Raw genomic sequence first — 129,388 nt, 5'->3', positions numbered from 1 at the left:
CCGAATCATGTTTATCCAAAATCCACTTTATCCAAACAAATTTTTCCGATTTTCACAGCTCAAATTGGAGCTGTCTGTCACATAGTGCAGCTACACTTTTGGCTAGCTAAACTGAAACTTGACATTGACTATGCCTGGAGCCATGCATTCGCTTGTGTTTTTTGGCAGTCTACTGCTAATCAGTGCACTGGCGCATGTCGAAAGTCTAAGTGTCATCAATTTGTGCGTGTGTTGGTTGAAGTTTTATTGGGTTTCTTGTTCATATTGTGTGGTTTCATGCCATCGCCATCTATTGGAACTTCTTGGAAGTACAGTATGTACAGGATTGCTCTATGCAGTGCGACATAGCCCTGTCTAATCCGACAATGAGAGTACGGTGCCAAATACTTTCTTCCTGTTGTTGGTACATCAGATGAAACCAGGCATTTAACAATTTAACAGAGAACGTCCAATGCACTGTTGTGTTGCTGCGTGGGCTAGGGTAGCACGGGGGAGAGAGGTTAGACGATGGCTGCCACAACCTGGTTTCAAAAGTCAAAAGCTTTGCCTAATGCGTCTCGAGTGTTGTCAAGTCTGAGTGTATACAATTTAACATTTTGTGCTTGCACTACATGCTTCAAAATGTCCAGAGATAAAAGTGGCCAAAAACCAAAAAAGAATCAGTTGAGTGTCGGTAAAAAAAAAAATGCTGAATGTGACTATGGGTGCAAATGAAAAAAGAATGTGATCTCGTTAGAACAAAAGCTTCGTGCTTTGCAGAGAACTGATGCTGGTGAGCCACTCATGAAAGTTCCTATAGATTTGATCGTTGGTAGGAGTACCATTACTGATTGGAAGACAAACTGATCAGAAATTGAAAAATTTTGTTCCATCCAAGCGTCAGACAGCACAGTGAAATCTCGAAAAACTATGAGAAAAGGTGTACATCCTCAGTTAGATGAGGCCTTATTTTTGTGGCACGAACAAATAAAAGCCAAAGGTCTGCCAGTTTCAGGTCCTCTCCTTCGTCAAAAAGTGATGACTTTTTATGAGCTGATTGAAGGAAAGGAGCAAGAATTCCTTGGAAGTAATGGCTGGCTGGATCGAATCAAGAAGTGGCATGTCATTCATGAAATTTCCATCAGTGGTGAACAACCATTATCTGGGGATGAAGCTGCTACTGCTGATTTTAAGAAGAAACTGCACACAAACATCGACAAAGGAGGTTATACAACTGTTATGAAACTGGATTGAATTACAAAATGTTTCCAACAAAAACGCTTGCCTCTAAACAAGAAAAAAGCACATCCGGATATAAAAAAAAAGCAAAGAAAGAGCTACTGTCCTCAAATGCAGTAATGCCACTGGCAATCACAAATTGTGGCTTACTTTAATTGGCAAATCCAAAAAACCAAGAGCATTTAGACAGCAACCAGCTGATAAACCTTTGCCATTCTGGTACACGAATCAGTCTAAGGCATAGATGAATGGTGCCATCTTCAAAGAGTGGTTCCAGGCAAAGTTTGTTCCAGCTGTAGAAAAATACATGGAGGAAAATGGACTTCCTTGAAAAGTGCTGCTTCTCGTTGACAACACTCCTTCTCACCCAGATGATCTACAATATGGGGATATTAATGTTGTGTTTCTCCCACCAAACGTCATGTGTCTATGTCAATTGATGGACCAACGTATTCTTGAGCCGATGAAAAAACATTACAGACGCAAGCTGTTGGAATACTTAATTGGTTTGATTGATGCTGAAGAAGATTTTGTGCAAGCTCTTAAAAAAATCGATGTTTTAAGCATCATTCATTGGATTACTGAAGCTTGGGATCTAATTCCTCCAATTTCTTTCGTTAGGTCTTGGAAAAAACTCTTAAATCATAAGGCAACTCATCAGTGGTGGGAAGAAGGAGGCGACACCGAAACTCAAGCTGAGGTGCCACAAACAGATTAAAATGACGTAATTTTGGTGAATTTACTGGATACGCTACCAGGTTGTGAAGAAATGAACTTCACAGACATTGAAGAGTGGACGGAAAATGACTTCTTTGATTTGACTGAGGATGAAATCGTCCAAATTGTGACCATTCACAAAGCATCAGAAGAATATGTCTCTGATGGCGAAGCAGAGAAAAAGATCCCGTACACAGTGGGTTACGAAGTGATCCAAACTGCCCTGAAGTACTCAGCCAGCAGGAGGAGGCGACTTATCCCGAAATCCTTTGTTTCCATTATTGGAGATATATTGTCACAAAAAAGTTTCTCAAGTCAAAAAACCGTTAGAGACTTTTTTACCAAAAAGTTAATTATAATGAAGCATCCTAGAACTTCAACTCCATAAGTTAAAAACTTTATTTTTTTTCCCTTTAAAGTTCCTCTAGAAAAACTTTCATTCCTTTGAGTAATCTCTAAATTTGTCTCATAATTTTGTGCAGCAGTATATTTTTTATTCATAAGAGTAGATAACAAATTAAAATTCCTGCTTTTTCTTGCTGCCAAATAAAGCAGATTTTTTTTTCTGTAAGAACGCAAAATAAACGAGCTTTGTTATTCAGCATTTAAAAACTTTGAGTTTTCAATCATACTCTGGCACCTTTTTAATATCTTAACACAATTTTTTCAGTCAAAAACATGCAGGCTTATTCACAACCATATCAATGATATGCTACTTACCCTACGCATGTTTTACGATCATACGCATGAAAAGAGGGGGGCTTCGGCTTGTCAGAAATTTTCGTTATCCAAACCGGCCACCGTCCTGATCATTTCAAAAAATGGCTCTAAGCACCATGGGACTTAACATCTGAGGTCATCAGTCCCCTGGATGTAGAACTACTTAAACCTAACTAACCTAAGGACATCACACACATCCATGCCCGAGGCAGGATTCGAACCTGCGACCGTAGCAGCAGCGTGGTTCTGGACTGAAGCGCCTAGAACCGCTCGGCCACAACGGCCAGCTGATCATTTCAGATAAATGGGAGTTTACTGTACCATTGTTTGTTGGTAGGTTAAATGTGGATGGAAGTGTGTAACTGGCCTTCGGTTAGGTCGAGATCAACATCAAGGAAAGTGGCATTGGGTTCGGAATAGGACCATATGAAATTTAATTGGGAGAAGGTATTCAGAGATTCCAGGAATTTTAGCAGGTCAGCCTCACCATGAGTCCATATGGTAAAGATGTCATCAATGTATCTAAATGAAACCAGAGGCTGAAGACTTATGGATCCCAGGAAAGCCCCCTTCAAGTGACTCAAGCCTTCGAACCCCACTTTCTGTGAAGAGTTGTGGACGTCCGACCATAAGTGCCTAGTGGTAGTCTCACTGTCCTTCTACATCTTTCTGTAAATGCTCATGAGAGTAGCAAGTGAACATTCAACCATCTTCACTGTTTTCAAGATACTCATTCACAGGCACTGTGTAATAATAGTCTGCCCTTTGTCAAAGTCTCTTATCTCAACAGATTTCCCCATTTGCCAGGGTGATCCCCCTTCTATGTCTGCACTGCTTACATTCTTTTGTTACCGCGTCACGTGCCTGCAACACCACCAGGTGGCATCCAACATCATGCTAGGCAGTGGTCATAATGTTTTGGCTTATCAGTGTAGATACACAGAATTAGATGGTCTTCCTCCTACTTGCTTTGTGCATTTGTGCTAAAAAGCTAATGATTTGGATACCCCATTATGTAGTACATTTCATGCCAATTTGATGTTTTATGGTATTTTTATGGTATTGCAATTCTGAATGCCAACAGTGTATTTACGGTCAGTCCTGGAACTTATTTATAGAATACTGGAATTTGCTAGAGCATTCCATGTGTATATAACTTGGAGCTCTCTCTGCTGAGGCAGGTAGTTCAGCCAGTTACAGTTTTGTGAGTTGTGGTGATTGTCTTCAACATGTGGCAAAACCAATGTGAAATATGTCCAGATGATGTGTGGTTGGACGGCCACCCCTCATTACAGATGTCAGACATCATAAGCTTGGCAGACTGGTAAAACAGGAAAAGTGGCAAACTGTGGCAGAAACAACATCAGACTTATGCTGGGTAGAGAAGAAGTGTGTATGAACACGCAGTGCACTGAACACTCCTAACGATGGGCCTCTGCAGCCAATGACCCAAGCATGTGCCAATGTTAACACCACGACATCAACAACTACGAATGAAATGGGCACGTGGCTGTCGCCAATGGATGTTGGCGCAGTGGGAGAGCATTTTACGGTCTGATGAATTCTGAAACCGTCTTCATCATACCAATAGGAGGACACAGATCCATCATCTTCCCTATGAACAGTTCCTTGACACCTATACTGTGGGACAGACACAAGCTGCAGCAGCTCCATTATGCTCTGGGGAACATTGACATGGGCATACATGGGTCCAGTAAAGCTCCTGCAAGGCACCACAGAGTGGTGGTTCACCAGCCTGTGCACACAGACTCTGAACTGGGCTGGTCCAAAAGGCTCCAGTCAATACCGAATGCCCTCATGGTGGACAGCGTCTAACATCTTGAGGTAGGAAGTCTGGGCTGATCGTAGACTACGCTGTCATAATCTAAATGTGATTGAACAAATGCCCTATAAAACTGCAGGAGGTGGGACCTGTCAGCTCCCCATGTTTTTCCGCTAAGGCACTTCAAAATATTCAATGATTGGAAGCCTTTTGTTCATAGGTCTTTCAGGTGTGGGAGCCAAGTTAATTTTGAGTCACATAATAAATCCAAAAAGTGTACAGTTTCTTGAAAATATAAATATTGTCTCCCATTGTGAGCACTGGTTGGTTAAGACATCGATGAGCACAGTTAAAATTGACACTTGTAGTTTTCTCTGGTGAGAACCGAAAACCAGTTGTCCTAGCCCAGGTTTCCAGCCTCCTAATGGTCAGCTGTAGGTGCCTCATTGGCATTGTGAGATCAAAGGAAGAGTAGAAGATTGCAAAGTTAACCACAAACAAAGAGCATTTCACAGGGCTCCTGACTGCAGAGGTAATGCCATTGATAGCGATGGCAAACAACGTGACACTGAGGACACTGCGTAGGGGGACCCCATTCTCTTGAACATAGCAGTCAGACAAGGCATCATCAAAGTGATTTCAAAAATGTTGGTCTTCAAGAAAGGATTGGATAAGAAGTGGCAGGTGTCCACTTAGTTCCCGTTCGTGAAGTTGGCAAACAATGTTATACCTCTAAGTAGTGTCGTATGCTTTTTTGAGATAAAAATAACACACAAACCAAATAGTTTTAGCTTAAGGACTCCTGCATCACTGTCTCCAGCGGAGTTAAGTTGTCAAGGATGGCACGGCAGTGCCTGAAACTGCACTTGGAGCGCCTTAGGTGACCTCGGGATTCAAGCAGCCAGATGAGGCGGCGGTTGACCTGGTGTTCAAGTCTTACCCATACAACTAGTAAGGGCTATACTACTGTAACTGTTAGGGGTGCTGCGGTCCTTGCCTGGTTTCCAGAATGGAATTAATATTGCCTCCTTCCAACTAGTGGGGTACTGCCCATCAAACCATATCTGATTGAAACAAGAGAGGAACTGCCCTTTTGCTTCATGGTACAGATGATGAAGCATGACATATTCGATTTCATTAGGTCCTGTAGCAGCGTCTCTGGTCACAGACAAACCTGATTCCAGTTCCCACATGGAGAACAGAAGGTTGTAGACTTCCTCATTATATGAGAAGAAAATGAGCTTCCTCATCTCTGCACTCCTAAGAAATGGCTGAAAATCAGGAGCTTGTCTGGATAATGAAGTATAGTAAAAAGTGTTCAGATAAAACCTGAGCCATATTTTCTGGTGTGTCCACCAAGACTGTAAGGGGATGGGACGTGTACTGCCCTTGCCTGAAATCTGCCTTATTGAGCCCCAAACTTACGCAGTGGAAGTGGGCCAATAAATGAAAGTCATGAATTCCTTCCAGGAAGCCCTCTTCCATTCTTTTATCACTTGCCTTGCACTTGCTCTCATACATCTGAAGGCATGAATGTCTTCTGTAGTTGGACAGCGTTTGAAGTTCCGCAGAGCTGTTCATCTGGCCCTGATTTCCAATTGACAGTTGTCATTCCACCAAGGTACAGGCCATCGCCTGAGGTGGTTACTAGACCAAGGGATGGACTTTTTGGCAGCCTGTTGCACCTCACGTTTGATATGAGCCACTGTCTCCTGTGCACAACCCTTTTGTTAAAAAATAACCTGTTGACTGTACAGCAACCAATTTGCCCTTTATATCATCCATCATTGTGGTCTACTGACAGCCACTGTCCTAGTTGGCAGACAGATCCACACTGGGAAGTGGTCACTAGAATGTAAGTCTGTGGCCACTTTCCACTGAACTGAGTCTGCAGTAGCTGAGGAACAAAAGCTGGGGAACAAAAACAATGGTCAATGGCTGAAAAAACCATGTAGCTGTGGAAAATGCGTCATCTGATCTGCGTTCAGAAGGCAAATATTCTCTGAATGGATGAGTCGCTTGATCATCCGACCCCTGGAGCAAGTAGTAGCCGAGCTCCACAGCACATTATGTGCACTGAAGTCCCCCACAAGGAGGAATGGGCAAGGGAATGCCTGGAAGAGTTCTTTCAGTGCATCTGCATTCGAAGTGTCATTAGGTGGAAGAGACAAAGAACACACTGTGATGTTAAGGAGTGCACAGCAACTGCTTGTGTAGTCATGGTAAGAAGGACAGGAGAGGAGTGGCATCTGCCATCAATGAAAACAACCACTCTGCCTTTAGCCCTGTCTCCAGTAATATCGTCCTTCCTGGAGGGATGGTAACCCCGTAATGCAGGCGTGTTGGTGACTTTAAGATGAGTTTCTTGTCAGAGATGCAGAACGATTTCTCCTGGATCACTAGCTGTAATTTTTCTGAATGTAAGCAATGTATATTTAAATTAACTGTAACACAACACTCCTTGTGGGAACCATTGTTTGGCGATGGCTGGTCTTGCTCTCTTGGAGGTAGTGATTTACCAGGGAGGCCAGGGTGAATGTTAGCCTGTTCCCGGCTCTCCAATTCCTCCTATTGGAAGTTCATATCCTTAAGGGCATAGTCCCCATCAGAGGGGGAGAGAACTCACTGATTCAAAGATTTAACTACAACTTTCTTTGACTTGGAACTACTTTTCGAAGGATGCTTTTCTTTACTTATGGGAGGAGTTGGGTGTTTTGGCTGAGGAGACGGCTTAGTAGGGTTTTGATGGTGGGCAGTGGTATGTGGCTTAGGTGGAAAGCCCATCGCTGATGGCTTCCAAATGACTTTTGTTTCAGGTGTAGCATTTCCCCCACAGGTACACCAACAAGTGGGTGTGCTCATACTTGAATCTGCAGTCTAAGTTTGTGTGGATACATTCGCACTTGGCAACTGGCATCTTAAGGGCTGATGCAAAAGAAGTAGCAAAAACCGGAGGTTGCATAGCTTTGGAAGCTTATCTAACTTCACCATAGGGTATGTATCTCTTGACTTTCAACTCCTGAATTTTTCTTTCCTTGTTGTAAACCTCACACTTTGTGCTCCGCACTGGCTGGTCCTCGGAGCAGTTTACACATTTACACATTTAAGAGGAAGTGTACAAGAATTGCCTGATTCGTGAGCTGAGCCTCCACAATTGCCACACGTAGCCCTCTCATTAGATCCCATTGTGGTACGGCCAAATCTTTGACATTTGAAGCATGGCATTTGGTTAGGAACAAATGGGTGAACCTTAGGAGGACATGTTCAGGTAATTCTGGAGAACTAAACGTCAGAATAAATGTTGCAGATTTTTTCCAGTTAGCCATTGACTTTCCTCATATAATTCTGCACTTCCATGATGCCCATATCTTTCCATTCTTCATGTAACTGCGCAGGATCCATCTCCATTAGAACAGGTAACCACACCCTCACTAAAGTTAAGGGTGTTATGCATCTCAGCCTCGACTAGGTAGTCATCTAAGGCCTTACATCCCAGAAGCTTAGATACTTGGTTTGAATTAGCAGTTTCAGCTAGAAGTGTTCCATAATGAAGTTGTGTGACACTTTTTAGGGACCCAGCAATACTTTCCAGTGCCTTGTGAATATAGAAATGAGAGACCTTCTCAAAGGTTCCCTCTGTCTCGATTACAATGAAAGTGTTATGGCACACTAATGCCCTGTTACTATGGTTCTGAGACTCCTTTTTGGGAGAACTGACCCACTGATCTCTCTTTGATGAGTGGGTGTAGGTACCACCTGATGGTACACCCATCCTGTCAGGAGTAGTAATTTGATAAGACCATTCCATAGGGAGCCCACGAGATGCTAGGGAAACAACTTTTGACCCAGGGAGAGCTCTGCATACCTGAGCAAGCCTTATACAACTGGGGGGCAGCAGGTGCCTGAGAGGTTTCTCACTAGAGACTGTTTTACCTCAAAACCGATTGACCTCATCAGCACGTAGAACACCTTGAGGTTGAGGGGCTTTTTATAGAGGTGTGTATCTTCTTCACAGTCCACACAGTCCAGGCTGTGAAGCCAAGGTCCCAGTTCTCCGAAACACACAACATCCCATCGCTGCGGTGCATGGTGGTCACTGAAGCATGCCTGGAGCTTGCAGTAACAGAGGACTCATGACGCTTACCAGGCCCCCAGCTCAGGAACCCGGGGCCACCAAGCCCATACCCAGCAACCAAGTGCTGAGCCCCTGGTGGGAGTGGAGGTTGAACTTAGCTTCGATTTTCTGGGCAGTGCAGAATAAGCAGCAGGTGCAAAACAGCATAATAGGAACTGTTACAAAATTACCAAACATTAAGTGCTTACACACCACTATATGGTGAACTCACAGTTAGTAGAAGACACAGAATCATCACCACATAATGAAGAAACACATGACTGAAATATATCAAACTCACAAGATGAACTCCATTCAGTCACAGGGTTCAGAAATGTTTGGAGAGCTTTAACTACAAAAATATCGGCTTTCACAATGTGTCACTTGCAGCATGTATAGTAGACACCTTATTTCAGTTTTTAACAAAAAGTGAAGTCAGATTCACAAACTGACCAGGCGAAATTGGAAATTGAATATGGAATAAAATGTGGGCCACACTCTCGGTCCCTAACGTAATTCAGTAAATATCGGCAACTGCAATGTGCCACTTGCATTTTCTATATTAGACTCGCTTAGATTTGTAACAAAAAATAAAGCAAGATTCGTAAGCTGATAATGAGAAACTGACAATTCAAATTCAAAGAAAATACATTCTGCATGGCCTCAGCTCCTAATTTGAGAGGTCCATAAATTAATAAATAACAGATGATGATTTCTCAACATTTTGGCGACTATGTCCATGGACGATTTTCATCTACAGTGGTCTAACCTCCATTGGTGGTGCCTCATTAAGTTTCCTTATTTCAACAACTGGGTGAGTAACTGGAGCATCTGTATAGCGGTGGTGAATGACCGCAAAATTTTGGAGAGCAACCTGAACCAGAATACAGCAGTGGGGATCATATCATTGTTGCAATACCTGCAGTTCCCTGACATGCATAGAATTGCCCTGTCATTTGACATCTTGCAGCATTATAGCCATTTACACTTTTTTAGCATCTTTACAGAGGCGTCTGACTTATCTATGGAGTCGACAATGGAAGTATATCAGCATGTTGTCATCTAGTCTTCAGATATCCATTTTTCTGTACACCAATTTGATAAGTGAGGGACCTGATTCACTCTGTGTCATTGAGAACCTTGGATGTTGCCTTACGTTATGTAATAAGTTCTGCATTTTAGATTCTATTCCTCAATGTTGGCCTGCATCGCAGAGTTCAGTGCCAATCACTGACAGATCTCTGCTTGAACCTGCAATGCTACCTTCTCCTCCTAGACTGAACATTAACAGAGTCATAACCCCTCATATCTTCCGTCTTACTATTTGCTATAGTAATGATCTGAGATACTGATGGTTTTCCTCAACCAATACTGATTCAACAATTCCAAAGTCTATCAAATATCTTTCAGTGTACTCTTTTACTGGTGCACTGTTTCAATGTGCTGGTACACTTGATGAAGTCATCAGTTATGGTCGCATCTTTCAGTAGGTGGGATCTTTTAATAGGAGCACTTGCTAGATGTCCATTGCAACATCTTTCATTATGTGTGAAACTTTGTCAGCATCCATCATATTTGTGTTCACTGTGTGACAGTGTCAGAGCACACTTTATATCATCCTGCTTGATACCTCATGTGCGTCTGTCTCAGTACTGCTTTTGGATGCCATGGTAACTGGACAATGTGGACCATAGAGGAAATGTACTGTCTGTACTCCGCTTCCTACACATGAACCACGATGATGTTGATGTCCAAAACGCCCATCACCTCAACCAAACTACACTGATCCACCAGAACATTTGGCATGGGTAACAGCAGTGATGCATCATGGCACAGAAGCCTCGATAGGTCACTGGAGAGAGTTGACACCACATCGGCACACACAAGTTACCTAATTCTGGAGAGGGGGGCAATGAGCTCTGACAATACGTTCAATCACATCCCAGATGTGGTCGATGGGGTTCAGGTCTGGTAAGTTGGAGGGCCAGAACATCAATTGGAGCTCGCCACTGTATTCCTTGAACCAGTCCATCACACTCCTGGCCTTGTGACATAATGCATTATCTTCTTGAACAATACCACTGCCATCAGGAAACATGACTGTCATGAAGTGGTGTACATGGTCTACAACCAGTGTATGACACTCCTTGGCCATCGTGGTGACTTACAGGTGATGATGATGATTTGAGGTGAGGGGTGCCCAACATCATGGTTATCAGCTCCCTTATGAAAAGTCAGCATGCCAATCTCATGGGTGGGGATGAAGGTTGGCCCCACATATGGAGCAGTTTATAATATATTAGTCTTCCTCCCTTCCCCACCAATTTAGGTATGAGGCCTGACAATTCACAAAATATCACCACTCTTGTAACACTGGAATCAGTATTGGTGAGGGTGGTGGAAACATCTCCATCGAGACTGAGGGCTGCCCTAATATCAGTATATAGGACACATGTTGACAAAATATGCTGAACTGAAAGTTGCACGCCACAAACTTCACTGAGTGGTGGATCCTCCTGACAAAGGAGGAAGCCATGTATTAAAGGGCTACGTCTGATGCGTAGTCAGCCTCACCTTCCAGTGGTGAGGCTGACATGAAATCTGCCATGCCTCAGTCCGCAGCTCGTGGTCGTGCGGTAGCGTTCTCGCTTTCCACGCCCGGGTTCCCGGGTTCGATTCCCAGCGGGGTCAGGGATTTTCTCTGCCTCGTAATGACTGGGTGTTGTGTGATGTCCTTAGGTTAGTTAGGTTTAAGTAGTTCTAAGTTCTAGGGGACTGATGACCATAGATGTTAAGTCCCATAGTGCTCAGAGCCATTTGAACTTGCCATGCCTCTGTTGTCAATTTGAGCAACCGCAGTTTGTTTTCTGTCACCTGCAACCAATCAGTCTCCCACTGATGCATGATGTATCTGTCAGAAAGTGAGACTACGGTGTGCAACGGGACAGCACCATCCTGACTTCCTTCTTTGGCGGCTTTGTCAGCCACGTCGTTTCCCTCTATCCCGATGTGACTAGGTACCCAGCAAAAGGTCACCTTCTTGCCACAGTGTTGGAGCCACTGTAAGGATCCATGGATAGTCTGAATCAGCTGGTCTACTAGATACATTTGGTGAAGTGCTTGTAGTGCACTAAGTGAGTCGGAACAGACAAGAAACCTTGTACAGTGATGTCTGTGAATCCTCTCCAGTGCCATCAGAATGTCATATAATTTGTAAATTGTTCCAGAAGAGACACTTTAATAACCCTATCAGCAGAACAACCAAGGACATTCTCTTGCTGGGATCCATCTGTATAAACAAGGATAAAACTGTATTACGTACTTAAAATGGACAAAAAAAGTTGTGAAAACATAATCTGGAGTATAAGCTTTCTGTACTGTGTCAGGCTTAAAATCACTTTGGGCCTCTGAAGACACGAAGGGAGCAACACATTCCATCCCTGGCTGTGTATTTGTAAGTCTTATAGATCCAGATCCTTGAGACGGTCTGTAACGCGTATCCCAAATGGCTTGGTCCCACGGGGCCAATTTCTGAACAGCCATTCAAAGGTAGGTTGGACCACTGCACTGAATGCCAATGACTGAAGTGACACTGAAATTTTCTGTGCCTGTCAAGCCAAAAGAATACATATCTTTACACACTTTCACATCACCTGAATCTGTAGGAATAAAATAATTTCTAGATAAATGTCTTTTGAAGTTTTCAGAACTAACCCTTCTGTCTGTGTCACTGGCATTGATTTCATAGATCATCCAAGTATTGTACTTTGTGTTTTGAAAGATCCCTGTTTGTAATACAGATCAAAAAAACGCCTTCGATCTTCCACAGAAACTTTTTCAAAACATTTATTTTTGCAACTGCAAGAGTATTCTTTAAAAAATTTTCCACGTATATTTCTTCCTGTAGTTGAAACATATGATTTCCCACTGTTTCTTTGCATTTTTATTTCATTCTTCTTGAGTTTCGCAGGGTTACCTTTCTTCTTGAATTTTATTTGTCTGGATTTACTTACATCTCCTGAAATAAAAAAATTGAAAATTAAACTAATTTTTGTTAATGTTATTCCAGCACTCATATTTCGTGACAGGTCACTGATGAGCACAGCTCAAGTCACATATAAGCGAGTTAACAATGGGCAACTCTGTGTTATTAGTTAATACTTAATGTTTCATTCTCACTATTGCAGAAGATAATTAATAAGATTTCTCATATGCCAGACTGAACCAATTCCATCAGTGCGTCTGTCTAAATACACTAGGTTTCACTGGACATAACATAATGCCCTCTATTGAGCATAGTTCATAGATTAGTACTTAGTTGTATGCTTAAGAAATAGATGGCAGCACCTCAACACTTCGAGTAGTTGTTTCATTCTGGCATACGACAATATGTGAAAATTATGATTATAGGTTAGAATCCATATTTCATTATTTAATAACAAAATCTCAAGAAATTCTATGAATTTACATACCATCACTACTTGAAATATCTGATGAGGGCAAATAATCATCACTTGAACCACTTTCTACATCCAAATAACTGTTATTGAGCACAGCTGACACAAAGACAACATTTTGGGCCACCATTTTGACAACTGACTTCGTTCACTTTGCTGAATGAAGTGTTTGTCAATTTTACAGGCACAAGTAGTGCCAACATAGCATATTGTGGGCTGCAATGCCTGGAACGTTACGTCACTCTGGCATGTGAAATATAGAGTATTGATTATATCAAATACATTAAAAACAGAATTTCACCAAATTTGTAGTTGGTTCACTCTGGCGTAAGGCCATCCAAATCTAGGTTTTCCTTTCCTTAACCTATATTCTAAGAGAAGTTGTAGGGTTAGTATTACCTTTCACGCTCCTACATTTTTCCAGGACTCAAACCGAACTTCTTTCAGATCAGCTTTTTCCAGTTTTTTCATTATTCTGTCAATAATTTGTGTCAGTATTTTGCAGTTTAGTAATATCCACAGCTGTCAGCACCTGCTTTTATTCAAACTGGAATTATTACATTCTTCTTGAAGTCTTGAGTATATTTCACCTGTCCCATATATCTGGCACACTAGGTGGAATAGTTCTGTCATGGCTGGGTCTCCCAAGGATATCAGTAGTTCTGACAGAATGTTGTCTATCCACGGGCCTTGTTATGCCTTAGGTCTTCCAGTGCTCTGTCAGATGCTTCCCACAGTATCAAATTTGCCATCTCATCTCCATCTGTTTCCTTTCCCATTCCATAATATTGCCTTCAACTTCATTTTCATTGTAAAGCCCCTTTACATACTCTTGCAAGAGTTTGGTCAATGTGTGTGTTACAAACAAACTACACATCTGCTCTGTGGTAGTCATCAAATCCCTGGCTACATGAAATATTCTTAAATCTTGATTCAATGCCAACATCTAATAAATAAGCATTCTGGCAAATTCAAGTTACAATCACAATTTATTTTACTTTGATTATACATCAGACAACAGATTAGTCATTGCATGTATCTCATGTGAGGCTGACCTCCAGTTCAGAGTGTAGTACACAATCAGCTGAACAATATGCTATTTCAAAAAGATTCAACATATACTGAAATTATTGCAATATATCATGCTCAAGTCACTGATATTCCTTAGAGATGCATATGGTGCAGAAGTCTCTTCGCGCAGAAGTCTCTTTGCTGTACTTGCGATGATGTAAAGAACAGCCCTACAGCTCTCATTGCTGCAAAAAGCCTGTAAGGAAAACCTCTGACAAATAAATAGAACAACCACAAAGAACATGCTCCATAATAAATCTTGTAAAAATAATACGGTTCTAACCACTGGAATGACCTTCACACTCAACTTTATTTGAACACACAACTAAGTATGCCTGTTCATTTATAGTTCAATCTAGCTAGCATGGGATTTTCCTATTAATCAAATGGTCTTTTCTTGAATTCTTGCCAATGAAACAGCAAAAAATCTCATACTCTCTCAACTGCCGCCCCTTATAAATAAATGAGTATAACTTAATGATCAATATAAGTTTGTGAACACACACACACACACACACACACACACACACTGTTACAAATATTGTAATGGATTTTCAAACAATGGAAAATCCAGGATGGAATGTAACAATACCAGAGAAGGAAAGTTGCTACTCACCATATAATGGAGATGCTGAGTCGCGACACGCACAACACAAAGAGATTCACACAATTATAGCTTTCAGTCATTAAGACCTTTGTCAGCAGTAGACACACACACACGCAACTAGCACACACGTCTAAAGTCTCAGAGAGCTGAAACTACACTGTGAGCAGCAGCACCAGTGCATGATGGGAGTGGCGACTGGGTGGGGGTAAGGAGCAGGCTGGGGTGGGGAGGGGGAGGGATAGTGTGGTGGGAATGGCGGACAGTGAAGTGTTGCAGTTTAGATGAAGGGCAGGAGAGAAGGTGTGGAGGGGGGGAGGGGATAAGTAGTGGAAAGGAGAGAAATTAAAAGAAGACTGGGTGTGGCAGTGATATGATGGCTGTTTAGTGCTGGAATGGGAGCAGGAAGGGGGCTGAATGGGTGAGGACAATGACTAACAAAGGTTGAGGCCAGGAGGTTTATGGGCACGTAGGATGTATTGCAGGGAAAGTTCCCACCTGCACAATTCAGAAAAGCTGGTGTTGGTGGGAAGGATCCATATGGCACAGGCTGTGAAGCAGTCATTGAGATGAGGGATATCAAGTTTGGCAGCGTGTTCAGCAACAGTGTGGTCCGCTTGTTTTTTAGCCATAGTTTGTTGGTGGCCATTCATGTGGACAGACAGATTGTTGGTTGTCATGCCTACATAGAATGCAGCACAGTGGTTGCAGCTTAGCTTGTAAATCACATGACTGGTTTCACAGATAGCCCTGCCTTTGGTGGGATAGGTGATGTTAGTGACTGGACTGGAGTAGGTGGTGGTAGGAGGATGTATGGGACAGGTCTTGCATCTAGGTCTATTACAGGGGTATGAGCCATGAGGTGAGGGATTGGGAGCAGGGGTTGTGTAAGGATGGACGAGTACATTGTGTAGGTTCGGTGGACGGCAGAGTACCATGGTAGGAGGGGTGGGAAGATTAGTGGGCCAGACATTTCTCATTTCAGGGCACGACGAGAGGTAATCGAAACCCTGGCAGAGAATGTAGTTCAGTTGCTCCAGTCCTGGATGGTACTGAGTTATGAGGGGAATGCTCCTCTGTGGCTGGACTGTGGGACTTTGGGAGGTGGTGGGAGACTGGAAAGATAAGGCACGGGAGATTTGTTTTAGTACAAGAATGGGAGGATAATTACAGTCAGTGAAGGCTTCAGTGAGACCCTCGGTATATTTTGAGGGACTGCTCGTCACTGCAGATGCGATGACCACGGGTGGCTAGGCTGTACGGAAGGGACTTCTTGGTATGGAATGAGTGGCAGCTGTCGAAGTGGAGGTATTGCTGGTGGTTAGTAGGTTTGATACGGACAGAGGTACTGATGTAGCCATCTCTGAGGTGAAGGTCAACATCTAGGAAGGTGGCTTGTTGTGTTGAGTAGGATCAGGTGAAGCAAATGAGGGTGAAGTTGTTGAGGTTCTGGAGGAATGTGAATAAGGTGTCCTCACCTTCAATCCAGATAGCAAAGATGTCATCAATGAATCTGAACCAGGTGAGGGGTTTAGGATTCTGGGTTTTTAGGAAGGATTCCTCTAGATGGCCCATGAATAGGTTAGCATAAGATGGTGTCATGTGGGTGCCCATAGCCATACCAAGGATTTGTTTGTAGGTAATGCCTTCAAAGGAGAAGTAATTGTGGGTAAGGATATAGTTGGTCATGGAGACTAGGAAGGAGGTTGTTGGTATGGAATCCATAGGGCATCTGGAAAGGTAGTGTTCGACAGCAGTAAGGCCATGGTCATTAGGAATGTTAGTATACAGGGAGGTGGCATCAATAGTGATGAGCAGGGCACTGTGTGGTAAAGGGAAAGGAACTGTGGAGAGTCGGTCGAGGAAATGGTTGGTACCTTTCATATGGGAGGATAGGTTCCGCATAATAGGTTGAAGGTGTGGGTCTATGAGAACAGAGATTCTCTCAGTGGGGGCACAGTAACCGGCCACAATGGGGTGTCCTGGGTGCTTGGGTTTATGGACTTTAGGAAGCATGTAGAAGGTGAGAGTGCGGGGAGTGGTAGGGGTAAGTAGAGAGATGGATTCTGGGGAGAGGTTCTGGGATGGGCCTAAGGATTTGAGTAGTGACTGGAGATCCTGCTGGATTACTGGAATGGGATCACTGTGGCATGGTTTGTAGGTGGAAGCATCTGGCAGCTGACAGAGTCCTTCTGCCACATAATCCTTGCGATTCAAAACAATGGTGGTGGAGCCTTTGTCAGCAGGTAGGATTATTAGGTCGGGATCAGTTTTTAGATGGTGGACTGTGGTTCTTTCTGCGGTTGTAATGTTAGTTTGCATGTTGAGGGATTTGGGGAATGATGCTGAGGCAATGTTCCAGGTTAAGAAATTCTGGAAAGTTAACAGGGGGTAGATTAAAACTGAAGAAACTACAAAAAGGAGCTAATTTAATGAGATGGGACCTGGATAAACTGACTAAACCAGAGGTTGTAGAGAGTTTCAGGGAGAGCATAACCGAACAATTGACAGGAATGGGGGAAACAAATACAGTAGAAGAAGAATGGGTAGCTCTGAGGGATGAAGTAGTGAAGGCAGCAGACGATCAAGTAGGTAAAAAGACGAGGGCTAATAGAAATCCTTGGGTAACAGAAGAAATATTGAATTTAATTGATGAAAGGAGAAAAAAATGCAGTAAATGAAGCAGGCAAAAAGGAATGCAAACATCTCAAAAATGAGATCGACAGGAAGTGCAAAGTGGCTAAGCAGGGATGGCTAGAAGACAAATGTAAGGATGTAGAGGCTTATCTCATGAGGGGTAAGATAGATACTGCCTACAGGAAAATTAAAGAGACCTTTGGAGAGAAGAGAACCACTTGTATGAATATCAAGAGCTCAGATGGAAACCCAGTTCTAAGCAAAGAAGGGAAGGCAGAAAGGTGGAAGGAGTATATAGAGGGTTTATACAAGGGCGATGTACTTGAGGACAATATTATGGAAATGCGAGATGATGTAGAAGAAGATGAAATGGGAGATAAGATACTGCGTGAAGAGTTTGACAGAGCACTGAAAGACCTGAGTCGAAACAAGGCTCCGGGAGTAGACAACATTCCATTAGAACTACTGACAGCCTTGGGAGAGCCAGTCCTGACAAAACTCTACCATCTGGTGAGCAAGATGTATGAGACAGGCGAAATACCCTCAGACTTCAAGAAGAATATAATAATTCCAATCCCAAAGAAAGCAGGTGTTGACAGATGTGAAAATTACCGAACTATCAGTTTAATAAGTCACAGCTGCAAAATACTAACGCGAATTCTTTACAGACGAATGGAAAAACTGGTAGAAGCGGACCTCGGGGAAGATCAGTTTGGATTCCGTGGAAATGTTGGAACACGTGAGGCAATACTAACCTTACGACTTATCTTAGAAGAAAGATTAAGAAAAGGCAAACCTACGTTTCTAGCATTTGTAGACTTAGAGAAAGCTTTTGACAATGTTAACTGGAATACTCTCTTTCAAATTCTAAAGGTGGCAGGGGTAAAATACAGGGAGCAAAAGGCTATTTACAATTTGTACAGAAACCAGATGGCAGTTATAAGAGTCGAGGGGCATGAAAGGGAAGCAGTGGTTGGGAAGGGAGGATGTTATTCAATCTGTATATTGAGCAAGCAGTAAAGGAAACAAAAGAAAAATTCGGAGTAGGTATTAAAATTCATGGAGAAGAAATAAAAACTTTGAGGTTCGCCGACGACATTGTAATTCTGTCAGAGACAGCAAAGGACTTGGAAGAGCAGTTGAACTGAATGGACAGTGTCTTGAAAGGAGAATATAAGATGAACATCAACAAAAGCAAAACGAGGATAATGGAATGTAGTCAAATTAAATCGGGTGATGCGGAGAGAATTAGATTAGGAAATGAGACACTTAAAGTAGTAAAGGAGTTTTGCTATTTAGGGAGTAAAATAACTGATGATGGTTGAAGTAGAGAGGATATACAATGTAGACTGGCAATGGGAAGGAAAGCGTTTCTGAAAAAGAGAAATTTGTTAACATCGAGTATAGATTTGTCAGGAAGTCGTTTCTGAAAGTATTTGTATGGAGTGTAGCCTTGTATGGAAGTGAAACATGGACGATAAATAGTTTGGACAAGAAGAGAATAGAAGCTTTCGAAATGTGGTGCTACAGAAGAATGCTGAAGATTAGATGGGTAGATCACATAACTAATGAGGAGGTATTGAATAGAATTGGGGAGAAGAGGAGTTTGTGGCACAACTTGACAAAAAGAAGGGACCGGTTGGTAAGACATGTTTTGAGGCATCAAGGGATCACAAATTTAGCATTGGAGGGCAGCGTGGAGGGTAAAAATTGTAGAGGGAGACCAAGAGATGAATACACTAAGCAGATTCAGAAGGATGTAGGTTGCAGTAAGTACTGGGAGATGAAGAAGCTTGCGCAGGATAGAGTAGCATGGAGAGCTGCATCAAACCAGTCTCAGGACTGAAGACCACAACAACAACAACAACAGGGGGTGGTTTGGAGGCAGTGGGTGTGGATCACGTTTGGATGGAGGAGAGAACTGAGTTAGGCAAGGTTCAATATTGGTCTTAGGTTGAGTCTGATTGGTCGGGTTAGTGGCGAAAAAGTGTTTCCACTGTAGGGACCGGTAGATCAGTCCTTCCCAAAGGCCTCACCTTTTGCCCCACTCCCAAATTCAACCATGCAGGACTAGTCAAAGATCTTCTCTCCTTCTCCTGGTCCCTATAGTGGAAACAGTTGCTCCACTTGTGACTCACAGAAATAAATGTTATTACGCCAAACCCTGCACACGAACTTATTCATTCATAAAATTTATGTAATCATATGAAAAGTAGATGGATTTAATTAACTTACCTCAGTAGATATCAGTTGTCAGCTAGTTTGGATAGTTTCCAAGCAGTCTTTGAAGTTGTTGAAGACTTAAGCTCCTTCCAAATTTGTTTAATGCCAGTGAAAAACCGGCATTTCATATAATGAAGAATCAGCTTGGGAACGATGTCCATCACATGATCTTCGCAGCATCCAGTGTTAGATATTTCAACACGTATGTGGTCCAAACTATTGAGGCAATCATAAAAAATGTCACACCATAAACTGTCCTCGTGGAGTTTTATTGGGACTATATTTTCCACCTGCATAAGAACATTGAAGATGCCTGTCGATGAATATGTGAGCAATGTCTTTTCTATAGAAGATCCGTAATCTCTAATAGGTGTAAGTAAAGAGAATGGGATGTCAGATGAATTTCCACTTAGAAGGCACAAACACATATGACATTTTACGGCTTTTCTTACTTGATGCACCATGTAACCTGCCAGATGATAAACTAAACATTCCTTTCCTGTGGTGCTTTTAAAACTCTCTGGAATATGTTGTGGATTGGGATGAGCCTCTGTGAATTTATGTGGAACACACAGTGTTTTTTAATTACGTCTTCCATTTCCAGAACTCTGTCTCTGTTCTTTTGCTGCAAATGTCTGGCTAACGTCCGCATTTGGCATACATATGACGTCAATGAAAATTCACATTTATGTTCACAGTTTCTGCTGGAAGATAGGGCTAGTTTTACAGCACTGTTAATGTGTGCAAGCTTAAGAAGTCTGTTACTGATGGGTGATCATTGCAACTCAGAAACCTTACGATGCCGAAATGATGTTCAAACGGGTCCTGATTAAATTTTGCAGTCAAGACATAGCTGAAATCTTTTTCCCACAAATATTCAGATATCTCCAATGTACTTTCAACGGTTACTCTTAGAGACTGGAGAGTTCTTTCAGAAGCAAAGTTGTTATTGTTATAGGCGAGAATGCTTTTCCATTTCATTAATGTTTTGTGAGCCTCTGAGTTTTTGTACAATGCATCCTCAGGAAACGAAGAATTAAGTCTGCTCACTACGTTGTTCATACATCTAGTGAATGATTCCGTTGATTCACTGCCTTCGAATCCTGTTGCTTTAATTTCCCTGAAGAATTTTATGCCATTGGCTACTGAGTTACTGAATAACTGCAGGGTTAATCTTACATTCATTCACTGAAATGTCGTCGGGTTCAAGTGGGTGGAAGTTAACCTGTGGCAAACTTTTAATCCGGCAAATCCTGGGAAATTATCTTCTTGATAGACTCTGCGATAAAAATTATAGTTGATGTAAAAATTATAGTTGATGATCTCGTTGTTAAAAAGTACTTCAGTTTTAACACAGAAATTATTTCTTACACACTTTATTGCATGAACAGTGTCTGAAAATGCCCAAACTCTTCTGGTTTCATCAACAGGATTTGATATAGAGCAAGTTACTTTATTTTTTTGCCACTAATTCCAAGACATTGCCAGACCTTTTTATTCGGTTGACTGCCATCACAAGTAAATGCAATAATTCATGTTCCGGCTTGGTCCAGCTGCATAATCACTTGAATTAATATCTGCAAGACAACGTCGCCTGGAGTTGCATTGCGACTTGCATGCACAGCAACAGTTTGGATCCAGTTATGCAACAGAGGAGCAAACATGAACACGAGAGCATGAGTGGCAAGTTTATTCTTACAGTCATCTGGAGTATACTCTCCTAATTTGACGAATCCATCAACTTTCAGGGAATTGTTATTAAATTGCAGTTCTTCTTGGAGCTTAATTTCATCACAAATCAGCAAACCTAAGCATTTGTTTTCATCTTGTTCTTCCCGAAAATAATTCTTAATGACCTCCACAGTGTGTGTATTGATTCCACATGAGAATTTGAGTCCCTTTACTAAATTTCGAAGATGTGTTTCAGAAGGGAGTGGCAACAAAACATGCTTCAAACAATGTCTGTATCCTTTGGGCGACTTAATTCTTAAGAGCACGCTGTCCAGAAGAAACTTGTTATCATACCACATTCCCTTAGTGCTTTTTAATTGGCATTTCTTTATCATAGTGTTTACTATCAATTTCTGTTTCTTACTCAGTTCGGAATGATCTAGTAGATTTGATTGAGCTGTATTAGGCTTTTTGTCTGAGAGCTGCTTTCGCAGTAGATGGATTTCAGCATTTGCTGTTCTTAGTTTATTATGTAACTGCACAACTTCAAGCTTCTTACACTTTAATGTTCTCTTTAGTGAAATGAGCGCTGCACCCGGTACCTTCCGTACATTTTCCTTGACAGATGAAACACTGGGAAACATGGGAACTTCTTGTTGAACATTTTATTTACAGCAGCTACTCTTTTGTGAGTGTTTTACTGGCAGTGGTTTTCTTTCGTGTAATATTTTTGATAGATATTTTGGTACATTTTGAAATAAATGAGGAACTGCCCCTGATTTTAGAGACCACCTTTGTCTTTGAATTTTAGCTTATTTACCCTCAATGATAAACATGCCAGCTGTTATAATAAGTTCCTCACAGAAATGTGAATCACACACAAAACAATTGTGAGTTAGAATTCTGTCTTTCCGAGGAATTGCTCTGACCCATTTTGCAAATTCTACTTCGTCTTTTGGAGGCCTAAAAAATTTCTACCTTTACTTTCTTGGAAGCCAGATCTGCACGCTGTAACAAAACAAGTCGGCATTTTTTATCCTTCTTCAAATATCAGTAACTATATCCCTAAACACCACTTATTCACCACAGACTTCAACTTTTTTTGTCCTTTATTGAGTTTTGATTCCCCTCCCCCCCCCCCCCCTCCCCCGAAGGGGGCGGATTGGCAGCAGCTTAGTATGCCGCTCTTCAGCCTACAGAATTTGTTTTTAAAAAATGAAGATATTAAATAATAAAAGCAGGCGATAAAATCGGTGACGTAAATGGTAAAACAGTGGAAAATTGTGGAACTTAAAACATAAAACAAAAGGTTGGTGATGCTAATAAAATACACAGAAGCAGACAGGTAAAATAAGAGACAGACAATTAAAAAAACATGCTGACAGTCTGGTTTCTGTTCGCAAAAGATATAAAAATCACACCCAGGGACAGCATGATTCCTGTTCACAACACTTTGGAAAGACACAACACTGAACACTCACTTGAACACTGCACTAAAAACTTGGCACAAATATGACACACCACAGCCGAGGGCAGACGAGGGAACTTGGACGGATGATGGGAAAGAAAAGGGGGGAAGGAGAGGAAAAACGAAGTGGGGGGGGGGGGGGGGCTCTTCAATGTTCAGTCACAACACCATAAATACACTCACAAAATAAGCACAGATAATAGCAAACACACCTTTGGATAAAGCAAAACAGCGCGAACTTGAGTCTCAAGCGACAGTGCTGCTCGTAGTTCGCAGGCATGCCACCCGTCCTATGCTGCCTGTGTTAAATGGAGGGGAGTCAGCACACTTTCTCTTCTACTCGCTATGCCTGTACTATTAAAAGAGACATTTCTCACAGTAAACTGGAAGTTAGAAATTCCTCATGCAAGGATAACAGGTACAAAACCTTCAAAATTACAAAAATTCTGCCTTTTCCTATAGATGTTACTTCAATTCACTCTTAAAACACAACCTACTCACTATTTGGGTAAAAATTAAAAAAAGAAAGAAAAAAAGATTGGTTCATTGTGCAACCTAATATTGCATGTTAGTATTTCATATGAATCTCAACATTAGTATACACAATACAATAAGCATATATTAAATACTACCCCTTTCAAAGGGCATGTACTAATAAAATATGAGGATATGCTGAAAAGTAATGCCTTCAAATTTTTATGTGAAAACCTCAAATCCTTTTAACAGAAACAAACTTTATTAACATTCGGCATCTTTATTCTTCATGTCTACATATTTATTTCTCAACATAGTCACCCTGGTGATAAACACACTTCTTTCAACAAGACACCAGTTTGTTGATACCATAACTGTAGAGAATGTTTGACTTTGTTGATGGAGCCACAACTTCATCTCTACTTACTAGGCTTCATGACTATCAAAGTGAATTCCTTGAAAGTGTTTATTAAGTTTTGCAAACAGATGAAAATCAGAAGGCACTAAGTTGATACTGTCTGAAGGGTGACCGGTAACAGTGAACCCAAGGAGTCAGATTGTTGCAGATGTCACAGTACACAAGTGTAGTCTAGCATTGTTATGCTGAAGGAGTAGGTGCTCCAAATGTGGACACTCTTTAAATTTGTGCTTTCAGTTTTCTGAAGGTTCCTCACACACTGGTCTAGTTAGTTACACACTGCTATGTTATATGCTACACTTCAGTATCTTCTAGTGGCAGAGTTGTGACTTGCATTAGGAAAGCAGATAATTTGAATGAGTAATATGCATGACATGTAATACCTCAACTACTATTGAGAACAGAATAAAAAATTCAGAGGCACTTCCTTTCAGCATGCCCTTGTACTTACTTACTACTGTACTACAGTGGTAGCAACTTTATAATCTATCCCTGCACTATGATGAATTGTTCCTTTGTACTCTGATGCAGAATGACATTTAAATAATTATAACCTTTTTTTGATTGGTTAAACTGCAACCCTTTCCCCAAGAGCCCAATAAGTTGTCCAAAGAATATACCAAGAATTTGGAAGAATGTAATTTCTGTTGCTATTATTTCCTCGTTCAGTTAAGAATGGTCTTAAATCTTCAATGTCATACATGCCTCTATGTTTTTCCATCTCTGGGTTATTTATAATACCGCTTTTGGGTGTGGTAGTTTAGTTACCAAAAGTGGTATCTAAAACCAAATATCCTGTCTTGTATTGACAAACACAACTCACACACGCAACTGCAATCTCAGGCAACTGAAACCACACTGCGAGTAGCAGCACCAGTGCATGATGGGAGTGGTGACTGGGTGTTACATTTCATCTTGGATTTCCTATTGTTTAATTCAGGACTGCACTTAGAAATAAGTGCACTAACACAGGATTGTCAAATATTCACAATGATGTTTCCATTTCTTAGCTGTGCTAGGGTCAGCTATGTAATGTAATGCTTGTCGTGCTCATCTTATATGGGCTCTAAGAGGGTAGGCGCAATTGTGTTTGGTTTTTATGTAGCGTTATCTACTGAAATCTTCTAATATTGTCTTTCAGGCTACCTACACATAAGGCACTCAATTACATATAATCATGAATTCCTCATTTTTTGAAGCTTTCTAGAGTAGAAAGGGGCTGTTAACACTGTTGTTATGTAATTTCAGTGTGGGGATAGCAAAGCTAGAGTTATTTTCTGCTCATCAGCTAACGGTATGTGAAATCTTGAGGTATATAGTTTTCCATCATGATTACAATTTCCCAAAATACAAAGCATAGAACACTTAATATGATAGTTTGGTAAGAAAGCTTCTTTCAGTCAGCCTTGACCCACAAGTCATGTAATAGTAAGATATCAAACACTTGGCACCTAGAAGTCAACTGTATCTACATGCAGTCTTATGCTGCATACACTGACAAACAGAATTTCACGACTGTCAAGAGAATGAGAAAGTACGTTGGTGGGGATGACAGCAAGAAGAAATGCAGTAAACTAATTATTCAGTACCATGCAGTAATCAATTCACTTGAGGATTCAGAAGAGAAAACACTGAAAACTACATTCATTAACACTATGAAACAAAACTAAACAGTAGATGTAGGCAGTGTGAAATTCTGTGCCTTCCCTCATTTTTCACCTTGAGATCTGTACATTTAATGCATACCAACTAGCCTGTCCATTGTTTTTATACTGTTTCCCCTCTTGTTTGGTCCCTAAATAATGAAAAGAGTCTATATCCATGTCGCTGTTGGCTCCCTCGAATCTTTCCAATGACTTTGTTTGTCTTTTATTCCTTGATATTCATAAAGCAGATCACTATATCACTATGCCTGCTCCTGTGAGGTACTGGATAGGTTGCATGAAGTTTACAAATTGTATTCAAAATCAAATGTCGCATGAGAAATAGGCATTTGATTACTCGGATTCCATGGGAAGAAAAGCAAGAAGAAACTCTAATTTATCCATTTGCATAAAACATTCAAACAGCAGCAGAACAAAATAATAAAACTTAGTCTTCTATTTACAGTTGTAACATTATAAACAGCTGCACCAATCGTAAACACAGGGCCATACGGAGGCTTTGGCGAGATTGGCTCCTATCGATCGTGCAGGAACAGAGGGGGCACAAAAACTGGCTGATGAAGAAAAAATAATCTTAAAAGACGGTTTAAGAGCTAACATAAAAAATTTATTATTTAACAGGCAATGTATGCTAACAATGCAATTGGTTCACACAGTTGCTGCTTACACAGCTAGCTCATGTTTGACAATCAAACAATAGAAACTCCAGGTTTGGAAACCCAATAATATAAGGAAAGAATAGATTGCTTCTCACTGTAAAATGACATTGTGAGTTGCAGACAGGCACAATGAAAAGATTGATAATACTTAGCATTTGGCCAAAGCCTTTTCAGAAAAGGAAACACACACACATTCCTTCACACAAGCAAGCACACTTTGTCTTCAGCAGCTCAGACCAGAATGCAACTGTCATGTGAATAATAGGGGTGGGGAAGGGGTAGATGGGTACATGTGGAGGGAGAGAATAGCGTCCTTGGCGGAGTGTATATGGACTAGATGAAGACATGACAAGACTGCTACCAGATGCAGTGATGAGAGGCTGTGGGTCTATGAGGTGGGGGGGGGGGGGGGGGGGGCAGGAAACAGGAAAGGAGAGGAATAGGGAAGGGGTAGGATGGATGGATGCATTGGCAGAGAGTGGCACATAATGGGGGTGAGGATACGTGAATATGGAGGAGGTGACGGGACAGAGGGGGTGGAAACTGTTGGATGGAGTGTGCAAGGACAGTAGGTTACTGTAGGCTGAGGCCAGGATAATTTCAGGAGCAGAGAATGTGTTATATGGATAACTCCCAGCTGTGCAGTTCAGAAAAGCTGGTGATGGAGGGGAGGTTCCAGTAGCCCAGGTTGTGAAGTAGCCATTGAAATCAAGCACGTTAGGTTCAGCTGCATGTTGGGCCACAGAGCGGTCTGTGGTCTACTTTGCTCTTGGCCACAGTTTACTGGTGGCTGTTCATCCAAGCAGACAACTGGTTGGTACTCATACCAATAAAACAAGCTGTGCACTGATTGCACCAGCGCTAGTATATGAGATGGCTGCTTTATAAAGAGGCTTGACATCAGATGGAATAAGATAAACATGTGACATTAGTGGAACAAGAAGTGCTGGGTGGGTGGATTGGGCAGGTCTTGCTCCTGCATCTTCCACAGGGGTATAACCCCTTGGCAATGGATTGGAAGTGCCACAGGGAGGGACTACGGTGTTGTGGAGGTTGGGTGGACAACAGAATACCACTTTAGGAGGGGTGAGAAGGGTCTTGGGTATGATGTCCCCATTTCAAGGCATGATAATAGGTATTCAAAGTCCTGATGAAGGATGTGGTTCAACTGTTCCAGTCCAAGGTAGTATTGGGTGACGATGAGTGCACTCCTTAGTAGCTAGTTCCTGGGTTTGTTAGGAAGACTGGGGTGTGTGTGGGGATATATCAAGGGAAATCTGTATGCAGATTGGGTCTGAGGGATAGTGCCTGTCTGTGAAAGCCTTTGTGAGACTTTCAACATACTGGGTAAGGGAGTTCTCGTCACTGCAGATACATCATTCACGAGTGGCCAGGCTGTATGGGAGAGATTCCTGTGGCATACAAATGTGTCAGACCTGCCCAATCCACCCATCTAGCACCTTCCATTCCAGTCCTGTCACAGGCTTATCCTACACCACCACAGGCCGGGCGACCTGTGAAAGTAGCCATGTCATACATCAACTCTGCTGCATACTCTACACAGCCTTTTACGTTGATATGATTGCCATTCAGCATCATTAGCACTTCTCAAATCATCTTCTGTCATAAATTATATAATGTAAGATGCCACTCAGATATCAGAATATGTGTTTCACTCAGTTATAGTCCCCTCTTGAGTAACTTTAGTCACTGCAAAAGAAAGTTGCTGTTGAAAGATAAATAAGATATCTAATTGCATTGTGAATGAAGACAGAGCATGAAATACCCAATTTTTGTCCCCTAAACATCCAAAGAAAATTGTGATCATTTTGGATTTTGTCATTCAAAATCTTCCCAATGTTCGTGATAATCACTCCATCTTCGTATTGCTTAGGGTACTTGTTACAAAAAGGATAGATTGCTACTCACCACATAGAGGAGACCTCGAGTCATAGACAGGCAGAACAATAAAGACTGCTATATATTTGAGCTAAGGCAGACTCATTGGCCAGACACAGGGACTATCTGCGTGTGAGTTGAGCTCTTGTGAATATGTGAGCATTTGCTACTTTAGAAAGCTTTATGGCTAAAGGTCCAAATGTATATCAGTCTTTTTGTTGTGCCTGTCTGGGCTTGTCTCCTGTATATGGTGAGTAGCAGTCTATCCTTTTCATAATATTATCATTATTTCATCCATTGTTGAAGGGTACTTTATGATGATGATGATGCTGCTGCTGATGATTTATGGGTGAAGGCACTAAACAGCAAAGTCATTAGTGCCCTTGCATGAATGATATACAAATGAATGTGGTGGAAATCTATTAAAAAATAATAATAAATAGAAAAGACAGTCTGGATAAGATGAGCATTAGAAAATCACTTATTAAAAGTCAGATGAAACACAGTAGAATAATGTGGTAAAATCAGCGATAAAATTTTGTTAAAAACAGGCAAAGGTGACTGCGGCTGGATGACTACTTAGAAATAATGAGTGACCGAGCCACTCTGCAGCACATTAAAATCTCACATCCCGTATTTTGGGAAGAATGCCAGACATCATACAACATTTTAAAACACGAACCACATTCGCCTCTTATCAGTTAAAATAGATGGCTGGTCCTGTGGGAGACCCAGACCAGCCTGCATGTCCTCACACAAAACACACCCAAGAAAAATATATCAACAGCTGTGTCCCATGTCTGTGAGACACTGGTGGCTCCTTGTGACCGAAGACAAAACTTTACATCAATGGGCAATGTCACACTCTAAGCTGTGTAAGGATTATTTCTTCATCTCGTCGTGGTCAAATGTAACTACTTATTCTCCACTTCCTGTCACTGAACCTTGCACGAACACATGGTCTTCTTGGTCACATATGGAGTAACAGCCTGCCTGCTGACTGTAAAGTGAGCAAGTGGTCAAAGGGAGCAAGTCTCCTTGGTAACTGCATCAGCAAGTTCATTTCCCTGGATCCCTATGTGCCCTGGAACCCAGCAGAAAATTATTTCCATCTTCTGTCTTTGCAAGAGAAGGAGAGTATCCTGCACTTCTTTCAGCATCTGATCTGCTAGGTACATCAGGCTAATAGTGAGAAGGGCACTGAGAGAATCTGAACAAATGAAGAATTTCTTCCCATGACACCATCTCATCTGCTCTAGTGCCCTCAGGAGAGCAAACAGGTGCATGTAACAAACTGAAAACTGCTCTGGGAATCCTATCCTGAGGACAATTTGGGGAACACAGCAGAGCAGCTGATAAAATCTCCTTGCATACCGTCCGTGTAAACAATAATAAAATGAAAATCTTGTTACATTTTATTTTAAAAATACAGTCTGGGATACAATTCCTCCTGTAAGCAGTCAATTCAAACAGTAACATGGGCCTCTTTAGTAGCTAGGCGGATCCCCTATTTCATCACTGGCTTTGGACTTAATACCATCCACCTGCAGTAACTCAAGGCTCTTCCACGCATGGGTCCTAAATAGCCTTGTTACCCGTGAACAGTGACAGAACAGCTGTTCCAGTGGCAGCTGTGCAATGGAGATAGATGTCACCAAGTTTGGGATAGACAGAGCTCTGTATACTTGGCATTCAAAGAGGAGAAGATGTCAAATAGGCAGTGGAGGCTCACCATCCTCTGAATACAGGCTAGCCACTGCACTCATGTGATAAGCCCCTGTTGACAGCCTAATACCCTCGTGGTGAACTGCATCCAGCACTTAGAGGTATGAAGGCCTTGCTGATCTATAAACTTGATATCCACATTCCATCTGGAGTCATGCAAAGGCCTTATAAAGTTAGAGTAGATGTGCCATGTTGGCTTCCCGAGACCTGCAACTAATGCATTTTAGTGTGTTTAAAGACTTAAGACATCTCAGTTTTAATCCTCTAAGGTGTGACAGCCACATTAGCTTTTCATCAAAAGTGAGGCTCAGGTATTTCACATTTTCATTAAAAGTGAGAACATTATCCTCCAGTTTTAAAATGTGTAAATTAAAAAGAGAGTAGGAGCAATTAAAATCAACACATACAGTTTTCTCTAAAGAGAATTTAAAAGCTGTGGCATTAGATTATTCCTCCAACCTCCTGATTGTCAAATGCAATTGCTCAGTAGCCATTGTAAGGTTGGAGTATGCACAGAAGATGGAGAAGTTGTCCACAAATGGGATGCCATACTGTGGATGTAATATTGTTGATCGCAATGACGAATGCCATGACATTTAGACGCTCCCTTGAAGGACCCATTTTCCTGCTTAAAATGTTCAGACAGGAAATTCCAAACCTTGCACTGAAAATACCTATCTGAGAGGAAGGACTGTATGAAAGTGAGCAGACATAATTGGGACCCCCACATAGAACTACAACAAAATATGCTTCCAGATAGTATAATACACCTTTCTAAATTGAAAAAGACACCAGTAAGGTGATGCTTACAGAGGAAATCTTGGTTAACTGCTGCTTCAAGCAGAGTAAGGTTATTCAGTGTGGAGTGAAACCCCTTGAATCCCCACTGGGAGCAAGAGCCCACACTATGCACCAGTTGACCATTTGCTCCAGTGTCTTCCCTATACAGGTTGTCAGTCTAATACTATGATAACTACTGAGGTTAGTTCAATCCAATTGGGATTAATTTAAATTTGTTTCCATGAGATGGGAAAGTCTTGCATCCATATTTCATTACAGCTCTTTCGACCACACTTGCAATGTCACAAGCTTCTGGCAATGCAGAAGCCAACTCCCATGGAGAGAAAGGCTCCTAGTATTCCTCAGTGTTAGTGGAATGGAAATCAAAACCAACCCTCTCCCGTGTCTGCTGACAATGATGGAAGACTGGATTGGAGATGGAGTAGATCATAATGGTTTTATATGATTGAGCCATTGTCTGAGAAATGTCTCTCAGTGACATTAGGAGATACCCCTGCTCTAGTACAGCTGCTACTGGCAGTTGTGAGTTCTGTCTTGAGATCCTCCTGATGACTTCCCATACTTTACTTACAGATGTGGATGTACTGATGGAGTTCAGGAACTCTTGCTAAGATCTCTGCTTATTCTGCCAAATTATTCTCCTCACCTTTGCCTGTGCCATTCAAAAGGTTGCAAGATTCAGATCTGTAGGGCACCGATTGAATCTTCACATCGCTGTCCTCCTATCCCTGACTGCAGAAAAACACTCATCATTCCACCAAGGGACAGGCTGCCTCCTAAATGTTCCCATTGACTTCGGAATGGATACATCAGCAGCATGGTGGATCATGGCTGCAATGTGATCGATTCAGTCCAGGACACTTTCACACTGCTCAAAAAAAGCTAACTGCCTGTAAAGCATCCACTTAGCCTTTCTGAACAGCCATCTTGGTGGCTTCCGTTTGGAATCTGCTCCATCGGCCAGATGGATCCAGATAGAGTAGCGGTCACTACCAAAAGGTCCTCGTCCTATCCCAACTGAGCAGTGTCTTTAAGGACAGACAAAGTGAAGGAGAAGTCTATGGCAGTAGACAAACCTGTACCAGTGCTAAAATGCATAGCTTGACCTATGTTCATCAATACGATGCCTGTAGTTCATGTCAGATCCTCAAGTATCCTTCCCCTGGGGCAAGCATTGTGGAACCCCATAGCACATTGTGTGCACTACAGCCCCCTAAAAGCAGAAAGGGACAGGGTAGTTCATCAAGATGTGTGAGGAGCTCACTGTCAATGGGCTCATGGGGTGCTAGGTATGCAGAGCACACTGTGACAGCAACATGGGCTCCTATGTGAACAGCAACCACAGGTACTGTGGTGGTTAAGAGCATAGGTGAGAAGTGGAATGTGTCCTTGATGAACACTGCTACCCCATCTTTCACCCTGCTACTAGTAAGGTTGTCTTTCCTAAAGACGTGATGGCCTCCAAGCATGGGTACATCAGTCTCTTTAAAATTAGTCTCTTGGAGACACACAAAAAGGTCTGTTCTGTACGAGAAGTCCAAGTTCCTCCTAATGAGTCCTCTATCCATTCATATTCCACTGGAGTATGGGAGCCACTTCAGTGGTGTTGTTTTGACTTATCCCTATCCTTGCTCCACGGCGGTGAGGCACTTGTACAGTGAGGAGGAGCGGAGGGTGTGCCTCGCTCCAGTGAAGAGGCACTGAAATCCGTGATGTCCTCCTCATCAGTCAGACATAGCAGAATGACATCTGATGGCACCCGGGACAGCTTTTGACCTGAATGTCATGACCCACTCCCTGTTTCCTTTCTTTTTGAGGATGATTTTGGAGTGCGTACTCCAGTCTCACTGAAAAAATATTGCTGGTCACTTCAGTCACAGCTGCCTGGATCACTATATCTTAACTCACTATGCTTTGGCATGTATAGGTGCAAGTACAATTGCTGGTGGTGGATAATAATGCACTGGATATTGCCTGCATCAAATCGTCCAACTTGGGAACAGGTTTCTGCACCATGGTAGCATATGAAGTGCAAAGACAGAGGTTTTTGCTGCCTTATATTCTTTTTTGGATTCGGTGTAGGGTATACGCTTAATCATTTGTATTTCCTGAATTTTGTGTTTCTCAGCAAAAAAAGGGCAGTCTCGGCTGCAGACTGGGTGGCTCCCTGATTGTTTAATGCATATTGGTGGAGATGGGCAGTCAGTCCCAGATTCATGGGCTGCCTTTCCATACTTTCCACAGGTCACTTCATCTCTGCAACTCAACATTGTACTGCCAACTCACTGGCATTTGTAGCACCATATAGGATCATAACAACGAAAACAATCAATCACTGACAAAATAATTAAATTGGATGGATAAAAAATTGTAATTGGCAAGCTTACGGAGCCAGTGGCTCCTTCTTCAGGCAGAAGTGTTGAAGGGGAAGGGAGAGGGGTGAAGGAAAGGGACTGGAGAATCTAAGAAAAGGGGTAGATTTCGGGAAAGTCACGCAGAACTACAGTCAGGGGAGACTTACCACACAGGATGAGAAGGAATTACTGATTGTCAGTGACTGCATTGTACAAGATTTGAAAACCTTAGAGCTTAAAGGTGGAAGACAGGGTAATATGCAGACAGAGATTACCGCTTAAACATCAGGCATGAGTTAATAAGAATGAAAAGTTAAATGCACTGTACGTAACAGATGTGGGAGGGGGCAGTGAAAAATAGATGGGTATGACAATGCAGGAAACTAAAATAGGGTGAAGCAAAGAGTAGTTACAGTGAAGAAATGCTAAGACAGAAGAAATTAACGTAAACTACGGCCAGGTGGTTGGTGAGAACCAAGAACATGTTGTAGTGCTAGTTCCCACCTTCAGAGTTCTGAGAAACTGGTGTCTGGGAGAAGAATCCAGAGGGCACATGTGGTGAAACAGGTGCCGAGGTCTCGATTGTCATGTTGTAAACATATTGTTATGATTTTCCAGTATACACCATCTGCTTATGCCCATTCATCCTAATTGATAATTTGGCGGTAGTCGCGCTGATGTAGAAGGCTGAACAGCACTTACATAATAGCTGGTATATGATGTGTATCTTTTCACAAGTGGCTGTCCCTTTGATAGTGTATGTTTTGTCACTTACAGGGCTTTTATAGGTGGTGGTAGGAGGGTGCATAGGGCAAGTCTTGCAGGGGGGACGGTCATGAAGGTAGGAGCCATAGGGTAGGTAGAAGGGTGCAGAAGGGACATAGGATCTGACAAGAATATTGTGGAAATTGGGAGGGTGATGGAAAGCTATTCTAGGTGTAGTGGGCAAAATTTCAGACAGAATGGATCTCATTTCAGGGCATGATTTTAGGAAGTCATGGCCCTGTTGAAGTAGCTGATTAACATATTCCAGACCAGGATAATACTGAGTCACCAGTGGTGTGCTCTGAAGTTGTTTTTTGGAGGGATCAGTGGTGCCAGGAATGAATTTTATGGCCCGGGACAGCTGCTTTTTAACTAGACTGGTGGGGTAATTATGTCCAGTGAAGATCTAGGTGAAAATGGTGGTGTATTGCTGTAAGAGTCAGCATCCTAACAAATACACTTGCCTCAGATGCCAAGGCTGTATGGTAGGGAACGTTTAACATGGAAAAGATGGGAACTGTCAAAATGTAAGTACTGTTGTTTGTTGGTAGGTTTAATGTGGATAGAAGTGTGTAGCTGGCCTTTGGTGAGGGCAAGATCAACATCAAGGAAAATGGCACGGTATTCGGAATAGGACCACGTGAAATTTAATTGGGAGAAGGTACTCGAGATTCCAGAAATTTTAGCAAGTCAGCCTCACCATGAGTCCATATGGTAAAGATGTCATCTTTTACGTGTGTGTTCTGCTGCCACTTGATGAGTTGATTTTTTATCTATCCAAAAACAAATTTAGTAAGATTGGTTCACTTTCATTTGCCTACTTTTGCAGTACAATTGATACCTCTATCATGTGTGTAGGAGTTAGTTACTTGGTGGGATAAAGAGAGTTTTGTGTCAGACTCGTTACTGGAGTAGTAATATTGTGTAGAGCATGCTCTTGAAGTGCATTGTATTCTGGTACTAGAATTGACTGAATACAGTTATTGGAGAAGATTATTAATAAAATTTGCATAAATGCAAAAAATTACCTGTAACATTTCATTTAATAACACATATTAATAAAAAACTGAAACCCTGAAATCTGTTCTGCAAGTAGGATCAGACCAATAGATAAACTGTGCCATCAAGTAAAATGAGTAATAATTTGGTAATGGACAAAAGCTACATAAAACATCAACATGAAATTATGAACAATTCTAATCTCAAATTCTCATTTATTCTCAAAGCATAGAGAATTATTCACACAAACCAGATGATGGTGGCAGTTAGTGAGGCTTGGTAAGCATTACTGTATTATGATTTTGACTACTTCATTATAGTATTATTAAGACATAGGTTAGATCTAAATGATGAACTAATGAACATGAAGAAAACACATTTTCTCAATGAATATTAAATGTTTAAATTTTACTTTGTTGAGAAAGAAATATGATGGTTTTAAAGATACATTAGCAAAATCAGAGACTGGGTTTATTTATTAAAAACTATTTGCTATTGAATAGAGTGATCAAAAGACAATGGAAATAGCTACATTTGTCAATTCTAATGCACAAAAAAAGGAACGATGTTATCTTCAGATGAAAGTGTTAAAAGAGAACAAAGCAATACTTTACACATAATAAATGCTAACAACAAAGTCACTGAGCTACAAAGTATCCATGGAACAGTTATGACAGCACTAATGAGTGGCAAAATAGAATGGGAGGAATAACACTTCACTTTTTTCATTTGCCTGGATGTCATTTATTTGATCAACACTGATGCAAATCAATGACACTGTCAGTGGTGCTATGAAATCTATCAACAAAAATAAACAATATTTTGTTTCATACTATAAACATGTTGCTCCAGAGCTGATTTCACTGGGAAAACAAGTCAATTGCATGTGGGTACATGGTCAAGGAGCAGTGGATATCCCAGTTAGATGATGTAATGAATGTTGCAGTGAAACTTCCTGGTAGATTAAAACTGTGTGCCGGACCGAGACTTGAACTCAGGACGTTTGCTTTCACTGTAAGTGCTCTACCAACGTGAAAGGCAAAGGTCCCGAGTTCGAGTCTCAGTCCGGCACACAGTTTTAATCTGCCAGTAAGTTTCATATCAGCCCACACTCCACTGCAGAGTGAAAATCTCATTCGGGAATGTTGTAGTGTTCAAATGAGCAATATGCTTCACGCAAGTGCTCATTTGTTCTATGAGAGTAGCTGCATGTAATGGCTACAACAGGACTTTTAACTATAAAAATGTTAAAATTCAGTAAAAAGTCAGTGCTGTCATTGTAATGTCAGCTTATGTGTAAAACATCCTGTATGTGTCAAATATACATCTCATCAGCAGAAAAGGCCAATAAAGTGAACCTAATGATTCCATTTGAGATACTGAAAGTGTACAACAAAAGATTTGGCCATCAAAATAAACAACTCATTAAAAGTATCTCGAAGAAACTTGACATTAATATATAAATCTACAAGGATGAATTTTCTGGTGGTTGTGCATTGGGAAAGATACAGAAATAGCATTCACACTATTCACAGTTACAGGACTATCAGTTCACATAGATATCGGTACACTGATGAGTACATCTGCTTGGAGGTGCTTGATATTGTGTGTTTTAAAGGTGATTCTCTTTCTGAAACAGAAAAATGATAACTACAATCTGCTTAAACAAATTTTATATGAATCTAAAACTAATGAACACGTAACTGAACAATTTACATATGGTTGAGGCAAAGAACTTAATAATAAAGACAATGAATTGCTCATTGGTAAGGGAACAGAATTACTGATTCCTTCACCCAATACCTCTGAACAAAATGGTGTGGCTGAATGGAAAAATAAAACAATTGTTGAAGCAACAAGTTCAATGCTGAACCAAACTCCAAATTTGTTGATAAAACAACTTTTGAACAATTTTATAGATTGTTAATGACAGGGTTGGAATCAGAGTCTAGATATGTTCTAAAAAGAAAGTAGTCTTGAGTTATGATGTAAAATTTAATACAATGTGATTATGTTTATTTTGATCTCCCTTGGGAATAATCCAAAGATCTTGTAATCATAGACACAACAATAAGAAAAGTATTGTATGAAATATTGAGAGCAAAGAAAGTAGGGTGAGGAAGGACCATGGTTACAATGCGAGGAAAGAGTACATACAACGGATGACTAAGAATACTATTGGGTTTTTTTTATTATGGAGACTTGAGCTTAATCTTTAATTACAAGTGAACCAATAGGCCTATCACAAAATGAGTCATACCAATATTTTTCGTTTTTTATTTTGTATTAGCCTGAAATATATATTTTTTATTTTAGATTGTAATAAGGAATGTCTCATTTTCAGCATTTCACTACAAACTGCTCACTTCGTAACTTTATAGCTTGCAATGCATTTGTCTGATGTAAATGAAATGTTAATATGCCATAGGCACATATATTGGTAGCAGAAATTTCAAGTTAGAGAATTTTCAGTCAGCCAAAAAAAAAAAAAAAAAAAAAAATATCTAATGATTTTCCTAAAGAAACTTTTTCTTGGAACAGGATAAAGACATAAGAGAAAGCATGGGTTTCTTTTGAAGGTCTCTTTTCTGGTTGTAAGAAGTTACAACCACAGTGACCATACAGTGTGATACGGATTTTATAAAGTGATATGTAATACTGGTGCTGTACATGCTGGACTTTGCGATTAACAGCGAGAACGCTGTAAAAACTAATGAATTGTTGCCGCAAACCCTCCCGGCTGTTGGACAACTGTTTGCTTGTCATTGGCAATGTAACGCTTGATTCTGCCACTGTGCCTGTTGTTAAGGCCACAGTCCAGCATTCATAGAACATCTTAAATATCAGTCTTTATCAAATATGTATCATATTGTATGGGCACAGTGGTTCTTGCTTCTTACAACTACAAAAGAGACCTCCAAAAGATACCCATGTTATATATTTATCTTGGGCTGAGAAAAAGTTACTTTAGAAAAACCATAGGAGCTTTTTTTGAGTGACTGAAAAATTCTGTAACTTGAGATTTCATTAACAATGGACAAATTTATTTCAAGCTACATAGTTTCGAAATGAGCAGTTCATATGGAACATGCCAAACACCAGACATTCCTTATTACAGTCTAAAATAAAAGATATATATTGAACTTTAAAATCAAATTGCTCGATACAGCCCAACACAGAACAAAACAAGAAAAATATTGGTATAGCTCATTTGGTGATAGGGCTATTGGTTTGCTTGTCATTAAAGCTGAAACTCAACGCTCCGTAATAAAAAATCCAATGGCAGTATTCACAATGCTCTATAGTACACGTACTGCTCAGCTTAGTAAAAGACAGGATTATTTTCATCAAAATCTAAAGAGACACTCACTGTGTGTGAACGTCTGGTAATGTAGAGCAAGTGGTCTTATTGTCTTCACCAAAACACTGGTTGCTGCAACTTTTCAACATTGCCAGGCAAAATATTCTTGATTCAGTCAGAAAAGTACAAAACATGGCCAGTTATTTTCATGACTGTTGACGCATGTAGCTAAAATTGCACTGTTCTCCGTAGTGTTTCACAAACCCAAGTCACATTACCAGTCTCAGGTTGTTTTACCTTAGTAATACAACCAAGTTTCTTTATAAAATGATAATTATTCTGCTGGCAAAGTAGCACAGTGAATATTAATATCAATTACTTGCTGTAACGTCTCCTAGCAAAAAACATATTATATGCGATAAAAAAGGAGAAAAGAATAATTGAACTGGATGATTGTAATTGCATGGACAACGATTCTGTGAACTTTATGTAATAATGAGAAACCATTATGTGCCATGTTTTATACTTGTATAGAACTACGTAACAATTTTTTTTAAAGATAATATCTGTGTTGGCGAGTAGTGAAACCGCCACAGATGATACTTATTAAATATCAAACAAGGATGAGAATATGTCACAATGAGTATAAATAGTAGTGACTGAGCATTAATTTCTCTGTCGTTTTCTTGGAGTTATGTGAGTAGGAAGAGCATGTGATGCTATATTGTATGCTTGTGTAGCATTCTTTTGTCAAGATTGAGAGAAGAACACCATTAGGTACTGATTTGTAAAGGTGTGTAATAATTTAATCTGTCTAAATGTTTTGAATAGAGTTACTTAGTGAAAACTTGCATTGTGATTTGTAATAAACTTGCCTGGTATTTTATCCCATCTTTTTAAGACATTTTCAGCTATTTAAATATCATTCGTGGTGCAGAGCTGTGCTATGAATGAACGAGCCACTGCCACAGCACATTCAAACTGCATTAAATGAAACCAACCATACCGCAAAGAAGTGGACAGGTAATAGTGAACTAAAATTATTTCTTTCATCTTTCGGAATTGCAGGGCAGAGCTGCAGATTTTATGATGTGTTTTACAGATGGACGCAGGCTGCGGATGATATTTTATTAACAGTGCAAAAAGATAATTTACCTTCATAACATAAAAGAAATCTTGCTGTGCGTAGTTCTGGTCTGGCAAACATTATAGTAAAAACATCTTTTTCTCTGATAATAGTCTCATGTTCTCGTGTTAGTTGTGATACTTATTGGTGTTTTACTGTTAACAGAAATCCACTGCAAAATTTTGATGTTGAACATACATTGCGTACTGAAAAATCAGTATTGATAATGAAATAATTTTCAGTAACCTTTTCAATAATTGTAAAGTAAGGAAGATATGTTGAACTTTATAGCGAGTTACAGCAACGAAACAATGTTCCTTTAATAGAAAGCCACATCCAGAATAATAAGAACATAATATAGTTTGTTTTGTTGAAAATTAATGATCCAAAGAAAGTCACTTTTATCTCATATATTAATTGTTACGCGAGCAATAACAAAGCGAAGAGAGCCAGCGAAATTGCCTTCCCAATGAAGTGGGATAAGCTGCAAGCAAGTCCTTGTAACAATTCAAGTTATGTGCAGTTGCATAACAGCCACAATTCTGCAGCTGGACATTGTAACAAAGCAAAGAGAGCCAGCAAAATTGACTTCCCAATGAAGTGGGCTAAGCTGCAAGCAAGTCCTTGTAACCATTCAAGTTATGTGCAGTTGCATAACAGTCACAATTCTGCAGCTGGACATTGTAACGTCACATGTGCAACCTGTCAGCAGGCTACCATAAATGCTGCATTCTGTCACGAGTAGCTTGCCGTATTGGTACATGGTGTAGCATGATGTGGCATTTCCACAGTCGAGTATGTGACAGGGGCCAGCCTCCTGCGACAATGTACCTGTTCCGAGGGAGTGTATAAACTCTCAGTTCAGCTGGCAAAAATCATTCTGCATATTCTATTCAAATGGTGGAGTCTCCTGGCCAGTAATTGGTTGAAGGTAAGGCTGGATAACACCGGCCCTAACTGAAAAGCAGTATCTATGAGTTAGTCGCTGAGGGTGGAATATGACAGCCACTTGCCCTTGTGGTGCTGACACACTACTTAGTCAGTAAGGACACTGATGCCACCAGCCACTGTTGTGCTGCCTCTGCATTCTGCCATTACAGTGCCATGCACTGCCTGTGATACATGGTGGAATCTCAATAGCTACCACTGTATCTCTGTATGGAGATTTCAATAAATAATGAACAAACTACACATGCATTCCTAACTCTGCATCGGCCGCAACACCGGAGAACCCATCCATCCATCCATCCATCCATCCATCTCTCTCTCTCTCTCTCTCTCCATCATGTGCACACACACACAAACACACACACACACACGCCGCTGGAGTCAGAAGTGGCTGTGCACAATGCTAATAACATTAACAGCAACCTTTGTCACCTGAAAATCAAAGCTACAGACAAAGCTTAAAGTAAAAATTTTTGTTGCTACTTTGGACTCAGTTGTTCTTTTATAGCTAAAAACAAAGCAAAGATTTTTTTGAAGTAGCTGACTGTGTAAGGAACACAATATCACAAGTGGTAACTTTCACTTTATACGCTGCGCTACTCTAAGACAAAATAGTTTGGCAGGTCTACCTGCTTCAAGTAGTGTTCCAAGTAAAACTGATCCCAATGCAATATTTATCCATTCAAATATTGTGGCTTTATGCATATAAAAATTTCATATGTTTATATTTGTCTGAGTTCTATCATCTCAAGATGATAAATACCATTCATTGTTCAAGCAACATTGCTTTTTTTCCTTCTTTTTTTAAGGATATCTGTAGTAAATTTGTGAGTCAAAACCAGAGGAAAAGTATATACTTATATACTTAGTGCAGCTCAGAGAAGACTGCACAATAGCTGTAGATATGTGTTAACATGAAGCAGTACAAAATATGGATTGACAAAATATACACTGCAAGAAAAGTAAAGCACACAGAAGACACAGTTGGATGTCAATGTAACTTTGTACATGCACACACCCCCGACAGGTATGTAAATGATTAGAGATGCAGTTGTCTGTGACAAGTAGAACAGCCACCAGAGGTCATTAGTGTTGTTTCTAATTAGTGTTTGTTCACCTGATAGGGGATATAGGGGCACAAACAGCGTCAGATGTTGAGTGGAGCAAAAGGAGATGCGGCATACTCATGTGAGATAGTGTTATCAGCACTTGAGAAAGTTTGAAAGGGGCCTCATTCTTGGTGTCTGTCTGGCTGGCTAATCAAATCATGCAATATCCAGAAGTGTGGGGTGTTCGGTTATGTCATTGACCTGATATTGGATTCCATAGGAACATGAGGGCAGGCATACTCTTCATCATTGTTCCAGTTGACCATCTTGGCCACCATAAGGGAGGATCACCATATTGCACACCAAGCACTTCGTAACCCCCCACAACATTCAGTGTCATCCTGCACCATTGGTTGTAGACCAGAAACTGGACTAGGTAATTATGGTCCCATGCATAGGCTGTTGTTCATACCACAACAGAACAGCTGCATTTGGAAGGGTGCCAACACGAGGATTGCTGATGATTAATGTCGCATTGTGTTCAACAATGAACAGGTCCCATTCTTCCAATATTCTGGAGAGGCACAGCGGCATTCATCCTGGTGTTACAGCGTGGGAAGCCATAAGGTATGACTTCAGGTTAGAGTTGGCAGTGACCGAGGCAACTGATGGCAAAGTGGTATGTCACAGCCATTGTGAATCATCCTTCGTTAACCCCTCATGACACAATATCTTGGTGCTACTTCTCAACAGGACTTTGCTCATCCACACGACATGTGTTCTATGAACTGTGTGTGTGATGTTGAGGTATTCCAGTGGCCAGCAAAATCCTCATATATGCCCCAGATATAGCATGCTTTGGACCAGCTCAGACGTCGAATCTATGCCTGTGCCAGTATCAAGAATATCAAAGACCAGTTACAACAGCTGTGCTCCAGTTTCCTTAGGAGAGAATATGACAGCTGTATAATATCCTTCCCAATGGAATCAATGCATGAATCCAGGCTATTTGCAACATCATACTGATAAGTGAGCTCATACTGCCTAGTTCTTTGTAAATCTGACTCAATTTTTTAGCACTGAAATAACATCAAATACCATTTCAACCTGTGCAGATTCATCTCATTTTCTCCACCCCTCCTGGGTGCTTGACTTTTTTAGTCAGGCACTGAGTAAATGTATAAAGAACAGACTACATGCATGCAGCACTGGTATTATTTTCAAAATTAATTGGATGTACAAAGCTTTTAGAAAACATTTTGCAATTTTCATATATCAGGAGGTATGTGCATAGTAAATCACATATTAGATCACACATCCCATACTTTGTTTATTAGTGTTCACAGTCCTACCGTACATCCAGTGGGATTTATTGTCTGGTCATTCAGATTTAAGTATTCCATGATTCCCATAAATTCCAGAATGAATTTTCACTCTGCAGCACTGTGTGCACTGTTCTGAAATTTCCTGGCAGATTGAAACTGTATGCCAGACCAGGAATCAATCCTGGGACCTTTGCCTTTTGTGAACATGTGCTCTACTGTCTGAGCTATCCAAGCGTAACTCGCGACCTCACAGCTTCACTTCTGTCGGTTCTCCTGCAAGGTACAGAGGGTAACTTCAGTGAAGATTGGAAGGTAGCAGAAGTTCTGCCAGAAGCAAAGCTTTGAGGGATGGTTGTGGGCCATGCTCGGATAGCTCAGCTGGTAGAGCATCTACCTGCTAAAGGTAAAGGCCAAGACTCGAGTCTTGATCCAGAACACAATTTTAATCTGCCAGGAAGTTTCATTTCTTTAAACAGGTTAAAGTGATTTCCCAGGTGATAAAAAGATGGCCAATTCCTTTCCAGCCTTCTCCAATCCAAGCTTTTGTTTTGTCCCTTTTCCAAACTGTAGTCATTGAAGCACATTCAGAGCTTACAGTAATAGACCACAGATCACTGACCAAAACCTCATATAAATTGTTTGGTTTGCTAAAGCTGAACAGTCATGACTGACTCAGCACACCAATATGCTAACAAGGGAACCTCCCCATTGCACCCCCCTCAGATTTAGTTATAAGTTGGCACAGTGGATAGGCCTTGATAAACTGAACACAGATCAATTGAGAAAACAGGAAGAAGTTGTGTGGAATTGTGAGAAAAAATAAGCAAAAATATACAAACTGAGTAGTCCATGGCCACATAGGCAACATCATGGACAATATAATCTTAGGAGCGCCGTGGTCCCGTGGTAGCGTGAGCAGCTGCTGAATGAGAGGTCCTTGGTTCAAGTCTTCCCTCGAGTGAAAATTTTAATTTCTTTATTTTTACATAGTTATTATCCGTTCGTTCATTGACGTCTTTGTTCACTGTAATAAGTCTAGTGTCTGTGTTTTGCGACCGCATCGCAAAACTGTGTGATTAGTAGACGAAAGGACGTGCGTCTCCAATGGGAACCGAAAACATTTGATCACAAGGTCATAGGTCAACTGATTCCTCCACAGGAATACGACACTGGTGACGGCATGTGCGTCACATGACAGGAATATGTTGTCGACCCACCTAACTTGTACACTTGGCGAATGGGTAAAAAGATTCTTCTACCTTGCCTGATTTAGGTTTTCTTGTGGATGTGATAATCACTCCCAAAAAAGTGATGAAAACATAAGAGTTTGTCACATAAACTGAAAATAAAAAATTAAACTTTTCACTCGATGGAAGATTTGAACCCAGGACCTTTCATTCCGCAGCTGCTCACGTTACCACGAGACCACGGCGCTCCTGCTTATCTTCCCATGAACTACTCAGTTTATATATTTTGCTTATTTTTTCACAGTCCCACACAACTTCTTCCTGTTTTCTCAATTGATCTGTGTTAAGTTTTTCAAGGCCTATCCATTGTGCCAACTTATAACTAAATCTGAGGGGGGTGCGATGGGGAGGTTCCTTTGTAAGCATTTAGCTCTACACAGAGGCACACGAGTTCTATACATACTGCAAATATTATCTTCCATGAAGGTAACAGGCGACTGTGAACTCAAGTGATTGTCAATGTGTAATGCAGTCAGTAACAAAGTATTTTTTTTTTTTGTTTCAAAAAAGTTCTCCCAGTTTTGTGACCACTTCATGATGTAAATCAATGCTGCAAGTGACCTTCATCAGAAAATGTTACACAAGGTGTGATCAAAAAGTAATATGAATGTTTGTTTTTCTTACAGATTCTTTATTTATTCATCAATATCAACTTTCTCCCTTTCAAAGTAATTCCCCTCAAATTAAATACACTTGTGGTAGCCCTTTTTGCATCTTGGAAGCACTTCTAGAACTCACTTTTCGTTATGGTGTTAGCTCCTTCAGCAACTCTGTTTTTTATCTCATCAATAGTAGTAAAACAATGCCTTTTCATGGTTCTCTTCAGCTTCAGGAATAGAAAGAAGTCACAGGAGGCTACGTCCAGTGAATATGATGGCACAAGTGACCAAACAGTTTTGTCTTTTGTCAAAAAATCACAAACATGCATTGAAATGTGAGGAGGAGCATTTTCATGATGCCATTTCCATGAATGGTTTTGCCACAATTGTGGTCATTTAATATTTAGACTGCTTCACACAAACTGCACATAACTTCCAGGTAATATACCTTCTTGACTGTATGACCATGATGCCCTATCCCATTGTAATTGAAGAAAAAAGTGAGAAGAACCTTTAATTGTGATCGAACTTGTTAAATTTTTTTTGGTCTTTGCTTTTCAGGTAGTTTGGGACAATCTGGCCTTGGTTTCAACATCATATCCGTACACCCATGTTCTGTCACCTGTTGTAGCCTTCTTTAGAAGTTCTGGTTCACTGTTGACTTTATTAGCAACCTCTCTGACAGTGATTCAACAATTTTCCAGAACCATTTGCTTTACTTCTTCCATACTGTCATCAGTAATTTATGTGCTAGGGTGACCATTGTCTTCAATGTCTTCTCAACCCCCTTGGAAACGTTCGTAGCACATGTAAACTCTTGTCTTACTCATAGCAGATTCACCAAAAGGCACAGTCAGTATTTCATATGCAGTATTGCACTTTATTCCATTTTTCAAACAAAGTTTAATGCAAATTCTTTGACCCATTGTTTTTTGAAAGTAAAAATTTTCCATGCAGGCCAAACCACATACAACCTCTTCGACTGCCAACAATAAACTAAATAGTCAAAACAGTTGAGCATGCAAATGTACATCAGAAACATGTACCAACAAGATTAAAAACAAATCAGATGTATAAAGCCAACAAAATTTAAAAAAAATACCATTACTTTCTGAACACACTTCATATGTTGAAACATGGCTGAAACATTGGTTTACATGACAAATTATGACATGACACTGTAACAAATTCAGAAGAATTTTATTGAAACAAACATTGACAGCAGAAGTCTACATATATGTGAACATGTTCTGCAACAAAAGCTACACTAAAACTATTCTAACAAGAAATATACCACCCTTTTCTGTTGTCATGTGTGCTGTCTTATATTCTCTCCATACAATCTGAGATACTATCATCATCATAAACATTTTATTTTACAACTGTCAGACACATGATAAACTATTTGTATAGTTCTGTATTTTGTAATTTTATAGGTAATGGCCAACTAATCCACAATTTTTGAAAGGAATTCATAACAATTTACTTTAAATCTATCACAGTTAATTACAGTTGGCACACAATTGTTACTTTTCAAGAAACTAATAGATATAAACACAAAGTCGAAATATTCATGTTTAAAGACAACATTATTAAGCAACCTTAACACAAAATTAAAAAAAAGAAAACACACACACACACACACACACACACACACACACACACACAAAACACTTCGAGCATAACATACATCATCATTATTTCTTGTTATTTACATAATAGACTGAGGTGATAAGCACTGTCACTAATCACGTCCACCATTAAAGAGAAATGACAATGAATTATACTAACACAGACTGTTGTTTCATTCCAATTTATAAACAACAGCTGATTAGTTAAGAATATTCTGAATATTCTCATATCCAGGAACAAAATCTTGTATAAAAGCATTAATATGCCACATAATAAAACCATGCATAATATGAATAATAAATGAGTGAACACTGTCTAAACACAGATTAAATATGAATTTTTGAGGTCCTTAGGTGCACTTAGCTTCATACATGGAAACCCAGTAAGTATGTCAACAAAGATGAAAATATTATACAGTTTTATGAATAAATATTTCAACTGGATATAACCATACAGAAATTAAAACTTTGGTGTTACACAGTCTCTTGTTATATATGAATTATAACACCAGCAAATAACAGAATACAGCTGATCCACAAATAGTTGATTGACTGTAACGAAGAGACTTGTGGTGTCTCTAAGTCACATCTATGCTTCACACCAACTAGATCCAAATTTAACATCAAAAACTATTGATGAGAATTAGATGTGGATGGTTCTGCAACATACGAAAAAAAAGTGATAAATTATACACATGTGCACACATGAGTGCCTGTTGAGTGTGAGTGAGAGAGAGAGAGAGAGAGAGAGAGAGAGAGAGAGAGAGAGAGAGAGAGAGGGGGGGGGGGAGGGAGGAGGTGGGAGGGGGAGGGGGAGGTGGGAGGGGAGGGGGAGGGGGGAGGGAGAGGGGGGGTAATGGAGAAAGAGGAACACTGGAGAACAGTTGTCTATGCTCCAGAAATTTAAGTCCATACAAATTATAAAATGGATGTACATACATATGTATGTATGTATGTATGTTCCACATCTCCACCTAAACAAATGGACCAATTTCAACCAAACTTGGTGCACGTATCATTTACTGTCTGGAAAGAATCACTAAGCGGGCAAGAACCATCCAGCTATCAAAGGGGTGGAGGTGGTATGAAAAAGCATCGTAGCCCACGAAAATACCCACACTTTAGTTATCCAGTTTTTTGAGAATGAGAGCACTTAAAGACAAGCTTTACACATAATGTCAAAGTTTTACGAAACTTTTTCTCGCTGATGACCCCCAAAAAATGATGAAAGGAAAAAAGTTTGTCCCTTACTACATTTTCACTGTTCATGAAGTAAAACTGCCACATGAAACAGGATGTTTTAATTTATTACTTCTTTACTACTAACTCTATTCATAACACAGTTCGAAGACAGGATCCACATATGCCACTGAATATACCTAGACAAACACGTTATTGTATGCCACACAGTTCAGGAGATTTGACACCGTAAACACTGAGATGCATGAGAAACTGCCACATCAAGCGTGGTGTTTTAATTTATTACTTCTATACTACTAACTCTACTCGCGACACATTTCGCTGACAGTAGGCACATATATCACTGGATGTAACTCCAAAATTACATCATAGTTCAGGAGATACATTGTCGTAAACATTAAACTGTGTGAAAATCTAACTGCAGGGCAAAATTTGTTAGACATTCAGGTGAAATACATGTACAAATACTTGTAAAAGATGTCAAATATGTGTGAGGGAAAGAGGAAATAGCCACAGATAGGAGGAGGATGAGATGGACAGAAATAGGGGAGGAGGAAATGGACAGAGAGAGGGAAGAGAAGGAGATGAACAGAGAAAGGAAAGAGGAGGAGATGAACAGGGAGAGGGGGAGGACAGGGTGGAGAGTGTGGGAAGGAGCATATGAGCAGGAGGGGGGGGGGGGGGAGTAGATGGACAGAGGGAGAAGGAGCAGATGGACAAAACGGGGAGGAGCATATTGACAAAGAAAGGGGGAGGAGGAGAGGGAAGAGAGAGGGGGTGGACGAGGTGGACAAAGACGGGGTGGAGGAGGTGGACAGAGAGGGAGGAGGGAGAGGAGGCAGATACAGAGAGAGGGGATGGGTAGAGAGATGGGGGAGGGGAAGTGTGTAGAGAAAGTGAAAAGGAGGAGATGGACAGGGAGAGGATGGAAGAGGAGGTTAACTAATAGAAGACTGGCATAAATAAATATCTGGGCAATGGTGTCTTTCTCAGATATTTGTATTATAAATGATAACAACAATGGCAAATACTTATCTTCAGGATGTGAAATCAGTAGTACTGCTGTGAAAGACATTACTTAGCTTCCAGAACTAGCACTTCTTTCATCAGGGAGGAGAAAGGACTAGATTGGAGAAAGTTAAAATGGAAAGGCTGGTCAGTCAGACCCATGCATTGAAGCCAAGTTTAGACACAGATGAACAAGGAGGCAGCAGAAAGTATAGGTCAGACATGGTTCATTGCTAAGTATTGTGCCAGCTTCACAGCCCACAGTTACGGACATTGTGAGAAATAAACTATGGGAAAAGAGAGGTGAATACTGCAAGACTTAGGACAGAAAGAAAGAGTCATAATAAATGTCGTCATTTGTTGTTGTGCTCTTCAGTCTGGAGACTGGTTTAATGCAATTCTCCACGCTGCTCTATCCTGTGTAAGCCTCTTTACCTTGAAGTAATTACTGGAACCTACATTGATTTGCAAACACATACTGTGTTTGAGCCTTGATCTCCTACAATTTTTATCCCCCCCCCCCCCCCCCCCCCCCCACTTCCTTTAATTATAAAATGTTAGTTCTTTGGTGCCTCTGGATGTGCCCCAGTAATAAATTCCTTCTTTTAGTCAAGTTGTATCTTGTATCTGTTTTCTTTCCAATTCAATTCAGTACCCCCCCCCCCCCCCCTTTTCAGTTGTCCACTCTACCCATCACATCTTCAACATTCTTATGTAGTATTACACTTCAAAATCTTCTATTCTCTTCTTGTCTGAATTCCTTTAGACCACATTTCACTTCCATATAAGGCTATACTCCAGACAAATACATTCAGAAGACTTCCTAATACTTATGTTGATATTAGAGATTACAAATTTCTGTTTTCCAGAAACATGTTTCTTGTTTTTGGCAGTCTGCATTTTATATCCTCTCTACTTTGGCCATCATCAATTATTTTACTGCCCAAAGTAGCAAATTCATCTTTTACTTTTAGTGCCTCATTTCCTAATCTAGTTCCTACAACATTACCTGATTTAATACAACTACATTCCAATATCATTGTACCACCTTTTTAATGACATTAATCATAAATCTTTCTTCAAACATTATCCATTTCATTCAAATGTTGTTCTCTCTCTCTGAAAGAATTACAATGTCATTGGCAAACCTCAACATTTTTATTTCTTCTCCCTGAACTTCATTTCTCTTTCCAAATTATTCCTTGGTTTACTTCACAGGTTGCTCAATGAACAGATTGAATAGCATTGGGGATAGGTTACAACCCTGCCTCACACCCTTCCAACTATTGCTTCCCTTACATGTCTTTTGACTCCTATTACAGCAACCCGGTTTCTGTAAAAGTTACAAATAACCTTTCACACCCTGTATTTTATCCCTGCTACCTTCAAAATTTCTAAGAGTGTAGTACAGTCAAAATTGTCAACCAAGTTCTCTGAATCTACAAATGCTGTTATCATAGATATGGCTTTCTTCGATCTGTCTACTAGGATAAGTCGTGCGGTTAGTATTGCCTCATATGTTCCTACATTTCTCTGGAACCCAAAATCATCTTCCCTGAAGCTGGCTTCTGTCAGTTTTACCACCCTTCTGTACATAATTTATGTCAACATTTAGCAACCATGACTTATAAAGCTGGTGGTATCAGCAACTACCTCTTTGGAATTATTATAAGGGGCATTCCAAAAGAAATGAGCCAGAGGCATCATTACAGAAACCAGTACCTGTATGTTAGAAGTATTGACCCTGGCTGTTGAGAGACTTGTCCCACTGTGACACAAGGTGGTGAATGGCTGTCTTATAAAATTTCTGGGGCTGTGATGTTAACCAGTTCTGCACATACAGCTGGACGTCGTCATCCGTGGTGAATCATTTGCCCCTCAGTGCCTTTTTAAGGGGACCAAAAATGGCTTAATCACAGAGAGAGAGGTCAGGACTGTATGGAGGGTGGCCGAGAACCTCCCATTTGAATTTCTGCAGCAGCACCGCGACTGTGTTGGCAGTATGACGATTTGCATTGTCATGAATCAGAATGACCCCAAAGGTGAGATCATCTGGTCGTTTTGATTTGATCTCTTGGCGAAGGGTGGTCAAGGTTTGCAAGTAACACTGAGCACTCACTGCAGGAAGAATCAGAAGGGGGCCATCTTGGTCAAAGAAGAACACCAGCATAACTTTTCCTGCACTTGTGTAGATGGCCTTGGCTTTGTTTGGTGGCAGTGATCCTGGATGCTTCCACTGGAGACTTTGTCGTTTTGATTCTGGTTCTAAGTGATGACACCATGACTCATCTCCAGCCGCCAGGAACGCATTCCTTTCCTGAGCATAGCGCTGCAGATGAGCAAGGCAGTGGGCCAGTCGACATGCTTCCTGGTGTGGTTGAAGACTATGGGGAAGCCATAGGGCACACACTTTATGCATGTGCAGTCATTCCTTCATGATGCTGTGAACACTTCTGATGCTCAATCCGACCATGGCGGCTATGGCTTTCACTGTCACTCGGTGGTCCTGGGTAATGAGTGCATCCACCAGCTGGACGATGTCATCGGTAATGCAGTGTGGTGCTCCAGACCGTGCATCATCGGGTAACGACACCTATCCTTCCCTGAAGTGCTTTTGTCACACCTTGACTCTTGCAAGGGACATGCAGTGCTCGCCGTACACTTGTGACATTCGTCGATGAATGTCCATTCCTCCTACTCCTTTTGCTGTCAGAAAACTAACAACATCTCTTTGCTCTTCTTTTGACACCTCCATGTCACTGTTTGCAATGCGACTGGCAGCATTAGACGGATTAATGCATGCTGCTGCTAGCTCTGTATAGTCATGTGATGTGCACGCATGCCCTCTAGTGGTGGGCTGTGAACTTCCACATTCTGCTCACAGTCACACCTCATTACACATGCCACGATATTACCCCCCCTGTTACGGGTTTGTGGATCCAGCTTGTTTCTTTTTGAATGCCCCTTATAAATGATCCTTAAACTCTGAGTATTTCTTCTGTCTCACATATCTTAATCTTGGTGATACTTCTGTCATGGATCTCCCAAGGGTGTAAATAATCCTGCAGAACGTCACGTACTCCAGAGGCCTTGTTTTCACTTATGTATTTCAGTGCCCCGTCAAGTTACTCTTTTAGTACCATATCTCCTATCTCATCTTCACCCACCTCCACTTCTCTTTCTATAATATTGTTTGCACCTTTACAGACACTTTATATATTCTTCCGACTTTTCAACTTTCTCTCCTTTGCTGACCTGTCATCTGAGCTTTTTATATTCATAAAGCTGTTTTTTTTTTTCCTCATAAGATGTCTAATTTTCCTATTGGCAGCATCTATCATTCCCTTAGTTATGCATGCTTCAACAGCCTTGCTTTTATACTCTGACCATTCCTGCTTAGTCACTTTGCACATTCTGTCAATTTCATTTTTAGACATCTGTATTATCTTTTGTGTGCTTCATTTGCTGTCATTTTATATTTTCTCCTTTTGTCAATTAAATTCAGTCTCTCGTGTGTTATCCAGGGATCTGTAGTCACCCCAACTTTTTATCTATGTGATCCTCAGCTGCTTTCCCTATTTTACTTCTTAAAGCTGCCCGTTCATCGTCTATTGTACCCCTTTTCCCTGCCTCAGTCCAATGTTACCAATGTGCCCTCTGAAACTTTCAACAACTTCTGGTTCCTTCAATTTGACCAGGTCCCATCTCCTTTATTTTTGCAGCTTCTTCAGTTTAAATCCGTGGTTCATAACAAACCAATTGTGACCACAGTGCACAACCATTCCTCGAAATACTTTGCAATGTAAAATCTGGTTTCAAATCTCTGTCTTATACACTACATGAAACCTTCCAGTGTTCCCACATCTGTTCCATGTATACAACCTTCTTTCATTCTTTCATGATTCTTAAACTAAGTGTCAGGCATGATTAAATTAGGTTATGTGCAAAAATTTTGCTAGTTAGTTCCCTCTTCCTTTTCTTGCCCCTAGGCTATGGGCTCCTATTACTTTTCCTTTTCTTCCTACTATCGAATTACAGTCATCTATAACAATTAAGTTTTTATCTCTTTTAAGTATCTGAATAATTTTGTGTGTCGCATAATGCTTTCTTCCACACTCTTCATCATCTGTGGATCTAGTTGGCATATAAACTTGTACTGCTGTGGTGAGTGTGGACTTTGTGACTAACATAACTCCAATAATTTGTTCACTATGCTATTCATAGTAGCTTACCCACATCCCTATTTTATTATTCATTTTTAGGCTGACTCCTACATTAACCTTATTTGATTTTGTGTTGATAACCATGTATTCACCTGACCACAACTCTTCTACTTCCTCCCCCCACCATTTTTCACCAATTCCCACTATATCTAACAGCAATTTTTCTATTCCCCCTTTTACATACTCTAACATTCTATGCTCTAACCTGTAGTTTATCAGTTCTTTTTTTGCCAGTGGTGATATCCTACTGAACAGCCCTGTGTGGAGGTCCAAATGGGAGACTATTTTACCTCTGGAATATTTTACCCAAGATGATGCCACTGTCATTAAGCCATATTGTAGGGCTGCATGCTCTTGGGAAAATAATAACAGCTGCAGTTTCCCTTCACTTTCAGCAATTCACAGTACCACCAAGGTCTTGTTGGCTAGTATTATAAGGCCAGACCATCATCTAGGCTGTTGCCTGTGCAAGTATTGAAAAGGCTGCGGCCTCGCTTCAGGAACAAGAGATTAGATTGGCCTCTGGACAGATACCCCTCCACCGTGGCAGCAGCTACTGTACGGTTAGCTGTATCATTTATTTTTTGATATGATGATTAAAACTTCATAAATACTCATTGCACAAGATACAACATAGTGATGCGCATTTATGATTAGGAAGCTGTAAGATTTCTCCCAGTGGCCCTGATGGCATATATATCTGTGTCCACTTGCTGGTTGCAGACCTATTTATTTATATACACTTTGTAGATCACATAAATTTCATACCATGAAAAATGGAGTGGTTTGGATAATAATGAGAACAACTGTAAATAATGTTTCCAGAAGTTTCAAAAATTTTGTAAGAATTTTATGATTTTCTTCCAATGGCCTAAAAAAAATATTGTCTGGTGTGTTATACTGCTGTAATTCCAAACATCATATTTCTTAATACTGGTGCACTGTGTAATATTGGGACAGCATTCTAAACTTGATATTCATTGCTAAACTTTCAAAAACTTTATTAATTGTTAAAAGTTATGGACTGTTAGACAGCAGGTCTTGAGTTCCATTCTTATGCTTGCTATTACTGAGGGAATGTGCAATGTGTGTGAATTTGATGGTGCAAACTACGAGCAAATGTGAATTATGTAAAGAACAGTTTTAAGGCAGACTTGGCGGCAGCATGTGTAGCACTAAAACAGGAAATAGCACATATATTTTTGACCAGAACTTGGTTTATTCAGTAATTTCAATTGGATCTATAATAAAGAACCTCTTTTCAGCAGGAAATAGAATGTTTTATGTAGCCTTCTGACAGAGTGCAACCTTTCTTTTAAACAGTGTTTTCAGGAAGAACCACATTATACAACACTGCAGGGCAAGCCGTAGTTCTAAGAAAACTCACAGAGCTAAGTCAGTAAATTCCGAAAGACAGAAAGACCCTGCAACATTACACACAGTGCATTTTGTGCCGAGTATCATAATACGAGGCGTATTTTTTAAATAAGTATCATTTTGAAATTAAAATAAACAAATAGACATTTGTCAGCTACTTCATTTTTACATGAAAGACTATAGTTTAATCTACTTTTCTACATAATGCCCACCAATAATCCTCCGTGTTTACGTTCGTTTGTATTTGAAATACCTCCTATGATTGAGAATTCTGCTGCCACTGAAGTACAAGCTGTTATTTGTTTTCTTAGTGCTACAGGTGTAAAAATGGCTGAAATTCATCATCAGATCAGTTAAGTGTATGGGGAAAACATTATGAGTGATGGGATGGTACAGAAATGGGACAGAGCTTTTACAGATGGTCATACAAATGTGCATGAGGAGGAACGAATTTGGCGACCTTCAGTAAATACTGACAATTTGGCGCAGAAAGTTGATGAAAAAGTGAGAGAGAACAAATGCTTTATGATTTCAACATTATGTGTCAAGTTTCCACAAGTGTAATGAAGAGTGCTTTATGCAACTGTCGCCTAATCAGGTAGCAGGTTTCTACAAGGACTGTATGCAAAAGCTGGTTGTATGATATCGTAAGTGCCTTAATACTGGTGGAAATTACTGCTAAAATAAGTCTTCTTCTTTTATTTTCATTTCAAAACAGTACTTACTTAAAACACTTGCCTTGTACTTCCAGACTTGGAATTAAGAAAAGCTGTTATAGTAAAGAATCAGAGAAAGAAAGTGACTGTGACAAGTGTGGTATCACGTATTTATATCTCCCTATGGGTGTCATAGCAACGGAACTGCTAGTTTCCCACTGATGCCTACAGTAGTCACACGGGATCCAGTGGACTTAACAGAGTGTGTCTACTGAGCCACACTTCCAGTGGCTCTGCACTTGGGGCGCCCTCTGTCATCACAATATAGGACGGCCAGCAGCAGTGACCCAGCCAACTTGTGCTCGAAGCCACATCACCGTGCATCACTATGCAGAAGCCGCCTAGATGCTGCTCTGACTCCACTGTTGTTACTGTTGTGATAACTGGACGCTGTTCCGTGCTTCTTATTTTTATCGAGTCTTTGTATGCTCAGAGAAATATAAGGTAAGTAAATCTTCTCTATACATGTTAACTCGCTTGCTAATCATTTCTGCTCCTGTCCATCTATCCTACGATGAAAGTTACCACACCACTCTGTAGACCACCTCTCCTTACTGTTGTGTACAAAGTAATACACAACATCTGGTGACAACAAAGGGATACATGTTGGCTAATTGTCGTTGACACTTTCAGCAAATTTCCCTTCGTGGTTCCTATGCACACTACTAAGGCTCGTTCCACAATCCAACTTTTGTTGTTGATCTTACGCCTCGAGGGATTGCCTAAAGCGATTGTGACTGACAACAGATCTCAATTTGTTGCCTTCGAGTTTGAACAGTTCTGCCCCACCTCTAGCATCAGGTACATCATGAGTGCACCATTCCACCTGCAATCCAATGGCGAAGCTGAATGCTTTGTGCAACAGTTTTAAGTAACAGATAGACAACCTTCGTGCCTCCTGCACACAGGATCCAGCTCTGTTGCCCTTATTGGCTTCCAACTGCTCTCAGCAATACGATAGACCATCACTGGTGGAGTTGTTACATTGATGGTGATGCAACACCTTGCTTCAGTTGCAGCAATGGTCACAGGGGCAGTGCCCACTGCACTCAGACAGGCAAAATTTCAAACTAATGACTGTATAGTGGACGGAGGCACTGGTAGTGGGGCACATATTGGATGCTCTTTGTTTCTCCTGCAGGGTCTGAGAGAATTGCTTTCACGCCACCAGAATGAAATTTGTCCTTGTGAACTGCGTGATCCTGCTGCAGGCTGTGTGCTTTCAAACTCCATGACTGCCTGGCTGCAACAGCCCTCACTGCAACTGGCTCCTGTGGGCGTTGGTCCAGGAGCCGACAGAAGTCGACACCATTGCACGGTGTTGCTGTCTCAACAGCAACCATCATCTGGGGTTGGGCCCCTCTTCCTGGCAGATGTCCCACATGCCGCCTCAGGTCCCTCAGTCATTGAAATGCCTCCATCTTTGTTTGCTGCTCTGCCACTAGATGTAGGTGTGTGCGTTCTGCTCAGTTTTTTGGTCAGTATTTCTGAGCGGGCTCAGGGTGTATGCTGGGGCATGGACAGGAGCTCAGCATCAGCCCCAGTTTTGGCTGCTGACTCCTCATTGGTACCTGCATCCAGCTGTCCCCACCATGATCATTCGCTCATCTACCCTACACAAATGATGTCGAGGAGGTTTGGAGGGAAGGATGTGGTATTACAGATCGGCACAATCCCATGGGCATCAAAGGAACAAAATTGCAAGTCTGTGTCAGATGCTCATAGTGGTCACGTGGTATCCGTCAGACCCAATGGATTATGTCCACTGAGCCACACTTCCAGTGGCTCTGTACTACAGGCACTCTCTGCTGCCACAATATAGGATGGCTGGCAGCAGCAACCTAGCCCAGTTGCACTTGGAGACACATTGCCATGTGACACTATGCAGAAGCGACCTAGTCACTGCTCCGACTCCATCATTGTTATTGTTGTGATAGCTCGACTCTGTTTCTTGATGCTTATTTTTACTATATCTTCATATGCTTTGAGAAATACAAGGTAAGTAAATCTTCTTTTAATATGTTAACTTTCTCGCTAATCATTTCTGCTCCTGCCTATCAATCCTACTATGACTGTTTCCACACCATTCCTTACTGTTGTGTACAACATTGAACATCACAATGAGAGACAGTGAAACACAATGAGTGAGAGAGAGTGAAGGAAAGTGAGCAAATAAGAAGGAATGCAAAAAAGATTTGTGTAGCAACATGTTATGCTACAATATGACAATGCTAGCAAGCATCAGTCACTTGGTGGAAGAAGCAGCATAGCACAAAACGACCGGAGTAGCAGATTCTACAGTGAACAACTGGCTAACTACTAGGGGGCTGACAGCTCCAATGGTGTGCAGGGGCCCAGACAATAGAACAACACAACTCATCTGCTGCAGACAACTCAAAGGTAAGTACAATTTATTTTGTTTGGTGCTTGTTGGTATTAAAAAGATTGTAAGTGTGGAAAGGAGTGATAATTTAGTGAAAGTGAAGGGGAGTGAGGCAGTACATTTCAGTGTGGGTGCAAGTCAAACTAGCACTTCAAAACGAAGACAGGGAGAGCGAATAGAATGTAATGGTAATTATATTGCCAATGTACAGCAACTTCCTCCAGTTTTATGGGTAGAACTGGAACAAAAATGCATGTGATTAAATCAGACTGTAACGTGTGCAGGAAATATTTGCTGGACTAATGTGTACTATGAGAACTAATTTTAATGAGATGAACAACAATTTTAGTCAGGTGAACAAGAAGTTTAATTATGTGAATCAAATCTTTAATCAGGGAGTAAAATAAGTTTTCAGCATGCTCAAATAATAGAAGGGTAACGTTAATAACTTGATTAGTGAGCTCAAAACCTTCAAATCTGAAGTTAATGAAAAATTAGAATGGCAGGCTTCTGATTTAAAGCTAACGAGGGGACAGGATTTGCAGTTGTTAGAAATTAATATTGAGAAAAAAATTTCTCAATCTGAAATAAACCGGAAAAACTTCTCTGACAATGTAAAAAGTGAATTAACAGAGAGAATTCAAAGGGTAGTTCATGAAACCAAACAGAATGCAGATAAATTGAATGATGATGTACAGAAAGTGGAGCAGGTTACTGCTGTTGAATCACTATGCAAAATAAATACGAAGCTATTGATTGCAAAATAATTGCTGGAAGAGAATAATGTATAGAGTTTGACAAGAATGTGACTGTTCGAGCAAATGAAATAAAAGCTAACCTATATCAGCAGAGTAATTAAGTTGAGGTAAAGAGTAGTTTGCATGAGCATGGTGGCAGATCATCTAATGTAGGGAAGAACACTGAAAAAGCACTTAACAATGGTGAACACAATTTTGTAACTGAGCCATCTGAAGATGGTTATATTACTATAGTTGGAGTCACAAACGATTTCGGCCGGGTTTGGGCTAGTTCTGTGCACCGTCCCCCATTCTCTGATGACCATTGCATGTTCCACAGGGTTTTGGGTGCTCTGCTGCGAACATCACAGCCAACGCAAGCATTAAACATGATTGTAATGAGTTATTTTGTGAATTTTTATTCCATCTGTTGCAAGTTTTCATCACTGGTGGGTGTGGTAAGCGACGAATTCTACATGAGCAAGTGAAAAGAAATAATTTGCAGGATATAACTGGACAATGGAAAATCCAGGATGGAAAGGATATATTGTTACTCACTATACGAAGGAGACGTTGAACCACAGACAGGCACAACAGAAAGACTGCTATATATAAGAGCTTTCAGGCTGAGCAGGTCTTAGAAGAAGGCCTTTTGGCTGAAAGATCAAATGTACAGCAGTCTTTTTCTTGTGCTTGTTGGTTGTTTTAGGGGAGGGGACCAAACAGTGAGGTCATCGGTTCCATCGGATTAGGGAAGGACGTGGAAGGAAGTCGGCTGTGCCCTTTCAGAGGAACCATTCCGGCATTTGCCTGAAGTGATTTAGGGAAATCATGGAAAATTTGGGCCTGTCTGCGACACAATGTCTCCTCTAAGTGGTGAGTAGTCATCTATCCTTTTCATAAGTTGGAGGATACATGCCTTCTTCAAGTGCAAAGCGTGTGTATGCACATACCACAACCGTCGCTTGGAACCGGCAACAATGCAGTCCCCATCAGTGTCTCAACTGCACAAGCCAATATTGTTCATGAATATGGCTACAACAGACACTTTTTGAGATTTGATTCTGTTGGTACTGTTCATTCAAAAGTATGACTTTGAAAATGTGTTGTCTAGCTTATGGACTGGTAGACAAAGTATAGGTTTTAGTACCTCAAAAATTCTGGTGGAGACAAGAACTTTATGGATTACTGCTATTGGACAGTGTCATTCTATATAAAAGTTTAAGAATACTTTTTTCAAGGAATGCTGGGGTAAGCAAAAGCAAATGATTTTCAAAAACATTTCTGGGCTGGAGAGAAGTTCAGTCCTTGGAGGGAAAATATGAAGAAATTGCTCTTAAGGGTGTAACAAATTTGTTTTATGTTACTAATACATTGGATCCAGAACAGATCATAATGGCAATATGTTCAAGCACCAGAGCAGGGCCTATTTAGAGATCACTCTCACCAATACATAAATGTCAGATCTATATCCTATCCAACAGATAGGTGTACAAATTGAAAGTGATGCAGAATCACAGAATACAGCAAACTGAATCCCATCCATACAGCTGTTAGAATTTTCAGGATGGATGCAGTAACTCGAATCTGCAACTGAAAATGGATCTATAAGTCTATAAGAAGAGAGTGACAGAAAAGAGAGAGAGAGAGAGAGAGAGAGAGAGAGAGAGAGAGAGAGAGAGAGAGAGAGAGAGAGGGAGCCTTATAGGATTCACACTGTTATACTGAGAGGAAAGATTCTTATTTCCATTATCTTTTGACTGTATGAACAATAAGTTAGCTCAACCCAAAAGTAATGAAAGTGTTGATACAACTGAGGAAAGAGAAGAACATAGAGTAAAAGATATGTATGCTTAATGGTGAGAAGAGTCTTTTGAACATAAGTGAATTAAATAAATATTGTAATGCACAAATACAATTTTAGAAAGGGCAAGTGAGCGGAGTAATAAGGAAAGTAAACACAGCAACATGCACAATGATACAGACAAGGAATTTTCTCAGGAAGACGGTGAGAGCACAATTTCACCCATACATACAGAAAGGGTAGAATGTGTTAACAGAGGTTAAGACCCAGAAGGTGTCAGGATGTTTTGGAGTGCAAGTTCGCATCCTGCAGTTCAGGGAAACTACTAATGCGTGGAGAATTCAGGCAGCTCACATGGTGAGCATATTGGGTATCCCCAAGGCAGACTTCTGTGCCCATTCATGTGCTCAGTCAGGTTAGTGCTGGTCATACCTATATAAAACACTGTGCAGTGGACACAAATTAGTTGATAAACAATGTGTGTTTCTCAAGTTGCTATGCCTTTGATTTTGTAGGGTTTCCCAGTGATGGTGTGTGAGCAGATCATAGCAGATGCACGTAGTTTTTACAGTGGGGATGAATGCAAATGTACCATGGAGTACAGATAATAGTCTGAGCATGTCACAGGGTTTGATTAGGATATTAAAGAGGTCAGGAGAGCAATGGAAGGTGACAGTGGGTGGTATGACAAGGATATAAAATTGATATTTCACGATTTAACTTGAGAAATTTGTAGCTTAGATTAAAATTTAACGTGAAAATTTGTGTTGCTGATAATTATCTACCACAATTTAAGAAAATCATAGAAAAACAACGTTAATGGTCTAACTGGCATTTTAACTTTGTCATATCATTAATAAACTCCATTTGCTACCTGGTTCCAAATGAGAATTTTGTGAAAAAAGGTCACTGCCTTCCTTGCAAACTTCCCTAGTGGAAATATGGATATCTTTCCTCTCAAAATTACAATTTGAGTGATATCAGTAGAGCTAGCTCTCTCTCTCTCTCTCTCTCTCTCTCTCTCTCTCTCTCACACACACACACACACACACACACACACACACATATTCATTTTACAGATGCGGTCTCAGTTGCTTGTAGTTATGTTCCTGTTGTAGTGATGTTTTCATTCTGTACATATTTCTAAGACATCTACAGTATCTTCCTTTCTTGTGTTTATAAAGACAAAAATCTTTCAACATGTACCATTACTCTCTGATGTAACAGTAAGAAAATAACATTATGCTTTCCAACTGCTTCTAGTCAATAAGACGATTTTCACAGCAAATTAGAACTATTAATTTCTAATATGTGAAAGGGAGGGGAGAAGTGAAATATGAAAGGAGAGAAGCAAAAGACAAAGTTAACAGCAAAGTGCAACATATTACACTCAAGAATAATATAAAACAAAAATTAATGAAAATTTGAGGAGTTGGAGCAACAGGCTCATAAGAACCATTAGAATTGCACCATGAATATAGCTTAGCTGACTGTGAGTGAATAACAGCTTATCTAAGGAGCCAAAAGGCCAAAACACAATCCACTATAATAGCAGTCAATGTGGATTGCCAATGTGTCATACAAAATTAAATTAACAGTAGAAATTGTACGAATATTTAACAACTTAAAATTATGTCTTTAACAACTATTATATCTAGAAAGTATGCAGCAATTCGCACTTTGTACATACATCATCACCCATCAGAGAGAGATAAATATCTAAAAGAAGTTTTTTAACAATGATAAGGGAATGTGAAAATAAAGCCACAGATTTTTCGACAGATTATGGACTTTTCGATTCTTCAACAAGATAAAAAATATGTGTAGTAACAAACAGGCTAAAAAGCCATAGTATGAGTCAACCTTTTAACAAAAATATTTGGTTTATAGGTATTTAACTTTGAAATTTGGCTTTGTGTGTGTGTGGGGGGGAGGGGGGGGGGGGGCACCCGTAAATATATTAAATATCTTGCAATTCACTTGATACCATTTTCATAAATTCTATCTCTACATGGGCAGTCAGTTTACAAACTCTGCCCAATGGGCTTTATGACCATAAGTGCCTTTTATTTAAACTATAAAAAAAAGAAGTATAGAGCACCAATTTCTTATGTATTGCTCACAACAGTTTCACTAATTTTGACTAAGACTGCTGCAGTCTGATATAAGTGCCCACAGTCAGATTGAGGGTATCTTTACCAAAGTACACATTCAGAAGGTACATTAAAGATGTTTGATGTTAATAAAGTACACTAATCCTGGGGATATGCTTATCATGAACTGAGAAGAAAACAAAAATATTTGTTGATAATAAGTGTTGATTATTTTAACAATGTATTTCCTCTCAGAAAGACAAAGACAGATACAAAACCCACTGAGAAGCAATGAATAGAAAGGATGGACTACTAAGGGAATAATCACTTCCTGTACAATCAAGGGGAAAAGTTATAGATTTCCAAAGCTGCTTTGGAAAGTCTAAAAAAACCCTTAACAAATGCAAAGCAGACCTCAGACCACCAACTTATATTGTAAGCTTAGATAATATGAGTAAAGGACATTGGTAAGTTGTCGATGGTACTACAAAAACCAGGACCACATGGGTCTCACTCACCTGAAACAGAAGTTTCAAATGTAAAACAGATGTGTGAAATAATTAACCTTGATTTCTCAAAGACTGCTGATAATCTATTGTCAGGAATCACTATGCCATCAGAATCTCACAAAATTATGATCCTAACATCAAACACAGCAACTGTCCTGACCGTAGTAACTAAAAAAGAAACATTAAAAGACTTAATACTCACAAAATCATCATACTCATATGGAGTTGATGTTATCCCAGATTATTTATTAAAGTATATTTCTGTGGAAACTGTCATGATCCCACATAATGTGATGAACAGCTCAATGAGCATAGGATATTTCCTAGAAGTACCAAGTTCTTCAATCATTCAATCAAAAGGAATTTCCTTCTGAGCTTTTCACTGATAAAAGTATGACTTTTGGCTTTATTAATCACTACTGGTAGTTCAGACACTAGAATTACATGGCATCAGAGGAACAGAAAATCAGTGGTTTAAATCTTGCCTCACCCACTGAAAGCAAATTATCAAAAGCACAAGCTTTGAAGATTGAAAAAAGAAATGATGGTCCGCGTTTGGTCATAAAATTGGAGCAAAATCAGGGACACGAAAAAAAGAAGAGCCACATGTGATCTTAGTATCCTATCAGAAATTAGTAAGTTCAGAATTCCACTGACAATCTTATTCTGCTCGATGGTATTCCAATACCGTGCCAGAAAACAGTGACAAGTTTCAGTGTAACTTTGGATGAGCATTTCAACTGAGCAGAAGACACTGCTGCCATGTGCAAAAAGACTTCTGCTTCCCTTACATCCCCAACACATTTTTTAACAGGATGTGAAATTGTAACATTGTGAAATCACTCATTTTACTGAACTTCCACTATTGTGACATAATCAAACACAACACGAGTAGCGAAAACACTAAATGGCTAGAAATTACCTCGCTTGTGTGCATTAAATCTGCAACATTCCTCTATATGACCATACCAGTGCTCCATAATCCCAGTTAGGGTGGTTGTGGCCAGACAAAGTTATGCGACTGCTTTCCACAACGTCTACTTCATCGGTTCCACAGTGCACAGGCACTCCAGTATCTTGCACTAGAGATTAAGGGGAGACAGTGGCAGTCTGGCACTGATATCTTCGTAAATCCATGTATCTGTCATTTTTTGTTCAATCTCACTGAAATTTTGCACTCTTATGTAGAGGGATCCACTATGCTTTAAATACTTTTTACAGAATTTTTAATAAAATTTTAATACTGTGGGAGAACTCTGAATTTTTGTTACATTATTATTTTAAGGTACACTTTTCAATTATTTCAAGGTAAATTTTGCAAATTTTTTATATGGTAAAGCAATCTATACTATAAATGTACAATTAAGTGCAGTAACTTTTTGGTAAATTATTTCTTTTATTTTCTGTGATATTTTGAATTTGAACAACCATAAAACTGTTTATAATGTCTAGATTAAAATTTTGTTACATTTAAGTATTGCTTCCAAATAAAAGAATAAATGTGCCAAACTCCATCGAAATCCTTCCAAGAGTTTCTGACGTGTGTGATCCTGAATGGAGAAAACCCTAAGTTGCAGAAAAATCATTTTAAAGTTTGGATGAAATGTTTAAAAAACTAAAACTGCCCATGCCATATTTCAGTTCTTCCTCATAATGCTCTGCAGCTCTTTTAGCTCCTCTGCTACTTTGCCTAGCAGTTTTTTTCTATATTCTGTACTGTAGTCTCCACTTTCACGATTCATCGCTCAATGACGATCTGCAGCATCTGCTCAGCGAAGACTCAGGTGTAAAACCCAACCTACTGAGGATGTGAAGCCTTGCCACATTCCCATCACTAAACACTGCTGCAGCTTCCAAAGCAGAAATCTTGACTACCAAATTGGAAGCAGTCTTTGGACAACTCCTCCAAATAAGAGCACTGAAACTTTCATTTGGGTTCTGTGTTTCGCCATGCAGACATTTTTCTAGCAGTTCTGGTTAAGCCAGTGCTCTAACAGTTGGTTTAATCGTCATTGCAACTTCATAAGGAAGGTCATTTTTATGGCTGTAAGCTTTCCCACTTTCTTTGCTTTGCAGAAATTTGCACCATTCATTAGAACACAGGCCATGTTGAGGTGTCGTGTCTGTCAACAAGTAATGAAACCAAATGGCCCATACTGCCTTCCTCATATTAATAGACTTGTAGGCTGTCAATTCTCTTCCTTGTTAGTCAATTTTAGCTCCCAGTGGCTTCCCATCCACTAGTAGCTTGCCTTTATTGTCTGCAACAAGTCTTCTGAGTCATCTGTCCATTCCCTTCTGAATATGGCCAAAGCACTCCAGTTTTTCAGTATAGCAGTCTTTTCCATAGGGCTGACTTTCAACTACATTCTTGAAAGCACTAGAGTCTCCATCCCCTGAACACTGAGTGTATCTTACTACATACTTTCATAAAGACCTATGGAAAATGAGTTTCATACCAGCAACTTCCATCTCACCACAGGAGCCTACATATTCCTGCTACAAATGGCTTTTGAGCTTCTTGTCACTGTTTCTTTACCTGCATCATTATATTTCTAGTGCAAGGAACATGCAGAAGAATAATTAGACATCACCTGTAAGTCTACTACTTTTCCAGCGTCAACACTGATGACTGCTGAAACTCCATGCAGTGAAGTATGCACCCTATTCATCCAGGAACTGCCAAAAGGAACTGCTATGTGTTTTGATATTACTTGCAGTACAATTTTCTTGAATTGCCCCTTGCCCTTGAACTGCCATTTTCATGCTAACTTCAATTACTGCACTGACAAGAGTAGTGTTCACCACAGTAAATTTTAGGGGAGAACCAGGCATGTTCATAATACCACATAAAAGGTCCCCCCCCCCCCCCCCTCTTCCAATCCCTATACACCTTAGTCCATAAGCAAATCTCGTATTGGCTTCATACATTCTATTACTGGCCATAAATGTCTTGATTAGAGTGTCAGCATCACAGTTTTGACATAAAATGTGCAGTGTGCAAACCAAACCTTCTCTCTCTCCATCATCCCCAAATTCACATTTTCTCCACAAAAAAGCACTTGCTGGCTGTTATAAGTGCCTCAGCCACCATTTCCAGAGCCACAATCCTGAAACCTGTATTTCTGCCACGATTCATTTCTTCTGACAAAATACCTTTCCCAAGTTTTATTTTCGATGCACTTGGAGAAAAGCTAATGATTGCATCTGCAGGCCCGATCCTAACCTCAGCATCAGTTTTTCACTTTATATTGGAAATATATTATTCAAATACTTCACCAGGCTGAGCCATTGCAAAAAATGATCAATATATTCAACCTTGCACAAAGAATGATGCAATAAATCCAACTTCACTCAAATTCCACTTAACAGCACAAAACTTGTTTACAAAGCTCAACAGCCTTCTATACAAGACTGCTGTGTTGTATACAAAAAATCACAGACTTCCAAAGCTATATTTTCCAGGTGCACAGGCCAAATCAAGCAAGAAAATTTTTCCTCCACTGTGTACCTCGAAAAATGGGCATATGGTGCATTACACTGTTCACGGTTTTAATTTTTATCATACCATTTGTGTTTCGAATTTCAAAGAAAAAATTTGGGATAATAATCTCAAATATACTTACTTTCAAATAAGCAAATAAAAAAATGGTGATTTTTTCATAACTTCTGCCACTGTCTCTCCTTAAATACATGTCATATCATCATCATCATCATCATCATCATCATCATCATCATCATCATTACAACACAAGTTCTCACTTATCTAGTTATCTAGCTAGCTGTGTCTATTCATACAGGGGAAAAAAAAAAATTCGCAAATTCCTTCGCTGTTTCTGTTATTCACCTCTGGAACAAGCTGCCCTACACTATGTATGCAAGTCAATGCCCTGTTGCCGTTAAGATAAAGCTGAAACAGTTCCTTGTCTCACCTTGATAATGTTTCCCCAAAAAATAATGTATATACCCAATTTTCCAATTTTCCCCTTTGTCTAATAGTGAAGCCAACACTCCTAACATCTCCCAGCTACACTTCTTTCTCTTGTCCTTTCTCTATGAGTCACACCACTTCCTTTCCCCTTATATTCATTAACTGTATGCTATCAAGTTTCTCTTTCTCTCCCTCTTCAACCCCTTTCTCTCATACCCATTGCTGCTACCACTCATAATTAAAAAGCTCCCTTACCATAATTATCTATTTATTATTGTACTTAACAAGTACTACTATAAACTTTGTTTCTATCTGTTCTAATGTAATTTTTTAAATTATTTCTATATGTAATGTAACATGGTTATCATACTATGAATAATGTAAATATAATAGAGGGAAACATTCCACGCGGGAAAAATATATCTAAAAACAAACATGATGTGACTTACCATACGAAAGCGCTGGCAGGTCAATAGATACACAAACAAACACATACATACACACAAAAATCAAGCTTTCGCAACCAATGGTTGCTTCGTCAGGAAAGAGGGAGGGAGAGGGAAAGATGAAAGGATGTGGGTTTTAAGGGAGAGGGTAAGGAGTCATTCCAATCCCGGGAGCGGAAAGACTTACCTTAGGGGGAAAAAAGGACAGGTATACACTCGCACACACACACATATCCATCCGCACATAACAGACACAAGCAGACATTTGTAAAGGCAAAGAGTTTGGGCAGAGATGTCAGTCGAGGCGGAAGTACAGAGGCAAAGATGTTGTTGAAAAACAGGTGAGGTATGAGCGGCGGCAACTAGAAATTAGCGGAGGTTGAGGCCTGGCGGATAACGAGAAGAGAGGATATACTGAAGGGCAAGTTCCCATCTCCGGAGTTCTGACAGGTTGGTGTTAGTGGGAAGTATCCAGATAACCCGCACGGTGTAACACTGTGCCACAACAATTAAAGGGAACAGCCATGGTTACCAGGATGGCCCCCTCGTACGCCAACCTACTCATGGGTCGCTTAGAGGAAGCCTTCTTGGTTACCCAGGCCTGCCAACCCAAAATTTGATACAGATTTATTGATGACATCTTCATGATCTGGACTCACAGTGAAGAAGAACTCCAGAATTTCCTCCAACCTCAACTCCTTTGGTTCCATCAGATTCACCTGGTCCTACTCCAAATCCCATGCCACTTTCCTTGATGTTGACCTCCATCTGTCCAATGGCCAGCTTCACACGTCCGTCCACATCAAACCCACCAACAAGCAACAGTACCTCCATTATGACAGCTGCCACCCATTCCACATCAAACGGTCCCTTCCCTACAGCCTAGGTCTTCGTGGCAAACGAATCTGCTCCAGTCCGGAATCCCTGAACCATTACACCAACAACCTGAAAACAGCTTTCACATCCCGCAACTACCCTCCCGACCTGGTAGAGAAGCAAATAACCAGAGCCACTTCCTCATCCCCTCAAACCCAGAACCTCCCACAAAAGAACCACAAAAGTGCCCCACTTGTGACAGGATACTTTCCGGGACTGGATCAGACTCTGAATGTGGCTCTCCAGCAGGGATACGACTTCCTCAAATCCTGCCCTGAAATGAGATCCATCCTTCACAAAATCCTCCCCACTCCACCAAGAGTGTCTTTCCGCCGTCCACCTAACCTTCGTAACCTCTTAGTTCATCCCTATGAAATCCCCAAACCACCTTCCTTACCCTCTGGCTCCTACCCTTGTAACCGCCCCCGGTGTAAAACCTGTCCAATGCACCCTCCCACCACCACCTACTCCAGTCCTGTAACCCAGAAGGTGTACACGATCAAAGGCAGAGCCACGTGTGAAAGCACCCACGTGATTTACCAACTGACCTGCCTACACTGTGAAGCTTTCTATGTGGGAATGACCAGCAACAAACTGTCCATTCGCATGAGTGGACACAGGCAGACAGTGTTTGTTGGTAATGAGGATCACCCTGTGGCTAAACATGCCTTGGTGCACGGCCAGCACATCTTGGCACAGTGTTACACCGTGCGGGTTATCTGGATACTTCCCACTAACACCAACCTGTCAGAACTCCGGAGATGGGAACTTGCCCTTCAGTATATCCTCTCTTCTCGTTATCCGCCAGGCCTCAACCTCAGCTAATTTCTAGTTGCCACCGCTCATACCTCACCTGTCTTTCAACAACATCTTTGCCTCTGTACTTCCGCCTCGACTGACATCTCTGTCCAAACTCTTTGCCTTTACAAATGTCTGCTTGTGTCTGTGTATGTGTGGATGGATATGTGTGTGTGTGCGAGTGTATACCTGTCCTTTTTTCCCCCTAAGGTAAGTCTTTCCGCTCCCGGGATTGGAATGACTCCTTACCCTCTCCCTTAAAACCCACATCCTTTCATCTTTCCCTCTCCCTCCCTCTTTCCTGACGAAGCAACCATTGGATGTGAAAGCTTGAATTTTGTGTGTATGTATGTGTTTGTTTGTGTATCTATCGACCTGCCAGCGCTTTCGTATGGTAAGTCACATCATCTTTGTTTTTAGATATATGTATAATGTAAAATATGTAGAACATCTTTTTACATGCAAGAGAGGCTCTAATGGTCCTAATCTTGCCAGGTTAAATAAATCAATAAACAAATATAAATAAATAAAAAAACTTATCAGTTAGCAACTGTGCAGAAGTTGAACTGCTTGTTTTAACTAGTATTGAAGTAACCTCCATAAGCAATAAAATACGGTTATCCTAATCAATCAATCATTAACATTATTTATATCTTACCATTAGGAGGGGGGCATGCACTATCTTTATCTTCCAATGGGCATGAAGAACCATTATCTTGTTTCTTCTTCCTTTTCCTTTCTACATGACCATGACAGTTCTCACATTCATCATCATCACTATCAGAGGAGCTTTCACCAAACTGTCTTGGTTTCTCATACTGGCAACAACCTGCAAAAAATGTAACTTGCTGTCATGCAAAATAATCACTAGTATCAACACTGAATAGAAATTAACTTGGATGTGAGAGGTATAAAAAAACCATGACAAATAAAACAGTGTACACATGACATGAAAGAATGACAGTATTTACTATTATCTGAGCATTTTTATTTTTCGCTTTCAAAGTGGCTTAGAAAGGAGTGAAGAGTACAAATTCCATACAATATGGATGTAGGGAGCAGGGTTAGCACTGCATTCCACGTATAGTGCAGTCATGAGAAATAGGACCCACGTTCTGTGTTTTATGCCAAGCACACACCAAGTCAAATCAAAAAGATAAATCAGTTATCTTTGACCATCAACCCAGTGTTGTAAATATGGAATAATAAAATTAATGTATGTGTGTGTGGTATTTTCTGTGTGGAAGATTACTATAAATGTAAAACTGACTCATTCCATATTATAGCAAGAAATTGAAATCATGATCCACGGAATATGCAAATAACAAACTGCATTCCAGAATGGAATTTTCACTCTGCAGTAGAGACTGCACTGGCTGATTGAAACTGTGTGCCAGACTGAGAATTGAACTCGAAACCTTTGCCTTTCGTGGGCATTTCTGCTGTCAGTCACTAAAATAAATGCTAATTTTTCTTTATGTAATTTCCATTAATGGAATACAATTAACACTTTTAAATATTAGCCAAAACTTACTGCTTCATATTTTTTTACTGTCCTCAATGCTCTTCAATATGAATAGAATTAATATACACAATCAACCAATAAATACAACACAATTCTGAGTGTGCATTTTCCAAGTATCTTGCCAATAAACCAAAGTCTGTCACTCTTGTTACATATGACTGAACCTATGTGACCATTCCATTTCATGTCCCTGCATATTGTCACACCCAAATATTTGTATAAGTCATCCAATTCTCTATAGTCAAAAGATACTACTTTTCTGGGTTTTGTGGAGTTCATACTTTCACATTTCTGAATATTTAAAACAAGTTGTTAATCTCTGCAAAGAGATCCTATAAAGATCTCACTAATATTTGTGCAGCTTTTTAAAGATAGAACTTAATTACAGATAAATGTACCATCTGCAAAAGCCTGAGGTTCGTATTAATGTTGACTGCTAGGTTATTAATATACAATATGAACAAGAAGCATCCCAACACACTTCCCTGGGGCACACCTGAAATTGTTTTTACTTCCGTTGATGATTTTCCATACAATATAATATGCTGCATCTTTCCTACCATGAATGCCTCTAAATTTTGTTTGATGCTCCACATAATCACATTTTTGTTAATAATTATACTCTTATCAATAATCACTGGTGAGGTACCGAGTAAAATGATTTTCAGAAGTAAGAGAGAGGGGAAAAAAAAGAAAGAAAGAAAGAAAATACTGCATCCGCTGACTGCCTTGATCCATGCATTTCAGAAAATCATGTAAGAAAAGTGCAAGCTGGGTTTTGCAAGACTGATGTTTTTGGAATCCATGCTAGCAAGCATGTAAATCATTCTGTTCAAGATATCTTATTCTGCCTAAGCTCAGTATATGCTCTATGATTCTACAATGGTAGGTCAATAAATAAATGTCAGTTTGCTCTATGCGTTTAAATTACGCATGCACTTTTCACCAGAAGACAGCAGCTGATGTATGCTCGTTGTAGATGCTGCAGGACACCATGTGACAGCCAGTGTAAGATGGTGGGTGCGCTGCACAAGTGAACACAAGCAGAACACCATGAATTCGTGTTTTTTGTGGGTCAGAGGACTGTCCACAGAAAAGCGCATCACAAAATGCAACATCTGTATGGCAACAAATGTTTGTCATAGATTAATGTCTTGAGCTGCATCCATAAGTTTAATGAAGGAAGGCAAAGCATGAGGGTTTACGAGCATCCTGGTCGTCTTGCGGTGAAGGCAACTGAAATCACATAGCAATGTGCACAACAGATCATTCATAACATAGTTTTTGAGAACATTTCTCATGGTGAAACATCAGTCTAGCTAAAAGGACTTTGAAAATGGATTACAAACAATCTTGACCACAATAAACATTTATTTCGTGGAGTCATAACAGCTGCTCCATTCACCAGCACTTCCCCTACCACCATGGTATTAAGGGTGTGAGAATGGTCACACACTGACCCAAACCAGTAACCATTGAAAAAAAGGCTTTATTGTTGTTGAGACTGTTATCCATTTTTATAGTCATTCATAATGATTGCAGTATGACGATTGACAACACAACACTTGCTGTAGGCTGTTCACATGGAACTATGAGGGTAATCCCAAAAGTAAGGTCTCCTATTTTTTTGTAAGTACATAGACCTGTTTATTTCTACAATGGTTTACATCAGTTTACAGCTTGAACATTTAGCTATTTTTCGACACAATCACCATTTCTGTAGATGCATTTTTGTAGATGCTGTGGCAGTTTTTGTATGCCCATGTCATACCAGCTCGTCGCCATGCTGTTCAGAAAGTTATGAACTTCTTCTATCACCTCGTCATCGGAGCTGAATTGCTTTCCAGCCAAATGTTCTTTTAACCTAGGGAACAGGTGATAGTCACCGGGCGCCAAGTCTGGACTATACGATGGGTGGGTGATTGTGTTCCACTGAGACTGTTGCAGGGGAGCAATGGTTTGTTGAGCGATGTGTGGGCGAGCGTTGTCTTGGAGAATGTGTACACCCTTGCTCAACATTCCTCTTCTCCGGTTCTGAATTGCCCGTTCGAGTTTTTTCAGAGTCTCACAGTACCTGTCAGCATTAATTGTGCTCCCAGCGATTCAGCTCCGATAACGAGGTGAAAGAAGAGGTTCATAACTTTCTGAACGGCATGGGGGCGAGCTGGTATGACATGGGCATACAAAAACTGCCACAGCGTCTACAAAAATGCATCAACAGAAATGGTGATCATGTCAAAAAATAGCCAATATCCAAGCTGTAAAATGATGTAAACCACTGTAGAAATAAACAGGTCTCTGTACTTATAAAAAATAGGAGACCTTACTTTTGGGATTACCCTCGTACTTCCAACATCTTGCATGAGAAGTTTAGGTTTCATAGAGTTTGTGCACAGTGGGTGCCAGGCATATTGAGTGAAGAACATAAATTGAACAGAATGGGTCTGTCTTTGCAGCACACATTCAGTACTCTAAAGAAGGAGACGACTTCATGGCATGAATTGTTACAAGGGATGATTTTTATTTTATAAGGGGACAAAACTGCAACTGTCATAAGTGCCCATTCTGTGGTTTAATGAAGGGTAAAAAACCGAAATTTAAATCCACAGCAATGTGAGCAAAACTCGAGAAGGAGGGAAACTAAAAACAGAAGGAAATTTTACAAAATTGCTGTTGAAGAGGGGGTTGTTTTCCCCAGAAAGAGCTTCAAATGACCGATGTCATCTCACTGACACTGATAAACTCAAGGACACAATCGGCTGAGCACGTGTCATCTGTTAAAAGGGAAGAGATATTAGACGACAGCTGTAAACAGGTGCGTAGCGGATTAAAATAGGGGCACTGAAGTAAAAGGTGTCTCGCTGTCCATGGTTGAGAGCAGTGGGGACAATGCGGGGGAGGATTGCCACTTAAAAGATGTCAATGGCTAAAAAGACAGTGCCCAATCCGGAGTTAAAATTACCTCCTCCTGATGATGAGACCGGGAGGAAGAGGTCCGAGCACAGGGAAGAGGTTTCATGTCCCATAACACAGAATGTGTGTGCCATAAAGGAGCAACACGACAACATAAAACACTCTGAGGATCAGCAAAGGGAACCATGCAAACAGCGGGCTGAGCAAGAGAGACTGCATCCTTTGCTGCTATAACGGCTGCCTCATTTCCGCAGATACCAACATGCCCTGGGATCCAGAGGAATGACACAAAGATGCACCCCCCCCCCCCCCCCACCTCACCCCAAGTGGAGCATGTGGAGGCGGTCCTCAATTTGGTGGTGGACCAGAGGGTGGACGGGATAAAAAGCTTGGAGGTTGAGAAGACAGCAGAGTGAATCCGAGCATATAATATACTGCACCCACTTATGGCGATGGATGTATTGCACAGCCTGGAGAACAGCGTAAAGCTCCATAGTAAAAACTGAACACTGGTCGGGAATCCGAAATCTAATAGGGGTGTTGCCAACAATATAGGCACTCCTAACACCAAAGGCGGTCTTTGGGCCATCAGTGTAAATAAATGCGGCATCCTCCATATGTGCACATAGAGCAGAAAATGCCCGATGATAAACTATAGGGGGAAGGGTGGGGGGGAGGGGGGTACTATCCTCGGGAATATGACAAAGATCATGGAGAAGGCAGGTCTGGGAGCGAAGCCAAGGTGTCGCTATACCCCCATTTGTCAAGAGAATTGTAGAAAATTGGAAGGAGAAGGAATGTAGCAGTTGACGGAAGTGGACTCCCAGTGGTAGTACAGAGGAAGGGCAGCCTGCATACCCTAAATCCAAGGATGTGTCAAAAAGAAGGGCATGGGTCGGATGAGCAGGTATGGAAGACAGATGACTAGTGTAAAAACTCAGACGGACGGCTCATTGATTGGACAGTGGAGGTTCAGCAGTCTCAGTGTAAAGGTTCTTCCAAGGGTCTGGTGTAAAAATCTCCAGACGCTAAACACAATCCATGGTGGTGGACAGCGTCTAGACACTGAAGAATAGACAGCCACGTAGAGGAGTAAACTATGCTTCCATAGCCCAATTTCGAGCACATTGAGTGCGATATAGGTGGAGAAGGACCACTTGGTCCACTCCCCAGGAGGTACCACTCAGAACACGGAGGATGTTGAGGGATTGCAGACAGTGAGCCGAAAGATATGAAACGTGGGAAGACCAGCACAGTTTTCTGTAAATCTGTAAGTCCCAAGAATTTGGTGACGTCCGCGAACGGAAGGTCAATAGGTCCTAGATGTAGGGAAGGCAGACAGAGCTCCATATGACGCCAAAAATTTACACAGATGGTCTTACTGGGAGAAAATCTGAAGCTGGTTTCGATGCTCCATGAGAGGAGGCGATCAAGACATCCTTATAGATGCCGCTCAAGAATACTGGTCCATTGAGAACTATAGTAGATTGCAAAATCGTCAACAAAGAAGGAGCCTGAGACATCAGGAAGGAGACAATCCATAATCAGATCTATTGTGGTGGCAAGCAGTACAACACTTAGCACAGAGCCCTGCGGCATCCCATTTTCTTGGGAGAAAGTACAGGATAGAGTAGTGTTCACCCGCACCTTAAATGTGTGCTCTGTCATAAATTCATGGATGAAAAGGGGTAGCCGACTGCGAAAGCCCCAAGAGAACAGTGTGCAGAGGATGCCTCTCCTCCAATCATCAGGTATCATATGCCCTCTCCAGATCGAAAAATATTGCTAGCATTTGGTGTTTCCTGAGAAAATTGTTCACGATATAAGTTGAGAGAGCAACAAGATTGTCAACTATGGAACAATGCTTTCGGAAACCGCATTGGGTAGGTGTTAAAAGGTTTTGGAACTCCAGCCACCAGCCTAAATGGCAATTTAAAATGCACTCCAAATCCTTACATACACTACTCGTGAGAAAGTTGTGACAGGGTCCTCTAAAGTATCTTGTGCAACAGTTAGCATACAGATCAGGGAGAAAATAGACTTGTCGGATAACCGTTGAATTCAACTCCAAACTACAGATGAAGGGGTGAAGGTGTTAAAGGAGCTGGTAGCGAAGTCCCAGCTTGACTTACTGCTATCATGTATGATGCGACGGCAGCACACACCTAACTGCTTACAGTGGATATAGTTGGCTAATGTAGGATGATGGTGGAAAATGCAAAGGGCATGTTTCCGCTCACGTATTGAGCCACGGCACGCCTTGTTCCACTAAGGAACTGGGAGGTGACGGGGCAAAGGGGAGGTGTGAGGTATTGAACATTCCGCAGCTGTGAGAGTAACTTCCACAACATGAGTGACCTGATCATCGATGTTAGGAAACTGACAGTCATCAAATGTTGCTAGAGAGGAGAAAAATGTCCAATCAGCTTGGGGAAACTGCCGGCGTCTTGGGCGCATAGATGGCAGTTGTGACTGTAATGGAAGGACCTAGGGAAAATGGTCACTCGAGAGTGTACCAGCAAGAGCAAACCATTGAAAACGACAAGCTAGCTGAACAGTAATGGCCGATAGGTCCAAATGAGAGTAGGTTGATGTGGAGGCAGACAAAAATGTAGGTTCCCCAGGGCTGAGGCAAACAAGATCCGCTTGGTGGAAGAGGTCAATCAATAGGGAGCCTCTCAGACACGGACAAGGAGATCCCCAAAGCAGGTGATGGGCATTGAAGTCCCCAACCAGCATATACGGGGATGATAGGTGATGAAGGTGATTAGCTCTTGCCATTGGTGTGGACGATGGAATGTATATGGTACTAACAGAGAAGGTGTATCCAGAAAGGGAAAGATGTACAGCGACAGCCTGGAAAGAACAGTATAAGGGGATTGGGTGATAATGGATAGTATCATGGAGAAGAATAGTAAGTGCCCCGTTTGGCGGAGTGCCATCAACAGAGGGGAGATCAAACCAGACTGACTGGAAATGAGGCAAGACAAAGAGATCATTGGACATAGCTTTGTTTCCTGAAGACAGATGACTGGGGAGTGGGATCGTGAGAGGATCGACAACTCATCCGGATTGGAGCAAATTCTGTGGACATTCCAATGAATAATTGACATAGGGTGGACAGAAAAGGGAAAAATCTCACCACAGTTGTCATCAACTCAATGACTGCCGAGAGCCAGCAGCTGACGGTGAGGAACGGCTTTCAGCCAGAGGCCAAAGATCCTGATCCATAGGCTGTTCGGGGGCAGCTCCTGCAGCCAGTGATCGGCTGGTTGATCGGCCACCAGCAGTGTGTCTCGGCGACACGGCTGAGGGTGACTACCACTGGGTGACGCTGTAGAAGAGCCATGCCGTGGCAGAGAAGCAGAGGAACTTTGTTTCTTATGAGCCCTCTTGGAAGCAGGATGTTGAGAAGAGGGAGAAGCTGATGGTTGTGAGGTCTGGGTATGTAAAAAATCTTAACAAGTAGGCTCTTTTTTTGGAAGTCCGGGCATCTGATTTTGGGGACCATGATTTAGCAGAAGCCGATGAAGGTTGAGCCTTAGAGTGAGCAGGTGATAGTGGGGAGGTTGAACGGGTGATCTTTGGGTTGGCCGATCTGACGACCATGGCACTAAAGGTGAGATCGAAAGTCCGTGTGGCTACCTCCTCAGTAGGTCAAGGAGAGGTGAGGACAGTGCTATATTTACCCGCTGGGAGCACAGTGGGCTTTCTACTGGCGAATAACTTATGAGCAGCAAAGGTAGACCTTTTCCTTCATTTGGATTTCCTGAATAATTCGTTCAGCTTTAAAAATAGGGCAATCTCTAGAGGAAGCAGTGTGGTCATCTATACAGTTGCTGCAACGAGGGGATGGAAGTGGACAATCACCCTCAAGGGTATCCCTGCCACAGGTGACACATTTGGCCTTATCGGAACATGACTGGTTGGTGTGATTAAACTGCTGACACCAACAGCAACACGTAAGGTTGGGGTTGAATTCTGTCAAACGTCAAGAAGAGAGTGTGGGTCTGTACCACTTCCGTTTCAACCCTTTTCATGACTCGATGCACAGCCATTACGACCTGATCAGCTGATCAACGCTTCATTGGTGCAGTAACAGCAACAGCTAAAAAATGTATGCCAAGAGGATACCGAAAAGAATATGTTCCAGGATGGAATGATGAAAGTGAAACACTGTACCAACACTTCCAGCAAAGTGGTGACCCAGAGATAGCTATGGAACTATTGTCCAGCTTGGACATGTCTCGGGGACAGAAATGGGCAGAAACAGTCGAAAATATGGACTTTACCCACTCCAGCAGGAAGAAAACTGGGAGGAAGTGCACCAGCATGCAGAAAAAATTCCGAAGTAACACCAGACCAAATTGCTTCCCACATCATTACTACCTCAAGAGTGCCTCCCGACAAGAAACATACAAGACATATCAGATGACAGCTTCGTGACCTGAAAAAGGAGGCATCTCCCTCATCTAAGTATACCCATCCCTTCACAGTTACAAACATTGACTCTGGACTGAAGGACCTCAGACCTCTTAAGGCGCCTGGATTCAATGGTAGCCATCCAGCATTCCTGATCCATATGGGAGGAAAAGCTAAGAAATGGCTGGCAGAATTCTTCACTGACATCCTGCTGACTGGTCAACTTCCATTGGAGTTTAAAAGGGTGAAGATAATATCTGTTCTGAAACCTGGCAAACCCAGCAATATGGTAGAAAGCTATCGCCCCACTGCCCTACTTAGCTGCTGCTACAAGCTTTTTGAAAGGCTTGTATATAACAGAATAAGCAGTGCTATCCTAGAGAACGTTCCAGTTGATCAGGCAGGCTTCAGACCAGGGCATAGCTGCTTCAACAAAGTATTGTCTCTCACATCATTCTTAGAGTCAGGATACCAAATGAAGCAGAAAACATCTGTGGCGTTTGTTGATCTAACTGCCACCTTCGACAATGTGTGGAGGGAAGGCCTTATCTACAAATTTCTCCACATAATCCCTGCAGAACAATGGCTCGACTGATTAACAGCACGCTAAGCGATCAGCAGTTTCAGGTTATCACTGGAAGCAACATAAGTAAGGAGAAATAGCTGAACAACGGTTTGCCTCAAGGATCAGTTCTCTCACCATTACTGTTCAACCTGTATCTATCTGATCTACCTGACACTTCATCCAGAAAATACTGGTGTGCCGATGACCTGGCTCTAGCCATAAAACACCAGGAAATGAAGACAACAGAAGAGATTCTAACCAACGAACTGTCTGCGTTAGATAATTACTTCAAAATCTGGAGACTCCAAAACCCAGTGTGAGTAAAACAGAAGTGTGTTGCTTCCATCTAAATAATCGGTTGGCAAACATAAAACTGGAAGCAAGTTTCAGAGGCAGAATTCTTCATCCGCTATAGGTTGTGGTTGGCTTTTCCTTATTTTGCATTCTGATTTACAATATTTATGGTTAAAATCTCTATAGAACCTGGCACTGATTATATCAGACCCTGGAGTCTGTGAATGTCAGTGCTGTTCAAGATTTCCTCATACAATAAAGGCAAGTTCATCTGTGGTAACTGTGCAAGGGCTGTTCAAAAAGTAAACTGACTTTTCAAATTGCACGCGCCTTTTTTGTTATGTTGGTACACATGGCCCGAACATATGTTCACATTTTCAAGTGTGCAGCATACTTCGTTTGTTTCTGACAGATAGAAAAGTTGGACTTGTTTTAGTGTACGTGATGATTTTCGGTTATTATAAAGAATGGAGCAAAGAATTTGCATCAAATATTGTGTGAAAAATGGAATCAAGTGCTCTAAAACACTTGAAATGTTGATGGTGGCATATGGTGAGTCTGCTCTACATAAAAAAAAAGTCTGCAAGTGGTACAAGCTCTTGCAAGATGGCCGAGAAGATGCCAATGACGAACCTCGCTCCGGACGCCCCAGCACATCAACAACAGATGATAACGTCAAAACTGTGAAGAAAAGTGCTTTGGAAAATTGTCACATTATTGTACGAGAAGCTGCTGAGGATGTTGGCATATCGGTCAGTTTGTGTCATACAATTTTTTCGGGTGTTTTGGGCACGAGATGTGTGTCGGTGAAGTTTGTTCCAAAACTTCTCAATTTTGATCAGAGCTCCTAAGTGACACCAATGATGATCCTGATTTGCTCAAAAGGGTCATAACTGGTGATGAAACATGGGTTTACAGTTATGATGTCGAAAACAAAGCCCAGTCATCCCAATGGAAGCATCCCGGAGAACCAAGACCAAAAAATGCCGCCAATTTCGATCACATGTCAAAGGTTTGCTCACTGATTTTCTCAGTTACCGTAGCGTACTGCATTACAAACTTTTGCCTCAAGGTCATGTGGTCAACAAGGAGTATTACCTTGACATTATGCACCGTTTGCGAGAAGCAATATGCAAAAAGCATCAGGAATTGTGAAAAAACAATTCATGGCTTTTGCATCACGACAATGCACCTGCTCATTCATCATTGTTTGTGAGAAATTTTTTGGCCAAAAACAACACAACAATCATGCCTCAGCCACCACATTCACTGGATTTGGCCCCCTATAACTTTCCTGTTCCCAAAACTGAAGAGATCTATGAAAGGAGGAAGGTTTTCAGTGATTGTGGAAATAAAAACTGCACTGTTGGAAGTACTCAAGGCTGTACCAAAAAGTGATACAAAAGTATTTTGAGGATTTGGAGAAGCGTTGGCACAAATGTATCGTATCTGAGGGAGATGACTTTGAAGGGGACAGCATGAATATTGGTGAATAAATGAATATTGGTGAATAAATAAACATTTTTTCATAAAAATATAAAGTCACCTTACTTTTTGAACACACCTCTTAACACATCCACCAATGAGCCAAAACATAATCACCATTGTTAAGTAAAGATGAATGGGGAATCATTCTAACAGTGATATGAGCAGTAAATGGAGAAATCTACTGACATAAGCAACCTTAACAAAGAGCAGATTGTTACAGTTCAGCTCCTGAAAACGAGCATCTGGAAAAAGCAATCCTTGTTTGCTGCTCACTTATGTTACTGTCACGAGTACCTATGGATAGTGGTTGGAGGACAGTGAAACCAAGAGCAAGTGACAAAATGCCAGGCATCGACACCTCATCATAGAATGTGGCGGTCAGAGGCTTGTCTATTCTGTGAAGCAGAATATATGATGATATATGGCAGTCCGGATGACAGAGTACAATGTTGGTGCAAACTCAAGGGTTTCGGAGGATACCGTTCAGCACATTTTGCTGAAAAGGAGGCTCTGCAGAAGCCAATCCCCTATGTTTTCTCACACTGATACAACAACATTGTAAATTATGATTTCTACAGTTACAGATCATTGAGATTGCACTGTGGATCAATGGAAACATGTTGCCTGGTCAGATGAATTGCATTTTTTGTTACAATAGGTTGATGGTGTCAGCATTATGTTATGGAGAAAATTCACCTGGTCTTCCATGGGGCCTGTTGTTGTAATCACAGGCACCATGACAGTTGTGGATTATGTGAACATTACTGTGGACCACCTACATCCCTTTCATGCTTGAGCATGAGGAGTATGATAGTGATGGCCACACTGATGTGCTGGAAACCAATTCACCTGTTGTGATCCGCTGGTGCACAACTAGGACACTACCGAGTGCCAACTCTGCTCTCACAAAACTCTAGCCCATAATTTGTGGAAACTGCACGATCTGGACATAGACGTCTGGTGCCACATTCGTCCAGAAACCCAACAAAGAACTCTTGAACTGAAGCCATACAGAACTGCTGCTGTATAGTGTTCCAAAGGTGGAATAACACACCATTAAGCAGATGGTCATAATGTTTTGGCTCATCAGAGTAGGTTAGTTAAATTCATATATTGAAAAATGCAACAGTTTCCACACCCCTCTACAGTTTAATATTAGCAAACAGAATCTGAATCCACAAAAGGAATATTTCAGAAAGGAAATTTGAAACTATATTAGAAAGTTTGTTATTTTTTAGCTATATGAGTCACTATCAAAAATTCAAAATGTATCAAACAAAAATAAAAACTGACTACAAATTAATGACTAGTAATCAGATTGAAAGAGTTTACTTATTTGACAATAACTGCTAACAGTGAGAGTTTTATAGATGTGATAATAGTGCTTACATTTTGACTTCTTCTTGTTCAAATGTTCATTATCAACTGTTCCAGACCGCCACTGAACTTTCTTCTTAGGCTTTGGTTTTCGGAGTCTTAGTCGAAGTGTAGGAACATCCTTAGAAAAGAATGCATAAATTACAGTGTGTCACTATTGGTAAAATTTTAGTTTAGCAAACTAATATTTGACACATGAAACAGGTATTTTTTCATGTCAGTATTATCAATTAGAGGTACTTGGCCATAGGAAACAAACACAGGGAACTTCATAACCAGTCAAACAATACTACAAAGATTAAATCTGTGACTTATTTTTAAAGACAAAATGATGAAATATTTTATATGTTGTACAAGAAAATCATTATAAGGGATATGTTAAGTAACGAAGTGACTGAGAAGAAACATTTGAATATATTCAAAAATGAAATTTAATGATAGTTTCTGTGTGCAGAATTTGTTATAACATAGTTAGTTAATTAAAAGCTTTAAGTAATTGTGCATCTAGACAGCACCAGCCAAGTTTGGTAGTACAGCTACAACTTGTTTCTTTTTTCATGGTTATTTCAAAACACAAAGTATATTTTCATTCTTTGTATAAAAAAAGAGGCTTGATGTAAGATTTCAAAGTATCTTCTAACAGTGTAGACAACATTCAGCTGGGGGTATTTATCTTCAGGTGTCTGCCACTTCACATTTTGTGACACTTCTGTGACTCTCTCCTGTGACTCAAACAAACCTGTGATCATTTCTATTGCCCTTCTCTGAATATGTCCAATATTTCGTGTTAGAGCCATGTGATGTGGATTTCACACACAGGAGGCACATTCTGGGATGGGTTACACCAGTGTTTTGTGAGAGGTCTTGTTTATATACTGACGGTATTTCCTCAGTATCCTACAATGAAAAGAAGCCTGCCACCCATTTTATACCTGACTAAGCCTGTGGGAACACTCAATTTCACATCACCACAAACTATTGCACCAAGGTATCTGTATGAGCTGTCATCTGTTCAACTGTCACTCACTGGTGTTGCAGCCGCAGAATACTTATTTTTATGCATTCATTTCTGAGCATTTAAAATAAGTTCCAATCTTTGCACCACTTTGAAATCTTATCAAGTTCTGGCTGAATATTTGATCAATTTTTTTCAAACAGTAGGTCATTACAGATAATGGCATCATCTGTGAAAAGTATGAGCTTACCATTATCATTGTCAGACAGATCAACATGAACAGCAAGTGTCTGAAGACATTTCCATTGGGCATGCCTAAAGCACTTATACTTCTGTGCATGACTCAGTATATTGCATCCTCCCTATCAAGAACTCCTTAGTCTAGTCACAAATTTCATTTGTTGCCCCCATATGATTGCATTTTTGTTAATAAGAATTGGTGTGATACAGAGTCAAATGCTTTTTATAAGTCAAGAAAGGCTGAATCTATTCAATTGCCTTGATTCATGCCTGTTATCATTAAAAAAAAGTTCAAGTTGGGAATGAATTGTTAATATACGCATTTCTTTGGATAGGCTTGTGCAAGATATTCTTGAAGTCATACTACAAATACAAATGTTGCACTCTTTTGGACTCAGGATATGAACGCTTTGTCTGGAGATTGCCCCAAAATATTATATCATATGATATTCCATAATGAAGGTAAGTAGATTATGCCAGCTAGTTTATGTTTATCAGACCTATGCAGGACAACATTCACAATGTAAACAAGGATTTGTTTAGGTGTTCCAGCAATTCTACGGTAAGCTTCTCCCAACTGAATTTAGTATCATGTTTCATTCCAAGAATTAAACCCTCAACCTCTTCTCTCTGCATATCGTCATATTTTGTGCATGGGTTGTGTGGAAACCATAGAAAAATTCTTTACTGGATACAGTGCATTTTTCCCCCCCATGTTTGAAGGCAATGTATTGGTTAGAAACCATTCACTAATGTCCATGAAACTTTCATTAATGGCTCTTTCTACAATTACATTCTCTCCCATATTTGTATCCTCTCAAAACTTAGCCTCCATCAATATTACTTTTGAAACATCATTAACATACACAAGACAATATAAGGGTCCTATGATGGAACTGTGTGGGACATTACACATAATCAATTCTCACTCAGAAGAAGACCTGACGCCTTCATACAGGATATTTTCCCATTAACATCTTTTATTTCTGTTAAATATGAGTTGAACTACTTTGCAGAATTTCCTGCAAAGCCATACTATTGTATTTACTTAAACAGTTGTTATGATTTACACATAATATATCAGCAGCCAGTAATTCATTATCTACAGATGCATGTACGTTTTTTCACACTGTATATGCAAATAGTCCTCTCTGAAACTGAAGAAACACATCAACACAAACTTAAGTTACTAAGTAAAAATACGTGATTAGGAAAGCTCCACTTTTTTTTAATACTGTGCTCTCTCTCTCTCTCTCTCTCTCTCTCTCTCTCTCTCTCTCTCTCTCTGTGTGTGTGTGTGTGTGTGTGTGTGTGTGTTTTTTTTTTAAGGGTTGGTGGCAGAGTGATGAGTGGTACTTAGACACATAAGAGAAAACAGTATTCACTAGTTTGTGAGCTCTGGCTCTTTTTTCTAGTGAAAGTACACACATTCACACACTACCACATAGGCACCCGATAGAGGTGGGGTGGGAATAGGAAACGATGCACGACGCAAGTAAGGGGGTAGTGGGATAGTGTGAAGGCAGGTCTGTCGACAGAAGACTCAGCAGCTGCATGACAAGGTGAAAAATGTTCAGAAGGTAGAGAATATATGAGAAATAAAAGAGGGGAGGGCGGAAAGGAGAGGAAGATGGAGATGAGCGAGACAGGAGGAGGAGAGAAAGAAAGAAGGGCGAAAGAGAGGGAGAGGGGGAGAGGGGGAGAGGGGGAGAGGGGGAGAGGGGGAGGGGGGGAGGGGGGGAGGGAGGGAGGGAGGGAGGGAGGGAGGGAGGGAGGGAGGGAGAGAGGGAGAGAGAGAGAGAGATGAGGCAATTGGGGACGGGGGGATATTTTGGAAGAAACCAGTATACAATGTGGTTGGGGGAGTAAGTGGTGTGGACAGTGAAAGAAGAGAGAAGGGGAAAGGTAAGGCAAGGCAGTGGGAAACAGGTTAGTGAAGGTTTAGGCCCAGGAGATTATGAGAGTACAGGATATGCAGGAGAGAGAATTCCCACCTCCATAGTTCAGAGAAGCTCTTGCTGGAAGGGAGTATCCAGTTGACTCCTATAATGAAGCAGCTGTTGAAGTCATTTGTGTTGTGGTGTACAGGACATTCGACAACTGGATGGTCAAGTTTGCTGGTTTGCCCCAGTTTGGTGGTAGCCATTCATGCGAGTAGACAGTTGGCTGCTTGTCATTCTCCACATAGAATGTTGTACAGTAATTGAAGCATAGCTGATATATAACATGGCTGCTTTCGCACATGGTCCTGTCATTTATTGGACAGGAAATGCCTGTGTCTGGACTGCAGCTGGAGGTGGTGCATGGTTGTATGGGACAGTCTTGCACCACAAGGGAATGATCCATGGGGTTCAGTATTTGGAGCAGCATTGAAATAGGGATGAACACGGATATTCTGTATGTTCGAAGGGTGGCGGAACACTGCCTTGAGTGATGTGGGTAGAATTTTGGGCAGGATATCTCTCATCTTAAGGCACGATGGATGGTAGTTGAAGCCCTGATAAAGGATATGGCTGAGCTTTTCAAGGCCAAGGTGATACTGGGTGACCAGAGGAATGATGGTTGGTGAGTGGTTAATAGGTTTACTTATGTCAGTCAAGGAGGTAGCATGGGAGGTCTGGTTATGGATGAGCTTGATAGGATATTGTCTGTCACTAAAGGTTCTCGTAAGGTTACTGGTACATTTTGACAACTCCTGTTTTCCACTGTAGATGCAGTGCCCACAGGGAGTGGGTCCACTTGATATGAACAGACATATTTATGGAGCCAAGCCATCTGAGAAGTGGCAATACACATCGAAGATGATTCACTGAGTCGAGAAGTACCAGATAAAACAGATTTGGGAGTAGATGTTGAGGTTATGGAAGATAGAGAAAAGGATGTCCTTGTCATGTGTCCACACCATGAAAATGTCATAAATGAATCTGAAACACACAAGAGATTTTTAGGTGTTGACTGGATTGGAAGGAATCCTCCAAATGGCCCATAAGTAAGTTGGCACAGAATGGTACCGAGCTAGTACCCATGGTAGAATCATGGATTTGTTTATAGATTTGGCCTTTGGAAGTGAAATAATTGTGGGTCAGTACGGGGTTGACTAAGAGGATACAGACGATAGTTTGGAGGTGTTGGTCAACAAAGGCAGAGGTTTATTCTGTGGGAGCAATGTACACAGCCAAAATGGGGTGACGAGCAGACACACCTGTGGCATTGGGTTTGTGGAGGTTGAGGACTAGGTAGAGGATTGGAGTGCAGAGTTTTCTGGTGTAAGGAGGAAACTGGCTTCATGTGCCACACTTTGAAATTGACTTAAGGCTTTAAAAGCTACTGGGGGTTATACTGGACATCAGGGATGGGATCATGGTTGTATGTTATGTAAGCAGATGCAGCTTTGTCCCAGAAAATACTTTTTAGTGCAGCTGCTTAATGAGTAGGAGACAAGTTTGAATCCTCTCCTTGGTAAAAATTTTCGTTTTTCACTTCAGTCTGCATATATACATCACAGATTTCGAGACTTGAAAAAGTATCTGGAACCATATAGTTTCATTTGATTAAAGCACCGGTGCCCGAGTTTCAGGCAGGATCCTTGTTTCATTCAATGTTGAGGTATTTTTCCAATACAGATGCAGAGCCTCTGCAATGCAGTTCAAGTTTAAGGTGAATACCAAGTGGGCTGAGGCGTGAATGAGAATTTGGATTGAGGAGGGAGGAGTGGTAGGGCAGTTCGTGCAGTTGTGCAAAGCTACTGTGTCAGGATGGCACAGAGGTTAGTGCATCTGCCTAGTGAGCAAGAGACCCGGGTTTGAATCCTGGCCTTAGTACAAATTTTCATTCGTTGCTTCAATCTGTATATATACATCACAGATGTCTGAGACTTGGAAAGGTTTCAGGAACTAGATAGCTTCATTTGATTACTGTCTGTAAGGCAACCATAAGAGGGAGCTAACTCATTAAATATGGGTTAATCCGATACGATCGATGCGGAGGCAACATACAATGGTGGATTCTGTTCAAAAAGACAGGAAGGAAGACCACCATGCAGCCATAGTCTCCTACATAGTGTGGAGTTTATTAGAGCAAGTACTACGACTAATGGCAGAGATAAGATTGTGAATAGCAGATATCATAGGGCGACACGAGTAACACTGATTAATAGCCAGGAAACTGCTCAATTAAGTCACTAAAAATTGGAACACATTTGGGAGCAGTGTGTTTAATAAACTAGAGGGCTCTATTAATGGCTATCAGCTCTGTCATAAACCACTATATATTCCCAGCAACAAATGATTTTTCCTGACTGAGGCATGATGTAAAAGCATATCCCACTCCTGAAGAACTAATGGCCTGACCAAGCAGAATACAACCTGGCAACATGGCCTGCAGCCTAGAACCAAGGAGGCCAAGCTGCATCGCTGAAATACCCGTTATCGCATCGTGTCAATCACGCATTGGGCTGTTATTATGCAGTGGACCAGTAGCCATTGCACTCACCAATTGTGCGTACTGCATGTGATTTTAAATGTTGCAGTCTCACACTGATGGTTGAGACAGGAGACAGATTTGCCACATCAGTGAGAGCACAGTGCACACAGTGGAGATTGTGCAATCAGAAAAACCTTACAGAAGAGGTGAAGAAGTACAACTTCTTTTCCCTAATATTTTAATCTTCACATATGCTACATATTACATGAAATATACTGAATTAAAGTACAGTACTAAATACTGGAAATTAATTATTGCATATTATAACATAGCTTACAGCAAGTATACATGTAACACAGCAATCAAAATGAGGAACAATACACTGGATATAAAAACAGAAAGAAGTGTCACCATTGTTGAAATCTAACTTTGTGTAAAGCAACTACGTGTCTCGTTTAAGAAAAAATTAATTTTCTAGCCCCTCCCCCTCCCATTGCATTGCTGACACCTAAATGAATCATTTCATTTCTTGTTTCTAACAACTGAAAAGATATTATTGAAAACTATAGTTCCATAGCACAATTTTATGAGAAATATCTATAGTAAAATTTTGCCAACACTCCAAAAACTGTTGTAAACTTAGCATTTCATGTCACTAAAGAGTTTACTTACCAAATTATGTATGGATAACAAAATAGTAGAAATTTTTTATACAGTTTCACACAGTTGTTGCTCGATTCTCTTTCCTTTAAAGGTGTTCCGCTACTCAAATGTGCTACAGCTAGTAGTCTACAAAAGTTCCCTTTACTGAAAGTGTGAATATTCCTCAGCATTTAATTATCTAATGAGATACTAGAGAGTATATCTCTGTGGCTATGACAAGCTCTGAAAGTTCAGTGTTGACATGGCTCAAATACTATCTTTTTAGTTATTTTGTAGAAAAACATTCCAAATTTCAGTGCACACTTGCTTTACTGTCTTGCAAACAACAGAATGTTTTATTTGAAACAAAAATATTCTTACTACTGTCCTGTCTGCAGCTGTCAAGTACATGAAAAGATAGCATTTGATAAAATAGAAAATAAAAACTGGTGAGAGGGATTTACATAGATTTCACAGAATGAATGTCAAATACTAAGAGTACTACATAATAAAATGAAGTTCATATCTGACTGGGAACAGCAGTATAACAACAATATTATACATTCAAAACACTCTTGTGATATAGGAAAATACTTGAAAAATCTACCTCAATGAGACTAATTCAATACACATGTGATACTTTCCCCTTAGCTTTCTCTCTTCATATCAGTGTCACCTTCTTTAGTTCATAGCTACCATTTCTTAGGGCTACTACAACGAGTTGATCTTCATCTGAGCTACCCATTTCTACACAAAATTTGTTACTTATCACAAAAATATTAAAAAAAACTCATATTATTCAAACAGACTAGATCGCTCGCACAAAGAAATTTCATCCTGCTTGATGTTGCCAAATCATTTAACACCACGACAATTGTGCTACACATGCAAGCCACTTAATGGTGTTTCGACCACTTTCACAGTGTGATAGCTGACACAGCAATGGCACGTTGCCACCACCAGCCACTCTTATTTGTGTGGCTTCCCTTGCCGCTGAATGAGATGGCCATCCACTGTGGTCTGAGCCATGCCACCAGGCCACGTTCTGTTCGTCAGGCCTTAACAAGGTCACGAGCATGACTGAAACCTAAGGTCCTTGAAATAGATCAGTCCTAATTTGTGGTCCGATTAGTAACCAAGGAGAACTGCACATGAATATATTCTAAGGAAGATAGACAGAGGTCCTGGCAGTGTGTCTTGAGGCGAATTTCAACTGAAAATCACCCTAGAGTGAGTGTTAGGGACTCAACAACCCTGACAAAACAAGAATTTGATAAGTCAGATGAGTATGTACTTGTCATACAGTGATTGCGTAAGTAGGGAAGAGCTGATACCATTAGAAACGGAGAGGAAATGTCCCCACTTTGGCAAGGAGAATGTTCTACAGAACTAATCCAGAAGTTGCCAGTGCTCAGTTTTACCCCAAGATGGTATACTGGGTCCAATAATTTCAGTGAAGAGGATGCCTTGAGCTATAAACTAGGCAATAAAAGTCCAGTTGGGTCGAGACCAGGGCGGGTAAACATGAAGTAGAGTAGTGTCATCTGCACCCCAAAAAGGTATGGGCACGGAAGATCAGTGTGTTCAGCTTTCTTGTGCATTTAGTCTTTAGTTGATGAGTACATGGCAGCCATGTTAACTTCTTATCACGGATGAATTCAAACAACTAGGTCTGTGCTATAACGTCCAAGTACTGGGTACTCAAGTACAGTTCTAAGTTGGAATGAATAGTAGTTATGACGACAGAAATGCATGACTCGCATTTTTGTGGAAGAAAATTTACAGGTATAGAAAATAGAGACTGTTAGCATGGCTCGACGGAAACAGTGCTCAGTCATTGCTACAAACTGGAAGCTATTCTAAATGCAGAATGCAGAAATCATAGACACAAAGTGCAGGGGTAACCACTGGTGATAAGGAATAGTGTAACACTCAGCACTGAGCTGTGAGGGATGCCACTCTCTCACGTGGTGTCGTACATTATTGTTGTATCAGGCAGGACACATTCCCAGGGTGGCAGTAAATCATGCAATGCTCCTGCCAATCTGCTGCTGCTGCTGCTGCTGCTGCATGTATACACCATCTGCTGCACGCGCACGTACCACCGCCACTGTGCTGGCATAAGAAGATGCCGCAGTGAGGCCACCCCAGTCTACTAGCAGAATCAACCAAAGCCTCAGCAACATTTATAGCAATTTTCCTGTACTGTGATAATTTACAATGACTAGGCTCTGATTAGGGGACTCTCAAGGACTTGCTGTTCCAAGTTAAGTAAAGTTATTGTTACACTCAGATTTCAGCTCTCTGTCTAGGCATCCACCTATTCCTCGGCCCACCTCTGGCCGATCCACCACTGGCGACGAGTCAACATCCTCGATTTTTTTGGTTCTATTTCTCGCCACATAGCTGCTTCGCAACAAGTTTACCTTTGAGTGTGTCTATTTTTGCAAATTTGTTACTGGTCAACTGCTTGTCATTTCATTACTGTCTTCTTGTTTAAGACTGTGTCTCTGCACTTACCTTCGAACTAACTGTTTCTTCTGTTCAGAGCCTCATTATTTTGTGTGTTCTCATATTTCCCTTCATTTTATGTGTTGACCATCGCTAGCCCTCCACAAGAATTGTCAGCAATATAGATTTTTCAATTTCAGTCACAGCAGGTGAACCAACTTATGGAAATGATGAAAAGATAGATAGCCAACCAAGTGAACACTGGGCCACCACCTCCACCAACCACAGCACCTGTTTCCGTGCCACTTTCAATGCTTTTGACTCCACACAAGGGGAATGGTTTGAGTACCATGCACAACTCAACATCCACCTGCAGGTGCATCACATTGAAGGTAGGGACAAGCAACCTTATTTTCTTGCAACAGTTACAGTGTCCGACTACCAGATTGTCTGCAAACTTTTCCCTACTGTTGCCTTGAAGGTGTTCCTTATCATGAACTAGGTGCTGCTCTAGAAAAGTACTGTGATGAACAGATTAACGTGACAGCTACCTGTTGTGAATCAGGCAGCAGACTTTCAAGGGCTTACATGCCACAGTAAATTTAAATGTTAGTGTGAATGTTATCACAGTGATGCCATGATCAGGGATGCCATTACTCAGAATATGTCAGATTTTCACATATGCAAACAGATTCTCAAGTATCCTGACCCTACTTTGCAATATGTTTTGGAATTAATGGAGTGTCATGACTCACATTAGTAGGCTTTGATTAAGCTCCCATTTGTGCAATACAGAATAGTAGTAAATAGTTGTGCTCATTGTTCACGTGCTGCAGTGCGAGAAGTCTCAGCCTGGGTGGGAATGTAAACAAAATCAGTGTGCTAGGCAGCATACTAGTGGTGTTAAATCTTGCCCTTGGTGTTTCATAGCACACAACTTCCAGGCTTGCCTGTCATGATGTCAAGTGTTATCTTTGTAGCCCACTTGGTCACATTCAAGATGTCTGCTTGCAAAAATGCAAGTCCAACACATATTTTGCACATTCCTAAAAGTCTCAGTCAATGGATGTCAACAAAATTTCAAAGCCATGTGGCTACTCTAGTGTTGCACAGTGGAATCCATTGCACACGTCTTCTATTCAGTGTCAGGCAAATAAACTGATCATCACTCTGTAGATTGCAAATAGCAAAACCTGCACATAGTTGGCTAATAGTGCATCAGTTATTTTGTTGAACAAAAGCACTTACAAACTGTTAGGCAAGCCCAAACTATGAGGGTTGCAACTTTAATAGTAGCAACTATTTATTTACAGCTAAAAAAAAAAAAAATATAATAGATACGTGTTTCAAAGTTTTACTGAGCTCCAAAGTAGTCACCAGCATTGTGTATAACCTGTGGCCAGCAATGTTGAAGTCGTAGGATATTATTAGCAGTGCCAGTTGTGTTGACAGTTTGAGTAGCGCGGTCTATTGCCCGATGAATTTGTAGCAGTTCTGAAGCGAATGCTGTAAAGTGTTTCCTTCTCTTTAGAAATCTAGTTGAACTCGTGAGGGCTTAAGTCAGGGGAGTGCAGTAGGTGGTGTAGCACTTAGCAGCCCCATCAGTCAAACAAATCTGTAACAGCTAGCATTGTAAGCGCTTGAGCATTGTCCTGCAAAATGATGGTCAGGTCCTGCAGAAAGTATCATCACTTCTGTCTCTATGCTGTTCATTTTTGGAACACAACCTACGACAAACTTGGTGCAGGTCATTTCTTTCCCAAGCTTGATCTTCACAATGCTTTTTAGCAACTTCCTTTGGATGAATTGTCACAAGTTGTGGTGATCAACACCCACTCCTAGGAACATCAGTGAACTCCGCGGTATGTTGGGCAAATCTATTTATTACATTCAGTTCGTTCCAAACAATGTAGAGATTGCAGCTCAATTGAATTATCTTCAATGAAAGAATATTCCACTGGAGTGGACTGAAAAATGTCAAGTCTTATTTCAGAAACTGAAATGCATTATTAAGTGATCATTGTTTGATGCACTTGACCCCACCAAACCAGTCATGCTTGTGCCGGGCACATTCTCTTACGGGACTGGCACTGTTCTCTCACACAGGAGTGGATTGTTTGACAGGCCAATTGCCTTCACATCCTCAACAGCTCAGTGCAACTGCTCGCAGAATGAGAAGAAAGCTCTTTCTATTGCCTTCACATCCTCAACAGCTCAGTGCAACTACTCACAGAATGAGAAGAAAAGCTCTTTCTATCATGTATGGGGTGGCCAAACTACACCAATTCTTATACAGCATGAAGTTCTACTTGGTGACTGATCACAAACCTCTCACCTCATTGTTCAACCCTTCCAAGCCAGTCCCTCCACACAAGGCACAAAAGTTGCAGCATCAGTCTCTGCTCTTTCCCAATTACCAGTAAGAAATTGTGTACATGCCAATGCTAACCATTCAGATGTAGACACTTTCTTTCTCACCAACCAGTTGGCACCAATTCGGCTTTCAATACTCAGAGGACTCGTGCTTCCACTGTTTTGTGCTCAGAACAATGAAACACTTGACGGTTTTCACACAGATCACCTTCAGTTTGCTCAGGCAATGGCTGTGGACCACAATCTCAAGAATCTTTTGTAGTATCTCTGCATTCAATGGACAAAGTCAATTAAGCAGATTTTCAATCCGGTTGCACAATGTTCTTTTGCTCTTCAGCAAACTTATCTGTCCAGCAGGGTGTTAGGCTATTACCTACAAACAATGATCAATGTAAGCAGTAGTGCTGCATCTGCTTCATAAGGAAATTCTTCACCTTCTCCACCAAGGACATCAGGGCACTGTATGCACTAAGCAGCTCACCCGATGCCATTATACATGCATCGGCATGGACAAGCAAATTAAACAATTGACTTCATAATGTCCAACATGTTTGGAACACCAGCCTGCTCTGCCACAGAAATGTTATGATTGTCCCAGGCTCAGCACCTCTTGGTAGCATCTGCATATTGACTTTGTGGGCCTCTACTGCAATTCTCACTGGTTTATTATGACAGACACCTTTAGTAAGTTTCCGTTTGTGATGACGATGCAATTTACCACAACTGTTAGTACTACCAAGACTGACATCAATTTTTGGTACTGAAGGCCTAATAAAAGTGTTAGTTTTGGACAATGGACCCCAGTTCACCTCGACAGAAGGCATCAAACGGGTGACAACAGCACCGTTCCACCCTCAATTTAATGGTGAAGCTGAACTCTTCGTCTGAACATTCAAGTACCACAAGAACAAGTTACATGTTTCTCATATGCAAGACCAGGCGTTAATACTCTTCCTGTCAGCACTGTTCCCAGCCATGCAATGGCAAGTCACCATCAGAGCTTTTGCATGGATGCAGACATTGAACACTGCTTCAGTTGCTGCATCCTTGACAGTGGTCGGTCCATCTTCTGCAGAGCTCTAAATTTGAAGTTAATGAGTCCTCTTTTTCAAATCTTTTGGCAGACACAGGCACTGAGGATGAGGTGTTACCAAGAAACTGTTAGAATGCTCTTCTTATGTCTTATAGGATCTCACCAGGCTGCAGAAGCGTCTTCAGAATCAGCTTCACTTGTGTTGTCTGTGTGATCCTGCCATGTGTATTTTCTTTACAGATTCGGTGCCCAAGAGGTCGCCCCCCCCCCCCCCCCCAGTCTCAGCTACAACATTTGTCTCCCTCTGAATCTGTGCCGTCAGCACCAAACGGAGAAATAATAGCTGTCGACATGCAGCCGTCCCATTACCGCAGCCCCAGCCACAAGAGGTGGCTCCTCTTCGCCATGCCATCTTCCTCTGGACCACCAAAGACCCTCCAGGCACTGTTAAGTCATCACCAATGGATGAAGATGTTCCATCCCTGGACATGGGTGGCAAGCTATGGCTGGCTTTTCAGCCGATGTTCCCAGTCATTCACAAGACAGATGTCAGAGTAAGGACAGGAGCTTGGCATTGGCTGCAGTTTTGGCTACTGCCTCCTGAGTGGCACCTGCGTCCAGACTTCCCCCATCTGTTGTTGTTTCCGCCAGTACCAATATACGATGAAAGCATGGAGTTTGGGGGGGGGGGGGGGCAGGAACGTGGTGTTATACTCATTATCAGTACGAAGTACGACATGAGGCAGAACACATCCCAAGTTGGTAGAAAACCATGTGACAGCCCCACCAATCTGCACCTAGCCGACGTATGTATGAATGAACATACCAACCCCTCCAGATGCTCTCTTGAGGCCAGTACAATTCTGAAAGGAGACACAGTAACTTCAAATGACTAGAGAGTGGTCATTAGAGAAAGGATTTTCTTGGAGAGCATCACAGAATACAGAACAGGATATTTGTTGTAGTTTTGGCAGGTGACAGTACCATAAATTGCAATTCCACTGAATTATCATGATAAGGATGTCCTGATTAGGCACAATGGGGCCATGGAGACAGGTCATGCCCCAGAATCACTGTCTGTCACTAATGTGGGTGGAACAACATCTATGAGCATAGCTTCTTTATCTGACAGTCTGGGGGGGGGGGGATTTGGCACCTCTGTGGTCACAGGTGTAACCTTCTCCCAATAATTCTTTTCCTCTTTAACTACTCTAAAGTATAGACTCTTGTGAGGGATAACCCACTCCAGTGGTAGCAACTGAAGAGGAATGAGCAGTGCTGGGACCTGTTGTCCATAGCTCCTTCAACCACTGGCTGGTGTAGAATCACTGGTCTGTAAATTTCTTGCAAGAGATTTCCCTAAAGGGACCCCTGTCACAAGTAGATGCCGGGGGCCAATGTTGCTTCTTCAGTTGGGTACGGGGAAGTCCCTGAAGAGTATAACACAGGAACTACAAGAGGGGGAGTGCCTTCCTTGCTAAAGTGCTAAACTACTCTAACAACTACGAAATGTCAATGTTGAGGAACTAGAGGTTATACATACTCAAGTTGTGGCAAAATTCAGTACCACTGGAACAGAATATCAGTGGTCATACTACTTAAGGGCTTCAAAATACAAGAGGCAATTGATGACTGTAAGTTCCTAGATTTCTTTGATTAGGGTAGTACATGTAGGGGATCATGGATGGTGGTCATCTCTGCATTGAGACAGAATGGTGATTGCTCACACGGGGTATTTTCATGAAGTGGCACACCACAGTCTCCACAAATTACACAGTTCACACAACAGGAAGACATATGATCAAAGTATTTGCATTCAAATCACCACATCGGAGGTGGAAAATATGGTTTCACACCACATTAGCAGAGCACGACTGACTTTCTTAGGAAGCATATCCTCCTAAAACATGAGGACGAAGGCTCCAGTGTCAATCTTATCAAGTTATCACACCCAGCTGCAGCATTAAGTTCTGGTTAAAAATCAACCCCTGTACTGTGCTCAGGCTCTTTTGGGGTAACACATTAACATAAAATTCTTTGCAAGGGTCATAGTTGGGACGGAATAAGATTTGTTGTTTTAATTAAGACAAAACTATTTTGTAATTTACTGAGGAATAAATTTCTCCAAATACATTTTACATATTTTCTACAAAGGACATTGGCTTATTAGATAGAAAATCTTCCACCAGTCCGGATGTAAATCAGGAAGTAAGATTCTGAAGTTCGCTTCATTTTGCTTTCCTCCCATGGCACATCCAAGGAGGGAAATTTCTTTAGGTCACAACCATGTGAATTTAAACATTCAGGTCTGTCTGAAAAGATTGCTGGTGCCTCATGATCAACAGCTGATAACTTTGGTCTTTTCACTGTGCCAGATATCCGTCAAGATGATACCAGCTCCAGACAAGGGTATCCCCGTGAGCACCACCCAGCTAGAACAACAGCTTCTGGTTTGATGACCAGTGCCCCCTAAATGGACAGGCACCAACTCCTCTGCATGCACACGGAGGTAACAGATCATGCAAAATTATGCATTCCTGCATAATCAAGGGGGCTACCACCGTACCACTACCTGATGACCTCCCAGATGAACTGCTTATCTTACTGAATATTCAGTAACATCCCCCTGCATAGCCTGCACTTCAATAGGTTTTGAAAAGGTGGTCACAAACCCAGATGTGGGGCCCAAACATAAGGTGACTGAAATAAGCGGTGTAAAATAAATTAAGAAAATGGAAACAACCAAAATAGATGTCCTGTGAACATGCTAGGTCACCAACAGGGTATCGGTCCTATGTACTAACTCTGAGAAAATATACAGTCAGAGAATAGGACAGCAGCACAAGAAACAAAGAAGTAGTGAAATTATGTGGGTTTCCATGCTCGCCCTCCAAGTATGGACAAGACAGTTGTGAGCCTTCTAGGGGTCCAACATTAATGAAGACCACAGAGGCTTCAGAGAAGGTGGAAATGGTCAAATGAGAATTCATATTAACTAATGGCATATCATATAAAAGGAACTATGACCCAATGATTCTTTTGTCACTCAGACCATTTACAGCCAGTCATACTGAAATATTTTCACATCATTGACCAGGTCTCTACCAATCAGGCATTAGTCAGCCAGCATGGGGAATGTCACAATGGAAGGATGCGTTTCGGAGGCCCTCATGAAATTTGGCACCAATTCCTCCTGCATCTGCTATTTAATCAGATGGGAACCCTCTACATGAGGTTGATTGCAAAGACTACTAATAACAATCAACTGATAATAGCTTATACCAATTACCTCAACCACTGTAGTCTGTACTGACTGTCTACAGTTTGGAAATCAACAGGTTCTTTGTAGAACTGCTTACCACCCACAGACAAACGGCCTTATGGAACATTTTAATGAGACAATGGTGCATATGCTGTTGATGCATGATAACATCAACCAGAGATACTAGAATTTGATACAGCCTCTCATGAGATTTGTGTACAACATAGAAGATGAAAGGCACAAGAGATAACACACCATTTTTCCTAATCCACAGATGAGAAATTGAAACATCAATGGATACTTTGATGCCATTTCAACCTGGCAATGCTGAGGATGATTACAGCAAACAGATCAGCAATAGAACTGAAGATGCATAGCATCTGGGTACACGTGAACCTTGGACACCTAGGAGAAGAATCAATGAATATTACAATACCTAAGACAAACCTGTAAGCTACAACTCCTGTAACTTAGTGACGATATTTTCACCTGAGCACAAGGTCAGGCTACCAGAAAAATTATCATCATGTGCTTGGCTCTGTGCTAAATCTTATGCCATTTCTCATAGGACATACATAATAATCGCACAATGAGGAGACAAAAGCACAGAGAAATCCTGTCATAGACCTGAGGCACCGACTGCCAATACGGATTTCCAACACAAGACCTGTCCAACAACTACAGTACCTTGATGGAAGCAAATCACAGTGACCATGATGATCTGACAAAACATTTAGAATGCTTAGCGTAGCAATGTACATTGAAAAAGGCGCACAGGAGGGAACAACAATAATACAGAAAGGACAGATTGCTACTCACCACATAAATGAGGCATCAAGTCGCAGACAGGCACAAAGAAAAAGAATTCTAGCAATACACAAGGTTTCAATGTCTTTCCTCAGAAGTAGAATACACATACACACACAGATGGCTACTGTCTGGGTGCTAACATTCAACCTTAGCACCTGGAAACAGTGGCCATTTGAGAGAGTTAAGTGAATATGAGAAAGTTCTACTTCTGAGGAAGGACTTTGTCTGAAATGCTGCATATTTGTAGTATTCTTTTTCATTGTTCCTCTGCGACAACACCTCAACTGTGTGGTGAGTAGTGATCTATTGTTTGCATCCTGTTGTTAAATAGGAGCATGCCATGTTGAAGCAAGCATTTCAGCTCCACATGTACTTTTGTGTGCTTTACACCTGTGCTTTCAGTGTGAAGTGTTAGTTTTTCTAGTTAACTGGTACACTACGTGACAATATTATAACTTTGGTTCACATTCCTTTGGCATGAATGTATCATATCTAACATACAAATTTTACTTTGAATATGATCCATCTGGCCTGGCCCTCCCCCTTGCACATGCAAAGGCGAGGGGGGGGGGGGAGGGGGAAGGGGAGAGGACAGAGAGAGAGAGACAGAGAGAGAGAGAGAGAGAGAGAGAGAGAGAGAGAGAGAGAGAAATTGTATGATATTCTTTTGTAAGGCTGCTCCACACAAACTTCCAAGAATACTTTACTGAATGTCTCACAATGAGAAGGTGGAAAAAAACAAGATCTTAAGTTATTTATGAATACATTTATTCTTATCTTTTTTACATACACTTTTACATTATATGAGACATGCCATTGCCTACAACATTTTATATATAAAACAACTATGGATCATTGCACAAAATATGAACAAAAACTTTTAAACAGCTCACACAGTTCTTACATGAGTACTGTCTGACTGCTTTCTTTGATAGTCTCCACAATCAGCTAATTGCCCCACAATTCTGCAGAGACTGAATCTCAACATCAGAATAATCTAACAATTCTTTCAGAACTTCAGATGTGTGTTGACCTAAGCAAGGTGGTGGTAGGCTAATTTCATTTCTGCAGTCACTGAATTTCACTGGAGGACCCACTAGTCTTATCTTCTCACCTGATGGATGCTCCATTTCTTTTATCAGGTTAATATGCTTGATATGAGGATCAGCCATGACCTGGAACATTAGATGCAACACTAATTCAGAACACTTCCTCCAAATCTTTCGTGACAGCATTAAAAAATATCACTCCTCAGTTTTCAAAGCCATTTCAACTCAAAATTCTCAAATATTTCACAGATGTATCCATCACCATCTTCAGAATTTAACGATCAGTGACAGTTATAGAAAATTCAATAATTCTTTTCAAATAGACGTGGTTTGAAAACTGAAAGGATTTTACTCATTAATTTGGAGTTATGCCAGTCTCAGACCAGATGATGCAGGTAGCTAATCTTCCAGTTCCATAGGAATACGACATACAACATTGTAACACTAAACTAACTAAATTGTTCCAAACAGGTACAAACATAAGAGCATTACACCCTTGGTGTAAGTTAAATGTTACGCTGGTCTTGAAATGGAAGGATGTAAGTTCATGCTCTATCTGACTGACACGTCCAAGGCCAATCATCTGTCCTCTGTTCATTAAACACACATGCATATTTTTATATGTCTGCACACACAACTTATAATTTCCTTGTACTGAGCTGACAAATCATATTAATGTAAAATGATCCTTGGATGAATAAATTATAACCAACAAACACTGTCCTGCTGGAAGTTAGCAGCCTCAGTGGAGATGTTTGTTAGTCAGACATTTATTTTGTTGACTACCATGGTGCCTGAACCAAATGCTGTAATATGACTGAAAAAAAATTTGATTGTTGTTGCTATGTATCAGTGCCAGTGGTTAGTCACTTGAGATCAGGGGTGTCAAACAAATTAAAGCATGCAGCGTGCAATAGCCGCCTAACGTTTGTTAAGTGTCGCGAGCGCCACACGCCATGACCTTTATACTTCATGAAGATATGTTGCCCTCAAAGACAGTTCTGCTCTTGACGTACTCACTGTAACCTTTTGTGGGAAGAAACAAATAAATAAAGTAATTGTGGAAATGGAAAGGTTTGTTGTAAATAAGAAAATGGATCTACCATGATAACTGAAATGTAATTGAGAGGAGCAGTGTCCTCTAAGAGAGCACATGTTACATCTACAAGAGATCGCTATTACAGTAGTATTTGGTACCTATTGTTGAATCTGAGAACACATGAATGACAGGGCGTCAATCTAATGTCTTCCCTTCCATGCCATGTGATGACACATCCACTATTCACGTACATATTATTCTTCACTATGAATTAGGCCCCACGACTGATATATTTGATATACACTCCTGGAAATGGAAAAAAGAACACATTGACACCGGTGTGTCAGACCCACCATACTTGCTCCGGACACTGCGAGAGGGCTGTACAAGCAATGATCACACACACGGCACAGCGGACACACCAGGAACCGCGGTGTTGGCCATCGAATGGCGCCAGCTGCGCAGCATTTGTGCACCGCCGCCGTCAGTGTCAGCCAGTTTGCCGTGGCATACGGAGCTCCATCGCAGTCTTTAACACTGGTAGCATGCCGCGACAGCATGGACGTGAACCGTATGTGCAGTTGACGGACTTTGAGCGAGGGCGTATAGTGGGCATGCGGGAGGCCGGGTGGACGTACCGCCGAATTGCTCAACACGTGGGGCGTGAGGTCTCCACAGTACATCGATGTTGTCGCCAGTGGTCAGCGGAAGGTGCATGTGCCCGTCGACCTGGGACCGGACCGCAGCGACGCACGGATGCACGCCAAGACCGTAGGATCCTACGCAGTGCCGTAGGGGACCGCACCGCCACTTCCCAGCAAATTAGGGACACTGTTGCTCCTGGGGTATTGGCGAGGACCATTCGCAACCGTCTCCATGAAGCTCGGCTACGGTCCCGCACACCGTTAGGCCGTCTTCCGCTCACGCCCCAACATCGTGCAGCCCGCCTCCAGTGGTGTCGCGACAGGCGTGAATGGAGGGACGAATGGAGACGTGTCGTCTTCAGCGATGAGAGTCGCTTCTGCCTTGGTGCCAATGATGGTCGTATGCGTGTTTGGCGCCGTGCAGGTGAGCGCCACAATCAGGACTGCATACGACCGAGGCACACAGGGCCAACACCCGGCATCATGGTGTGGGGAGCGATCTCCTACACTGGCCGTACACCACTGGTGATCGTCGAGGGGACACTGAATAGTGCACGGTACATCCAAACTGTCATCGAACCCATCGTTCTACCATTCCTAGACCGGCAAGGGAACTTGCTGTTCCAGCAGGACAATGCACGTCCGCATGTATCCCGTGCCACCCAACGTGCTCTAGAAGGTGTAAGTCAACTACCCTGGCCAGCAAGATCTCCGGATCTGTCCCCCATTGAGCATGTTTGGGACTGGATGAAGCGTCGTCTCACGCGGTCTGCACGTCCAGCACGAACGCTGGTCCAACTGAGGCGCCAGGTGGAAATGGCATGGCAAGCCGTTCCACAGGACTACATCCAGCATCTCTACGATCGTCTCCATGGGAGAATAGCAGCCTGCATTGCTGCGAAAGGTGGATATACACTGTACTAGTGCCGACATTGTGCATGCTCTGTTGCCTGTGTCTATGTGCCTGTGGTTCTGTCAGTGTGATCATGTGATGTATCTGACCCCAGGAATGTGTCAATAAAGTTTCCCCTTCCTGGGACAATGAATTCACGGTGTTCTTATTTCAATTTCCAGGAGTGTACATTAGCCACCTCTAGAATAATTTGTCTATACTGGAAGCAAACAGAATTATGATATTGGTTTCATTCAGAGTAATCGTAAGTAGTTAATTTTGCACGACCACGCGGGTCTTGTAATAATGAAATTACAATTGCATTCACTTGCCTACACATTCAAACATGAAACACTGAATTGGGATTCTGTTATACACACACAACTAGTTGGTATCTTACATGCTGTACTTTTGAAGACATATCGGAAATTCACATCAGCACGGAGCCATGCATTAGATCACTTACAGATGATGCTGATGAGACAACATACTGATTACGGTACACAATTCTATCAATGTTCTAATGTTTGTCACAGTTTAATGAAACTTTGTATCACATAATCAAAGTCACTTCCCCATGCATTCGTTTACTGGTGTCTATTAATAGTAGAATACCCTGTCATTAATCAACTGCTGTTCCAGACACTCAGAGCAGTGTCTGGAAAGCTTTTGTACTTTGAAAATACGTAATGACTACACAGACTGAACATTTTAGCAGAGCAGTCAGATATTGGTCTGGCCTCAGTGACAGTCCAGAAACAATCCTCCGGATAGAGGGTGTTAACCCCTAAGCTGGCACCACCTCCACGGTACCTATACCTCCATGTGGATTAGTAATCAGGTAATCATTCAATTCATAAGCTGAATGTAAGAATAAGACATGTACGAGAGGACATAGTTTTCTCAAGCACTATCATCAATTACCTTAAATTATATTTTTCTTAGCCTGAGGGACTAAGAATAATTGGAACTATTTTATCCCGATGACGATAACCCGCAAAATTGCACATCAAAGTCATATGGGGATTGCCTGCTGAAATATCAATCTTGCATGCTTTCTTGCTACTTGAAAGGTATTCCTATGCTGGACTGGATCTAGAAGCTACTAGAAGCGTTTTACTTTACTACGCACTTGTCACTCCCCAATACTTCAAGCCATGTCAGCTAGTGCATCTGCCCACTCTGAGAGACTTAGAGCCTTCTACATAGATCGTTCTGATGTACCGGTACGCCTGCCCAATGTCATCAGAGTTCTCTTGTTTATGTCTGTCTGGACAAGAAAGAAAATAAAACAATTTATGTCAGGTTACATTTGGCATGAATTGTTTCAGTTTAATTATGGGTAAAGCCCTTATGATTTTATTAGTATAAATATTATTCTTAAGCTTTTAAATGAAGTTGAAAGTGAAAAACAGAGGGGGTAGAGTTAATGTAGTTTCTACATTACACTGTTTCTTGATGGACAAGTGGTTGTTTGGTACTGAACATTTCTATTAAATTGTAGATGACGTTCAATAGAAAGCAGTATCCAATAAATACAGTTACACCTTAAAAAAGGGTACTGTGATGGATAAAACAAAGTGTTTTACAAATTGTTCCATAGTCTTACAAGAGTTGATATAGTACAAAACTAGACAAAATAGACACGTATCAGACTATGCCTGGATGGAAGCATACAATAACATATTGGTGGTTTTCTGTGTGCCAAATATATGCAGTAGTCAGTAAACTTCCAACTGAAGCACACTGATCATTTCTAATTGGCTGAGTTTGCCTCAATATTTAGTCCACTGACTGTGGTGATGACCTTGGTCATGACACATACAACTGTCTCTCCCATCAGTAATTGTGGCATACTGACCTGGCTGGTTTCAGAAAATTATTAGCGATTCCTTGCATTGTTAATAATGGGCATTTTGCAATGGAGTCTTATTATTCCCTGTGACAAATGGCAGACATGGTTTGGCCAAATGAGAGGCTTGTCTCGTGTTTGCCTAACAGCGACCACAGTGCCACTTTCTTTGCAAAAAAAAAAAAAAAAAAAAAAAAAAAAAAAAAAAAAAAAAAATAAATAAATAAATAAATAAATAAATAAATAAATAAATAGAAAGATGATGAGACTTACCAAACAAAAGCGCTGGCAGGTCGATAGACACACAAACAAACACAAATATACACACAAAATTCAAGCTTTCGCAACAAACTGTTGCCTCATCAGGAAAGAGGGAAGGAGAGGGAAAGACGAAAGGATGTGGGTTTTAAGGGAGAGGGTAAGGAGTCATTCCAATCCCGGGAGCGGAAAGACTTACCTTAGGGGGAAAAAAGGACAGGTATACACTCGCACACACACACATATCCATCCACACATACAGACACAAGCTTGTGTCTGTATGTGTGGATGGATATGTGTGTGTGTGCGAGTGTATACCTGTCCTTTTTTCCCCCTAAGGTAAGTCTTTCCGCTCCCGGGATTGGAATGACTCCTTACCCTCTCCCTTAAAACCCACATCCTTTCGTCTTTCCCTCTCCTTCCCTCTTTCCTGATGAGGCAACAGTTTGTTGCGAAAGCTTGAATTTTGTGTGTATATTTGTGTTTGTGTGTGTGTCTATTGACCTGCCAGCGCTTTTGTTTGGTAAGTCTCATCATCTTTCTTTTTAGATATATATTTTTTCCACGTGGAATGTTTCCCTCTGTTATATAAATAAATAAATAAATAAATAAATAAATAAATAAAATTCAGCAGGGCATTCAAATGCTCAGTAGCACATTCAAGCAATTTGTAAATATGAGATTATTTGCAACAAGGAAAGGATATTGGCACTCTTAACACAGTGAACACATTACATATTGTCTAGGAAGTGCTGCAAGAAGCAATATGATCTTTAAACAAGTGTGCTGTTGGAGCTGCCAATCACATTCTTACATAGTCAATTCTCAATGAGCAATTATTATATCTACACTGGAGTGCCAAAGAAACTGGTATAGGCTTGTGTATTCAAATACAGAGAGATGTAAACAGGCACAATACAGCACTGCAGTTGGCAATGGCTATATTAGACAACAAGTCTCAGGCACAGTTATTAGATCAGTTGCTGCTGCTACAATGGCAGGTTATCAAGAGTTAAGTGAGTTTGAACATAGTCTTACAGTCAGCGCATGAGCGATGGGACACAGCATCTCTGAGGTAGCAATGAAGTGGGATTCCCCATACAACCATTTCATGAATATACTGTGAATATCGGGAATCCAGTGAAACATCAAATCTCTGACATTGCTGTGGCCAGAAAAAGATCCTGCAAGAATGGGACCAACAATGACTGAAGAGAATGTTCAACATGACAGAAGTGCAACCCTTCCGCCAATTGCTGCAGATTTCAATACTGGGCCATCAACAAGTGTCAGCGTGCAAACCATTCAACAAAACATCATCAATGTGGGCTTTGACAATTGCACAACACAAAGCTTTGCGTCTCGCCTGTGCCCATCATCAACACCGACACTGGACTGTTGATGAATGGAAACATGCTACCTGGTCAGACAAGTCTCGTTTCAAATTTTATCGAGCAGATGGATGTGTAAGGGTATGGAGACAACCTCATCAAATCTATGGACCCTGCATGTCAGCAGGGGACTGTTCAAGCTGGTGGAGGCCCTGTAATGACATGGGGCATGTGCAGATGGAGTGATATGGGACCCCTGATATATCTAGGTCCGACTCTTGACAGGTGACACATACGTAAGCATCCTGTGTGATCACCTGCATCCATTGACATCCATTATGCATTCTGACAGACTTGGGCGATTCCCGCAGGACAATGCGACACACATTCATCCAGAATGGCTCCAGGAACGCTCTTCTGACTTTAAACACTTCCGTTGGCCACCATACTCCTCAGACATGAACATTATTGAGCATATCTGGGATGCCTTGCAACATGCTGTTCAGAAGAGATCTTCACTCCCTCATACTCTTATGGACAGCCCTGCAGGATTCACAGTGTCAATTTCTTCCAGCACTGCTTCAGACATTAGTCGAGTCCATGCCACATTGTGCTGTGGCACTTCTACATGCTCATGGGGGCCCTACACTATATTAGGAAGGTGTACCAGTTTCAATGGCTCTTCAGTGTATATTACATACAGAGTGTGCATGCTCTCATGTCACAAGACCACTATCTGGGTTACCATACAGTTCTTAAGACAGTGCTGAAGAATCAGTGTTTCCAGGCAGCATTGTTTTCTCATGTTTATAAACGAGACGGGATTCATACACAGTGAATTAATAAATTATCATAATAAACAAGTGTGAGCAGATTCAAAACCTGGAACAACTGAGGTGCAAAGCATTAGATTTGCTTTAATATCAATGTGGGGACAAGAATTGTGACTGACAGTTGCATTTACAGCCGTACACTTTTTCAGCACTTTAGCAAGTGCTGATTATCAGCAATTTCTGAATACTGTATTTTATGGACTAAAAGACGCACTTTTTTCTTCAAAAAATTGCCTCCAAAATTCAGGTGCATCTTATACTCAAAATTAATATAAAAAATGTCCAGTGTTTAATTTAAAGTTCCTGCCAGTCTTAAAAATTTACATATATTCAATGCTGCAGGAAACCTATCTCTATTTGGCAACAATGGATTCAACTGAGCAGTGCACCGAAGCAACGAACATGAGTTGTGGGGTTCACAAGTTTGATAACACTGTCTCCCTCTCACCTGTCATCACAAATCCAGAACAGTGTCTATCCTATGATGAGTCACTACAGTCTAAGATGCTAGTGAACTTTAACAAAAAGTGATTTGTGTCATCGGCAACAGTAAAATATCTTTGTTAGTAGCTAGTTTCATAATGGAAAAAAATGAAAGGTATTCATATGACATGGGCTATAAATTGAAAGTACCATCATATGCAGAATATGGAAACAGAGCAGCATTTCAGCCCTCCACCAACAGAAAATACCACTTCTGACTGGTGAGCCAGTAAAGAGCAACTGAAAAAAATGAGGAAGACTAAATGTGCAAATAGAGGAGTGAATGCAAAACAGCCAAAACTTGGAGATGACGATTTTCAGGGGTTTTAAATTTTTTTTTTTTTTTTAGTCTGGCTTTGCAATCTAATAATAAGAATGGTAAAAGTGTTATTTAAAAAAAATGCTTAAAAATTAAGGTGCATCTTACAGCCCATAAAATACGATAACAAATTACCCACATAACTGAAGAGCATTACTCTTGCAGAAATGTTACAGGTCTGATTCACCAGACCAATTCCTACACATCACACCAACCTAATAATGTAACGAGTGATTCATTGGCGAAGGATGGCCATTAGTATAGCCTTCCTGGAAATATGGAAGCGTCCGATTCCACCCGTCTGCTTTGACCCACGACGTCACGAATATGGCGGAAATGACCATAAACCATGATTCCAATATGGCGCATATAAAGTCGTTACGTACACATTATGAGGACGAAAATACATCGAAAAACACACACACACACGTTCCACAAAAAGCTTAATGACACTAACGAGACAAGTGCGGGAAATAGGGGGTTTTTGGGTGGGGGCAAACTAAATATAAACAAATTTAGACACCCACCCCCATACAAAACGACGAAAAAAACTGACATCACAAAACTCCCCAAATACCACTAAACACAATATCATCTGGAATCGGACACTTCCCTTGACCTATATAGTTCAACAGCAGTTCCCGAGCCCATAAATTAGGACCTAACACTTCCCTTGACCTATATAGCTAAAAAACATCTCCCGATAGCAATACCAACATTCACAGCCACACATTACGATTGAACACTTCCCTTGACCTGTTATCCTTACGACATCTCCACATACAGCCGTCCCTGGTCCGAGACACCGGAACTTCAAGTAAGCATCATTTCTTCACGACATACTGAACACTTCACGACTTCATCCAAAAATCCGAATAGTTGAAGAAATTTTATTAGAGACAACGTACTGTTCCCCATCGTAGCCGATAACTGAAAACTGTTGACCCTGTCAGTCATATCCATACCTACCAAAGATATAAAAAAAGCAATTTATCAAAATTCACACAAGATGCCACACTCGCAAACTAAACCAAAAACATCACCAAACACACCACCAGAGAGCACCACCGATGGTATCAAAACGACTCCTACAAACACGCCACTCTCACAAACTAAATTCCGTGCCGTCGTGACGTCACACACCGCAACAGCCTTACGTCACGGGTCAAAGCAGACGGGTGGGATCGGACACTTCGGTCGACCCGCCTTCCCATTCAATTGACTGATCTACTTGATTTCTAGTTATATGGACATTTGATGATTCTGGCATATGTGGACACATTACAGTAATGTATGTCCCATGTATTCATGCAACTTGATTCTTTGAGGAGGAGAAGTGAATTATTCGTAAAAATAGTGGTACCACTTGGGACCTCCCTGCAGATTCAAATGCTAAATTGTTATCACATGACAGGATTACCCACATCTCAACTACCTGTTGTTACTAAATGTATGTTTACATGACATTTATTCCAAGTCTGAACAATACTTTTACCTGTACGAATGTGGGACATTTTTAATTTTAACAGATTGTACTTTATCCTATTACAGTGCTAACAAATATAAGCAATTTCTCATGTTGGAGAAATGGTGCAAAATTTACATATAATACTCGAATGGAAAAGAAACTCTGTAAAAGTATTCTGTAACACAAATATAGTACAAGCTGCTGACTACTATTCACCAGCACCCCTCTGATTGTAATCCCTGCCACTTAATAATTATTTCACATATGAATAGTGCTCTACATACAGATTTGAATATAGGGAGTGGAAAACAAACTGTTACTTGTTTCAAATCTCTCATGTGCTAGGAAGAAAATTATGTAACTTGTCTATTCAAACACCAAAAAACCATAAAAGAGAGGGAAAAAAAAAAATACTTCAAGGAAGTGGTCATAAACTAGCTGATACTCATATAGATCCAATGTGGACACAGGAGTAGGTATCATTTTCATAAAAAATATAAAGGCTACGACTCCCTCTCATCAATACCTGAAATGAAATCCTCTCTCTCAATGACAGTCTCCCCACACCACTTACCGTTGCCTTCTGTCAATCTCTAACATCGGTAATATCACTGATAAATCTTATGACATTTCCTTATCATTATATATACCCCGCAGCTCCTACCTCTGCCATCACTGCCACTCTAAAGTCTGTCTAATAATGCACAATACCACTTTCTTCAGCCAATCACTGGTAAATCCTGAGTATCAAAGACAGAGCAACTTGGGAAATCATGCATGTTGTTTACCAACTAACATCTGTCAAATGTACAATATTTTATATAGGAATGACTGCCACTAAGCTGGTTGAGCAGATGAACCAACATAGAAAAACTGCCCAACTTGCAGACACCCAAAATACAGTGGTGACCATGCTCTATCATGTGGCTCAAGGGACCTCAGTGCCTGCCACACCACACATGCTATTTGGATTCTCCTACCCAATACTATTTTCTATGAACTCTGAAGACTGGAACTTGTCCTCCAACATGTCGTTGCATTCTGACACAGGCATTCGTTAATATACAATTCTCTCTCTTTTAGCATGTTTTTTATATTTATTCTGTATTATTTAATTGATTTCTTGATTGCTTTTTACTTTATCTTCGTTCTCCTTCTACTCTACATTCAGTTCACAGTCTGTTACCCCTGGACTGAAGCTGGTCCAGTGCTTACCAATGTACAAGTATTATCTTTGACCTACTCATTCTGATGAACTCCCCTTCCTTCTTCTCCTCTTGTCCTCATAGCAGGCAGTTCCCTCTTATCTGGGGCCTTCCTTTTTAACATTTAACTCATGAGGCTACTTTTCTGTAATGTATACTACGAGGTGTGGTCGGTCTCTGGGACCCTTATCTGCAAACCAATATTTAAAGCACAAACCACTGCAAATTTTAATTTATGTTACATAACCTTCATGTTTACAATTATTTAAGCGTTTTTAACTGATTTTATTCCATTAAATAAAGCTTGGAGTATTTTACTTTTTATCATGCAAAATCACATATACTTTTTGGCTTTTTCAATATGTTTCTTTCTTTACCAATGAACTGCAAACACTACATTCCTTCAATACACTGAGTTACATAAATGCAATTGACCTGATCACTAATGGTAAAAAAAGATTTTCCTCATGGACTGAGAATGTTAATCAATTTCTAGAATATCCCAAATTCTCTCCTGTATTAACATCGGTACCTCAAAAAATCCTTCTTTGCTATCAATTCCACTTTCTTCAATAGCATTCGTCAATTCAATCCTGGGACCAATGACCTTGTGGTTTGTATCCTCCCCCAAATCAACCAACCAATTCCATCCATTCAAAATACAAGAAAATGGTACTTTATACTGCAACCACAGAAACACATCACCTGGATAATGCTGTCTGGCCATTACATACTAAAGAACAGCTTGCAATACCTAGATTAAGATCTACTTTTACTAAATACAATCAACTTCAGGAATTCATGAAATATCATTACATTTCTATGCAAACATGGAATGAACACTCACCTTGGAAATAGTGTTGATTGGACCATTTGGAAATGATGAATCCTGAAGCAATGCACACCATTCTTCCAAAGACTTCTCTTTGAAGCGATTTCTCAGCGTTTCTATTAGTATCTTCCTGTTCTTCACTCTCATCTCATTGTTGCAGAATCGTTCATCTACCACTAAATGTGGCAAATCCAATTTTTCACAAAGCTCTTTGAACTGCTGGTTGCTACCAGCACCAATTGTTATATAACATCCGTCAGATGTAGGAAATGATTCATAGGGCACAATGCTTGAATGACTTGTTCCCCAGCGTTCTGCTTCCAAACCAACATTTAAATTGTTTGCTGCTACATTAATTAGGCACGAAACCTGAGTAGATAACAAGTCACAGTCTATCTTCTGTCCCAAACCCGTGCGACCTCTCTGGAATAATGCTGCTACAATTGCACCATGAGCATACAAACCTGTAGCCATATCTGTCATTGGAACACCAACTTTACACGGTTCTCCACCGCGTGGTCCAGTTATATGCATTAGTCCCCCAACAGATGCAGCTATTACATCATATCCCGGTCTTTTACTATATGGTCCTTCTGAGCCATATCCAGTAATAGAGCAGTAAATCAACTTGGGCGCTACATGCTTGATTGTGTCATAATCTAAATTAAATTCATTTAGTTTTCCTGGTACATAATTTTCAACTAAAACGTCACACTTAGCTGCAAGATCATGGATAACCTTTTGGCCTTTGGGAGATTTCAAATCAACACATACACTCTTCTTGTTCCGGTTAACAGCAAGGAAGTAGCAAGATTCTTTAGTGCCTTTGATAAAAGGAGGCCCCCAGTTCCGCGACTCGTCCCCGATTTGAGGTGTCTCTATTTTAATAATTTCCGCTCCCAGATCACCTAAAATCATTGTGCAAAATGGACCCGCTATTATTCTCGACAAATCCAGTACCCTGATGCCATCCAACGGACCTGCCTTATTAGTCACTACATCTGCATAACATTTTTTGCAATTTAACGAGACGAAATTGCACTGGTCCAAAAAGATGCGAGTTTTTATCAAATTCCCAATCCGAAATAGCATTTTTACATCGATGTAAGACTCCTTCTTACTTTACACTAAAAAATCTCAACGCGTAAAGTGGAAAGATAAGCAATGATTCCTCAAACAAGTCGTAAAATGTAATAATCCTTACGCAAGAGACGGTACACAGATAACGGTCATACCTGCTGAATATCCTCTTCGCTTTCGACCAGTGTCACAGTGGCTTCGGCGGGAGTAGCCGAACGGGTTTGTTCTGTCATAGTGTCACACTTCAGGAAAACCTAGTCAGCACTAACCATACAATCAAGACACACTCGTTGTAGCACGTATCAAACGTAAACAACTGTACATTGCCGACACAAAAATACTTTCGCCAAAGATTCTCTTCGTCAAAAACAAACACTATCTGACATATGATATAGAAACACTGCCGGTCACTGTCAGTGAACAAGGGACATAACACATGTGTCTCTGCCGTTATACTACATATAAAAGGTGCATACCGCTGTGAACTGTGTGAACTGCAAGTACTTAGCTTGGTACCAAATGCTATAGTTTTTCCCGTGCAATTGCGTATGTCGTGCGGCAATAATGATTAAATGCCTCTGCGTATGCCATAATTCGTCTAATCTTGTCTTCACAGCCAATAAGGCAGCATTACGAAGGTGGATGAATTATTTCTTAAGATTCTTCACTTAACACTAGTTCTCAAAACGATTTAAGTCGGTTTTCGCGGAAGAACTGTAGTCTATCTTAAAGTACCCCTCCCCAATTCGGGTTTTTCAACACTTCCATGATGCTCCCAGCTAGCACACAAGCTTATTTCAAGGTGGATATTGAGTTTAGGTTCAGTTGAAAATTCAAGATTGAAAAATCAACCTGTTACACAGCTTATTTCAAGGTGGATATTGAGTTTAGGTTCAGTTGAAAATTCAAGATTGAAAAATCAACCTGTCACACAGTTTACATCAAGCTGTAAAAATTTAGCTTGAATTAAAATAATTTTCCCAAGCTTGAAATAAACTGTAATTTCCCTGGAAGGCTGTACAGCAGATGCGTGCGCAGCATAGCTTCCCTAGACGTCCACGGGGAGTGCCACAAGCGTTTATAAGCCTTGCAGTTGCACTGCATATATATCGCCCTATTACATTTGTTTACTTGTAAATACTCGCGTGTGTCACACCATGAATGAATAATCGTGAAGTGTGAAAAGTTTCTTTGCTAATACAAATAGTAATGACATGGTGAACGGGAAAAGTGCATCAAGAACCAGTCACTGCATAGGTGTCAGTCTTTTTTATTTACATAGCTTTGACTGGTCTTCAATTGCTCTTAATTTTGTTGTTCCCTAGGTGAAATAATACTGCTAGGCCTACTGGTACTTCTTACTTTTATTGTTATTTGTAATGTGGCTGAAATCTAATAAAAGGCAATATTAAAATATGACAAGGAGAACATTTTTTGTTCTTTTACATTTCAGTTCCACTGAACTGGTACTTTCTTAAATTCATTTCGATTTCATCTTTTATTTCATTTTGATTCGGTTTTACTCACCAAAATATAGTTGTGGATAGAATAAAACGTCTACATTTTTCTAAACGGTAGTTTTCTTATAAGCTTACAGTATGAGGTGTATATGATTTCAAGTAATTGCTTCTTTATAATTCAGATTAAATGGCCCTGAAACTGTTAGAAATAGTGAGGTGTGGCTTCTTCATGAAGTTATCGCAAAATTACCCAAATGTCATCTTTACTTTCAAAATTTCGAACAAAAAGTTATTTCAAATTACTTTAAAAACTTTTTGGAATGAAGTCACCAGAAGCAGCTGCTTACTCAGTGACGTTTATACTAGTTAATGATTCTTACTACATCAGTGAGTTTGAAGTTATTTTGCTAATCTGGGGCATAAATTATATTTAGGTTGATCAGTTTCAACTTTTTACATTTTTTATGTTTAGGTATGGCTAACATTTTCTTTTACCTGTTACAGGATCATTATACCAGCAGAAGTCAGCGATATTTGCTCTGGTCTGTGTGCTGGGGCCGGAGGGGCTTCAGAATTATTAAATTTTAAAATAAAACAATTTTAAACACTTTGAAAATAAATTTTTTTAAACATACATGTCTTGATAATTTTTTCACACCATTTCCATTCTGATATTTACTTAATTAATTAGGTTCAATAAATTCAGATTAATAATTATGTAGCTTAAAACAAGCTGTAAATACCAAGCTGTATTCCACGTTTGTAGATACAGCTGGAGCCAAACTTGATAAGTCAAGCTTGAAATATCGCTTGAACTCTGCCAACTTTGATGTTTGTTTCAAGCTTGAATCCAACTAACAGGCCTGAATATTCCAGCTTTGATCAAGCTTATATACTTGAACTTTACATCTGGAAACAAGTTTGAAACCGGCTTATTGTGCTATCTGGGTTACTTTTATTGTTATTTGTAATGTGGCTGAAATCTAATAAAAGGCAATATTAAAACATGACAAGGGGAACATTTTTTATTCTTTTACATTTCAGTTCCACTGAACTGGTAATTTCTTAAATTCATTTCGATTTCATCTTTTATTTCATTTTGATTCAGTTTTACTCGCCAAAAAATAATTGTGGATAGAATAAAACGTCTACATTTTTCCAAACGGTAGTTTCCTTACAAGCTTACAGTATGAGGTGTATATGATTTCAAGTAATTGTTTCTTTATAATTCAGATTAAATGGCCCTGAAACTGTTAGAAATAGTGAGGTGTGGCTTCTTCACGAAGTCATCGCAAAATTATGCAAATGTCATCTTTACTTTAAAAATTTGAAACAAAAAGTTATTTCAAATTTCCTTAAAAACTCTTTGGAATGAAGTCACCAGAAGCAGCTGCTTACTCAGTGATGTTTATACTAGTTAATGATTCTTACTACATCAGTGAATTTGAAGTTATTTTGCTAATCTGGGGCATAAATTATATTTAGGTTGATCAGTTTCAACTGTTTACATTTTTTATGTTTAGGTATGGCTAACATTTTCTTTTGCCTGTTACAGGATCATTATACCAGCAGAAGTCAACGATATTTGATCCTGCTCTGGTCTGTGTGCTGGGGCCAGAGTGGCTTCAGAATAATTAAATTTTAAAATAAAACAATTTTAAACACTTTGAAAATAAAAAAATTTAAACATACATGCCTTGATAATTTTTTTCACACCATTTCCATTGTGATATTTATTTAATTTATTAGGTTCAATAAATTCAGATTAATAATAATGTAGCTTAAAACAGGCTGTAAATACCAAGCTGTATTCCACGTGTGTAGATACAGCTGGAGCCAAACTTGATAAGTCAAGCTTGAAATATAGCTTGAACTCTGCCAACTTTGATGTTTGTTTCAAGTTTGAATCCAACTAACAGGCCTGAATATTCCAGCTTTGATCAAGCTTATATACTTGAACTTTACATCTGGAAACAAGTTTGAAACCGGCTTACTGTGCTATCTGGGGAAGAAATCTGAACATCTTCGACATACCGGTATTCTTCTGTTTGAGTGCAATAGAAGGCTGACAGCAGCAGAGGTAGCCAAAAACATTTGTACCGTGTATGGGGATAATGCCATTGGACAGAGCACAGCAAGAAAACGTTTTCTCGTTATAAGGAGGATCGCATTGACGTTAGTGACTCTCCACCTTCAGGAAGACGTTTGGTGTTTGATGAAGATCGTATAAACGTGTGGCTACCGCGCCAAGAAATGCGTGAACTGTAGTTACAGCCAGCACAAGCCATAGTTCGCATCATGTAGGAAGACGGCCCTATTTTCAGGCGTTCTGTGCATCCCTACCGTTAACTGTTAGCAGTCAATAAGGTTCATTCTCTCTCCGAGCGGCTAAGCGCGAGTTACAAACCATACGCCGAGAATCTTTCTCTCGCATGTTGCGCCAATGCAGTTTCATTCACAGAGCGACCGAATTATTCATTCGGATGTCGACGTTACTTTCTTTTACCAGTATAACTGTAATGTGCATCTGTAAACGTTTCCGAGTGATTTCCAAGTGAATATGTCAGGTGACAGCAATAAACGTGAAGTTCCTAGCAGGCAACTTTAATTATATTGTGTGCCTATGGAGTATCGTCTTAGTTGTGCGACTGGATTCGTGATTTCCTGTCAGGAAGGTCACATGGAAAATCATCGAATAAAACTAAGTGATATCTGGCGTTTGCGAGGAAGTGTTGTAGGCCTTCTGCAGTTCCTGATCTAATAAACGATTTAGGAGTCAAACTGGACAGCCCTCCTAGATTCTTTGCAGTTGGTGCTGTGTTTTATCATCTTATAAAGTCACCAGGTGATTAAAATACATTACAAAACGATTTAGACAAGAAATCTGCAGGGTGAGAAAAGTGGCAGTTGACTGTAAATAATGAAAAGTCTGAAGTCATCCACATCAGTACTAAAAGGAATCCGCAAAATTTCGGTTTACAGGGTACAACACACGTATCTAAAGACTTTAAATTCAACTATATACTTAGGGATTATAATTATAAATAACGTAAACTGCAAGGATCAATTGGATAATATTATGCGGAAAGCAAACCAAAGACTGCGATTCATTGGTAGAACACTTAGAAAATTGAACAGGGCTACTAAATAGATCACTTACACCATGCTTTCCCGCTCTCTTCTGCGGTACTGCTGTCCGGTATGGGATCCACAGCAGATAGGACTGATCGAAAAACTTCGAAGAAGGCAACTCGTTTTGTACTACCGCGAGATGTAGCGGAGAGACTGTCACAGATATGATACGCGAATTGGGGTGGCAGTCATCAAACAAAGGCGGTTTTTCGTAGTGGCATGATCTTCACATGAAAATTCAGTCGCTAACTTTCTCCTCAGTGTGTGAAAATACATTTTTGACGCCCACCTACATAGGGAGGAATGATCGCCATAATAAAATAAGAGAAATTAGAGTGTTCGTGTTGCCCGCGCACTGTTCGAGAGTGGAATGGTAGAGAAATAGCTCGAAGGTGAACCTTCTGCCAGGCACTTAATGGTGCATTGCAGAGTAATCATGTAGCTGTAGATGCTTCACAAGCAGTCCAGGAGTTTTATGACCCGCATTTCTAACTTTTTCTAATGTGAATCTGAAAGCAACACTTCTATTTGACATTTTGAAGACTCAAGAACGAACTGCAGAAGCACGTTCCAGCAAGATAATTGTACAGAGAGAAGTAAACAAAAGTGTCAGAGACCTCAGAAGAACCTCAGGAAAATTTATTTTCATGTCGCCTGGAAAGCACCGAAATCGCAAGAGAGCTGTGACACAAGTAGATTGCTCCGAATTTGAAATGTATATAACAAGGGAATACGTGACATCATAAAAACTGGTTATAATTATGCCTGAGCAAATTGGCTTCAAAGATAGCCCTTCGTCAATGAAAATAATTTTAAAAGACATTGGCTTCAAATATGTTAAGAAGAGAGTTTTTAATTGAAGGAAGTGACATAGAAACAGTCAAACCACATCCCTTATAAAGATGCATGATACAAGAGGAGGAGATAGTTCTACACTGTATTTACCTTGATGAAACATGGGTGAATCAGAATCATTCCTTGAGTCTCTGCTGGAAAATGAGTGATGGTACTGGCGGTTTTAAAGTTCCCATAAGAAAAAGTTCTTGGATACTTATTCTGCATGCTGGGTCTTCCTCTGAATTGGCCCTGAGAGTAAACTTGCATTCACATGTAAGAAAAGCAGTAGTGACTGCCATTCGGAAGTGAACACTGTCACTTTCAGGAAGAGGTCCACAGCACAACTCTTGCTACATTGTGTTTCAAAGTGGATCATTGTAATCACCATGCCAGTTATCATTCAGCTGTTACAGAGAAAAGACCAAGTACAAGCGTCAGGAAAGGAGATATTTTGCTCTGGCTTAAAAATAAAAATATTCTGGACAATATAAGTCATACTCGAGGCAAACTACTGCAGCTTGTTAATATATAAAAGTCATGCAACAGAATGTACAAATTCGATTTTGTTACATGCCACTGTGGTCACAAAGTTTTGCATTTACCCACATATCACTGTCAGTATAATCCGATACAATTATTTTGCACACAGTTACAAGCTATGTGAAAAAAAAAAAACATTCAACACAACAGACACTGAATGCTTGTGCACGAAGCAATAGATAGCATCCCCTTTCAGCATGGGCACACTGTGTGTATCATGGTGAAACGTTTCAAAAATAAGACTTTGACAGGGAGGTGAAGATGGATAGAAACTTTGATGCTATCATCCTAAATTTTCAATCAAATGGTTCAGACATAAAACAAAGTAAAGTAATAATCTTTCTTCATTTTAAAGACTCATGGTTTAAAATGTCTTTGTCAACATATCAATTGCATACATAGTACATGAGAACTTCCAAACTTTTATTTCTCTGGAACATGTAGTCTATGAAGTATTCAGACCATAATGTTCAAATCACTTACTGACAATTTTTATGATAATCTTTTGCACTAGTATCTGCTACAAGTAATTCTTTTTATGCATAGTGATTTACATTGAGGTGCAGTGAAACATACCCACATACAAGCGTAATATACATTTAAAAAGTTATGTGGAGCAGAAGCAGTTGTCAAATATGACGATTTCGGTTCGAGTTTGAAGTTTATGTTGTTGTGTATTACATTTTTACTTATAGTCCAAATCGCAGTAAATGGCAATTATTGCCACCATTTTCGATGATCTTGTCGTTAGACAATCGCCATCACACAGACAACTGCTGTGGAGCAGTGGACACAACCTCAAGACGTGAAGTAAGACTTGTCTTATGTAGACGACTGATAGAAATCGGTTTTAAAATTTATTACACTACTGGGCATTAAAATTGCTACACCACGAAGTTGACGTGCTACAGACGCTAAATTTAACCGACAGGAAGAAGATGCTGTAATATGCTAATGATTAGCTTTTCAGAGCGTTCACACAAGGTTGGCAAAGGTGGCGACACCTACAATGTGCTGACATGAGGAAAGTTTCCAACCGATTTCTCATACACAAACAGCAGTTGACCTGCGTTGCCTGGTGAAACGTTGTTTTGATGCCTCGTGTAAGGAGGAGAAATGCGTACCATCACGTTTCCGATTTTGATAAACGTCGGATTGTAGCCTATCGCTATTGCGGTTTATCGTATCGCGACATTGCTGCTCGCGTTGTTCGAGATCCAATGACTGCTGACAGAATATGGAATCGGTGGGTTCAGGAGGGTAATACGGAACGCCGTGCTGGATCTCAACGGCCTCCTATCACTAGCAGTCGAGATGACAGGCATCTTGTCCGCATGGCTGTAACGGATCGTGCAGCCACGTCTCGATCTCTGAGTCAACAGATGGGGCCGTTTGCAAGACAACAACCATCTGCACGAACAGTTCGACGACGTATGCAGCAGCATGGACTGTCAGCTTGGAGATCATGGCTGTGGTTACCCTTGACGCTGCATCACAGACAGGAGCGCCTGCGATGGTGTACTCAACAAACCTGGGTGCACGAATGGCAAAACGTCATTTTTTCGGATGAGTCCAGTTTCTGTTTACAGCATCACGATGGTCGCATCCGTGTTTGCCGACATTGCGGTGAACGCATATTGGAGGCGCGTATTCGTCATCGCCATACTGTGGTATCACCTGGCGTGATGGTATGGGGTGCCATTGGTTACATGTCTCGGTCACCACTTGATCGCATTGACGGCACTCTGAACAGTGGACGCTACATTTCAGATGTGTTACGACCCGTGGCTCTACCCTTCATTCGATCCCTGCAAAACCCTACATTTCAGCAGGATAATGCACGACCACATGTTGCAGGTCCTGTATGGGCCTTTCTGGATACAGAAAATGTTCGACTGCTGCCCTGGCCAGCACATTCTCCAGATCTCTCACCAATTGAAAACGTCTGGTCAATGGTGGGCCAGCAACTGGCTCATCACAATACACCAGTCACTACTCTTGATGAACTGTGGTATCGTGTTGAAGCTGCATGGGCATCTGTACCTGTACACGCCATCCAAGCTCTGTTTGACTCAATGCCCAGGCGTATCAAGGCCGTTATTATGGCCAGAAGTGGTTGTTCTGGGTACTGATTTCTCAGGATCTACGCACCCAAATTGCGTGAAAATGTAATCACATGTCAGTTCTAGTATAATATATTTGTCCAATGAATACCCGTTTATCATCTGCATTTCGTCTTGGTGTAGCAGTTTTAATGGCCCATACTGTATTTCCTCCTCGTAGTATACATTCACGTATAATACGATGTAAAGAAGGCAAATGAACCTGATTGATGTCCGCAGCAACACAGTTCAGCAACAAGGACTTTGTTTGCCCACTCTCTGCGGCCATTCATGTGTAGACCTTATCCCTTCCATGCTTCCTTATCGCTCTGCCTCAATGCGCAGAAGCGTCGTCCTCCTGGACGCGGCTGTAACCGCGCTTAGCATGTGCTGGCGCACCCACAGATTTTCGGTCAGGACAAATTTTGGCAACAGTGCAATGCGCATGGGCGCGCCCAAGACACATCAGAGCCCAGTGCGAGCTGAACAATAGAATGGCGTAGACGCTTCTCCATCAGTCTGGTTCTGATTGCCGTAGGCCATGTGTGAAGAGCTTAATGTGAGCTGCTCAGAAATTGTATGAGATTATTTAGACAGTATCGTCCATTCGTCCATCTCATTTCATGGCGACCGCATAGTACATGGCGCCCTATGAGCTGGAAGACAGTTATCGATTTCGTCTACTCACATGTCCATCGTTCTTTCTGTGATTACACGAATGGACTATGTGCTCGATCACTGAGGAGTGAACACCCTCCAGGAATGGAGTTTGAACACATTTTTCTGCAACACGTTTCTGAGGTCACACATTCATGAGAACACAGATTTTCGTTATTGGAAAACATTGTTTATTGACTGTGTATTTCTTTCCCATGAATAAATATACCATTGTGTCGACATGCTCTTTGTCAGTTACTGACACAACGTCTTACACCATAAGCACAGTGTATGGGTGTGGCAATAAAACTTACCCACTGCATCACTAACTTCCTCTCTGTGTGCTTTTGTATCCACAAGAAGCTGAGGGCTATGCCAAAGGTAGAGGACCTACTGCTGGAAAGGCCTTAGTTGATGGATCTGACTAATAGTGTCCCACAATGTCCTGTCTGCCTTATCCACTCCTAGTCCTTACTCAATTCCCTTCCCCAACCCAAGATGTGATGCAATCTGTGGCAAGACGTGCTTGGCACATGGGAAGATGTATCACAAACGGAGCCTCGGGATACCAGGCAATCTCCCTGAGTAAGTAACCTTACATCGTGTGGGGTTTCAGTAGTGTGGACCATGTAGATCCCAAAATCTCGTGGGACTAAGATGGACAAAACTGATGTAAATAATTTGAAACAAACTGAGGGGCAAACCGAGACCACAGACACCCAAACATTGGGGTCAGGTCCGATGGAATGCACTCTCACTACTGAATCAGGGTCTAGACCTGAGCAAGAAGTGGGAACTGTGACTGAGAAGTTGGACCAGATCAAGATTAAAGCCTTGTCTGGGGCCCACAGGAGGATACTTCTCAGGGAACAGAAAGAAAGGAATGAAAAGAGTGGTTTCCCAAACAAAAGTGGAGGGAAATAAAAGGGCTTGAGCCCAAGACTCCCAACAAAAAACTGTCTCAGGTTTGAAGGGAATATGCAGACCCCCTCAACATCAAAGACAGGTAACAAGAGGATAAGGAAGAAATCTAAGACTCCCTCCTTTCAAGATAAGTGAGTCCAGGAAAATCCGAGTCAAGAAATAAGAAAACAGAACTATAGTACTGCAGTCTCAATTTTTAGGATGACAGTTATCCAAGAAGGCTATCCACTGGTAAGCATCACCTTGCAGCAGGAGGAGCTCATGCAGATGGCCCACTTTGAAACGATTGGGGGGGGGGGGGACGCTGTTCCAGGACCCAAATCCAGGAAGGTCTATTTGGATCATGGTGCCCTCATTTTTGTCTGTGAGGGGATGCATAGAGTGGAATGGCTCAAGGACAAGGTGCCCATGATATCCCTGTGGAAGGATGCGAAGCTGCTGGTCACAGTGGCAGCTGAGCTTCTTAAGACTGCAATGGTATCATTATGGGTACCAAAGATCCTTAAGGATGTCTCTCCAGACTCTGTTCGAGAAAATAGTGGTCCGGAAGCCAAAAGTCTCGACAGAGTATTGGAGAATAATCAACCAGATGGCTGTACCGGAATGACGAATCCTGGTGGTGGAGGTAAGAGAGAAGTCTCTGAAGGCGATGCGAGAGCAAGACCTGAAATTGTTTTTAAGGTTATCGCAAGTCGCCGTCAGGGTAATCAAAGACCTCAAAAGCAATTGTGGCAGAGAGATGGAGACTTGAGGTGATGCAGATTGTTATGCAGCACAGTAAAGGGGCCACTGCTGCCCTGAGCCATCGCCTGGGGAGACAGGAAGTGGACGTGGCCCTGATACAAGAAACCTACTTAGGGTGTCTCAGGCCTCGGTGGTACTGGAGGTAAGTTGATTTGTGCCAGAAATCTAATAAACTCCAGAACATTCATTTATGTGAGAAATGGAATTTCTTTCATGCCAATGATGAATTTCTGTTCCAAGGACCTTGTGACCATCAGGATGCAGCAATGTGAGGAAGGTATCACGAGGGAAATTGTTTTGGCGTCAGCACACCATCCTTACCAAGACAGCTCTTCTCCTCCTTTGAAAGTGAGGAGACTGACGGAAAACTGCCATCGGCAAGGTGACAAACTGTTGGTTGGATACGATGCCAACAGTAGAAGTGAGTACCTTCAGGAATTTCTCTTGTCTAACAACCTGTTGGTCCTGAATAGGGATGACGAACTTACATTCAGGAATAGCAGAAGGGAAGAAGTTATTAATATAACCTTTGGTTCCATGATGATGGGCAGCTATGTCAAACAATGGCATGTGGCGTTCGAGCCATCCTCATCTAACCACATTCAAGGCTGAAATGGGAATCAGACAGACCACGGCCTATAGGAATCCCAGGAAAACAGACTGGGAGACATATAGGAAGGACCTTGACTTAAGCTTATCGGAAATTAAAACCTCGATAAGAAATCCAGTGGAGTTTGAGGAAGTATCAGAGGCTTTAGCCTCTTCCATAGTGACCTCACATCAGGACTAATGCTCAACCAATAAGAAGTGCACAAGTAGGAGTGTGTCTTGGTGGAACAACAACTTGGAAACACAAAGAAGACATGTAGGAAGACTGTTTATCCTTGCGAGATGTAAAGGACAATGGGCAAAATATCGTGAGGCCCTTGTCAACTACAACATTGTATTTAGACAAGCGAAGGATACATCCTGGAAGGCATTCTGTGAGGAAGTGGATAGCACAGCTGCTCATGCCAGACTTCACAAAATCCTCACTACAGTACCAAACAATCCAGGAGGTACATTGAGGAAGGAGGACGGGGAATATACAAAGACAGCACATGGGATGCTGGATTTGCTGCTCAAAACTCTCTTCCCTCAATATGCTCTGGTGGATAACACAGACCAGAATGCGATCCCTGAGAGACAACAGATCTCAGGCATTAGAAGAGAGGACTGTGAATCAGCCAAGCAGTGTGTCGACTTCAAAATCCAGTGGGCAGTGGGAACATTCCAACCGTTCAAGTTACCTGGCCCAGATGGATTCATTCCAGCTCTCCTGCAACAAGCAGGAGAGAATTTTATAAGAGTACTATGCAGGTTATTCAGAGTTACCTTAGCAGCAGGAATAATTCCCAATGCCTTTCTTCCACAACCAAGGAGAACTGGTCATACCAAGGCCAAGGATATGAGATCAATCAATCTGCCCTCCTTCATTTTTCAAAAATTGGAAAAACTGGTTAATGTACATGTTTGGGAGAGGAGGATAACTAGGCCTCCTCTAAATTCAAACTAACATGCATATCAACCAGGAAAAATCATGTGAGACAGCTCTCCACCAACTCGTTGGGAAGGTGGTGAGAGCACTTCACTTTCGGGAAATAGCCCTCTGCATCTTCCTGGACATCGAGGGGGCTTTTAGTAACACAACCTTCGATTCCATGGTTAGGGCAGCAGAGGTGCATGACCTTGTGACCACTATATGTAGGTAGACTAGAGCCATGCTTAGTGGAAGGAAGGTAGAGGCAACCATGATGAATGAAAAGATGTTAATTAACACCACTAGAGGTTGTCCACAAGGAGGAGTTTTGTCCCCTTTATTGTGGAATCTAGTGGTGAATGAACTCATTGAGGAACTAAATTCCAGACAATGCTTTTGCCAAGGATATGCAGATTACCTCGTCATAGTAATATATGGCAAATTTACTGACACAGTCATGAATATGGCACAAGGTGCGCTGCACATTGTACAAGATTAGTGCTGCAAACAGGATCTATGGATTAATCCTAGGAAGATTGTTGTGGCACCATTCATGAAGAAGCATATCCAACACTCAAGTTGGAATCTAACGAATTTCTATGAAACCCTGTCTGTGAAGGGGATAGTGAAATACCTAGGGGTAACCTTAGATGAGAAACTAACATGGACCCCTCACATTAAGAGAGGAACTCTAGTGAGTACCAGAAGAGCTTGTGGCAAAAACTGAGGCCTAAGCCCTAGAGGTACACACTGGGTATATACACCATGGTGGTTAGACCTAGGATCTCCTACAGGGCTGTAGTGTCGTGGAAGAAGGTAGAACAGCAGGTTGCAGCTATGGAGCTTGCTGAGGTACAGAGACTGCTTAGTCATAACAGGCGAAATTAGCAACACACCAACTTCTGGGATGGAAACCTGTAAGTAGGCTGTTTAGGTTTTTTTATTGGTAACGTCACCTCTGTATGAAAATCACTGGCTGTGCTGTGTGCAGTCTGTGGCTGCTTTGCATTGTTGTAATACTCAACCATTGTAGTGTTAGGCAGCTGGCTGTGAACAGCGCGTAGCGTTGCGCAGTTGGAGGTGAGCTGCCAGCAGTGGTGGATGTGGGGAGAGAGATGGCGGAGTTTTGAAATTTGTCTTGAACTGCTATATATATATATATATATATATATATATATATATATATATATATATATATATATATATATATATATGATGATATCAAGGTAAATACATTCTTTGTTCTCTATTAATATCTTTCATTTGCTAACTATCCCTATCAGTAGTTAGTGCCTTCCTTAGTTTGGATCTTTTATTTAGCTGGCAGTAGTGGCGCTCGCTGTATTGCAGTAGTGGGAGTAACCAAGATTTTTGTGAGGTAAGTGATTTGTAAAAGGTATAGTTTTATGTTAGTCAGGGCCTTTCTTTCGTAGAGATTTTTTGAAAGTCAGATTGCGTTGCGCTATAAATATTGTGTGTCAGGTTAAGCACAGTCCTGTAAAATTGTTTAAAAGGGGACGTTTCACATGTCGACCCTTAGCCGAGGATACCTCACTGGAATCTTCTGATTTTTTCTTGTAGTTTGTGTAATTAGTGTAGATTTTGTTTATTGCTAGCGCGTAATTCTAGAGAGAATCTCCTTTGTAGTTGTAGTTTTTCATTGTTGTATAGTAAAATAGTTGTGGCATGCATGTAGATTTGCACCAAGTATTTCGCAGCTGCAATTAACTAGATATTATTTTCAGTGTTGTGTTAATGTGTTCTCTTAATTTTGCTCTTCAAATTGTGTTTTTCTGTGTTGTCGTGTGAAATACTGTGACAATAATGGCGTGTGAAAAACGTAATACTAGGCTCCAAAGTAAACAGAAATGACAGTAAAAATGAAAGCAGTGTGTTAGCGTCACCGAGTAATGAATTAACTGATGTTCAAAATAGTAATTTAGTAATTGTGCATAGGGAAATGGAGCGGGCGGCAAACAATGGCGTAGGCGGTGAAACAATTAGTGAAGAGGGAAGCATTATCGATCGATCGGTCGGCGACAGCTCGCCTCAGGAATCCGAAATTACTGGAAACAATCTCACAAATGCTGTGGATTGAGGATTTGGGTCCTCACCGTTTTCTCAAATAAGTCAAGACACATTTTCTGCTTGTCAAAATGTGAATGTTGCCGGTGCAACTTCACTGCCGAAAAGCACTGAGGAACGTGTTTCAGACACCAGTGCATTGTTATTACAATTAATGCAACAAATGGAACAAAAGCTAAAAAATTAGACACAATTGAACAAAATCAGAAACAAATGGAACAAAATCAGAGTCAAACACAGCACCGGTTAGACGCAATGGAACAAAATCTTCACACCACGCTTGAACAAACACGTGAAGATTTAACTACTGAGTTACATAACATCGAATCGAAATGTCAAAAAGTATGTAATGACGTAAAAACACAAATTTGTGAGCATTTTCAACCTATTTTTTCGCGGCATGAAAATGCACTACAGAATCACGAAGCAGCCATAAAAGAACTGCAAACTATTGTTCATGAAAATCATGAGACCTTGCAAGCTAAATTTGACTCAGTTGCATCTACCGATTCGGTTACGCAACTTGCAAAAACTCAGGAAAACTTAAAGGACACATTAGATACTCTGAAACTTGGTTCAGAAAAACACACTGAGGAAATGTGTTCACTATCGGAGAAAGTAGCCGAACTTTCGGATCAGTTCACTAACTTATCTACGAAGGTAGATGATAATCTGAACGACACAAAACCGGTAGTCTTTAATGACACAGAAGAGTTCGAACAAATTAGGAAACTGAAACAAAATCTGAATCAAATTAATACGCAACACCAAAGAGAAATCCGGGAAGTACAAGATCAGCTGACACAGGTAATACAAGAATTACGTATTTCAGAGGACATTCGCGCTCCAACACGGGAAGAGGGACTTAGAAATACGGAAAAGCCGCAAAATAATAACACAGGGCATTTCGGAAGTTATGAAAGAAACTGGCAATGTGCACCGAATTTCGAGATGGAACGGCCGACACGACCTAACAATGACCGATATGCGACTCGCCGACATGATGATTTTGATTATAAGCTGTTCATTACTACACGTAAATTCAAAACATTTAAGAATTCTGGCAACGACATTCATCCACAAGCATGGCTCCATCAATTCTCTCATTGTTTTCCTCCCAACTGGTCATTAGAACACAGATTAGAATTTATGTGTGGCTACTTAGAAAATGAACCAGCTGTGAGAATGCGATCGGTCATTCACGATTGCCACAGCGAAGGAGAATTTTACCATGCCTTCCTCTCAGCATATTGGTCTCAAGCCACACAAGACCGAGTAAAACTTAGCATCATAATGATGAAACGTTTCGAACAATCTGAATTTTCCAGTATTATGAAATATTTTGAAGACATGTTGCATAAGAATCAGCATCTTTCAAACCCATACAGCCCCTCAGAACTCATCCGCATTTGCTTAATGAAATTACCTGAACATATACGACACATTATTTTGGCAGGACGTTGCAAAGACGACATTTAAGCATTTCAGGGACTCTTACAAGAATTAGAAATTGACACTGACAGTCGCCGGATGCGAAAACAGGAAAACAATCACTACAGGTCACATACGTCACAATTCCGTGACGACAGAAACAAGAACTGGACACGACAAGGCTATTCTCACAACAGAAATCGTGACCAAAACAGACACCACCCGTATGACAACCGTTGGCAGAGTAGTAATAGTTACAGAGAAAGATCGCATTTCCGAAGTAATGACTATCACAGAGACAATCAGAGAAACAGACAATATGGGAACCAAAACAATTATTATCAAGGGAGGCAGAATAACTTCAGACGCAACAGTTCGGCGCACAGTTACGATTCAGGGAGAAATTCTCCACCACGTGACGGACAAGGAAGAAACTACGGAACCTACCGACATGACGACAGACGATATATTCGTAACGACAGACCTGAATTGCAGAATTGCATCAGAACTGGCGGGATTTAAACACGGCAGGGCCCTCTCGGCAAGGCGAATTTGTAGAAGTTCGGTCTCCGAATCCCATTAACGACGCGCGCCAACAAAGAGGCAGGCACTGACCCGCACAGCAGGCAGCCGCGTGCGCCAGCTGGCTCAGGGAAAAATAACATAGCGCTAACCTTGAAAAAAAAATTCCAGTATTCTTTACTGACGTATACCGCACGATAATTGCATTAAAGTTCAAACTCTGAGTACTATGAAGTGTAAAGGATTGCACCACCCTTCACATGTAAAACCGTTAAATGAAAGATAATCTGCTTTTTTTTAATGCAACATTTTGGTTTATTTGAAAATACATTCTGAATTTAAAGTGCTTTCTGAGGGATACCAGATGACACAGAGGTTAGTTTATGTGACAGCTACACGACTATATCACGACGCTACTAATGAGTGACAATTTACAATGTTGCTTTTGCGTTGTATCTGTTTTATATCTGCACAGTTTTTCTGAATTCTTCTGTAAAGTAAAACATGTTTTAGTAGTAACTTTTGTGGTATAGCAACAATGAGACAGCCTTTTTCGTAGCACAACAATACGTTACAATACAGTACTTTCTTCATCACAACAATAAGCGTAATAACTAAGATATCTATACGCAAAGCATTTCACTTTTGTTTATCATGAGGTAAGTACATTGACTTCTGCAGAACTTAGCTTTCGGAGGACGATAACTACGAGACTTCCACAGAGACTATCTTACAACATGACGCACAGTTTAGCGCTACAGGACACGTATTTGAGTGATTAATTTTGTACTTAAAACATTTATTTTTAAAGATTTTTGAATTGCAAAGAAAGTTTTCCGTGATACATTTCATTCCATTGCTGTAATCTGTAACTCCTGAGGGTATAATTACATTAATCCTTAGGGGGGTACACGCTTACTTTGTGTACCATGTGTTTGGCAAGCACAAGGAGCCCTAGCTAATATGGTATTTGCTTATACAACTTTACACATCGGTACCATATTTCTCTAACACACAAATTACACAGCTATCCGATTATTTAACAAAGAAACAAACATTTATTTTACCACATCAATGACAGATGTTTACGCAATTACGCAGTTGGATACCTTCACACTTATGAAATTGTATTTTGTCTGGACTTTGTGAAATGCTCATATTTTTTCGGAACCATTGTGATACTATGAGAGCGTTGAATGATGTATTTGGTATGGGATCATAATTTTTAAAGTACGTTTGAGGTAGATGACACTATTGAAATGAGCAGAGAATTTTTTTAGGTTTTGAAATTATTGGAGGAAGCTACGACGATTTTGAGAATTGACTGAGATGTTATGATATTTTTACGACGACGATGTGTATTATGCTGCTGAGGTATGTTTATGGTCAAGAAGCTGATGCTATATGAGGAATTTGATTATACTACGTATTTCATATGATGAATTATTAAAGAAGCGTCGACGAATATATATATGTGTAATAAGGTAAGGAGTAATGAGTAGCGGTTAGGAACTCTGCCTTGTGAAGACGTATGTTGGAAACCGAGAATCGTACTTTTAGAATTATGAAATGTGTGTAAATGCGTGAATGTATCACAATGCTGACGAATATTTTTTTTGGACACTTATATTTATAGGATTTTGTTTCTACAGATTTGCAACGCTAATTCTTGACCTGTGAAATATTTTTATATGAGACTGTCGCTGTAGTGAAAACTGCTGTCGTAAATATTTCGTTAAGAAAGGTAAGTGACCTTGATGTAATGCGTTGTGGCGCGCAGCTGGGCCAGCCGCCCGGAGAAAAAGCCATTAGGTGGAGAAAAAAAGAGGCCATTAACCTCGCTTCTGACATTCCTTTGTAGAAAGCATCGTAAAAACGACACGGTCGAACTTGAAAACATATGATTACACTGGATGCCTAATGAAATGACGAGAAATATTTTTATGTCTATACACCTGATTATGACTACTGTCTCTCTAGTTGATAGATTTTTCTACTAACTTATGAAATGTCACATGACTATTGACTGATATTTTTATGCTTTGTACATAGTTGCTTATTTCATTTGATATCTAGTTTCTAGCTGCACTGCAGCATTGGTAAAAATAAAATTTTATAGATGTATTAATGTAAATATTTTCTGTCTACAGATCGAGTAAATAATAATTTTTTCAAAAAAATGAGGGAGCACAAAAAAAGGGCATTTACCTTCACAGGAACTGCATACATAATTTTCTTTTCTAGTACTTGGTAATCTTTTCTAGAATTAGTTTTTGTGGTGCACCACTTTAATTACATACACATTAAGATGTGATTATACATTTCCCTTATCTGCATTGTTGTCTTTACGTGTAATATTTTTCTGCTTGAGCGTTGTCATGTTTAGATATAATTTATTGCTTTTGCTTCTGCTGTTTGCCAGGCATAGTGTTATTGAATTTGACTTTGTATTACGCTGTTAAGCCAGTTTTACTAATGATTTATTTTTATTGTTTGCTGCACATTGCCTTAGATTAGTTGTAATATTACAATTGCTTTGCTAATTTCTTAATGCTGCTTGCTTCGCAAATCTGCGTTTTTTTTCATTGCTGTTTATATTAATTGTTTTATGTGATGCTGCATTGCCTTGTCCCTTAGTTTAGCATCTGAGCTCAGTAGATTTAAGTTAGCTTAAGAGGGGGTAGACTATATAAGAAACTAACTATGATGGATTGGAAGAAATGCATTGAGAAGCTTAAAGAAAATGCTTTGGCCAAAAAAAAGGGTATTTTGAAAGAGGATATGAACCAAAAAAGTAGGGTTTAGGGACAACAGATATAGGTAGGATTTAATTGGAAATAAATAATGAGTTAAGAAATATGTGAAATAAATACAGAAAGCATGCTTGGATAGGATTGTTTTGGTGGAAGCAAAGGTTGAAATAAGACGAAAGATCTACAGAATGAAGTTTTGCGTTGGACTGCAGTACCAAATGATACACTGAAAACAAACCCTGTCCTTTCCTTTTGTGTTATCCCACTATGTGTTTGTGTACCCTTGTGTATTTGTTTTCTTCCTGTCTTTGTGTAGTTTCATAGAATTTTTTCTGTTCTAGTACTAAGCTACATTCACTATGATGAGGAATGCTGTTATCCTCAAATATAATTTGCATTTATAATATGTTATTTTCTTTGTAAAGATGTTAGACATTATTTATCTGTTCTGTTTTGTTGCTCATGTGTGAAGTTGATGTTTCGAGGGTTATTCTGATCTTTTATGTATGTGCTTATGTCATTATTTATGTAACACTGATGTATACATTTTTATTCTTTTGTAAAATCTGTACTACAAATGTTATCTGTATTGTTATGTTCTTTAATGATGTATTTTGTATCTTTGTAATTGTATTCTTATGTTATAAAATGGTAATTGACACCAGGTCATCAAATTAAGTAACTTGTAAGTTACATTTCACTGCACACGTTTCTATTGGTCATAGTATATGGACAATATGTGAGAAGTAGGGACTGTTAGTGTTTGCACGTGTGTTAATAATTCAGCAAGGGACTGGTTAACAGCATTGCTGGTTCTAAGGACAAAAAAAAACTTTGTGAGTGCACAAGTGGTGGTT

The 129,388-nt window shown here is 40.7% G+C and overlaps 2 protein-coding genes across 2 annotated transcripts; both read right to left on the bottom strand.

The window, feature by feature from the left end:
* Positions 1-45,215: 45,215 nt before the first annotated feature.
* LOC126262977 (E3 ubiquitin-protein ligase PPP1R11) lies at positions 45,216-110,186 on the bottom strand. The gene is made up of 4 exons (XM_049959928.1): positions 109,981-110,186; positions 80,365-80,473; positions 68,427-68,597; positions 45,216-46,326 (listed from the first exon to the last, which is right to left on the bottom strand). Exons 1-4 carry the CDS (start codon positions 110,056-110,058, stop codon positions 46,298-46,300), a joined length of 387 nt encoding a protein of 128 aa, XP_049815885.1. The 5' UTR covers positions 110,059-110,186; the 3' UTR covers positions 45,216-46,297.
* Positions 97,292-109,970, bottom strand: LOC126262976 (succinate--hydroxymethylglutarate CoA-transferase). Its single transcript, XM_049959927.1, has 2 exons — positions 108,761-109,970; positions 97,292-97,715 (listed from the first exon to the last, which is right to left on the bottom strand). The coding sequence occupies exons 1-2, from the start codon at positions 109,835-109,837 to the stop codon at positions 97,485-97,487; spliced, it is 1,308 nt and encodes a 435-aa protein (XP_049815884.1). The 5' UTR covers positions 109,838-109,970; the 3' UTR covers positions 97,292-97,484.
* Positions 110,187-129,388: the final 19,202 nt, after the last annotated feature.

Source organism: Schistocerca nitens, chromosome 6 (genome assembly GCF_023898315.1).
Source record: "Schistocerca nitens isolate TAMUIC-IGC-003100 chromosome 6, iqSchNite1.1, whole genome shotgun sequence".
NCBI lineage: Eukaryota > Metazoa > Arthropoda > Insecta > Orthoptera > Acrididae > Schistocerca > Schistocerca nitens.
This window is presented reverse-complemented; position numbering and strand designations above follow the sequence as displayed.

Excerpts from the sequence above, each read along its gene's own strand:
- LOC126262976 (XM_049959927.1), bottom strand. The coding sequence starts at position 109,837 with ATGCTATTTCGGATTGGGAATTTGATAAAAACTCGCATCTTTTTGGAC. Across the intron at positions 97,716-108,760 it reads CAATCAACACTATTTCCAAG|GTCATGGCTGATCCTCATAT; the intron begins GTGAGTGTTCAT and ends CTAATGTTCCAG.
- LOC126262977 (XM_049959928.1), bottom strand. The coding sequence starts at position 110,058 with ATGACAGAACAAACCCGTTCGGCTACTCCCGCCGAAGCCACTGTGACA. Across the intron at positions 68,598-80,364 it reads GAACAAGAAGAAGTCAAAAT|GTTGTTGCCAGTATGAGAAA; the intron begins GTAAGCACTATT and ends CATTTTTTGCAG. Across the intron at positions 46,327-68,426 it reads TGCATGCCCCCCTCCTAATG|AACCATCCACATCTAATTCT; the intron begins GTAAGATATAAA and ends CGTATGTTGCAG.